The sequence below is a fragment of the Capricornis sumatraensis genome, chromosome 10 (genome assembly GCF_032405125.1).
Source record: "Capricornis sumatraensis isolate serow.1 chromosome 10, serow.2, whole genome shotgun sequence".
In the NCBI taxonomy this organism is placed as follows: domain Eukaryota; kingdom Metazoa; phylum Chordata; class Mammalia; order Artiodactyla; family Bovidae; genus Capricornis; species Capricornis sumatraensis.
Window position 1 is genome coordinate 18,767,381 of NC_091078.1, and position 143,064 is coordinate 18,910,444.

Genomic DNA, 143,064 nt, shown 5'->3' on the forward strand with positions numbered 1-143,064 from the left:
TGTGACTTTTGAAATGCCCTTAGGTCACCCAAGAAGGAGAACTGGTCACCAGTGAAACCAGCCAGGTGATTTGGAGCGCTAGAACTTTCATTGTCACCTCTCTGACCTCTGGGGAGGGCAAGTGCTGGAGAGTGAGTTCAATCACCAATGGCCAATTAGCTAATCAATTATGCCTGTGTAATGAAGCTTCCATAAAGATCTAAAAACGATGCACAGAGAGAGGCTCAAAGAGCTTCCAGGTTGGTGAACGTATGGAGACTTGAGGAGAGTGATGTGCCCAGAAAAAGCATGGAAGCTCCACTTCCTTTCCTCATACTTTGCCCTATACGTCTCTTCCATCTGGCTATTCTTTTTTTAATAGTGTATTTTTTTTTCTTATTGGAGGATACTTGCTTTACAATGCTGTGGTGGTCTCTGCTATACATCAATGCAAATCAGTCCTGATTATATACACCCCGTCCCTGTTCAGCCTCCCTCCTATCTCCCTCCACTCCTCTAGTTCACCACAGATTGCCAGGCTGGGTTCCCTGCGTTTCACAGCAGCTTCTCACTAGTTATACACCTGGCTGTTCTGAGCTATGTCCTTTTATAGTAAACCAGTGGTCTAGTAAATAGCAAGTTTCTCTGAGTTCTGTGAGCCACTCTAGCAAATTAATCAAATCCAAGGGGTGGGTAACTGGAACTGCTGATCTACAGTCGGTTGGTCAGAAACACAGGTGACAGCCGGGACTTTAGATTGGCATCTCAAGCTGGGGGGCGGGGAGCCCTTAATCTGTGGCATCTGATGCCATCTCCAGGTAGTGTTAGAATTAAGTTGAATTATAGGGTACCAACCCAAACAAAAAACAAGTGTAAAAAAAATAGGGACTTGCTTGGTGGTCTAGTGGTTAAGACTCCATGCTCCCAATGCTAGGGGCGGGGGTAGGATCCCTAGTTGGGGAACTAAGATCCCACATGCTGTGGGGTACAGCTAAACAAACAAAACAAAACAAGACCAAGTGTACAGGGTACTCGGTCTTGGAGAATTGCCTGGTGGTGAGGGGGAAAAAAATTTTGGAATTTGGGGCAGAATCTTATCTCTGAATGAGGTTAGATAGTTGGTGATTTGAAAGCTGCTGATGCAATTGTGACCTCTGGATCCATACCTGATGTACTGCCAGGGTAGAATGTCCAATATATACCACATCTGGAGAGCCCTTTCTTGGAAATGTTAATGTTAACTAATATAACTTGGTTTCAAATAACAGAAGTGACCTGGGTGTCCCCAAATTAGGGGTTCTCCTTCTGTAGCCAATTATTCCAGTGTTTAGCTAGCAGGCCTTCCCCAAATTCGTTCCTTTTAATGCCCCTGTACCTACCTGCTACCACCTTTCTCTCTGGTTTCATCTTTCCTGGGGCAGAGGGAGGCTCTTTCCCCCGCCCTCTGTTTTGAGGCCACCCACACTCGATCTGTATCATCATAAGGGTAATAGCCCCTTATCTTTAGATAATACTTTTCCACTTTAACAAGCACTTTCAGACCATTATCTCACTTAAGCTGAGCCACAGCGCTGTGATGGAGGCAGCCTACTTATTATTCTTTTCATTATTATTATCTATATTATTCTTTTTACATTTCACAGATAAAGAAACTGTGACTGAAAGAGGTTATGACTTCCTGAGCTTCTGGTTGGCCATTCTATGTGCTTCTTACTGTGCCCACAGGCCTCCTGCATCATAAAGAGGGTAAGGTGCCCCCTGGCTGAAGTGAAGTCGCTCAGTTGTGTCCAACTCTTTGCGACCCCGTCAACTGTAGCCTACCAGGCTCCTCCATCCATGGAATTCTCCAGGCAAGAATACTGGAGTGGGTTGCCATTTCCTTCTCCAGGGGATCTTCCCGACCCAGGGATCGAACCCAGGTCTCCTGCATTGCAGACAGACACTTTAACCTCTGAGCCACCAGGGAAGCCCCCTAGGTACCCGTTCTTTATTGTCATATTTGCTGAACTCATGGAGGGATGAGCAGTAGTCGTTCTTGAGCTCCTGACCCATGAAATACTGAATGTGTACAAATGGTGATAATAATCATAAATAACTTTTATAGACAGTGAGGCTGAGTCACCTGCTGTTCTAGGCCTTCTAGAGATCTTATCTCTAATACTGCCAACTTCCGTACAAGGTGGATATTATTATGCCTGTTTTACAGATAAGGAAGAAGCCTCAGAATCCACCTGCCAATGTAGGAGACAACAGATGCGGGTTGGATCCAGGGTTGGGAAGAAGCCCCATGGGAGGACATGGCAACCCACTCCAGTATTTTTGCCTGGGAAATCCAACGGACAGAGGAGCCCAGCGGGCTACAGTCCATGGGGTCACAAAGAGTCAGACACGACTTAGGGACTGAGCCCACACAGGCACATTCAGAGAGGCTAACTTGCCTGACGTCACCTGTGTCTCTGAAAATTCTCTAGCCTCTCGTTGTGGTTGGGAACCCTCCACTGTGGCCTCACATGTACACTGGTTCCAGTGCTGGGCCTCCCACCTGCTTGCCATGTGACCATGAGTCTCAACGTGTTCCCTCATCTAAAAAATAGGAGGGGTCCCTCATTCACAGAGTGCTCTTCTGAGGATTAAATGTCAGGCCCAGCCTGGTTAGGCAGATAGAAATGATGATTAGGCACCAATCCCAGTCCAAGAAGATGATGGGGGCCCAGAGGCCGAGGGCAGCATGTCTGACTGTCAGGGTCTGTGTTTCAGTCTAGGTATGTCGTCCTTCAGAGGCTGTGTCAGCTGATGCCAACAGAAGTCTGCAGCTGTAGACGTCATGAGGTAGGGTTTGTTCAAAGTTATTAGGTACCCTAAAGTCCTCTGTTGAAGCTGGTTTCTTATCTGCCTGTTTACTACAATTCAGCACCTGTATTCATCATTTTCTTTCCATCTCAAAGTTTAGTAGAAGATTCTTCATGAATACAATCCTTCCTCTATCACCCCTGGCTTGCAGGGTGAAAGTGGACAGTTCACTTAAAGCCACATCACATCGAATGGTGTGTTCTGGATTGGATGACTTGAACTCCAACCAGAGAGAGCACTTGTAAAATGGAAATGCACTGTCATCCAGAATGAATGGTGTGCCACGCCCTGTGCCAGCCACAGCCCAAAGGCAAGACACACAGTGTTAGGAGCCTAGGAGCTAAGAGTGGGTGCTCACTAAGTTGAGTCAAGAGGCACTTCTGCCCTCTCTTGGGTGGAGGCTAGGGTTTCCAATGGGAATCATTTCGCAATCATTGGGTAGTGCTGTCGGATTCAGAGTGGATGACTTAACTCAGTTAGGCGATCTGATTCTCCATGAGGGCTCTGGACAAGTTGACTGGCTTCCATGTCTCCATCAACTCTGGGTTTGGGGCGAACAGGGCAGACCTCATGCAGCTTCCATGGGAGTCATTCAGGTCCTTGCATCCAGGTCTTCTGGCTGGATTTAGATGGGGCCATTCATCTTTCCACACTGCGTTAGCGTCAGAAACCCTGAGTAGCAATGACCAGCAGTGTATATCGTATTGTCAGTTCAGTTCAGTGCAGTTGCTTAGTCATGTCTGACTTTGTGACCGCATGGACTGCCGCATGCCAGGCTTCCCTCTCCATCACTAACTTCTGGAGCTTGCTCAAACTTATGTGCATCAAGTCGGTGATGCCATCCAACCATCTCATCCTCTGTCATCCCCTTCTCCTCCTGCCTTCAGTCTTTCCTAGCATCAGGGTCTTTTCAAATGAGTCAGTTCTTCGCATCAGTGGCCAAAGTATTGGAGCTTTAGCTTCAGCATCAGTTCTTCCAATGAATATTCAAGACTGATTTCCTTTGGGATTGACTGGTTTGATCTCCTTGCAGTCCAAGGGACTCTCAAGAGTCTTCTCCAACACCACAGTTCAAAAGCATCAATTCTTTGGCACTCAGCTTTCTTTATGGTCCAACTCTCACATCTCTACATGACTACTGGAAAAATCATAGCTTTGAGTAGACGGACCTTTGTTGGCAAAATAATGTCTCTGCTTTTTATTATACTGTCTAGTTTGGTCATATTTTTCTTCTAAGGAGCAAGTGTCTTTTAATTTCATGGCTGCAGTCACCATCTTCAGTGATTTTGGAGCCCCCAAAATAGTCTGTCACTGTTTCTATTGTTTCCCCATCTATTTGCCACGAAGTGATGGGGCCAGATGCCATGATCTTCGTTTTTTGAATGTTGAGTTTTAAGCCAACTTTTTCACTCTCCTCTTTCACTTTCATCAAGAGACTCTTTAGCTCCTCTTCACTTTCTGCCATAAGGATGGTGTCATCTGCATATTTGAGGTTATTGATATTTCTCCCGGCAATCTGTACCACCACCATGTGGCTTCCCATACCTCTTCAGTTTGGTTCAGTTGCTCAGTCGTGTCCGACTCTGCGACCCCATGAATTGCAGCACACCAGGCCTCTCTGTCCATCACCAACTCCTGGAGTTCACTCAGACTCATGTCCATCGAGTTGGTGATGCCATCCAGCCATCTCATCCTCTGTCATCCCCTTCTCCTCCTGCCCCCAATCCCTCCCAGCATCAGAGTCTTTTCCAATGAGTCACCTCTTCGCATGAGGTGGCCAAAGTACTGGAGTTTCAGCTTTAGCATCATTCCTTCCAAAGAACACCCAGGACTGATCTCCTTTAGGATGGACTGGTTGGATCTCCGTGCAGTCCAAGGGACTCTCAAAAGTCTTCTCCAATACCACAGTTCAAAAGCATCAATTCTTTGGCGCTCAGCTTTCTTCATAGTCCAACTCTCACATCCATACATGACTACTGGAAAAACCATAGCCTTGACTAGACGGACCTTTGTTGGCAAAGTCCAAGGAGCAGTGGCTGCACGGGCACAGGAGGGCCAAGAGGAGCTACTCCACGTTCAAGGTCAAGAGGGGCGGCGGTGAGGAGATACCCCTTGTCCAAGGTAAGGAGCAGCGGCTGCGCTTTGCTGAAGCAGCCCAGAAGAGATACCCCACATCCAAGGTAAGAGAAACCCAAGTAAGATGGTAGGTGTTGCAAAAGGGCATCAGAGGGCAGACACACTGAAACCATAATCACAGAAAACTAGTCAATCTAATCACACAGACCACAGCTTTGTCTAACTCAATGAAACTAAGCCATGCCGTGTAGGGCCACCCAAGACAGGCAGATCATGGTGGAGAGGTCTGACAGAATGTGGTCCACTGGAGAAGGGAATGGCAAACCACTTCAGTATTCTTGCCTTGAGAACCCCATGAACAGTATGAAAAGGCAAAATGATAGGATACTGAAAGAGGAACTCCCCAGGTCGGTAGGTGCCCAATATGCTACTGGATATCAGTGGAGAAATAACTCCCATACCTCTTAGGATCCTGAATAAGGCCCTCCATGGTCTGGCATCATCTCCTGTCTTTCTCTTCCCTTCCTGTGGTCCTGTTCCTCAAGCGGACTGTGTTTCCTCCTGTCACAGGGCCTTTGCAAATGCTTTTCCCCATGCTGGGTCATTCTCTGTGATGAACAGACTTTAAGGTGACCCCCCCCCCCAACCCCACCCCATGATCCCTAACTCCTGGTGTTCACACCTTTGAGTGTGGGTGGGGCTTGTGACTTGCCTGTAACCAACAGAATATGGCAAAGGTGACAGAATGTCACTTTTGTGATTATGTTATGTAAGATTCCATCTTGCTAGAGCCTCTGACCCTTCTCTAGTCAGGTCTCCCTGTCAGAACACAGCCCTGCCTCACCCCCAAAGAAACTGTGAGATAGCAAAAGTATTCTTTTTTGGGGGGCGGCACTGCACAACTTGCAGGATCTTAATTTCCTAACCAGGGATTGAACCTGGGCCCTCAGCAGTGAGAGCGCTGAATCCTAACTTCTGGACCTTTGAGGGAACTCCCTCAAAGGTATTCTTTTAAGTTATGTTTGTTGTTTAAAAAGAAAAAGCTGGGTAAATGCATTCCTATTTTCTATATGCAGCATAGGAAACCAATATATTCTCTACTATTCACCTAGTTTACGCCTACTCATCCCTCACATTCCCACCCCACTGAGATTTCTCATCAGCCAAGATGCTAAGGCCGGTCTCCTTATTAGAGGTTCTCAGGCCACTGTGTGCCTTGCCACTTCATGACTTACATAGTTATAAGTGTGTGATTATTTAATTAATAGCTGCCCCCCTCCCCCAGATTGTATGTGCCAGGGAAGCAGCCTGTCATGGTCTCTGTATTTCCCAAGAGACTAGTACGGTGCCTAGCACAGGTAGGTGTTCAGTAGATATCTGTTGAATAAATAAGTGATTTGTAGAACATTCAGGGTCAAAAAGGCTTAGGATATAGACAGGGGCTGGATTGTTCTGTGGCTAGAGGTTAAAGTGACTTGGGTGGAAAATGGATTTTGTAGTACTAAAAACTCACTTTGGGGATTTCCCTAGTGATTTAGTGGCTAAGACTCCAAACTCCCAAAGCAGAGGGCTGGGGTTCTATCTTGGTTCAGGGAAAGAGACCTCCACATGCTGCAACTAAAAAACTGGCATGCTGCAACAAAGATTGAAGATTTAATATGCCAGTACTAAGACATGGTGCAGTCAAATGGATAAACAAATGTATTTTTTAAAATCTTGATTTTATTGTGACGGAGCTAGACAACTGAAGCTAAAAATGCATTTGAGGGGGCATCTTTGATGGGAATAATATGTGTCCATACAATAGTCACATGAGCCACCCCATGGCTTGGCATAAGAATGTTTCTCTTCAAAGCTCCAGACTCCTTTCTCCTTCCAGAAGAATATCTTGTATTTTGATCACCAGGCAACTTTCTTGACATCCTATGAGTTTCCACCTTCATGGTCAGAGAAAGGACAATGCAGGGGGAGGAGGAAATGGTGTGGCACTCTGGCTGATCACGTCTAATTCACAGGTGTTATTGTTTGGCTCACATATCATTCAAAATCACCTAATGAGTTTCGCACATTAGAAACCCGGAGATCCCTGTGCAGAACAGCCAGACAGGCTCCTTGAGGGGGACAGGATCACGCAGGACTCTCCAGCTCTATTGCCCAGATCGTCAAGGAGCAAGGAGGCTGCCTTCTGAGGCCAAGTTGTCGGGGGGGGGGGGTATAAGGGAGGGCCCTCTGCCTGTGCTCCACCCCCCTTCACCAGCGTCTTCCCTAGACAGACTGCGGTAAAACAGTACATGAATCAATAAAGAAGAGATGCAAGATGCTAGCCTAAGAAAAAAAGCAAAAACCTGGAGATTTCAACATAAAAAGTGGATTTCTGGCTCTTCCTGAAAAATGAGATTTAATAATTCTTCACCCAGGGCAAGAGCATCTCGACTGGATGCTGATTTATAGCTACCCCACGTGGTGGGCCATTTTCCAGTCTTCCCCTGCCTGCTTCAATCACTCCTGCTGCTGCCTGGACCCCAGAAGCATCTGAGTTTGCTATACTTAAACTAGATAGTCTCAAATTTTCATCCAGCCTGGGATTTTTTTTATCACTGTATGTAAGCAGTGGAGGAAATTCCCTTGGGACTTCCTCTAGGTTCCCCTCTCTGACTGATCCTAGTAAATCCACCTTCCCAAGTCTCCTCATTAAGAAGCGTTACTAAACCTATCTGCTTTTTGCCTCTTTTCTCACTTCCCTGTCCACCCCATCATCAGTGTGTTTCTAATACTCCTCTGGTTCTGCCTTTAGCTATAAGGCCCCCTGCATTCCAATAGTGGGGCTCCTCAAAGCCCAGCCTTTTCAGGCATTTCTGTAAAGACTGTGTGTGCCTGTGCCTTGCTGTTGCTCTGGAGGTGACATGAGCTTTAAAACACCAGAAGACAGATGAGTGCGATGTTCTATAAGATTCTGAAGGTCCCCTAACAAATGCAGGTGAGCTAAAGAGAGTCCCAGGAGATGGCAGTTCAGTTAGAAATTCATTCCTGCATTCACACCTGCAGATATTGGGCTGGCCAAAAGGCTCATTCAGGTTTTTTCTGTAGCATCTTATGGAATCATTTTTTAGATAATAATAATAATAAACTCTCTTTAGAAGCCATGTAATAAGAAGTCCAGGAAGTTCCCTGGTGGTCCAGTGGTTAAGAATCCACCTTCCAATACAAGGGACGCGAGTTCAATGCCAGGTTGGGGAACTAAAATCCCACATACCATGGAGAAAGCCCATGTACCACAACTAAGACCCAACACAGTTAAATAAATATTTTTTTAAAAAAAGAAAAAGAAGTCCAGAGCTCTGAGGTTGTTGGAGTTGATTCAGGGCCTCTCTGTCATGGTCAGAACGTGGTACTCAAGGCTGCAGCTCTTATATTTACATTTAAGGCAGGAAGAAAGTTTGTCTTATTGTATCAGGAAAGTGAACATTTGCAAAATACCCCCAACTGACTTCTGTTTTTATTTCATTAGTGCTAGGGGTTCAGTTATGCCCTTCCCCAAAAAGGTATGTTGGAGTCCAAACTTCCAGTACCCCAGAATGACCTTATTTGGATTGTATATATATATATATATATATATATATATATATATATATATATATATATTTTTTTTTTTTTTTTTGCCACACCTGACCAGGGATCAAAACCAAGCTTTTGGCAATGAAAAGTTGGAGTCAGGGCCAACCAGGGAATTCCCTGAAGACTGTATCTTTAAAGAGTTGAGCTCATTAGAGTGGGTTCTAATCCAATAGCGTGTCTGTGTAAAAAGGAGAAACTTGGACACAAAGGGAAGACAATGTAAAGAGACATTTGGAAAGACTTCCCTGGTGGTCCAGTGGCTAAGGCTCTGCCCTCCCAATGGAGGGGGCCCGGGTTTGATCCCTGATCAGGGAACTAGATTCCTCAGGCCACAACTAAGACCCAGTGCAGCCAAGTAAATAATTTAATTAATATTTTTTTAAAAGACAGAGAGAGAGAGATTGGGAGAAGACGGTCATCTGCAGGCCAAGGAGAGACACTGAGTAGACCCTTCACTCCCAGTTCAGTTCAGTTCAGTTCAGTCGCTCAGTCGTGTCCTACTCTTTGCAACCCCATGAATCGCAGCACACCAGGCCTCCCTGTTCATCACCATCTCCCGGAGTTCACTCAGACTCACGTCCATCGAGTCCGTGATGCCATCCAGCCATCTCATCCTTCACTCCCAGTGTACTAAAATTGCCCTCCCAAAGAAATTGCCCTGCTGACACCTTGATTTCAGACTTGTAGTTTCCAGAACCTCGAGACAGTATGTTTCCATTGTTTAAGCCACACAGTCTTTGGTACCTTGTTATGGCAGCTCTAGGAAACTGTTACAATTGACCAGACCACAACAGGAGCTTTCCCATAGTTTCAAGAGAGGGCAGGGAAAATGAGTGTATAGTTGGTCTATTGTTGTTCAGTTGTTAAGTTTTGTCTGACTATTTGCAACCCCAAGGACTGCAGCACACCAGTCTTCCGTCCCTCACCATCTCCCAGAGTTCAAGCAAGTTCATGTCCATTGAATCAGTGATGTCATCTAACCATGTCATACTCTGCCGTGCTCTTCTCCTCCTGCCTTCGATCTTTCCCAACATTAGGGTCTTTTCCAATGAATCGGCTGTTCACATCAGGTGACTAAACTATTGGAGCTTTAGCTTCAGTATCAGTCCTTCCCACGAGTATTCAGAGTTGATTTCCCTTAGAATTGACTGGTTTGATCACCTTGCTGTCCAAGGGACTCAAGATTCTTCTCAAGCACCACAATTTGAAAGCATCAGTTCTTTGGCATTCATCCTTCATGTACAGCTCTCACATCTGTACATGACTACTGGAAAAACCATAGCTTTGACTATACAGACCTTTGTCAGCAAAGTGATGTCTTTACTTTTTACCCTGGTGCCCCAAACAAAAGTGAATTCTACTGATGAGAAAAAAAGAAGAAGGTGGATGTTGGAATAGCAACTGATGGCATCAGCCAAAGTCCTGGGAAGTCAGAGGCAAGAAAAGCCGATCTCCAAGAACGTGTGAAATGAATGGATGAATGACTCATTTCCTGGCCTGCTGATAAATGAACGATGGATCAATAAACAGTTACTAAGCATGTAGGGTCTCAGTCCTGTGCCATGCAGAGAATACTTGCACAGTCAGTTTTGACTCTTCCCTCAGTCAGTTCATAATTAGACTGTAAACATAAAATTTTCATTTATAAACCATATTTTCCTGGGCCCCAGCAGTTTGAACATGAAAGCGACTTAGCACACATGCACACCTACATTTTAATAGGTGGAGACTAATCTAAAGAAATAAATCTTGTTTTTCTTGCTCAGGAAAAACATGGTTTATAAAATGTAGGCACTCCTACCCTAAATCCCTCCTTTGGGCAGAGATCACTAATTACTCCCCAGTATCCATTTTCCCCTTCTTTATAGTTATAAAATTCACAAGTTTTAGCTGAGCACAAGAACACTCATTCATGGACTACATTTCCCAGCCTCCCTTGTAGTTAGGGGTGGTCACATGACTAAGACCCAGCCACAGGATGTAAAGGAGAGTACTCATGTGGGTCAGCTCCTTAAAGGCAAAGTGGCTTGCTCCAGACACTTTGTTTTCCTCTCCCTGACAGCTTAGAAATAGTATACCTGCAATAGTAGCCTTGGACTCAGAGAAAGAAGGAACGTGTTGAAGGTGACAGAGTAACTGGCCGTCTTGATTTTTACACGATCTTTTGGAGCAGAGCTTGCCTAGACCACCTTTTTCATAGGAGAGAACCTATCTTATCTAAGATGAAGTATTTGGAGGTATAGATGAACCCTAAGTGATGTATTCCATGAGAATAAAGTAGGGGTGACTCGTGTATTTTCAGATGTACTTGTCCTTCCGCATGTTAGATGGGATACTCTCCACTCTGACGTATCCTGCATGTGATTTGATTCCAAACCAGTCCTGTCTCTAGTTTTCGGTTTCTCACTGAGACCCAGAAGCTAGGGGGAGGGTTTGGGTGGGGCAAAATATAAAGAGGCACCATCAGACCTGTGTAGGATTGGCAGTGGCAAGTGAGTGTGAAACCGAGTCCCCCTAAAACTGAGTCCCCTTCCTAAGTTTTATGATTAATACCTCTATCCAAAACTTTACGCTCTCGCTTGCCTCCTCTGAACTCAGTCCCTTTCCTGTCCCCTTTGACCTCAATCTTGTGGTAACTGAACGCCCATTAACCAGAGTCAGATGACTAAGACTGCTGTTGTTGATAATATCGTTAATGTACTAAAATTGCTGTTGTAGAAATCATTAGCGTACGAATTCAGGCTGTTTCCCCAGGGCAAGATGAGCTCACAGACCTGTTAGCCATGGGCCGATTGGCCGAGAACTGTAAACTAGAGACATCCTGACTCCTGAAACCGTGGTTAAGAAATGTCACAAGACGATGATTAATCCCAGCCTCTTTGTCCTTCCCCCTTAAAACATCCCTCGCTCAAAGACGGAGTTGAAGTGGATCTGAGAATTGTCTCCCACTTCTTAGCTGCGCATCCTGCAAATAAACCCTGACTTTGCTGCAGATACTTGCGGTCAAGGTTTGGCTTTCTGTGGCTGTGAGCACATGAACCTGCCTTAAATTTTTCATCATTGTGTTTCTAAGTCTCCTTAGGAACCTTAGTTTTCCTAAGCCACTCTAGTCTCAGCCCTGCCAGAAGTCATAGCATTCTCATTTAAAAACTTGAATATATGCTTGTTCTTTGGCCTAATTGCTAGGAATTCTTCCTTTGGAAATAAACAGGGTTCTAAACCATATGTTCAAAATGATTATATATATAAATATAAGACAGGAAGGACATGCACCCAAATGATAAGAGTTTATCTCTGAGAGATAAGGTTATAGATTATTTTTTTCCATTGTGCTTGTGGGTTTGTGTGTGTGTTTTACATATTTTCTGCACTTGACAAGTATGTTTTTGTGGCTAGGGAGAAATAACGTTATATTTAAATATGACCCATTGTGCTTAGGCTAAGCACCTTACTGCCCTCTTTCCTTCTGGGCAGCAGTTTCCCATGAGGCTCTCTGATCCCTCATGCAAACAGCCCCACAGAATCTCACCCCACAAACCTCTCAGACAGGCATACACATGTCTGAATCTACAGAGAGGCTGAGCCAGGCCTGTTGGGGTGTGGTCTTCTCTGAGGGCACTGTAGGACGGGATATGACGATTTAAAGGCCCCTCCCCAACTTCTACCTCCTCTCCCAGGGGTTGTTCAGGGAATCCACACCCTCGTGGAGGGAGTCGGATAGACAGGATTTGAATCCCTGACTTTGCCAGGTACAAGCCATGTGACTCTGGGCAAGTTATTTCATCTCTCTGCTCAATCTTCATGTCGTTAAGATGGAGATAACACTGGAAGTTATAGCGCAGTGATCTTCGGGAGCCAGTAAGAAGATGCATGTGGAGTGCGGATGCCAGTCTGGCATGAGGTGACTCAACAAGAGGTAAGTGGTGGCATTCTTATTGATGCCCTGGTAGCTGTATCTCCCTCATCTCAAACACAGTACTGGACATGCTGAACTCTTAATCACCCCCACCCCCAATCTGGTTCTTTCTAGGCCTGGGTCATGGCAGCAGCCAGGAAAGGCTCACCTCTCTTTCAGTCTCTCCGTTCAATCCACCTCCATGTCCTGATGGTTCTGCCTTCTGACTATTTTAACATCCTTCTGTCTCCTTTATCTCTCCCCTGGAAGACTGAATGCACCTCTAGTTATTCTTCCCAGGTCCACTCCTGGCCCCTCCAATCCTTCTCCACATTGCAGCCACAGGAATAGTAAACTAGAAATCAGCTCTTGTCACTCCCCTGTTCAAAACCCTTTTTGACTTCCAATTGCACTTAGACCATACAAGGTTACCAACCCCAGCCCCGTCTGCCTAGTCTGCTCTCTGTACCACTCTCATCCTTTGCCCTCTCTCCCACTGCATGCCAGCCTCACAGACCTTCTCTTGGTTTCCTGCAAACACCAGTGCTTTGTAGCTTCAGAGCCTTGAGCTTCAGAATACCTGCCCCAGATACTCTTCTCCCCTTCTTGGCCTGGCCCTGCTCACCCATACTGTTTGTTCAAGCCCCCGTCTAAATGAGGTTTCCACAAAGAGCCACCCCACCCCACAACACCCAGTCTAAAGCAGGCCCTCCTGTTGCTCTCTTCCCCTGTACTCTCCTTCAAAGCCCTTTTCACAAACTACCCTGATCAGGATGTAGTTGAATGTCCTCTTAATATCTGTCTCTAATACCAACACTCCAGGAAAGCAGGGACCATATTTCTTTTGCTGATTACTGTTTCCATAACACTCAATGAGGTACCTGCGACAAATTGTACATTAAATAAAATATTTGTTAAAAGAATTAGTTAACTATCAGAATAAAAAAAATCTCTGAATGTTAATATATGTGTTATATAAACTCGAAGCAAATCATATTGGAATTTGGGTCAATGAGAATTTATTGTGGGCTAGTTTGGCCTGATAAATCATCTTGGAAGAGGACGTCCCTTGCTAGTCCAGTGGATGAGAATCTGGCTGCCAATGCAGGGGACATGGGTTCAATCCCTGGTCTGGAAAGACTCCACATGCCTTGGGGCAATGAAGCTTGTGCTCTCCAGCCACTGAGCCCATGCTCTGGAGCCTGTGCAACAGGAGAAGCCAGCACAATGAGAAGTCCTTGCACCACAGCAAAGGGTAACCCCTGCTTACCACAACTAGAGGAAGCCCACACACAGCAAAGAAGGCCTAATGTAGTAAAAAATAAATTAATGAATAAATTTAAAAAATCGTCTTGGAAGAGCAGTAAGCATCCATTTAGCTATCTGTCTCCCTGTAAAGCGATCCACTCATAAATCCATTCATTCACTCAGCCATCCACCCACTTGCCCAATTGTCCATCCATCATTTCATCCAACATTCATTGAATGCCACTCAAAATGTTGAAAGGTAAGGATCTAATATAAAACGTGATGATAACACTGTATTGTAAAATTAAAATTTCTTAAGAGAATGTCCTCACAAAAAAATAAGATAAATTTGTGAGGTAATGGATATGTTAATTAGCTAGTAGGGGGAATCCTTTCACAGTGTATATTTATGCCAAGTTACCACGATGTGCGCTTTAAATACCTCACAATTTTATATTTCAGTTATGCTTTAATAAAGCTGAAATTTTAAAAATGTTGAAAGGGGGGAGAGGGGATAAATTAAGATTTTGAGATTAACAGATACAGACTATGCTATATGAAATAGATAAATACAAGGACCTACTATATGGCATAAGGAATTATATTCAATATCTCATAATAATCTATAATGGAAAAGAATCTAAAAAATTATATGTATATAATAATCACTTTGCTGTACACCTGAAAATAACACAACATTGTAAATCAACTATTCTTCAATTTAAAAAATGCTGAAAGAGCTGAGCCATCATCTAGGACAGTGGCTGATAAGCATTTTTGACATTGGTTTACAGTTAAAAAGTCCCACACTCATTATTGTGACTCAGTACATTCATTCATTTATATCAAACTGAAACAAAAGTTTTGTTAAATAATACGCTTATCACATGTGAACCTCCCTGTTGTATTCTATCCTGTTTCATTCACAAGAAATGTTAGTATTACCCACTGCGGTTGGCAGTTTCTGAAATGGCTCCCAGTGATTCTAACCTCCTGATAGTCATACCCTATGTAATCCCTTCCCTTTGAGTGTGGGCTGGACCTACTGACCTGCATCTGATCAACAGAACACAGCAGACGTGGTGAGGTGTCACGTGACAGGAAGTCCTGGATTAGGTTGTGGAAGACTGTGACTTGTGTACTGACAGCACTCTCTCTTGCTGACGCTCCCATTTGCTCTCTTCCTTGCTTGCTTAAATAAAGCAAGTTCCCATGGTGAGGGATGCTCTGCGGAAAGGCCCACATAACAAAGAACCGAGGGAGGTTCTTGCCAACAATTCATGAGGATTTGAGGTCTTAGTCCAATAGCCCATGGGAACTGGATGCTGCCAGCAACCCTGTGAGTGAGGCAGGAAGAGGGTTCTTTTCAGTTTAGCCTCCAGAGACAGTGAGAGACTCAGAGCCAGAGGACCGACCTAAGCCATGCCCAGATTCTTGCCCTACAGAAACCAGGACAGAATAAATGTTATTTTACCTACTAAGTTTGGGGTAATTGGTTATGCAGCAATAGATAACTAATACAGTCACTAAACTGGCTTCTCAACTTGCTGATGAGTATTGACTTATAAATGAAAAAACACTGATCTGGTTCTAGATGCAAGTCCTGTGCTGGGGTGGGGGGCATCAAAAAGAGATTGAGGATGAACAGGAAAATGAAGAGACAGTAAGAAAATGTTTGCAAATCATATATGCAATAAAAGATTTGTATATTAAAAAAAAATAAGTCCCAGTCATTGCCTTCAAAGAGCTTTAAGTGTCTTTTGAGGATCCATAATTTAATAGGATGCATATATTTGTGGGGCAAAGTTCAAAGACAGAAGAAGTAAGTGAGAGGTTCACCCAGGCTGAGCGCAGAGATGTCTTGTTTGGGAATTCGTTATAGAGGTAGATACAGCCTTCAGAGGAGGATGCAGAAGGATTCTTCCACACTCAGAAATGCTTGGGAGAGGAGGATGTGACCACGAAGAACTCTACTCAGGGCAAGGATCAAAGCAGCCACAAACCATGTCTTACGTCTACTGTGGTTAGAGTCTGAGGATTACTCAGGAGTCTGAGAGTAGGGAAGGCGCGAGGAGGACAAAGACGTTATAAGACGTATGCAAATAAATATGTGTAAAATGCTAAGAATGGTGCCTGATGCATACTGAGTGCTATGTGTTGTTATTCCTGTGGTTTTGTAATAGTTATCTGGTCCTGCCCCTAGCAGTGTTCATTGGCAATGTCGAAATGATCAAACTCAGCGACTTTTCTCAGTTCTTCCCTCCTCGCCTCCCTGCAGCATCTGGCTTCTCTGCTGCCCAAGTTTCCACTGAAGCTCTCCAGACCCACACCTTTTACGAGCCCTTTCTGCCCTCTCTGCCGGGCTGACTTCTCCTCTCTCACACCCAGCCCCCACCTTCAGATGTTGCTCTAGTGTCTATTCTCAGACCTTGCCATCTCTCACCGTGCCCTCCCCTCTCTTCTCTCTGAGGATCCTTGTTGCACAGCTTTCAGCCAGGGCCTCTGACCTATGAGCCTGCAGCCTTGACCTCCAGCCCTGGTCTCTCTCTGCACCTCCTGACCTCTACTTACAAGACTTTGTTGGGCAGCTCCAAATGGACATCTCCTTAATATCCTTCTCAGCATATTCTACATCCTCCTCCTCTTTATTCATCCTACACCAGCAAGACCTCCAGGTACCTTAATCCTGTGCAAGGCACAGCCTAGTCCCCCACACCTGACACCTCTCCCATGAGTTTTGTTGTTATTGTTTAGCTGCCAAGTCGTGTCTGATTCTTTGTGACCCCATGAACTGCAGCATACCAGGCTTTCCTGTCCTTCACCATCTCCCAGAGTTTGTTCAAACTCATGTCCATTGAGTCAGTGATGCCATCCAACCATCTTATCCTCTGTTGCCCCCTTCTCTTGCCCTCAATCTTTCCCAGCATCAGGGTCCTTTCCAATGAGTTAGCTCTTTGCATCAGGTAGCCAAACTATTTGAGCTTCAGCGTCAGTCCTTCCAATGAGTATTCAGGGTTGATTTCCCTTAGGATTGGCTGGTTTGATCTCCTTGCAGTTCAAGGAACTCTCAAGAGTCTTCTCCAGCACCACAGTTCAAAAGCATCAATTCTTTGGCATTCAGCTTTCTTCATTGTCCACCTCTCACATCCATACATTTTCCCTCACATCAGTTTCCAAGCACTGCAGGGTCTATCTCATAATTGTCTGTTCAATCTATCCTTTTTTTTTTGTTCCCTCTACACCTACCCTAAATTTGGCCCTTCTCTTCCTCACTTCGACCATCAAAAGGGTTTTCTCATGAGTCCTTCCATAGTTTTGAGAACTAAACTGTTGTCTGCTGTATCAGTAAACAAAGGATATCACAGCCACCAAGCCATCACATTATGGCCGCCTGGATGGTGAGCCCTGAGGGAGCTCAGGATGGAGACAAACGGGCAGCCCACTGCCAAGCCCATCTAGCAGTCACCCCCATCACCACCACCCCATGGCACACCTAAGGAAACCTAGGATGGGAAAACACCGACACTGCGCCCAGATAGCTGAGGCGCATACCAAAGGAATGATTTCAGTGAGCCCAGACTCCTGCATCTTGCTATACACAGAGAAGTGTTAACTTCCTTAACTTGAGATATCTGGTTTTCTTTTATTAACAATAATCTTTGGATGTTCCAACTACCTGGTTTTGCTGCAAAACCTCCTATATACCCTGGCTTCCCCTTTTCTTCTTTGGAGCAGTCTTCTCAGTGCTGTTTGAGATGTTGTCTCCTGGGCTTGAAATCCTAAGAATATCTGACAAATAAAACATAACTCACAGCTTTTAGGTTCTGCATTTTCTTCAGTCAACAGTTCAGTAGTTATACATGCAGAGTTATGGAGATAGGCTACCTGAAATTGAATCCTAATACTTCCACTTAGTAGCTCAATGACCTCTGACAAGCTCTTTTATTTCTTCATGGCTTGGTTTCCTCATCTGTAAAATGGGGCTACTAACAGGTGTGTGTACCTGTGTAAGTATGTACGTATGTATGTAAAGACTGAGTAAAGTAACAGCTTAGTAGAAAAAGTGACACTCTAGTATAAATCATCACTGTTATTCTTATCATTTCAAATCATCCCTTGCTCTGTTCTGTCCTCCCAGAGTGCTTCCCTAGTCACACCACTCCCTTGCTCAAAGGCTTCCAGAGATCTGTTACCTATTATGGGAGATTGATGCCTTCACAGTGCCAAAATGTTTACTCCTCCCTCTATCCACGCCCTAGGTGCCCTTCCGTATGGACTCCAGGCTTGGCCATGATTTGGTTAATCAGGTAATAGAAAACTGTGCCACTAGCAGAGGTTTGAAAAGCACCCTGGGCTTGCTTTTCAGCCTGGGCTGAACCCCTGGGCAGTAAGAGACCTCGTGGAGCAGAGGCCGGTCAACCAACAGCGAGCCCTACTGTCAGATGCAGCTGTGAGTCTGTCCTAGGTCATCCAGCCCCAGCCAGGTGCCCGCTGATTGTAGAGACCAGCTAAACCAGTTCAGATGGAACTGCCCAGGTTCACTACAGAACTGAGAGAAATAATACACATTTATGGTTGTGAGCCAATCATGCTCAGTGAGGTCTGTTGCAAAGCAACAGCTAAGTGAAACATCCAGTTAAGTAAATCAAGTACGCCCTCGTCATTCTGGCAGTGAAGGCTCTCATGGGCAGATCAGTGCACCCTTTCCTATTAATCCCACAGTTTCCTTCCCTCCAACCCCCAACCCAAGCCTCGGGCAGGAATGCAATGAACTTGCTGACTTCCGAGCCTTTGCTCAAACTGAGCCCTCCTCCAGGAATGGTCTTCCCTCTCCTCCTCCTTTCCTACTCTCCCTGGCTTCTCACTCTTCTGTGCCTATTGAAATTTAACTCACCCTAAGATTTATTCAAGTACCATTTTTTTTACTCCCTGCAGTTGGTGGGCACATTGGGAGCAGCCTGTTTTTGGAACTCTTTACTTGGTACTGCTCAACTGAAATTTCTCTTTATTGCAATATGACAAATCTTTCCCAAGGAGCTAATTCCTGGAGCTCCAGGAGCACTGATGTGAGAACTATTCCCTTTTCAAATCTTGTTCAATCATCTTCAATTAACCAAGGCACTGGTACGCGTTACCATCTCCCTAACATTTGCTAGACTCGTTTATAAAGAGAACAAGTCTTTATAAGTCCCAGAAGCAGGCCTTTAGTAGGCAACAATAATTTTCTATAATTTAATAACATTGATTCATTTTAATTATATTTTAAAATGTTTTCCACTTCTACTGAGATACAATTGACTTATGTTTATTTTTAATGTTACTTTCTATAGCAAATGATACGAGTTTCCACTTGTAGTAATAATACAAAGTTTCCTTTAAACGTTTTTAAAATTTGAAGTATAGTTGACTTATTACTGCAATGTTGTGTTAGTCACAAGTGTATAGCAAAGGGATTCTCATATATACGTACATACATATATATATGTATTTTTCAGATTCTTTTCCATTGTAGGTTATTATTGGACATTGAATACAGTTCTCTGTGGTATCCAGTAGGTTCTTATTAGTTATCTATTTTATATATACTAGTGTATATATGTCAATCTCATCTCCTAATTCATCCCACTCCCTCTTTACCCGCTTGGTAACCGTAAGTTTGTTTTCTAATCTGTGACTCTGCAGATAAGTTCATTTTTCTAGATTCTACATGTAAGTGATATTACATATTTGTTGTTCTCTTTCTGATTTATTTCACTCTGTGTGACAATCTCTGGGTCCGTCCATGTCGCTGCAGATGGCCTTATTTTGTTTTTTTTTATAGCTGAGTAACATTCTGTTGCATATATGCACCACATCTTCTTTATCCATGCCTCGGGTGATGGACATTTAGGTTGCTTCCATGTCCTGGCTATTGTGGATAGTGCTGCAGTGAACATCAGGGTGCATGCATCCTTTCAAATTACCATTTTCTCCAGATATATGCCCAGGAGTGGGATTGTTGGGTAACTCTACCTATTCTGTATATAATAGGGTGTATCTGTTAACCCCAAACTCCTAATTTATCCCCCCCCTTCCCTTTTGGTAATCATAACTTGTTTTCTAAGTCTGTAAGTCTATTTCTGTTTTGTACATGTTAATTTGGATTCTTTTGTAAAGATTCCACATATAAATGATATCATATGAAATTTGTCTTTGTCTGACTTCACTTAGTGTGATAATCTCTAGGTCCATCCATGTTGCTGCAACTGGAATGATTTCATTCTTTTTATGTCTGAGTAGTATTCCATATACATATATATATCACATCTTCTTTATCCACCTGTCTATAAACGGATATTTAGGTTGCTTCCATGTCTTGGCTATAAAATAAACATTTTTTTTTAGTTAAAGGAAAAATGAATTTAAGGGAGTACTCTTGCCTGGAAAATCCCATGGACAGAGGAGCCTGGTAGGCTACAGTCCATGGGATCAAGAAGAGTTGGACACGAGTGAGTGACTTCACTTTCACTTTCCTGCGTTGGAGAAGGAAATGGCAACCCACTCCAGTGTTCTTGCCTGGAGAATCCCAGGGACGGGGGAGCCTGGTGGGCTGCTGTCTATGGGGTCGCACAGAGTCGGACACGACTGAAGCGACTTAGCAGCAGCAGCAGCAGCAAGTAAACTGTATTACAGCCTCCTTCCAAAAAGTCCTGATTTGTAGTGTGTGCTGGTTTCCACACTGTAAGTTTTGTCACCATGCTTATTTCCAATAACCTACATGATGCCACTAAATGCAGGGTTGGAAAAAGAAGTGTAGGATGCACCCTCTGGGTCCATACAAGTGACTCAAGCTCATTGTTGAGTGGCTCAGATATTGCAAATATCCAGAAAGTGCTATGGCAATGTCTGAAGCTTGAGAAACACTTCGTTATAGTCACTTTTTGTATTAATCTTATTCTCCATAGCAAACAGCAAGCATCTTTAGTTAACTGACTGCTTCTTAATCATCTTTGCAAAGCCTGCACTATCAACAGGGGGGCTCATGGTGGGTACCTTTCACTAGGCTAAGCTTTCTGGAAGCGGGACTGGGGTGAACCACTCTTCTGTTTAGGATGGCAGTGACTTGGAGTGACCTTGAGCTTCTGGCTATGGTAACGTGGCTCTAGGCAGAGGTATAGCCCCAGATGGAAGACTTAGGGAGGCACAGGATGATGCATGGGTCTGCCTCGTCCATGTCACTGAGACTTCATGTTTTGTTTCTACCCAAATGTACTTTTCCCTCAAGGGGTGTATGATAAGAACAAATATGAGGAGAACAGAATGGAAAAGGAGAGATTGAAGGCCTTGTATCACTTTTATAAGAGACGACCACAAACTGGATGGCTTAGCAACAGTAGTTTATTATCTCACAGTTCTGGAGACTGCAAGTCTGAAACCAGATGTTAGCTGGGTTGACAAATCAAGACGAGAGTCATAAGGAAAGGATCCGTCCCAGGTCTCAACCCTTGGCTTGATGTGTAGAGGGCCCTCTTCTCCCCGTGCCCCTTCACATTCTCTTCCCTTTATGCTTGTCTGTCTGCGACCAAATTTCTCCCTTTTACAAGGATATCAGTCTCACCGGATCAGGGTCTATGCTGGTCACCTCATTTTAATTTATTACTATAAAGATTCTATTTTGAAACAATGTCATCTGAGGCATTGGGGGTTAAGATTCCAATGTATCTTTTGGGGAGGATGCAGTTCAAACTGCAGGAGGCCTGGAGATTGATTCTAGTGATTCTCTGATGGGAAGTGTTCCCCATCAGGGCTCTCAGTCATAGGAGTTGAGCTGTTGGCTCTGTTCACAGGTTATGTCCCTTCCACAAGTGCCCTGAGAATTTATCCTGCTCAGTGGAGGGGTAGACCCTCCAGGAAACAGTCAGATAACAATTTTGTCATCACACAAAATTGTTTCCTATCTGGCAGGCAGCTTGCTAAGCTATCAGGCTTAATAGGGACTGTGTTTGCGCCCTGGCTAACATCTAAATCTCTCTCTATTCACAGGTAAAGATGGATGGCTTTCAATCAGGTGACCAGGCTTGGACCACGTCCCTTGGGGACCCAGTTCTCTAAAGATGCTCTGGATCTCTTCAGAGGAGGCTGTTTGGGGCCAACTGAACTTCTTCCCTGAGAAGCTTCCGTGGGACTTCCCCTCACACAGGCTTGTCTTCCTGATGCCCTCTTTTGCTATTCTGAAACCAAAGGTGGTAATGGATAGCTTATGAGTGAGGACTAAAATTCTGCCAGTTAATTGCATTGAATGAAGTTTGTAAACATTGTGATTGGAAGTTTTAGCACTGTCAATAAGTATTGACTGACTGCCCACTACGTGGTAGATATCATGGGAATATTTCTGAGTACAGCAGTAGGCTGCAAAACTAGCCCCAGCTCTCTATCTATCCCTGTATCTGTGTTCCTTGCAATGTGACTTTGCTGCTCCTCCCATCAGGAGATTGAATCAGGGTGTTGCTGTGATTTGGTTTAGTCAGTACATCTATGGAAGTGACACAGTCCAGGTTCTGACTTTGGCCTTGAGAGACCTGCATGATTCCAGTCTTGCTCATGGAACCCTGCAGCTCCATGTGAACCAGCCTGGACTAGCCTGCTGATGTATGAGGAACATGTGGCCTCATGTTACCTCAGCTGATAGCCACCTGCAAGAAGCAGAGCCTCTGGCTGCCTAGCAACTACCTCAGAAGCATGAGGAGGTCGAGCTGAGACCAGAAGAACTACCCAGATGAGCCCAACCTAAAATCCTGACCCACAAAAATTATGAAATAAACTAATATGTTTTAAAGCCACCTCTAAGTTCTGGGGTATTCCATCATGCAGGAAAAAAAAAAAAAACTAAAAAAAAAAAACTAAAAATGTACTGACTGATACAAGCACTTACCACACACCAAGCTCTGGCTCTGGTCTATTTGAAAGCAGGCAGAGTCTTGGGAGCAAAGGCCTGTGCAAATGTGCCATATTGGGTGTGAAGCAGAAAGTCCTGTGGAGAGCAAACTCACCAGGAATAGAAGAGATGGCATGTGAGATGGGGAGGAATCATGTCCCTGTGGAGTAGGCTGGTCCAGGATGAAATTCCTGAGAGAGGAGGATGAGTGAACATGGGAAGAATGTGGAAAATTCCAGGCTGGGGCTGTCGGTGGTATTTACTGAGCACTTACCTTGTGCATGGAAGCATTACACAGGCCATCCCTGGTCTGTATGAGGCCTAGCAGGAGAGAGAAGACAGCCATATTGCTGCAGCAGAAATTAGTTGAGGCACCCCCATTACGTTAGCCCGTTTTCAGCTCTTACTCTTTCTGCCCATACAATTAGTCTCCTACAGATGTTTTGTTTCCCCCCTCTTGCTTAATTGTACTCTGAAAATGATTGCTTTCTAGCCAAAGTTGTCCTATGTACCTGATGTTTACTTCTTGAAGACAACACTCCCTAACACTCCTTTTCTTTGTGAGTATTCTTCATGCCAGAAGGAAGGTCACAGAATGATGACCTCAAGGACCACCAGAACCTGTTCTGGAACCACCTGCTGCCAGCCCTAATGATCTCAGTGTCTCTAGGAGGAAAGAAGAATGCAAGACTGCATCAGTCCTGATCCTTATCGACAGCCTATTTTTTGCTCTGAAGCTACAAGACCATTTCCTGTTTCCCAGGAAGTGAGGCACAATCTTGAGGGCCTTAGCCTGCCGTGGCCTCCTCTGCCTGACAAAATAATAAAGCTACTCTTTTCTGCTCCTCCAAAGTTCAGTCTCCACGTTTCTATACGGCACCAGTGAACAGTGGCCAAGTTTTTGGCAACTGTATGTAGAAATTGGCCAGAAATGTCAGGCTGGTTTTAACTGAAACAGGAGCAGCAGAGTCTGCTTTGTCCAGGGTAGTGAGAATCTTGGCTTGGGCAGATGGGACTTGATCTGTTTGTTATTTATATCTGGTTCCTGGCATGTGTGTGGCAGGGATGGGGTGATGATGAGGGTGGAGAGAGGCCTTTGTCATCTTCCCAGGAAGGCACAAGGAGTCAGAAAACCTGGCTGCTGCCCACCCTCCCTCCAACCCCACCCCATGAGTGGCAATCTCTTGAGGGAAGAGTCTGTATTTGATTCACATTGGTCCACCCTATGACACAGGGCCTTGCAAACACTAGGCACTCAGTTTTGTAAGACTTTTTCACAGGTGTTTCTCATTCCCTTCACTTTATTCCTACTTACCCACTGAATTAGTTTCCCATGGGTGTTTTAAGAAATTGACACAAGGTAGGTAGTTTAATAATGGAGAAGGCAATGGCACCCCACTCCAGTACTCTTGCCTGGAAAATCCCATGGATGGAGGAGCCTGGTAGTCTGCAGTCCATGGGGTTGCTAAAAGTTGGACACGACTGAGTGACTTCACTTTCACTTTTCTATTTCATGCATTGGAGAAGGAAATGGCAACCCACTCCAGTGTTCTTGCCTGGAGAATCCCAGGGACGGGGGAGCCTGGTGGGCTGCTGTCTACGGGGTCACACAGAGTTGGACACGACTGAAGCAACTTAGCAGCAGCAGCAGCAGCAGCAGGTAGTTTAATATGAGAGAAACTTACTCTCACAGTTCTGGAAGCTAGAAGTCTGAAATCAAGGTGTCAGCAGAGTTGGTTCCTTTATGGAGGCACTGAGGGAACACCTGTTCCTTGCTTCTTCTTAGTTTCCGATCCTTGTCCACAATCCTTGGAATTTCTTGGCTTGTAGACACATCACTCTACCCTGCCTCCATCTTCACAAGGCCTTATGTGCCTATGTGTCTTTGTGTTCCTTCTCTTCTTATAAGGACATCAGTCACGCCCTATGCCAGTATGACCTCATCTTAACCTGTTATACCTGCAATGACCTTATTTCCAAATCAGGCCACATTCTCAGGTACTGGGAGTTAAGAATTCAACATATATATATATATTGGTTGGGGGGAGATGCAATTTAACTGATAACACCCACTGAGACCCAGGTGAATGTGTATTCCTCGTCTAACTGCCCCAATCCCCAGGGGGCAGAATTAAATATTATGTCTTCAGGGCTCCCACATATTTACACACACGCTTCTGTTTATTGGAGTGTTTGACTCATTGACCACCATTGCTGGTTGAGTTCAGGCCCTCATCTCTTTGGTCCTCCCCACAGTGCCTAGAAAAAAATATATGGGAAGGGACTTCCCTGGTGGGCCAGTGGTTAGAATCTGTTTTGCAATGCAGGGGAGGTGGGTTTGATGCCTGGTCTGGTAACTAAGATCCCACGTGTGGTGGGGCAACTACTGAGTCTGTGCCCCACGATGAAAGATCCTGCATGAGGCAAGGAAGATCCCTCCAGCCCCAATAAGACCTGATGCAGCCAGGTCTTGGTTTGCCTTAAAAAAAAAAAAAGAATCTATGGGAAATCCTCTGTAAACTTAGGTCTATGAAGCAGCCACCCTTCCCTGAGCCATCATGCCTGGCACCCCACTAAACTTTTCATGTATTAATCCTCACAATGACCTGTGAAGTAGATATTTATACATTTTAATTTCTATTTTATAGAGATGAACATTGGGATCTAGAGGGAAGAAGTAACTTAGCAGTAGCCAGAATTAATTGCCTCTAAAAACCTGAATGGGCGCCTTAAGGCATTACGAGAAAAGCTTCCTCGTCCCCATCTCCTTGATCTGGCTAGTTCAACTCTGCTCCCTTGAGAAAAACAAATCCGGACACTCAGTCATATTGGTCCTGGAAACTGCTGCGCATTCGGTTCTACACTCCGGCCATCCAGAGCGTTTTTGCTCCAGAAGTCGAACACAAAGCGGATCCACCCTGAGGACGCGAGCGCGCGGGCCGCCTTTCCCGGCGCACCGCTGCCGGGCGCGGCGTGGGGAACGGCACGCTGATTGGTTGCACAAGGCAGCCTACTCCCGCCTCGCGGCCCCTCCTGCCACAGCTATTGGCCAAGCGGCCGCGCGCTGAGAGCCCGCAGCCCCTCGAGCCCCTCCCGGCGGGCTTCAGCTAGCCGCTGTTGCATGGGGCGCCGCCGGCGGCCGAGGGAGCGTGACTGCGCTGCGCAGGGCGCTAGGAGGCATTGTCGCCGTAAGTGGAGCAGAGATCGGCCCAGAATCGGGCACCACTTTCGTGCCCCGTAAAGTAAACGTAGTCTGAGGCTAAGCGCTGGAGGGGCTGGGGGAGAGAGGGAGAGAAATGTCCCTGTTTCTGGAGAGTACCCTCCCCTCCCCCAAGTCACCCGGTGGAAGGAGCATTGGTGCACCAGTTGCGACTTCTGCAGTGCCAAGGGGCCCTGCGCCAGGCCGGTTCTGGCTTGCAGACTGCGGCTAGACCGCAGCTGGCTCGGGGGAGCGGGCGCCGCGGTACCAGGAAATAGGGAGCCTGGGGAAGCCGTTCCAAGAGGGCCTCCGTTCTCCGTGGGAGGCGCCCCTGTTCGAAGAGGCTATTGTAAATTTCGTCCCTGAAGCCACACTTTCAGGATTTGCTTCCGCTCTGGGGAACTGCCTGTCCCAGAGCTGGCTTCTCGGCCTCGGGGTACCGCGGGAGTCCCCGGCCCTCGGCGATCACCAGCGTTCTACCCCTCTGCTGGCTTTATTCCTCCCAGTCCCCGCCTGCCGAGGGAGGGAGGGCCGGCGACGAGGAGCCATTGGCTGCGGGCGCCGGGGGGTGGGGAAGGCGGTGAGGCGGGCCCCTAGAGCGAGGCTTGGGGACCCTGCCCTGGCCACCGCCCTCAGTCCTGGGAGGTGGCGGCCCGAGGATGCTTAGATTCCCATACAGAAGCGTGCACCGGGCTCTGCGAACTCCGTGGCTCAAAACCAGGGCGGGCAGCCCGTCGCGTTCTCGCCCCTGCGGGCTTCTTCCCTTGGGTGGAGAAGTGGGTCAACTCTGTCTGGCCTCGAGTGGGCCTTCGGGGCTCCTTGGGTCCGATCCAGCCGAGTGCTTCTCACTTCTCCAGTGGCTCCTTAACTTGGCGAGGTCCAGAGGACCCGCTGCAGCCAGTGGTGGGGGGAGCTTGCACACATGGCGCAAGAGGCTCCAGTTGCCCTTCGGGGCGGCTGCCAGGCTCTAAAGTTCCCAAGTGACCACACCAGTAACTAAATATAGGAGCAGCTGGTGCGCACGGGGTGTTGCAGCAGCTCCTTTGCACAGATCTTGGGGCTTCAGATAAGGTAGAATTCTCATTGATGAGGGCGGGAGCCCTGTCGGAGGGCTGTAGTCAGTGTTTAAGCAAAAATCATCTCTCCCCAAACCTGTATCCAGGTGAAACCAAGTTATAGATACAAGAGGGCTCTATTGCCAGCACTCTCAAAGCAGGACAACTTCCTTTCTGGCATTACATTTATTATATCCTAACTTACCATCTGAAGTGGTTTTAAACACATATTAGTAATGTCTTAGTGAAGCACTTAGATGGGAAGTGCTTAACATTTTGCAGAGATTTCTCAAAAATTATGTATCATTTACTTCTCAAAACAACCCAGTGAGGAGGGTGGTATTTCCAGCTGACAACTGGGACTGCTCACAACAGTGATAATTTCCCAAAACTCTGGTTGGATGAGTTGCCTCTCCTCAAAAGACTCCCATGGTTGCCTGCAGACTTGTAGAATGGACTCCAGCCCCCTTCCCCAGGAATTGAGGGACAGACTGGCTGCCTCTCTTCCTCTTTCTCTTGTCATTTTGGGTCCCTCTGCTCACCCCCTGCCTCTGTTCCTTCTTCCCAACCATGCCCTGTGCCCTCATGGCAGAGGGCACACGTGCTCTTCAGGCTGGCGCCATGACCTCTAGCATGTGGCTCATTCCGCCCTTTGTCGCTGAGTCTCTCTTATCTGATGGGTAGCTCATCCTGGCCCATGTTCTGTCTCTGCACCTCTACTCCTCCAGTGTGGGCCTTATAGAAGGGCCCAGGACACGTTTGTTGGATTAAACATTTCCTAGGAATAGTGCACACTCTGAGGAAAGAGGAGTTGGAGAGGGATGTTTTGCTGGGTCAGCAATAGTGTGAGTGTGAGTTTGGACCTTGTGCTGAAGGGTCTGCAGGCTTTAGAGCACTTTCCTTGAAATTTTCTAAGGCTGCCCTCTGGTGCTTGGGACCCCAAGCCCAGAATAGACCTATGTGGGCTGATGGGTCCTATTTATCTCCTTTGGGACACTTTGATTTTCAGCTACCCCTTTCCCTGCCTGTGGGGTTGACCAGATGTCTTAAGGAGCCCAGAACTTGGGCCTGTGGGGTTGACTTGTCTTGGGACACTGTGGTTGGGGTCTGGTTCCAGGAGTGCTGCCTTGCACACTGATCGCTCCCACTGGCTAGCATGATCTTCCTTTCATGGAACTGAATGAGAACGGGCAGCCGGAGAGGTGGTGCTGATACAGATTTTGGTTGACTCAAATTGTTTGTTTAGTCAGGGGCCCCTCACATCCTCGGGCGGCTCTGCCTAGGGGGCTTCACACTTCGTGAAGAGTGGGCCCATACCTCTCTCCATCACTCATGTGTGACTCAGACAATTCTCTATTTTTCTTTAAAACAATTTAAAGCCAAAAAGAAAAGAAGTGCAGTTTGCTTTATTCCACCCACAGCCCCCCAACCCCCAGGCCAACCCCTTTTTCTTTCGGCTCCTGTTACATGCTCAATAAATTCTTGCTACTTTTTGGTCAAAGAGGTCCAGGGTTGGGTTGGTGCTGAAAGCTCTCAGCGAAGTTGGGCAGCCTTGAAGGATCGCTTTTGGGGACACACTCTAGACTCTCATCATCTCAAGTTCGTTCTTCCTTCAATTCTGTGGCCCTCTTACCCCATCTTGGGCCTTATATGCATGTGGTCTTGTCACCCTCCCATCTCAGCCCTGCCTATGCCAAAGAGTAACAGGCCTTGGTCACCTGACCTGCAAGAGGGACTGTCAGCTGGACTTTATAAGGAATTCTCCCTTGGTAGAGGGGTGGTTTTAGGTGAAGGAAGCATAGTTTCCTACTCAGATAGTGGAGTAGTGATTTTAGGCAGTTGGAACCTCTTGAGAGTCTAGGGCATATCTGTGCTGTATGCAAAGCATCCTCTGGAATATAAGGGGCCTCTTCTAGTCATTTGCTTTGACAGCCAGATTTTACAGGCTATTCCTGTTCCTGCTTTGAGGTCCAATCTCTGACCCACATTATAGGGTATCTGAGCTTGCCACCACCTGGTGAGGTTTTTAATTTAACTAGTCTTTATCAATGGGTTCTGACCTAAGGCACTGCTGCTCTCACCTGGTGGCAGCTGGTAGAAATTGCAGGTATAGTGCCTGATTGAAAGTAGTCAGCCTAGCCAGTCCCACCAGGATTAGCACAGACCCTGAGTAAGCTTGGAGATTTACCTTCCCTTTACCTTCTTTTGTGAGGCCAGGATTGCCTTGGTGATGTTCCTTAGAAGAGCCTTCCTCATCAGAATCAGAAGTCAGAGCTATTTCTTATATTTCCTTCCTCTACATGCTTTCGCCCTGTACCTTGTGTATGTTAGTCGCTCAGTGGTGGAGTTGTTTGTTGTGACCCCATAGACTGTAGCCCACCAGGCTACTCCGTCCATGGGATTTTCCAGGCAAGAATACTGGAGTGAGTTGCCATTTCTTTCTCCAGGAGACCTTCCTGACCCAGGGATCGAACCCAGGTCTCCCACATTGCAGGCAGACTCTTTACCATCTGAGCTACCAGGGAAGCCCTAACCTTTGCTCAATACATGTTTGTGATTATTGATGAGGAATACTGGAGATGAGTAAAGAAGGGAGGATGGTATGTCGGAAGAAACCTAGTCTGGGAGTTAGGAGGTTTCTTTGTTTCTATCGAGCTGATTTACCTCTCTTCTTGGGTCCTCAGGATTCTCATTCATAAAGGCATTCAACTGAGTCTGCAAGTTCCCAGCAGCATTGCTGTGACTCAGGCTTAAGAGGATGGTCTTAAAGGTAGCAGGGGGAAGGTGTTGAGTCCAGTTTGCCCTAGTCTGAACTATTCCCTACTGACCTACCCTGGCACATCTTATGCAAATTGCCTACCTGGCCTTGTTATGACTCATGACCCTTCTATTTGGACAGTTTCTTTGTTGTAAGAGTTGTTTGACTTGTATTTAGATTTGAAACCCAAATGATGGCTGTTGATTGATGTCACCATTGGGGGATACCAGCTGAGCATTTCTTCAGTATGTGGTATAAAGTGCAGGGGGAAAGCACAGTATATATCTGCGCCCTGTCTTAAGTTGCCTGCAGGCCAACTGGGGGGACAAGTTTGTATATTTTTAAAAGCTCATAAATAACCCAGGTTTGTGCTAAGTCTTTAAGTGCTCCTGAAACTCAGGGAGGAGAGAGTGCTGAGGGTGGGGGCAATCTGGGAAGATTTCCTGGAGGTGAAGCAATGAGAAGTTCTCCTCATTCCTTAAAGATGAGTTCCACTGACTTGTTTGTTCAGAGTCATCTGGATATTTAACTGGGATTAGGTGCTGGTGTCATGTCTGCACGTGTCCTGCTTCATCCCTTCAGCTAGCGTTTAGGAAGTAACTCACGTGTCCTGAGCCCTGATCTAGAAAGGTATGTATTTTTTGTTCAATCCTCATTTGAACCCAGGGTGGTAGGTATTACTAGAGCTCTTACTCAGATGAAGAAACTGGGGCTTGGAATAGTTAAGAATCCCAAGGCTTCTCAACGAAGAAACGCCGGAGCTGGGCATTAGGCCTGTGTATATCCTTGGCGAGATGCGAGCACACACTGAACTCATCACTGACTTCCTGAGCAGCTGAGTGGGCTTGACTGGGCCTCCCTGTCCAGGAAGCTCATGTGGACTTTTCCTTGGTATCTGTTGGCAGCTCTGAGCAGTACCCTCACCCCCTTCTCTCTGCCCTTCACGTTGTCCTGTCTTTGACTTTCAGAGCTCCTTGAGCTGTCTGTGGATTTGGAATTGGGAGCCAGGAGCAAAAGAGGGCAATGACCTTGGCCTCAAGTTCATTTTCTCCATGGGGTGCTGCCTCTGGCAGTGTAGGTGACTTTTGTAAAGAAGAGAGCACTGGATATGAAGTTCAGTTAGATTATTGCCATTTACTTACTTTGTTTGACTTTGGCCAGGTTTCTTGAGTCCCTCTCTCTGCCTCAGTTTCCTTCTCTGTAATAAAAAGGAGTTGGAGGCTTTTCCTGAGTCCCTTATGTCTTCAACACTTGATCATTTTGATTATGTCCTCATCCTTGTTTGCTTTGTCACACAGCATGTGGGATCTTAATTCCCAGACCAGGGATCAAACCCACACCCACAGCAGTGGAAGCACGGTGTATTAACTAGCGGACCACCAGGGAAATCCCATCCTCACCCTTCTTTAAGCCTCTTCTCTCCAGTGATCCCATCTCCCTTCTCTCATTGTCCTGCCCCTAGTTTCTTTTCCCCTGGGGACTTGCCGATAAACTCAGCATCAGGGTAACAATTAGGTCTGCGACTAAAACTGTAACCGTCCCTCCTTACTGCCTCATGGGGAGGGAATTCTTAGAGACCACCCACTCTCCAAATGGTGAGGTCCGACCCAGCAGAGATTTTGTGTCCCCGTTTCCCGCTCGTGGAAGGAGCCTGGCGAAAGTGGGTGAGGAGAACTGGGAGCTGGAGCAGTGGGCAGGGCTTTGAGGCTGTGGGATGGAGGGACAGGTGTCTCTCCTTGCACCTGGCTGCACCCTGCCTCCTCCCCACTGCCCTGCCAGTTCAGTGAGTCACAGGCCAGCACACACCAGAGTCCTCACACCTGCCCGTACACGGGTTGAGGTCTTGGCGAGGTCACACATGTTAACCCTCCCAGGAAGCTGGTAGGGCCGGGCTGATGGGCAGATCAGCCGCTCTGAAGGCTGAGCTAGATGTCACCTGGGCTCTGGGCCCCTCAGGAGGAGGTGAGTGGCCTGGGGCCCTCCCTGCAGACTTCCTGCAGCCTGGGTCCCCGGGAAAGGCAGGTCAGGGGTGGGTCCTTGGCTGATTGTGGGTGGGCACTTCATGGCCCTGTGTCTTCCCAGGTGCAGGTTCCTTCGAGAGCAGCAGACCAGCCTGGTGGCTGGCGATAGGATACCCACGTCTGCATGCTGAGGAAGATGGGTGAGGCCGTGGCCAGAGTTGCGAGGAAGGTCAACGAGACCGTGGAGAGCGGCTCCGACACCCTGGGTGAGTGAGGGCATGGCTTTTCCAGCTGCAGGGCCCCCTCTCCGTGGTTTATTGAATCAGGCTGGAAATGAGATAGAAGGGGAAGGTGAAAGACACAGTATCAGTATGCACCCTTCGCCATAAAGGGCAGTGTTCCATGGATTTTACTGTCGTCGTGCTCAGTTGTATATATGGGGTCCCAGATAAGACATGTTTCTTGCTATGGGTCATAATCAGAGAGGTTTGGAACACCCTGAGTAGGGGTGTCATCTGCTGGGAGCCCGTCTGCTTGCCGTCAGACTGTTGACACCTGCAAATATGTATGTGCCCTTGTACCAGGTGATGGTAGATGACACTCCAGGTAGCCCCAGGACATGCACAGGTCCCTCATGAGTGTGACCTTGCTGAATCTTCACAGCCTCCCCGTGATGGATGTTACCCACCAGGCATGACTAGCCACAGATTTCAGATGAGGAGATGGAGGGGGGAAGGCCAAGTGGGCTTTTTCCAGGTCACCTAGCCAAGAGGTACCTTTTCACTCCACTGTTTTAATTGAATCATGTCATATATTGTTGAACTGGTCATAGCATTTTAGCCCATGTAGCTACCCTGAGGCTGTAAGCACATAGGCAAACCATCCCATTTAGTTGAATTCAGTAGACATTTATTGGCGATTCTCTGGTGGCCCAGATGGTAAAGAATCTGCCTGTAATGCAGGAGACTTAGGTTTGATCCCTGGGTCAGGAAGACCCCCCTGGAGAAGGGAATGGCAATCTACTCCAGTACTCTTGGCTGGAGAATCCCATGGACAGAGGAGCCTAGCGGGCTATAGTCCATGGTGTTGCAAAGAGTCGGACACGACTGAGTGACTAACACATTCACTTTCAGATATTTATTTACTTTCCACCATATATAAACATGCGTGTGTGTGATCTGTGTGTGTGACCCGCTGGGATGTAAGTGCCCCCTTAGAGTCACAGGTGTGTGGCAGGAACACAGAGGAGGTGAGTGCAGACCTGCCCAGGGGATGATTGTACAAGTAGCTGGATTGGGATTTAAGTTGGGCCTTTGGCACACAGAGAGGAATTTCACCAGCAGGTAGGCATGTGTGTACTTGTGTCTGTCTGTCTCTCCGTCTCATGGAGGAGCATTTCCAAGAGAGTTACTGTCTGAGAGATTGGGAAGGTGGAGTGTTTCTGCTAGCAGCCTTTGGTCAGGTGTCTCTGAGGGTCTTAGGGCAGGGGGTGGTGGCCCAGAAAGTAGAGGGATACTCAGCCTTCAAGATGTGCTTGGTCACCACCTCTTCCAGGGAGCCCTCAGCCCTACCTGATCCACCCCTTGCTCCCTTCCTCCTCTGGAGCACTCATTCAGTGTCCCTGGAGGGCACAGATCCTGTGTCTTTTGTCCCCCACCTGCCAAGAGCCAGAGTGGTGTCCGGCACTTTGTAAGCACATAGTGGTGTTGGCTGAACTGAACAATAGTGAGCGAAACATCTCTGCCAGTAAACAGACTTGAAGATAGCCACTGGCTTTTTAAAAAAATATATTCATTTATTATTAAAGTTTATTTATTTATTTGTTTATTTGGCTGTGTCAGCTTTTAGTTGGGATCTTCGGTCTTCATGTGGCATATAGTTCCCTGACCAGGGATCAAACCCAGGCCCCCTGCATAGGGAGCATGGAGTCGTAGCCCCTGGACCGCCTTTGGTTTGGGAGGGAGGCCTGGCAGAGGGCTGCGTAGGGTGGGGAAGGGGAGAGCTTTTGCGTGGGGAGCTGAGGGCTGTGGGCCCTCAGGAGAGGAACTCTGGAATCCTGTGCTCGTCACTCTTGTGGTTGCACTTACCTGAGTACTCAAGGCTCTCCTCCACTGATATGGCCTGGGTTTGAACCCCCACTCTGCCACCCACTAGCTTGCTCCCTTAGCAGATTGCTTTACCTCTTGGAGCCTTGGTTTCCTCATCTATGAAATGGAGGTGGTAATTGTGCCTCCCTCATCAAAGTGGTAGGAGCAGTTATTAAATACCAGGCTTCGCTGTCAGCACTTTACTGGTTTTCACTCATTTAATTCTCACAACTGTAAGCCAGAGGTGATATTAATATCCCCATTTTACAGATGAAGAAGCTGGAGCGTGGAACTTTTTTATGCAGTGTTTCTAAATGTCCCCTAGCATTAGGGTATTTCCCTTGTCTCCTCTGCTGTCTTTCTTCTGAAGTAGGAGCTTTGACACTTCCCTGGTGGTCCAGTGTTTAAGACTCTGCCTTCCAATAAAGGGGGTGTGGGTTCAATTCCTTGTTAGGGAACTAAGATCCCACATGCCAAAAAGGTGGAAAAAAGAAATGAAGTAGGAGCTTCCTCTGTCTAACAGATGCTGGAGCTGAGGCTGAGGGTGTGAGTGGCCTACTAGTGACACAGCTGTTTAGAGCTGGAGCCAGGTTCAGCCACAGTTCTGAGTAGCTTAGCCCTGCCTTTCCCGTGGCCCCTGCTGCCCCCATTGTGGGGAGGAGGTGGCTAGGAAGAGGAGAGCTTGAAGACACAAGCAACCCTCCTCCCTCCTTAGGCTGCCTCTCCTCTCACACTGTTTTGGAACCACAGTCAGCCGACCTTGTCCTTTGAAAGGAGGAAAATAATGAGAGTCTAATATCTGCATGGCTGTTTAAGATGTCTTAGGTGGTAAGGAGAAAGGGGCTGCCCCCAAGGGCTATATCTGCTTACGTGCAAACCGTGGACCCCACTCTAGAGCTTTCACAGTGGAATCTCAGAAGGTGGGCATGGTGACCTACATGTTAACATGAACTCTGTATGATTCTTCCCTGCCTTGAATTTTGGGAACCACTGGCTTACTATTTACCATCTGGAACTTTCTTTTCCTGGCGTGTTATAGGGGACTGGCTGGGGGTTGGAGGTATTATCTGGAGAGGTCTCTAGATATCTGTGTGTGTGTGTGTGTGTGTGTCTGTGTGTCTGTGTGTCTGTGTGTCTGTGTGTGAGAGAGAGAGAGAGAGAGAGACAGACAGACAGACAGACAGACAGAATGAATATGAACATGGACTTGATCCATCCCCAGGGAACTGAGGGGCTAGGCTGGGTGCTGTGGGATAACCAAGTGAGGAGACCAAGACCCTTCTCCCCCTCCCCTCCAGCCCTCCCTCTCTCCTCCCAGGCTCACTCACACTTGGGCGACTTTTCTGCTGTCTCACCAGCAGATGGTACCCTGTTACCAGCCGACCTGGGGACAGGCAGCTGAGCCCGGGACTTGGCCAGGCTGTCGCTGGGTGTGAGCACCTGGTCCCGACAAGGGCTTCCGCGCCCAGGCCAGCTCACACTCTGTGTCTCCAGTCCTAGCTGACTCCGCAGCCAGCTGATTTGGCAGCTCCTTTCTTGAGCAAGGGTGCTGGGGAAGTGTCAGGAAGCACTGCGTACACACTCACTAGGTCGGAATAACATCTTCCCTTGGGCCAGACACTGCCACCGGCTCCTTTGTCAACACACAATGAGCGCGTAGTATATGTGCCTTCCCCGGAGGACTCAAGTGCCCCAGAAGTGCCCAGTCAAGAGGAGGAGGCAGACACAGACACAGACACAGACACAGACACACACACACACACACACACACAGCTCCCCCGAGGGAGGAGGCAGCCAGGGTTTGTGGTGGGAGCAGTCTTTCTTGCCCCAGGAGGGCTTGTGGGTCTATAGCTCCCAGCCTAGAGCCCAGGCGGCTGGTGCTGTTCGTGCAGGAGGGGGGTGTGTCTTGTGTTTTGGGGCTGTGTCATCTGGCCTGGAGAGTCCTGAGGGTCAGCTGGGTACAGGTCAGCTCTGAAGGCGTGGAGTGGTGAGCCGGCTTTCATACGGCAGCCCCCAGCCTGGCTGGGACTGCCTGTCTGTTTATGATGAAGGCTGGAAGCTTCAAACCTGCCATCCTCTACTTCTTGCCTCTCAGCTGGGGAAGCAGGCTGGGCTGGGGGGGTGTTTGCCAGGGGAGGAGGGGGTAGCCCCTGCTACCCTCTCTGTTTCCTAGACTGTGATGTGAGGGGTGACCCGAAGCCTTCTGTCTAAAACTCCACCTCTAGACTTGATCTCTCTGGATAGGGGGTCCTGGGAGGCTGAGAACTGGCCCTGATCCTCCCCTCCCCTTTACACCCCTGAGCAGAGGGCTTTTCTCCCTTCAGGGCGCAGCACTTATTTGAAATGAAGGCTTTATATCCCTCGGTGAGTGTTTCTCAGTCTTGGCCCTGTGGACTCTGGGGGCTGGTGATGCCTGGTGGGGGGCTGACCCATGCCTTGCAGGGTGTTCGCAGCTTTCCTGGTCTCTACCCGCTGTATGCTAGTAGTCTCCTCTGCTGCCCCCCCCCCCACAAGTTGTGACAACCGTGTCCCCAGGCCCTACCAAGTGTCCCCAGGCAGCAGAACTCTACTCCACTGAGAACCACTGCTCTAGGAGCTCATGCCTGTAAGTTGTTGAGCCTGATGGCCCGTACAGTCAGCTCTGCTGTGGCAGGATTGGCGCCAAGTGGAGTGTGGTTGGTGAGCTGAGAAGAAGATGGGAGCTCTGTTTTGTGGGAAGGGCTCTGAATCAGAAATCAGGAAGCTGGGGTTCTGGATCTCACCCTAACCCCAACTATGGGCCAGTCTCCCATAGTTGTAAAGGTGAGGCTCCCTGTAAAGGTGGGGCTCCAGCCCTGAGCTTTTGTAATTCTCTCTCTTTTAAACTCTCATTGGCTTCCACCTGCACAGAGAGTAAAACCCAGGCTGGTACTACAAACCTGGGGGTGACTGACACATGCCAGTTTCTCCCACTGCACTTTGGGCCCCTCAGGACTCCTCTCATTATATCCAGCCAGATTGGCCACCCTTTAGTTCCTTGAACTGCTGAACTCCTTCCAGCCTTAGGGTCTTTGCACATGCTGCTTTCTTTGTTGGGATGCTGTTCCTTGTTCTTCATGGCTGGGCCTTTCTCCTACCTTAAGGTTCAAACTAAATGTTTCTTGTTTAGAGAGGTCACCCTGGCTTTCTTTTCTAAGTGGCCTTCACCCAATCATTTTTTCTTAAAAAAAAAAAAAAAGCTATGAAAAGGTATACACAAGTAGCAAAGTTCATAAGATCATATATGCTTAGTTTAGCAGACATTTATAAATGAAGACTCATGTAACCACCACTCAAGTCTAGACATGGAACGTTGCCAGAATCTCCAGAAGGCCCTCCCACCTGAGAGGTAACCACTCTCCCGACTGCTGTGATGAGCTTTTCCTTTCTTTAGTTTGATCTTGCTCTCCTTCAGTTTTTGGCCCTTGGGTTCTGGAGAGAGCAGGGTGTGGGTGCTGGTGGTGGGGGTTCAGGAGGTCTGGTGTCAGCAGGATGTGCTAGTGCAGAGAAAGGGGTGGAGGCGACACCCTGCTGGGGGTTGTTGTGTGAGGGTATCATTCAGGGGTAAATAATCAGTATGGAAAGGAAAGCCAATAGAGCTTTCAGAGCGCTTACGGGTTTCATTGGCACTGAGTTGGCACAAGGCAGTAACCTGTGGTGCAGAAATGCAGGGCCTGGGCCTGGGCTGCCCTTCTCATTTCAGAGATGATTGAGTGATGTCAGCCCAGCCCAGCATGCCTGTGGCATTTTGGCTGCTTCTGAACTGACCCAGAGAGATGGACACTGAGGGCCATGTCCAGGTGGGTGGGACTGAGCCCACTGTTCAAGCAGGCGAGGAGGGGCTCAGGTAGGGGTTTCTGGCTATCCTTTTGCACCAAGCCACAGTCTGGCATTGCCTCTGTGCTCAAATTGGCATGGACTCATTGGGGGCCTTTCTGGAGCTCCAACCTTGCATATAAAAGGGGCTGTGGAGGGAAAGGGAACAGCTTAGTCTTGGAAGGCAGCTCTTAAGATGGAGAGAGAAATGTATTCTGTGGCTCCCTGGGTGTTTGCACTCTGAGAAATACTTAAAAAACTGTATATGTTTAACTTGGGGGAGGGGTGGGCTTCCCTGGTGGCTCAGACAGTAAAGAATCTGCCTGCAATTCAGGAGACATGAGTTTGATCCCTGGGTAAGGAAAATCCCCTGGAGGAAGGCTTGGCAGCCCACACCAGTATTCTTGCCTGGAGAATCCCATGGACAGAGGAGCCTGACAGGTGATAGTTCATGGGGTTGCAAAAGAGTTGGACACAGAGTGACTAACACTTTCACTTCACTTAAGAGGGGTGGGAGGAAGGCTCAAGAAGGAGGGATATATATTTATACACATAGCTGATTCACACTGTACAGCAGAAACTAACGCAACATTGTAAAGCAATTATACTCCAATTTTAAAATTCTATATATGTTAACCTAAAACAACAATATGACATGTATCTAGTGCGCAAAGCACAAGGCCCAAAGAGTAAACAGAGAGACTAGGCTTCTTCCCATCCTGTGCTCTGGTCCGCTGGGCCCCCAGCACAGCGTCTTGTGGAACTAGAGGGACAATTATGATGTTACCCTGGCTGGCTCTAGAGTGCGAGAGATGAGGCTGGGTCCTGAGGTTGTTTCAGTGTATAGCAGTGGTGGGACAGGATCCCATAGCCCTTTAGTTGTGGCTCAAGGCTCTGTATTCGGGGAGGGGGGCGGGTCCCGGAGTCCCCATCTCAGGGGAAGCAGCTCTTATGGCCAGAGCCCCACCCCTTCCCTCCCAGCCGTGCTGCAGACCTCAGACTTCTAGAAGGAGGGAGAATAAGGATTGCGGGGGGTGGGGGTCTGTGGTGGACATTCTCGAGCACAGCCCACCTGTTCCTTGAGTCCTGTTTGCTGTGATGCTGCCCTGACGCAGTGTTGGTGCGCAAAAGACATGCACTGAATGGATGGAGGAATTCCTTCATCCCGAGGGTGCAAATCGCTCAGTCTTCTCCCCTCAGTTTTCCGTTCATTGCTCAGTCTACAGAAACCACCCCAGCTATGAGAGCCAGTCCAGCCATGAGGGGCCTCCAGGGAAGCCTGGTGGGAGGTGGGGGTCTCATCGCAGTGGGGACACTGAGACCTAGGTGGTGTGGTGACCTGTGGAGATGCCGCAAGTCCTGGAGATGGCCGCTGGGCAGCCAGACAATTGCAAGGGGGGTCAAACACTTGCAGAACCTAAAGTGAACTAAATAAGGACGAGTTCCCCTTCTACTGTCTTGAGACGTGTACACACTGGGCGATGATTTAGCATGCGTGCTGAGGGGGTTGCACAGAAAAAGCAGCATTTCAGCTGCACCTAACGGATGGAGCAGGTTTAGGGCTGTAGGTGTGGGACGGGAGTGAGGAGAGGGGCAGTCTCAGTGAGTGTGTCTGAGCACAGGTGGGGCGGCATGCAGGTGGGTGCTGGCGATGAGAATAGCAAGACTGAGACACGGGAAAGCCAAGGGAGCTGAGCGGGGAGGGAGGTAGAGGGTGCCTTCGATCTCAGAAGGCATCGAATGCCACCTCGACTATTCCTCCAGTGACGTTTCTATCTTACCCAGGGGTTAAGTTCTAAAGAGAGCCTGAAAAGTGATCTTCAGGGTCATAATGACTCATGACAAATTAACAGCAAGCTTCTGTGTATTTTGGGGTTTTTTTCTGGTTGCGTGGTGGTACATGCCAGATTTTAGTTCTCTAACCAGGGATTGAACCCATACTCCCCGCAGCAGAAGCGTGGAGTCTTAACGAACCACCAGGAGAACCCCTGAACTTACTTACAAGAATTTAATACCCACAGCTCGTTCAGTCCTCACAGCCGCCCTGTAATTTAATTGTCACTCAGCCTAGGAGGTAACTGCTGTTATTGTCCCCATTTTCCACAGGAGGAAACTGAGGCACAGAAAAGCTAAGCAACTTCTGCAAGTCTGGGGACTTGCGCCAGGCGCTGAGACTGCAGAGCCCACGTTCTTACCCTTGTGTTCACTTGCAGCCTGGGGCGGACTATTTTGATGGTTGGGGACCAGGTAATGTTGCTGGCTTGTGGAGAACACACCCTGATTGTAGGAAACATGTCCCTTCAAAAACACTAGTGTTACACTTGGCATCTGAGCTCAGTAAGTTAGATGGGGGCTCCATCTGCTGGTCTGAGCAGCAGTGGGGGGGCCCTGGCAGGTTCTGAGCAGGGAGTGGCATGAGGTGATCCGGGCTGGATTCCAGTGGAGCACTGCAGGGCATAGGATGGATGTGAGATTGTGGAAGGGATAGCAAGGAAGAGGCATTTACCATGGCTGGGCCTGTCCTGGTGTGGTCTTGACCTGAGAGAGGGAACTGGCAGGAGGGTGTAAGGAAGGAGAGGCTGTGAACGAGGCTGGCAGCCGACTGGTTGTGGAGGGCATAGATGGTCATGATGTAACTGAAACAGGGACACTCGGGCCATTTGGGTGGATAAGGGGACTCTGATGAGTCGAGGTCCCCAAGAGACACTGCTGGAGAAGCATATAGCAGGGAAGTAAGGGTAGAAATGCTGCTGTCCCAGAGAGGCCCTACTTCTGGTGTCCCTGACAGCCCCAGTGTATCTGCCATCCCTCCTACCAGGACAGACCAGGAGGCGTCCTAAGAAGCAGGTGGTTAAACAGGCTGCCTAGCTGCCCTGTGTCCTTGGCACTGGGAAATGCATTTTTTTGAAGACAAAGAGGAATATCCTTTGAAACCACGTGGATAATTATGCAGCTTTAAAAAAATGTACGTTGGTAAAAAAACGAAAATGTTCTGCTCGGAAGGATAATCAAATAGATAATTTTGTGGCATCAAAAGCTTGCGTTACTCAATTTTTAGACTTGGGGAGGTGATTTAGCAAGGTTGAGGACATTATTAAAATGAAATGCTTTCAGAAATGCAAGCATGGCTCTGGCTGACAAGACAGCTGGAAATTGGGAGAGGCGAGGCAGGGGCCTGGCCAAGCCAGTCCTGTTGGAATGGAGCCCTGACACATCCCTAGCTGTAAGTGTGGTGACCCAGGCTGAAATGAGTGGTCCGTGTTTGCCTTTCGATGTTAGGAAATTGTAGTTTATTCAGAGCTGTTTAATTATGAGCTGCCTAATTGGCGTTTGCCTCATCATGGTTGACTGTGTTTTGTTAGGATGCATATTTTTGTCATGCTCCAGTTTGTTCCCAGAATTTTATAATTCTGTCAAGTTCATTTTGGCAACATGTGTTCACTGTGTATCTGTCTGTGTAACGCTCTGCAGAGGATGGAAAGGTGAGAGGAGGAGGAGGGGGCTGATTACTGAGCTATAGCAGATGTAGCATTATTCTATGCACTTGCTGGTCTTGCTACTTGGATCATCCTTTGCCTAGATCTTTGCATGCCCTGCTTCTTCTTTTTAATTCTTATCTCAGCTAAATGCCGCTTCCTCCAAGAAGCCCTCCTTGACCACCCCAATGAGGTTGCTGCCCTTGGCTCTGTCTCAGTTACCTGCTCTCCCACTACACCGGTTTATTTTTTTTTGAGAGCAGTGTCACTGCCTGACATTCTTTCAGTATTTGCCACTGTATTTACCCCTCTTCTCCCCAGACTGGTGTGTAAGCTCCTTGAGGCCAGGGACTCTGTCTTGCTCACCGCTGTATTTCCCCTAGCATGTACTAGATAACGCAGGAGATCTTTGTCACATAAATGATTGCATCTGATATTCTCAACAACTCTGGACGGGTGGTGTTTTCACATCACTCATAGAAAGGGGAAACTGAGGCTCTGAGAGCTGCAGTGGTTTTACCTGGATTCTCACAGCCAGCAAATCTTACGCTGGAGTTTGAACTTGGGTCTGTTGGCCTCGCCTGCCTCAGTGGGATCTCATTAATCCTTGCTCTCAAGGAGCCCTCCACCCAGCCAGGAAGAGTGAGACATGCATGTTAGTCATTCCCACAAAAGATAGACGAGGTGCCCTGAGAGAGGCGCAGACACACAACGGGAACTTACGGGCAGGAGCGGTTCCATCACGTGAGGACATGGGCAGAGGCTTCTTGGAGAGGTGACATTTAGACAAGACCTTGTAACATGGTGTTGATGGGAAAGAAGGATTTTGAGAGTAGGGGAGCACATTCTATTTAATGGGAACAAAAGCAGCGGAAATGCAGAGGTGGGAAAATAAAGGGAGTTTGCCAAAAACAGTCTGGGTCAGGTGGAGGGTGGCAGTAGAGTCCCAAGCAGAGTACCTGAGAGGGGAGGTTGGACCTGGATCCCTTGGTGGGAATGCCAGGCTGCAGAGATTGGGTTCATCCTGTGTGGCTGGGGAGGCCTGCAGGTTCTTGAATGGAGAAAGGTATTCAGGTGATAGGGCTGGAGGGCCAGGGGCAGGGTGTGGAGGGCAGGGAGATAGATTCCTCCGTGAGAAAGCAGCCATGGTCATGGTCAGGATGGATTTCAGGGTTAAATGAGCTGGTTTCTTTCAGCTAACTGTAAAACCATAATAGAATAATCACATCTTTGCCTCTGACAGGATGGTTCTTACCATGAGTTCAAAGCCTCAACAGATATTAGCTCATTCTTTTCTTCATTCCCTGAAAGGGTATTTGAACCCCCATTTTATAAAGGGGGGATCTCACAACAAAGCTTCCTGGTGGTGAGGGGTATGGTTAGGTCCAGAAGTGTTTGCCCAGCTCTGTGCTGGGCCCGAGGGGTCGTCAGCAGGCGGACACATCCTCCTCCAGTCAAGTTCACTGCTCACGGATCCTGAAGGCAAGTCTGCTGATGTTTACCAGTTGGGAGAAGATGGTCTGGCTTAAGCACTCAGGCAGTGTCCTGAGGCTGGAGGTGAGGAGGCTGGGGCACCCTTCCTGGAGGAGGTGGGGCTGGGTTGGGAGGAGAATCTTTGGAGGCAGAGAGGAGAGGGAAGGGCATTCTAGACTGTGGAATGCCATGGGCCGTGTCTGGGCGATGAGTGAAGTCAAGGACTGGCAGGTGGGTGATCATGGCGGGGTTGGAACTGGCAGCCGGCACTGGTGTTTGGCAGAGTCAGATGCCATGCACATGGAGACAATTGCTGCCACTTCCTGGGTCTATTCATTGTCTAGCTGTGACCTCAGGAAGCCTACTTACTGCTCCGAGAAAGCATTCCTTCCAGGGTAGGATTCCTTATTATTTCAAGCCTGAGAGATTGTTTGAGGAGGAGAAAAGGCATTATTAAAGGCTAGTCAGTCAATAACTGCTGCTGTGCCGTGCCCAGGGCACTGCTTTTGTTGGGTAAGTGCAGTCTCCCTTGCTGTCAGCTGCGGCCCTCTTGTCCTCTGCTCTGCTCAGAAGCCAGCTCCAAGCTGAGTCGTCCGGCATCTCATCACCCGTGGAGAGGCCCAAACGCACACGTGAGCTCTTGCCCTGTAGCCAGCAGCTTCAGCTATAGTAAGAGTACTGTCAGATCTCCTCTGCCAGTAATGCAGATCAGGGGAATATCTTCTGGAACGTGCACTGACTCTTCCTGTGGGCTAGGCAATGTGCTGGACACTGGGGGTGTTGAGGAGGCTGGGAGGGCAAAGGACACTGCCCCTGCCTGCAAGGAACAAGTGTCTACGTCCCTTTAAACATGTACATGTGATGGTCATGGTTTCGACCGTGTCAGAGGGCCAGCTGTACTCTTAGTCATAGGTGGAGCAACGCGATTGACTCTCAAGTCAGGCTGCCTTGGTTTGAAGACTGGCTCAGCCCACTCATTAGCTGTGTGACCTCGGACAAGTTACTTGATCTCTCTGATCAAGTTAAGTCTGATCTAAGTCCCAGTTTTCTTATCTCTGAAAGGTCCTTGCTTTCTAGAGTTGTGAAGATGAAAATTGTGTAATGCCCATGAATGTTTAGAATGGTGGTTGGCGTATGCTCAGTGCTGTAAGAGTATAAACTATGATTATTATTACTTAACATCTTTCTTTTTGGGGGAGGGCGAAGTAGAAAAGAATATAGCTTTATTGCTTTGCCAGGATTAACAGTTTTCTTTAAATAAATTTAGCTTATATATTAATTTAAAAAGAACTTGAGTCAGTATAAATGAAAAGTCAACATAATTTTTCATTAATGTTGATAACCATAAAAACAAATATTAAAATGCAGCTCTGTTGTGAAATCTTAGGTTAGGCTTGAATCTGCCTCCTCACTAAACAGGAGGTAAAGCAGGGACTTCCAGTAATCATGTATGGATGTGAGAGCTGGACCAGAAAGAAGGCTGAATGCCAAGAATTAATGCTTTCAAATTGTGGTGCTGGAGAAGACTCTTGAGAGTCCCTTGAACTGCAAGGAGATCAAACCAGTCAATCCTAAAGGAAATCAACCCTGAATATTCATTGGAAGGACTGATGCTGAAGCTGAAGCTCCAATACTTTGGCCACCTGATGTGAAGAGCTGACTCATTTGAAAAGACCCTGATGCTAGAAAAGATTGAGGGCAGGAGGAGAAGGGGACGACAGAGGATGAGATGGTTGGATGGCATCACCGACTCAGTGGACATGAGTTTGAGCAAACTCTGGGAGATGGTGAAGGACAGAGAGCCCTGGTGTGCTGCAGTCCATGGGGTTGCAAAGAGTCAGACACAATTTAGCGACTGAACAACAAAAGCAAGGCCTGGAGGACTGAGAAATTGAAATCGGACTTTCTCGCTATGTGTCTGATTGTTATTTGCACAGTGATCACCATCCACATCCTTCTCAAAGTGTGGTCTGAGGACCAGCAGCATCAGCATCCCTGGGGGGGCTTGTTAGAGATGCATATCCTTAGGCCTCATCCCAGACCTCCTGACTCAGAACCAACATCATGGCAAGATCTCCAGGTGACCCATGGGCACATTACAACTTGAGAAGTCTGTTATTTTGTTGCCAGATTTGAACATTCCCACCTTGGAGAGAGATGGGCTGAGTTCATTCTCTGTATTTTACACAAAAGGAGATTAAACTCCAAGAGTGGCCTGCCCAAGGTCATTTGATGAGTTAAGAGCAACAGAAGATCAGAATCCAGTTCTCCAGACTCACTCTGCAGGGAGATGTCCTTGAGAGGAAGCCAAGCTCCACCCCATCATTACTTACTTACTGTGTGACCTTGAGTGCATTCTTAACCTCTCTGGGCCTTAGTTTCCTTACCTGCAAAAGGGGACTGACAGTACTGCCCTTCCTCAGAGGTTGTTGTCAGGATCAAATGAGGTGATGCTTAGTCAGTGTTGCCTGCTGTTGTTTTTGTAGAAGACCTCAGGGCCTGCCTCTCCAAAGTTGGACTCAGCACCGGACCTCCGCTCAGCCTGGCTGTGATCGCCTCAGGGCTGTTGGTGGCCACGCTGTTGGCATCAGTGTGGCTCCTGTTTCTCTCCCCTTTCGTTCTGCATGTTAGTGATGACTCATTGATTGAACAAAGTAATTTAATATCTCGAGTCAGTGACTGTGCATCACTTGGTTGTATTCTGTGTGGTATTAACTTTTGGGTTTAATTAAATACAGGATTTTTTTTTTTAAGCGATTAGCTGGTTTGCCAGGAAGAAACAGGAATTGTTTTGGCAAGTCCCAGATTCCACAATAACACACATAGTTGTCTCTTTGCTGTGAGGTTTTTGGAATAAGGGACTGCCAGGGGCCTTCTTCCTACTTCAAGGAGCAACAGAGCTGAAGCATTTCCTGGTAATGAATTCTCACATCAAAACAATGTCTTTGCAGCCTTGTAACAGCATCTCTTGTTTACTGAGTACACACTGCCTGCCATGCTGTGCTTGGCCCCTTGTGGACATTTTCTTTCATGCTCAGAACAACCCCGTTGGTTAGATAGATCATCTTGTCCTCACTTTTTTTTTTAATTGAAGGATAATTCACATATCACAACATTCACCGTTTTAAAGTGTAACATTCTGTGGCTTTTAATATATTCGCAGGTTGTATAACCATCGCCTTGATCAATTTTGGAATATATTCATCACCCAGAAGGGAACCCTGTATCGCTAAGCAATTACTCCAGATTTCTCGAGCCTCCCTCAGCCCCTGGCAGCCCCCAGTCTCCTTTTGTCTCTGTGGACTTGCTTATCCTAGACGTTTTATGTAAAGAGAGGCATCCAGTATATGGCCTCTTGTGATTGGTTTCCTTCATTACCATAATTTTTTTGAGGTTCATCCTTTTTTTTTTTCTGGCCGTGCTGGGTCTTCGTTGCCGTGGGCAGGCTTTCTCTAGTTGGGACAAGCGGGGACTGCTCTTGGTTGCGGTGTTGGGCTTCTCACTGAAGTGGCTTCTCCGGTTGCGGAGCACGGGCCCTAGGTTCCAGGCTTCAGTAGTTGTAGCACGTGGGCTTAGTAGCTGTGGCTTGCGGCCTCTAGAGCACCGTCTCAGGAGTGGTGGCACACAGGCCTAGTTGCTCCGCGGCATGTGGAATCTTCCCGGACCAGGGATTGAACCCTGTTCCCTGCATTGGCAGGCAGATTCTTACCCACTGAGCCACCAGGAAAGTCCCGGGATTCATCTTGTTGTATCGGTACTTCATTCCTTTTTAAGGCCAAGTGATAGTCCAGTGTGTGGACCTATCACCTTTTGCTGATCCATTCCTCAGTTGATATGCATTTGAGCTACTTCTACTTTTTTGAGCTCCTTCTACTATTGCAAGTGATGCTGCTGTGAACTTGCATGTAGAGGATTTTGTGTGAATTTTTGTTCTCACTTTATGGAAGGGGAAACTGAAGCTGGGGCTAAGTAACTTCCCTGAGACCCCATAGCACGGAAGCCTCAGCCCCCCCCAAAAAGCCTCAGTTTGGATGTGGAGGAAGAGGGAGCTCTCAGGCACCTCTTCCTTCTTTACGTCTCTAGCTGTTCTTGTGTGGTTGGAGCATCTCTCGACTGTTGGCTATGATGGCTACTGGCTGGGGGCCAAAAGCTCAGCTTTGTTTTGGGAGGCAGACACTCTGCAGTCCCATCATGTCCCAGAGAGGCTGGGACTCCTGCAGGAGGTCAAGGAGAAAGCACCTCTGAGCTCCAGAGTCTCACGTGCGCCGTGTTTGTGGTTGGGCTGTCGACTAGCTCTGCGGTAGCCCTTCTGGGCTTGGCCCTTCAGGATTTTACCCCATTCCCCCATTCCCATCAAGAGAGATCTCCACCAACCCAGCCTCCTTAGCCTGTTCCCCATGGGTAGCTGGATGTTAGGGAGGTTGCTTTCTTTAAACTGAGGATAGTTGTAAGAAGTAATGTAAAACTGTCACCTAATACAGAGATCTGTAAAGTACATAGAGGAAACAACAAGCCCATGGTCATGTTCAGGTACAGTGGTCTCCCCCTGTGCCCAGAAGATGCTTTGCACCTTACCCCTTTCCTGAGTACCTTTCTGCCCTTCTCTGTCTAACTCCCTGCCAGGGCCCATTATAACCGCTATTGAAGTGGGATTTTCTGGACTTCTGCAATTACTGTGAGCTCTCCTGTGACCTTTCCTTTCCAGGTGGCATGAGACAGATGGGGAAAGGCCAGGAAAAGGCTGCTCTAGGGACTGGCAATTAAACACCAGCAAAATCCCCGAAAATGCCTGAAGTGGTTGTCTCTGGAGAAGGGGCTTTGCCAGGAGGCAGTTGTCCAGGGCTCCTTTTTGTCTTAAACCTTCTACAGCTAGTTAGGCGTCAATGGTGTGTGCAGATAACAGGATGCAGCCTAATTGTGTGCAGTGGTGCATTGATGCCAGTCCTTGATGACTTGTTTTGCCTGCTCTCTGCATCCCGCACCTCCTAGCTTTAGAGACCAAACGGTGTTTCAGAGGCTGGCAGCCCTTTGCTTCTTACACCAGGATGCCAGGTTCTAGCCCCAGCCCCTGAATACATGTGGAGGTGCTGGAGTTTGATCTTCTGGATGGAGTGCTGACTCTTCCCAGCAGGCCCATGTCTAAGTTTTCATTTTCATGTTTCAGAAAAATCTGTTTTCTTTATCAGTTCAGTTCAGTCACTCAGTCATGTCTGACTCTGCAACTCCTTGGACTGCAGCACGCTGGGCCTGCCTGTCCATCACCAACTCCTGGAGCCTGCTCAAACTCATATCCATTGAGTCAGTGATGCCATCCAACCATCTCATCCTCTGTCATCCCCTTCTCCTCCTGCCTTCAATCTTTCCCAGCATCAGGGTCTTTTCCAGTGAGTCAGTTCTTTGCATCACGTGGCCATTGGAGTACTGGAGTTTCATCAGTCCTTCCAATGAACACCCAGGACTGATCTCCTTTAGGATGGACTGGTTGGATCTCCTTGCAGTCCAAGGGACTCTCAAGAGTATTCTCCAACACCACAGTTCAAAAGCATCAATTCTTTGGCACTCAGCTGTCTTTATAGTCCAACTCTCACATCCATACATGACTACTGTAAAAGCCATAACTTTGACTAGACAGACCTTTGTCAGCAAAGTAACGTCTCTACTTTTTAATATGGGTTTCTCTATACCAGCCTCCTGAATGAGAATCTCCTGCCACCGAGGGCCTCTGGTTTGAGTTCTTCACATCATCCCATGTGTTGTTCTGCTAAACTGAGCTCTCTCAGGGTAGACTGCCTGGGGCCACATTGCAGCTCTTCTGTTTCGCCCCTGTTTCTACAATGATGCCTGGAGGAGGAAATGACAACCCACTCCAGTATTCTTGCCTGGAGAATCCCATGGGCAGAGCATCCTGGCAGCTTACAGTCCATGGGGTTACAAAGAGTCAGACACAACTGGGCGACTAACCCACACGCTACAATGATGAAATGAGAATGAGCTTAATACTACCTTCTTCATGGGGTTGCTGTGAAGATTAAAGTGGACAAACTGTGTCAACTATTTAAAGTCTCAAGCATATAGGTGTGCCGCATAAGGGTAAGCTATTATTACATTACCTTTGGGTTGTTTTTGGCCATACCATGAGGCATGTGGAATCTTAGTTCCCTGACCAGGGTTTGCACCCATGCCTCCTGCAATGAAGTGCGGAGTCTTAACCACTGGATCACCAGGGAAATCCCTGTGTTACCTTTTTTAGGACTATCTTCTGACCGTGGTAGGAGAGAGGGTGGTGTGGTGTACTCTGATGCGATGTAGTGTTGTGGAAAGACCATGGGCTTTTGGAGTTGGGTTTCTTGGTTCAAATCCCAGCTCTCTACTCATGGGCCTGGGTGACTTGAACCTCAGATCCCCCTGTTATAGTACATGTTCCAGCATGTTCTAAGGCACGGACAATTCTGGAACACTTAGCTGCAGCTTGCAGCCTCTCCTCTTTGACAGGAGCACTGGCCAAAGGTCTTTGTTCAGTAGACTTATAGAGTCACAGAATGTCCAGCCTGGTGGAGACTCCCCAGATCCCATGGTCTAAACTCTCATTTACAGAAGATAAAACAAGGCCCCTGGAGAAGTCTTTCCCTGAGACCCCACGGCTAATAGCAGGGGGCCTGGGGTGAGAATGTGGGCCTCCTGAGCCCCGCCCAGCTGCTTTTACACCAGAGGTCACCTGTGTCTCTGTCAGAGTCAGAAATATGAACAGGCAAGAGAGAAGGATGAAGAGACAGTGGCTCTGTCTTGAAATCCCCCAATCTGATGAGAAGCGGGAGGCACCCCTGTGAGCAACTTAAAGCCCCTGCGCAGGCACAGACCAGGCAGCACTTAGTGAATGTGACTTGGTCACCTCCATCACCATCCATCAGGGCCAGGAAACAATAGCTGGGGGCAGCCCGGTCTCTCTAAGCCAGGGTGATTCTCAAACTCAAGTTGGAGAGCTGGTTAAAACACAGATGGGGCTTCCCTGTGTGGCTCAGTGGTAAAGAATCCGCCTACCAATGCAGGAGACATAGGTTTGATCCCATATCTGGGAAGATCCCACATGCCGCTGAGCAGCTAAGCTCGTGCGCCGCACCTGTTGAGCCCATGCTCTAGAGCCTGGGAACCATAACTACTGAGCCTGTGCGCTGCAGCTACTGAAGGCTGTGCTCTGCCACAAGAGAAGGCACCTCCATGAGAAGCTGGCGCACTGCAAGGGGAGAGTAGCCCCCGCTTGTCGCAACTATAGTGAAGACCCAGCACAACCAAAAATAAATAAAATTTAAAAACCGCCAGTAGGTGATCAGTGATAACAATAATAATAGTAAATAAACATCTTGCAACACACACACACAGAGGGCTGGGCCCTGCCCCGAGAGCTTCTGATTCTGTAGGTCTGGAGTGGGGACTGAGAATGTATATTCACAATGGATTCTGGGGAGATGCTGTGGTCTAGGGGCCCCACTTTGAGAACCACTGCATTGGACTAGTCCTTGCTACTGAGAGTGGTCCTTGGACCTGCCTGGTAGAAATACAGGATCTCAGGTCCCGACACAGACCTCACCATCAGAAGCCTTATCCTAATAGAAACCCTGCGTAATCTGTCAGCACAGTAAAGTTTGAGAGGTAATTGTGTAGTGCAGAGTTCTCTACCCTGGCTGTGTGTTAGGATCACCAGGGGAGCTTGAGAACCCCTGATCCCCAAGCCCCAGCTCACACTTTTTAAGTTAAAATCTCTGCGAATGAGACTAAGATATCAAGAGTCTGTAAAGCTCCCCAGGTGACTGGCTCAGTGTGTCACCAAGTCTGACAACCACCAGCTAGATTTCACAATGGCAGCCATGAGGGGTCTCAGAGTGGATCAGCTCCAACCTTGGCATTTACCTGAGACACACACCAAGGGCATAAGAACCAAAGGGTCTTGCCTGAGGTCCCAGAGCCAATTTAGTGACACATCCAGGCACTGGATAATTCTTTCACCAGCTCTTTCAACTCTAAGCCTCCTTAATATAGCTCCATGGTAACTGTAATATACCAATGTCCATAGCAATCCATTGTAAATCTTGTAAGATCTGTCTGCTCATTGGAGCTCAAAATCTCTTGTTTCAGAGCAGCTGACCATCCTAAGTGACAGTTACATATCCTAGGGAGGCTGTGTACATAGCGGCGCACTAGCTCAGGGCCGGCTATGCCGCTTACTAACCAAGGCTGCAGGCGTGTGTCTCAGATTCTTCTTCTGAAAACAGAGATGGTGATAATAGTTCCCATCTCATGGAGCTGTTGTGAGGATTGAGTTAATATGGGACATGGGGGAGGGGAAGGGGAGAGTGGGACAAACTGGGAGATTGGGACTGACATGTATCCCCTACCGTGTGTAAAATAGCTAGTGGGAAGCTGCTGTGTAGCACAGGGGCTCATCATCAGTGCTCTGTGATGACCTAGATGGGTAGGATGGGGCTGGGGAGGGAGGTCCAAGAGGCAGGGGGTACATGTAGACATATAGCTGATTCAAATCATTGTACAGCAGAGACTTACAACTTTATAAAGCAATTATACTCCAAAAAATAATAATAATAAAAAGTAAAATGAGATGAAATACTGAAAAAAAAGGAGTAACTAGAAACAACAACCCCCTCCCCCAAATAGTTAATATAATACCACTTAGCCATAAAAGAGGATGAAATTTTGCCATTTGCAACATGGATGGTCTTAGAGAGTATTATGCTTTGTGAAATTAAGTCAGAGAAAGACATGCTTTAAAATGATACTGCTTATATGTGGAATCCGAAAAAAATCAATAACATAAACTAATGAATATATGGACTTCCCTGATAGCTCAGTTGGTAGAGAATCCTCCTGCAATGCAGGAGACCCCAGTTCAATTCCTGGATGGGGAAGATCTGCTGGAGAAGGGATAGGCTACCCACTCCAGTATTCTTGGGCTTCCCTTGTGGCTCAGAGGGTAAAGAATCCACCTGCAATGCGCAAGACCTGGGTTTGATTCCTGGGTTGGGAAGATCCCCTGGAGAAGGGAAAGCCTACCCACTCCAGTATTCTGGTGTGGAAAATTCCATGGACTGTATAGTCCGGGGTCGCAGAGTCAGACACGACTGAGTGACTTTCACTTTCTTTTTTTCAGTGAATATAACACCACCAAATAAACCAGACTGACAGATACAGAGAACAAACTAATGGTTACCAGTGGAGAATGGGACCCTGGGAAGGAAAAGATAGGGGTAGTGAGTTAAGAGGTACAAACTACTATGGATGAAATAAGTAAGCTACAAGGATATATTGTATAGCACAGGAAATATAGCCAATACTTTGTAAATGCAGATAGAATATAACCTTCTAAAATTGTGAATCACTATGTTGTACACTTGAAACATAAAATATTGTACATCAACTAAAACAATAAAAAATAAAAAAAATTTAAAGGTAGTATGACAATGCAAAGTGGCTTGCATGTAGGAAGCCCTTTATGAATGTTAATTATTGTTTAATTAACTGGGTGACCTTGAATAAATCATGCAGCCTTGAGCAATCCAGTCTTTAACTTCTCCGTGACTCAGTTTCTTCCTCTGTTAAATGGGGGTAAGTATAGAACTGACCTTACAGAGTACGTGTGAGGAGAAGATGAGACTGTAGGTCTGAGGCCCTGAGAAGTTTTGGACATACAGCTGGTGCCAGTGAGTGGTGGCTGTGGTCATGTGTTACGGACTGAAAGCCTGCCCAGGAGTCAGTTCTGGCTTCGGCAGGGTCTGAGCTGGGCCAGTCCTGACTCTGAAGGGAGCACTGAAAACCATGGGGTTGAGGTTTCTGGCTGTTTTGCCTGGAGAAAAGCTTATCATGTCCTTCATCCTCATGTATATAAAGCATTGTCACTTGGGGGCAGATAGCTATATGTAATCCAAGAAGGCAGAAGGACCGCTAGGTAGTGGCAGGGTAACAGTTACCATACGGTTCATGAAAGAAGTCTCTAACAGTTAAAACCATTCTGTGAAAGGGAGGTGAGTGCCCCATCATCAGAGGCATTCAAGAAGAACTCTGAGGAGACAGTAAGAGAATTTCACTTCTGAGTTGGAAGGCTGCGTTACTCAGTATTTCCCAAGTTTGCTTATTGGTAACAGTCACCTAGGAATACTTGTTAAAAAACAAATTCCTTGCTGCCATTCTAGACCCCTGAGACAGAATCTCAAGGGTAGGTTTCTAGGACTCACCTCTCCAAATGGGAAGTTTGGAAAACATGGGTTAAAATGACCTTCAACCTTCTAATCCTGAAAAAAAGATTCTATGAAAAAAGACTTTGTGAAAAGAGGTATTTTGTGAAAAAAGATATCCTGGGTGGGACTGGTCACACTGGTGGCAGTTTTCCTTCTACAGCCTGGGAGGTCTTGTTTCTCGATCGGGCTGAGGAGCCCATGCACCTGCCGGCCTGAGTCCCTGACACTTCCTCCTCAGGCCCTGTGACTTGGTTACCCTCTCTGCTCCCACCACGGGGTCCTGTCACCAGGCCCACCTCTCAGCAGGGACTGAGCTGGGTCAGTTCTGAGTTTCTAAGGAACAATACCAGCTTGACTCAGCCCTCCTGATTTCCCACACAACGTTCTGTGTACTGCTAGGATTTTGCTTGTTTTGCCCACCAGTAGTTACTTTTCACCAGACATTCATTAGAATTTACAGGATAACCTTTAATGAAGGACCCACGCATTCTGAATTTAAAAAGGTTCTTTATTAACACAAAACGCTATCCTAATTAGAGATTTGGAGACATGCAGTTTGACTTTCTCGCAACGATAGTTATAATTATGAGGATAATTATGCCTTGTGTTTATTACTGTGCCTCCTGCCTAAAGGTCTCTGTTCTCTACTATAGTTCACATGTCAGTGACCAGGGTACTGAGAAAAGGCCCTCTTGAATCCAGCTGCCATTCAGATGTTGATGGAGGACCCCATTGTTAGTATTCCCAAGCCCCTGATGGTGTCTGTGGGATGGTATACACCACCAAGGAGCCTGAAATGTTTTTGAGACTGGAACCTTCCTATCTCATGAGCTCTAGGAAGTTACTGGAGGAGGCTGGGTCAAAGGTCGAGCTCCAGAGGAATGACGGTCTTTGCTCATGCCGTGGCTCACGCTGGGTTGCCTTCCCCACTCCTCTCTAATTCTGGTAATCTCTCATCTGTCAGCATGCAGCTGAATTTAGGGTGACCAGTCGTCATCTGGGATTAAGGAGGGGTCCACCAGGCTGTCAGGCTTTCGGTACTAAAATTGGCAACATCCTGGGCAAACTAAGACAAGTTGATCACCTTACAGGAATCTTTGCATTCCAGTTCTTTGTACTCCACATCATCTCCCTGAAATGACCTTGGACGATTCACCTATCATCACAGACCTCATTTTCCACCTGTGAGGGTAACTTAGGGTTGTTATGGGAATGTAAGGCGTTAGTACGTAAAAAGGGCCTACTACTGTGCCTGGCATATAGTTAGTACAAGTAGCTCCACTCGTTTTCTTTTGGTTGAATGAGACTTTGGAGATCACCTGGCCTCCATCTGGTTCAGGAGTCCTCTCGGTGGCAACCCTGCCTGATCTCCCCATGATGTTGCACTCACTTCCTCACCTGGAGCCTTTTCCTTATGGCTGCTGAGCTAGCCCCCATCCTGCCAGCTCTGAGCACTCATAGAGAATGGGACCCTTGGTGACCTCCTGTGCGTCCTGGAGGACGACTCGCCTGTCTCCAGCCTGGGACTTCTTTTCCCTGGTCCTCCTCCCTTAGTGGGACTTGGCCCCCAGCTATATCCTGGCTGTGTTTTCTGGAAGTCAGGCTGTGTGCCCCTGTGAGTATTGAACTTGACTCAACTCAGGGGCTTGTCTCTACCTCACACAGGCATAGTAGGTATAAAAGGTGCCCATCCTCTGAATTAGACCTGGAGAAGAAGTTCCTGAGGACAGAAGGCTCATGAAGAAGGCTGCAAGGCCCCTATCCCTGGATTGTGGGTGCTAAACTGGAAAGGCCTACAGGAGTTTGCAGCCAAGGCCCTGGTTCCTCACTGAGCTGCTCAGCAGGGACTCTCCTTTCTCTGGCCTAGAAGCAGACACCTGGGCACACTCTTGACTCAGCAGGGCAGGATAGCAAAAATGGTTAGGATCCCTGGCTGCCTGATCAAGCTGCATCCAAATCTTATACTAATTTTAGCTGAATGACCTTGAGCAAGTAACTTGTAGTTTCCTCATGTGCACAGAGAGGATAGGTCTGCCAGCCTAGCTTATGTGAAATAGTGAGTGCTACTGTTTGTGGTTAATATCCCCACCCCCAGGGAATGGACATGAGGTGTTTTGCACCTTCTGTACAGATGGCAAGGTGACCGGGCAAGGCTGCGACTTGCTCCCACATGGCTGGGTACCTGGATCTCCATACTCTGGTCCCAGTGACCATGGCGAGCTGTGCCCCAGATCATAGGCCTCTCCTCCCCACAGGGGAGGGGACTTTGTGGGCCGTGTTAGTGGCTAGTAACGTGGCCTGGAGAGGGTGTTTGCATCATATCCCAGCAGGGCTCTTTGCAGGTATCCTTGGGGGCCTTTACCATCAAAGGCAACTAGACTGTTCTGAGCAGGAGCATGGTGGTGCACCCTCCTACCTGTGCACCAGAGGATGGAGGGAAGCAGACAGAGTCCCCAAGAACAAAATAATTAGGGAAGCCACAGGGCACACTGCGGAATGGCGCCTGGCACACAGTAGGGCCTGGGTAGCTATTTGCAGAGGATAAATGAAAGCAGCCGGGGTGGATGCATCCGGCCCTCAGCACCCCTCAGGTGCCAGGCCATATGCTTCTGTGACTATTCGTGGACAAGTGAAGCTGCGGAGGCCAACTGCTGCTTGCGCTGGCGAGTGGGAGAGTAGGGTGGTGTGCGGTGGGACGTCATGTGGACAGCCCAGGTGGGAGGAACGAGGCTATGGGTTGGGCGTTTCATCTTCTTGGGAAGACAGCTGCTTTGAGCATTCTTGGGAATAAGTTGAGTGGCTTTGTGGCTTTTCTGCCTTCACTGAGAACACTTTCTGTCCCCACTTAGAGCAGGGTGCCATGTATGTTTCTTTGAGTAGTACTCAAGTCCTGAAAGCTCCGTCTCATAACTTCTCCTTCAGTCCAGGACAGAGAGCTGCTGTCTTTTGTTTATGGGTCTGCCTTCTCTGTTTCTCGGATTGTTAAAGAGCTGGCTGGCTTCAGTTTATCCTTGAATATGCCAGATTATTTTTTCCAAAAAAAGTTATTTTTATGATGCATTTATTTCTCAATTTTAAAGGTAGAGTATCACTGTATATACTGAAAATATTTTTATGCAAATAAATAGTGGTACTTATTTTATACAAAATAGCAGGACTATAAATAGTAATAAATTGCTCTAATCCTTTATAATAACTATTTAACATTCTGCTTATTTTTTCTTTCAGTCTTCTTTCCCAGGCATGTATATTTTTGTACATAACTGAAATTACTGTGTGCATATAATTTTTATATTCTGTTTTTAAAAAAACGCCTAAATGCTGTAACTTGAACTATTAAACAAGAAAAACAATGCACAGATGTAGGTTGATAATATTATTTAGGGAGCTCTACTCACACCTGGAGAGGGTGTGAGGCATGTGGAATGCCAGAACTCCAAGTAGAGAAACAGCCAGAGATGCAAGCAAGATATTCCATCAAGGGAATAAAAATGGCTAATTAATCATAAAAGGTAACCAGTCTCGTTATGACAGCAAAGGCTATAATTTCCACTGATCATATTAGCAAAGATGTTTTGATGGTCCTCTTATTTATTGGCCAGGATAGATGTAAATTGATGTAAATATTCTGCAAATAAGTTTGACAGCACATATCAGGGGCTATATATTTGTTTACTAATTATATTTTCTCGCTGGTGAATGTCTATCATCTGGTGGATTAATTTTTAAAATTGAATTATATTGAGTATTTAAAATAATCAAGATAACAACTTATTCTATTTACAGATCCTTTTTCACAGTCTGTTGCTTGCCTTATCTTCCTTTAAGCATCCAGGTGTGTTATATTTTTTTATAGTTAGGTTTGTTGATCTGTTTCTTTGTAGTTCTTTATTGCTCCTACCGGAGAAGGCAATGGCACCCCACTCCAGTACTCTTGCCTGGAAAATCCCATGGACGGAGGAGCCTGGTAGACTACAGTCCATGGGGTTGCGAAGAGTCGGACACGACTTCACTTTCACTTTCACTTTTCACTTTCATGAATTGGGGAAGGAAATGGCAACCCACTCCAGTATTCTTTCCTGGAGAATCCCAGGGATGGGGGAGCCTGGCGGGCTGCCGTTTATGGGGTCGCACAGAGTCGGACACGACTGAAGCGACTTAGCAGCAGCAGCAGCATTGCTCCTACATTGAAAAAGTCATCCTCAATTAAGGGGCTGTATAAATGTCAAAGTCTGTTTACTTCTGATTATCAAGAAGGCTGAATGCTGAAGAACTGATGCTTTTGAACTGTGGTGTTGGAGAAGACTCTTGAGAGTCCCTTGGACTGCAAGGAGATCCAACCAGTCCATCCTAAAGGAAATCAGTCCTGGGTGTTCATTGCAGAGACTGATGTTGAAGCTGAAACTCCAGTACTTTGGCCACCTGATGCAAAGAGCTGATTCATTGGAAAAGACCCTGATGCTGGGAAAGATTGAGAGCAGGAGAAGGGGACGACAGAGGATGAGATTGTTGGATGGCATCACCAACTCAATGGACATGGGTTTGGGTGGACTCCGGAAGTTGGTGATGGACAGGGAGGCCTGGCATGCTGCGGTTCATGGGTTCACAAAGAGTCAGACACGACTGAGCGACTGAACTGAACTTCTGATATTTTGGTTTGATTTCAAAAAATATTAAAAATGTAATTCTATCTAGAGTTTTATTTTCTTAGGTTAAGAGTCTTTTTCCCTCTTATTTTCCCAGAATTGTTCATTGGCTATGCTGACATCGGCTATTAACCCTTTTCTTCCCTAATTTATTTGTGACGCCTCATTTAGCACTTATTAAATTATGACAGAGATCAAATTGCAACATCTGCTGGATCATTGGAAAAGCAAGAGAGTTCCAGAAAAACATCTATTTCTGCTTTATTGATTATGCCAAAGCCTTTGTGTAGATCACAATAAACTGTGGAAAATTCTGAAAGAGATGGGAATACCAGACCACCTGACCTGCCTCTTGAGAAACCTATATGCAGGTCAGGAAGCAACATTTAGAACTGGACATGGAACAACAGACTGATTCCAAATCGGGAAAGGAGTACGTCAAGGCTGTATATTGTCACCCTGCTTATTTAACTTATACGCAGAGTACATCATGAGAAACGCTGGGCCAGATGAAGCTGGAATCAAGATTGCTGGGAGAAATATCAATAACCTCAGATATGCAGATGACACCACCCTTACGGCAGAAAGCAAAGAACTGAAGAGCCTCTTGATGAAAGTGAAAGAGGAGAGTGAAAAAGTTGGCTTAAAGCTCAACATTCAGAAAAATAAGGTCATGGCATCTGGTCCCATCACTTCATAGCAAATAGATGGGGAAACAGTGGCAGACTTTATTTTGGGGGGCTCCAAAGTCATTGCAGATGGTGACTGCAGCCATGAAATTAAAAGACTGGAAGGAAAGTTATGACCAACCTAGATAGCATGTTCAAAAGCAGAGACATTACTTTGTCAACAGAGGTCCGTCTCGTCAAGGCTATGGTTTTTCCAGTAGTCATATATGGATGTGAGAGTTGGACTGTGAAGAAAGCTGAGCACCGAAGAATTAATGCTTTTGAACTGTGGTGTTGGAGAACTCTTGAGAGTCCCTTGGACTGCAAGGAGGTCCAACCAGTCCACCCTCAAGGAGATCAGTCCTGAGTGTTCATTGTAAGGACTGATGTTGAAGCTGAAACTCCAATACTTTGGCCACCTCATGCAAAGAGCTGACTCATTGGAAAAGACCCTGATGCTGGGAAAGATTGAGGACAGGAGGAGAAGGGGACAACAGAGGATGAGATGGTTGGATGGCATCACCAACTTGATGGACATGAGTTTGGGTAAAGTCTGGGAGTTGGTGATGGACAAGGAGGCCTGGTGTGCTGCAGTCCATGGGGTCGCAAGAGTCGGACATAACTGAGCAACTGAACTAAACTGAACTGAAATTAGGGGCTGTATTTTCTGGACTGTAGATTTTCTTTATATGATCTCTTTTCCTATTACCCTCTGTTTTAATCCTTGCAGCCTCATGAAATTGGTTATCTCCCTACTTTCTTTTTTTTTAGAGAGTCTTGCTTGCTTATTCCCTGGTTGAGATTTAAAACCATTTTATCAAATTAAAAAAAAACTTTTTGGGATTTGAGTCAGAATTGTATTAAACAATCTATAATTTAATTTCTTAAAAAAATCACCAGTTACAGTATTTTGACTTGCTGTCAATGAATGTTATATATCTTCAATGTACAAATCTATTTTTTAAAATATATTTGTGAACTTTCCTACTTTTATTAATATTGGTCAAATGCATTTTCCATTATGATTAGCTCTATATTTTGTTTTATTATTTAAAATTTTTTATTTTTCTGTATTTTTGAGCTCTATATTTTATATTATATTGCTTTTTGGAATAGGATCCTTAAAACTATATTTATTGTAGGCATATAGCGATATTATTGAACTTTGCATGTTTAGTTTGATTAGCCACTTTGCTGAGATCCTTTTAATTTGTGTACCTTGTCAGATGACTGCTTTGTTGAGGTTATGCAGTCATTTCATATACACATAATCATCATTTTATCTGTTTCTGATGTTTATGCTTTGTTTCTTTGGCTAGAATGTCTATGACCATATTTAAGGATACTGATGATGGAAGGCATCTTTATTTTTCTCTTTGTTTTAAAGGGAAAGCTTCTGACACTTTCCTTGTTGTTCCCAGCAGGTCTGAGATCCATTGCTTTTATCCACAGGGGCTGTTATGATTGATAACCACAACAAGAAACCTTTTTAGACCTTTGAGCGTCTGGCACAAAGCACTAGGGGGCTCATTGTTTGGAAAGGTTTGCTTTTTCTAGAATCCTCAACTTGCCCCAAATTTTGAGCCTGCAGGGCTGATCCAGTCCTCAATCTCTTTTTACTGAAAGTCTGACCTCCGGGCATTCATTCCTCCCCATAAGACTTTGCACTCTCTTCTGCAAACCCCATCTTGCTGATCTAAGAGCAAGTTCCTGACATTGGACAGCAGCCGGGCTAGGGTCACCTAGCATAGCCCTGGACCGGAAGAAACAGTAAAGACACTTTTTTTCTTGATTGAGCCTCGGGGCTTGTGGGATCTTAGTTCCTTGACCAGGAATCAAACCTGGGCCCCCTGCAGTGGAAGTTCAGAGTCCCAACCACTAGACCACCAGGGGAGTCCCTAAAGACAGTGGGACGTTCTACCTCTCTGGTTCCTCAGTCTTTTGGATTTTTGCCCTTACCCCTATTTGTCCCCTTTCTTTCCTCAGACCAGCTCAGTGAGGTCACCAGTAACTCTGTCCTGCCCGCTGAGCCTGGTCCACCGCTGCTGGTAATGTTCTCTGGGGGTCTTCCTACTCTACTGGGAAAGTAGATGAAAAAGGAGGTTAATACAGTACCAGGTGAAGAGGTCTCTTTCACACTATATATAAGACTCAGGGACTGGAGCTTAGGGTGGTCAAGGAAGGCTTTGTGGAGGAGGTGACATTTGAGCTGCTATTAGAGTCAGAGTAGACATTCTGTGAAGCAGATAAGGGTGAAGGGCTTCAGTTTTTATTATTTCCATAGACTTTGCATTATTGCTGCTGTTCAGAATAGGATCTTTTTCTTTCTTCTTTCCTCCTTCCCTCCCTCCCTCTCTCCCTTCCTGTCTTCTCTTTAGAATACTTTAAAATATTTCATATACGAATTAAAAAAATTTTTTATTGGAGTATATGCTAATATGCTAAGTCACTTCAGTCGTGTCCAACTCTGTGCGACCCCATAGACGGCAGCCCACCAGGCTCCCCAGTCCCTGGGACTCTCCAGGCAAGAATACCGGAGTGGGTTGCCATTTCCTTCTCCAATGAATGAAAGTGAAAAGTGAAAGTATAGTTGATTTATAATGTTGTGTTAGTTTCTGCTGTACTGCAAAGACAGTCAGTTATGCATGAACATATATCCACTCTTTTTTAGGTTCTTTCCCCACATAAGCCCTTACAGAGTACTGAGTAGAATTCCCTATGCTATTCAGTAGGTCCTTATTAATTATCTGTTTTACATATAGTAGTGTGTATATGTCAATCCCAATCTCAATTTATCCCTCTTCTCCACGCCCCTCACCCCATAACCATAAGATTGTTTTCTACATCTGTGACTCTATTTCTGTTTTGTAAATACGTTTATTTGTACCATTTTTTAAAATTCCACATATAAGTGATATCATACTCTTATATAACTGAGAAAGATTTGTTCTCTGTCTGACTTGCTTCACAGAATAAGATCTTTAAAAGCTGTACTTTATTGTTGGCATATAGGAATGTTATTGAATTTTGTGTATTAATTTTGCAATAAACTTCAAAGGCTTAGAGTCCTGGGGAAGCCTGGCCTTGAGGGGAAAGACCACAGTTTGCTGAGAGATGGATCAGTGCTGTCTGAGTCAGTGAGTGCTCCTGGGGGGAACAATCACCAGTAACGCAGGCCTCCAGAAAGACTTCTAGAAGAGGTGGGATGGGACCTGGCCTTCAAGCCTGGAGAGGTGTGGGTAGGATGCGAAGGGGAGGGCAAAGTGGAAGGTGAGTAGGGAAACAACATTTGTAGTAGTCCCACTATTTACCTGCTAGGCACTTGGTTAGTATATTGAGTATGGTATTAAAATATAATTTTATTTATTTTTGGCTGTGCTGGGTCTTCATTGCTTCAGAGGCTTTCCTCTAGTTGCGGTGAGTGGGGTCTACTCTCCAGCTGCAGTGCACAGGCCGCTTTGTGGTGCTTCTCCTGTTGCTGAGCACAGGCTCCAGGGTGCACCAGCTTCAGTAGCTGGGGCATGTGGGCTCAGTAGTTACAGCTCCCAGGCTCTAGAGTCCAGTCTTGAGTTGTGCACGGGCTTCGCTGCTCTGTGGCAGGTGGGATCTTCTCAGGTCAGGGATAGAACTTGTGTCTCATGCTTTGGCAGGTGAATTCTTTACCACTGAGCCACGAGGAAAGCCCCACTGAGTGCTTTTTATTATATTTACTTTTCCTGACAGCCTTACTAGGTAGACAGTGATGCCTCCATTTTAAAGATGAGAAAACTGAGGCTCAGCAAAGGTAAGTGACTTAGATGAGCTTGGACAGCTGATTTCTGAGCCTCCATGCTTTCAGTGTCTCTCTGCTGCTGTATGTATGAAACAGCTTTATTGAGATATAATTTACATACCATATAGTCCATCCATTTAAGTTGTCCAGTTTAGTGGTTTGAGTATATTCAGTGTGCAACTATCACCACATTCAATTGCAGAACATTTGCATTACCCCTGCAAAGAAACCCCTGACCCCTCAGTACCGCCAGCCCTGGGTAACCAAGAATCTACATCCTGTCTTTACATTTGCCTGTTCTGGACCTTTCATGTAAATGGCCTCATACAGCATATTGTCCTTGGTGACTGGCTTCTTTCACTTACCATAGTGTTTTTAAAGCCCGTCTATGGCTTAATGGTAAAGAATCCTCCTGCCAACCAGGAGATGCGGGTTCGACCCCTGGGACAGGAATATCCCTGGAGAAGGAAATGGCAGCCCACTCCAGTATTCTTGCCTGGGAAATCCCATGGACAGAGGAGCCTGGTGAGCTACAGTCCATGGGGTCGCAAAGAGTCAGATATGACTTAGCGACTAAACAACAGCAGGATATATTGGTATTTTATTCCTTTCTGTTGCCAAACAAAATGAAAGTGAAAGTGAAGTCGCTCAGTCGTGTCTGACTCTTTGTGACCCCATAGACTGTAGCCTACAGGCTTCTCCATCCATGGGATTTTCCAGGCAAGAGTACCAGAGTGGGGTGCCATTTCCTTCTCCAGGGGATCTTCCCAACCCAGGGATCAAACCCGGGTCTCCCACTTTGCAAGCAGACGCTTTACCCTCTGAGCCACCAGGGAAGCCCGCCAAACAAAATGAATATACCACATTTTATCTATCCATCAGTGGATGGACACATGAGTTATTTCCATTTTTTGGCTATTATGAATAATGCAGAGGATGAGATGGTTAGATAGTATCACTGACTCAATGGACATGAGTTTGAGCACACTGTTAGTGAAGGACAGGCGAGCCTGGTGTGATGCAGTCCCGGGGGTCGCAAAGAGTCAGACATGATTTAGCAACTGGACAACAACACGAGTAATGCTGCTGTGAACATGTGCACTGTTTTGGGTGGACACGTGGTTTCATCTTTCCCAGATACACACCCAGGAGTGGAATTGCTGGGTCATGTGCTAACTAGGTTTAACCATTCAAAGAACTACCAGACTATTCTTCAGAGAGGCTTCCCTGCTGCCTCTTAGGCAGACCTGTTTTCAGAGTGACAGGACAGGGAAGAAGGTCAAACCACAAAGTCTGTGTGAATTGCCTCTTTTCACAGAAGTAGGGTGTTATAAAGCACTCTTAAGACTGTGACTTCACTGTCGAGTCTGATGATCCCGGAGGGACGTGTGGGTCCTGCAGCTGCAGGGCCTCAGGCGCACGGCCATGTGGCCTGGTCATCGGTGTGCTGGCAGAGCTCTGCCTTCTGCATTCTGGCTAGCAGGCTGTGCTATTAGAGAACGTGCTAGAATCAGCCCTAAGTTCAGGGAGCTAGAATGGTAACAAAGGCTCTTGAAGGAGAGAGGAGAAGGTCTCGAGCCTGGCACAGGGAAGATGGGTGGGGGAGAAGGGAGGCAGTAGGAGAGACAGGGTCAGGGTCTTTGGGGTTGGGGGCAAGTCCGCGGTCAACTGTGGCTGCTAACTCTGGTCTTTGTCCTTTGACTGCAGACCTGGCCGAGTGCAAGCTGGTTTCCTTCCCTATCGGCATCTACAAGGTCCTGCGAAATGTCACTGACCAGATTCACCTCATCACGCTGGCCAACAACGAGCTCAAGTCCCTCACCAGCAAGTTCATGACCACGTTCTGTCAGCTCCGAGGTAGGCCGGGAGGGCATTCTGGCTCTTACCCTGAAGGCTCCGACCCTCTCTGGGAACTGTCATCAGGGCTGGTCCCTTGGTCAGCTAGTCTCAGGAAACAGTTCCCAAGGAGGGCCTTTAAGGGTGGACCCGTGTCCTCCCTGCGGCTTGGATATCTCCCCTACCTCTAGCTGGCTGTGAATCAGATTGACTCATGGTTAAGGCCATGGGTCCTGGAGTGATTCTTTTGTTTTGAATAGACCAGCAGGGTATTTGGGGTCTTGCAGCTCTGGAATAGTTTTTTCTCAGTAGACTTGTTAATGAGCCCCCTTACGCCCCCCCACCAATCTAGCGCTGCTTTCCCATTTTGCTTTTTCAGTTCAGGAGTGACATGTCAGGGATGTTGTTTTCTCTGCTGTGCACACGCAGAGCAAGTGGACTTGGGTGCTTGGCAGAGAGGTGAGCAGGAGGCTGACGGGTGGGCGTTATAGGTGCATATGAAATTTCTCCTCCGGCTGGAGAAGCAGGATGCCGTGGTCACTGCATGTCCACTCGCCACTTCTTCATCCTTCTGCGAATCCCTCATCCTTCTGCGGGAGTTCACTGCTGCTCAGCCCAATGACCTGCGGGGTGCAGCTGCAGCCTGGACGCTTGGTGTGTGTTTATGAAATGGTGGGGTTGGAGGAGAATTGGGGAGGGCACAGGAGAGGTGATTCCTGCCTTCTGGAATTCTCTGTTAGGGGCATGAATGGGGTCTTAGAGTCTGTTTAGAGAAACCAGTATGTAAAATGCTGCTGATGGAATCTGAGGGACCTGAACAGCCTATTTCCTGCAGCTTTCCAGAGGAGATGTGGACTCTGGCGGAGCCCAGAGAGGAGAGGGAAGCATGAATTGGCAAACCTAGGCCAGGGACAGGAAGTAGCTTAGCCAGTGGTTCCGGAGAAAGCTATAGGCGGGACCTGGACTGGGTGCAGACACAGGGCGGGGAGGAGGGATTGATCTGTGTGGTCGTTTCTGACTGAAGCTCACAAAGCTCTTTGCATTTGTGCCTAAAATGTTAAAGTGCTTATGATGGAGGGTGAGTCAAGGAATCCCAGGGCAAGACATGTTTCCCAGGAGCATCTGTGGATGGTTTTCACCAGGACCATTTTACCATCCTTCCTTTTCTGGTGGCTGCTTCTTTACACAGGTGAGATGGGTCCTTCTAGCCAGTGGGGCCCTTGGACCACAGGCAGCTCTCAGCCTGGCTGAAATTAGAATCGATTTGCCTCAGCTTTACTCCAAGACCCATTGAATCAGAATGTCTGGGTGTGGGTCTGGGTGTAGGCATCTGTTAAAACCTAAATCAATCATTCTAAAGTGCTGGCAGCCAAAATTGAGACCATAGTTTAGACCAACGCAAATGCCAAACTGAAATGAACTGAACTGAACTGAAATGCCAAAGAGACTAGCATGTAAGTTATGAGTGACTCAGATTGGTAATGATAAGAAGGAGTGGTGGTACTGTGGCCAGCTGGTACCTGCCCCGCTCAGCTTCTGCCAGACGTGCCATGGGATTGTTCTTTTTTTCCTTCTATTTTTTGGCCACATCGTGCAGCATGTGGGAACTTAGCTCCCCAACTGGGGATCAAACCTGTGCCTCCTGCAGTGAAAGTATGGAATCTTAACCTCTGGACCATCAGGAAAGTCCCTGGGATTGTTCTGATTATTTTAGTCAATTGAAGCTAGAAAGATGGATCTTTATGTGAAATTTATCCATTTTTACTGTAACGAGGAAGCCGATAAAACACATTTTGTAAGTTAGACTTAACCAGTTGAGAGAATCTCCCATAAAATATTAGAGCTGTTTCTGCCATCTCATCTCACAGTGAAAAAAGAAGGTCAGGGAAAGAAGCGATGTGTCCAGGGTCTTCTAGCAGGACACTCACATCACCCACTCTGCAGCCGGGATTGCCTTTCCAGACCACCTGCATTAGTTAGCTCAAGGGCCTCCTGGAGAGGACTTGACATTTGGCAGCACCTTGTGGAATGAGTGAGCAGGCCCTTTCCAGGGGACACAGCAGCAAGTGCCAGAGAAATACACTTAGGGTCCCTATATTTGTGCCTCAGTCGTGAAAATATACTTATCATGATACCCTTCCATCAGTCAGTTGTGAAAATATACTTATCATGATACCCTTCCATCAGAGGTCTGTAGAAGGATGCTCTTTGCCCTCCCTCCTGTGCTGTGGTACTCCTGTCTCCCCCATACCACCTTGGGTTACAAAGAGAAGGCCCTGGTCTGCCCAGTGATTGGATTTCACAGAGGCAGCAGTGGACCCAGGGAGGGTGACCAGGAATAGAGGGGCTGGCGCAGAGAGACTCACCTGGCTTCCACAGTGATGGCTCTGGGTCCCAGCCTTTATTCTGGCTTCTCTTTCAAATAGTAAAAGCTTTTCCTTTCAAGTGTGACGAGGAGGCTTGAATAGGCTTTGCTGGGCTCCTCAACGCCTGCTAGCATCCTCCTGTGGGTTCTTGACAGACAAGGTTGGCTGCCTCAGTGCTGGGGAGAGAGCGGCCTGCTTACTCCCTGCCTGTGCCTGTCAAGTGGTCTCCTGTGCGTATCCTGGACACTCTCTTTTGCTGGAGTCATGGCCCATTTGAAGTTGGATGGTCTTTTTTTTTTCACGTTATTTTTTTATTTTTTAGCTACATCATGCAGCATGCAGGATCTTAGTTTCCCAATCAGGGATCCAACTTGTGCCCTGACCCCGCCCTCTGCAGTGGAAGTGCTAGGTCCTAACCACTGGGCCACCAGGGTCATCTTTAATGGTTACATCCCCTTGACATCTTTCACTCAACTTATAGTGGGAAAAAGCAAGATCTGAGATGGACAATGGCACAGTTTGTCCAAAGGGCAAGTAGGCTCTGCCGAGAGTGGGTCCCTATGTCTGGTTGTGGCTCCTCTGGCTCATCTCCTCCTCCCATGTTCCCATCTCTCCACTTCTTCCCGATGCAGGTCATTCAGATCTTTTTATTGAGTGTATCCTGAGTCTGCCAGGCCAGAGGTGTCCAAGACACACCTGCAGAAATAGACAAAGACCATCCAAATGAGAACCAGCAGAGGCATTTCATTCAGAGCTTGCTCTAGCCAAGAATTCAGCCACTGTCACTTGCATTTAGCAGGGAGTCAAAGGCAGACAGAGGGGTTGAAAGGCTTATATAGTGGATGAAAGGGAGAAGGCTTCAGGTGTGCCTGAAGGCAGGCTGGGAGCCCAGGGAAGCTGGAGGCAGGCGGGCCAGCTGGCTGCAGGGAGTCCTATGTGGTTGCTTAGGATGTACTTCTGGCTGTCTCTGGTTGGTCCTAAATGGGATATTGGGATAAACATTAGGGAAACTCAGTTAGTAATCAAGTTCTGGCCATTTGAGGCCAACTGTTACAGAGGATGTTATTTGGTTTCCTGGATAGTTGATGGAGATCGTAGTCTGACTGCCTACAAGTCTGACTTAACAGAAGGCTAGCATCCTGGGTGGTTGCTTTACTAACGGGATGATTTCCTGGACAGGATGCTGCAGGTTGTTGGTCACAGATCTATTTTTATACTTGATCTGGCCATTGTCTGTGTGTATATTCAGTCTCACAGCTTGCTTTTGAGCTCAATTCACTGGGTTCTCCTGAGCACCTCTTCTGGACCTGGCAAGGGCATGAACAAGTGACTAATAACACTGGACCTAAATTCACTGGGCACTTAGCACCCCCAGCTCCACACTGAGGGCCTTACGTGTGTCATCTCATTTCACTGTCATAGTGTTGCAGGAAGGGGGACCCCTTCCAGGGCCCAAAACTAGGCTCTTGTCTAACCCTCAGAAATGAATTGTCCGAGGAGACACATGCTGACAAAGCAAGAGATTTTATTGGGAAAGGGCACCCGGGTGGAGAGCAGTAGGGGAAGGGAACCCAGGAAAACAGCTCTGCCACATGGCTCACAGTCTCAGGTTTTAGGGTGATGGGATTAGTTTCTGGGTTGTCCTTAGCCAATCATTCTGACTGAGAGTCCTTCCTGGTGGTGCATGCCTTGTTCAGCCAAGATGGATACCAGAGAGAAGGATTCTGGGAGGTGGTTGGACACGTGGTGTCTCCTTTTGACCTTTCCCGAACTCTTCGGTTGGTGGTGGCTTATTAGTTCCGTGTTCCTTACCAGGACCTCCTGTCATAAAATAACTCATGCAAATGGTTACTGTGGTGCCTGGCCAGGGTGGGCGGCTTCAGTCAGTGTGTAGCAGCAACACTTGGGAAGGATAAGAAAACCAAGAGCTAGACCTTGAGGAGCTCACAGTCTTCCGAGGAGGCAGGTGTGTAAGCACAGAGCCACTTCATAATGTGAGGGGATGTTTACTTCAAGTCTGGAGCCTCTGGGAAGTCAGTACGCTTATTATCTTTGTTTTCCATGAGGAAACTGAGGCACAGAGAGCTTAAGGAACTTGTCCGAGGTCACACAGTGAGAGGACGGGGTCAGGACTGTGGGTCCAGATCCAGAGCTCCTTAATAAACTACTGATGGGAGTGAGTGTCTGTACAGTTTTGCCACTTGCTGCTTTTACTTGGCGATAGATTTTGGGAACTGATTCCTGTCGGTACAGTGAGACCCACATTATCCTTTTCACGGGGGTGGGACGATTAGCACCTCAGTTTAGTCTGTCCCAGACTCCTCAGTCAGAAGAGTTTTCTCCCCTTTCTTTCTGTCTACCCAAGAAGTGGGTGTGGCTTTCAGAAACTTCACTCCTTTCCCCTCTGTCCCCCACAGGCAGCAACTGTCTCTGTGCGAAGCATCTTCAGTGCTGAATATGGGCCATTTGAAGGACAATCATTGTCCAACCCATCCCGCTGACTCTGCCCTGCAGGAGGGCCCTTGCAGGCAGAACAGTAATTGCTCAGTGATACAGGGTCCCAGCAGCCAAGGTGCTGATCGATCCTCAGTGGGTGGGTATTTTTGGAGCTGGTGCATTCCTTTACTACCAGGCTGAGTAATTACTACCGGCCGGCCACATCTGTCCCTTAATGGAATCGGCAGGGCCTGTCTCTCCCCTGGGGTCAGTCTGAGGCCCCTGAATCAGCCCTGACAATTGTCCGAGATAAGGATGATGCAGAAATAATACAAGGAGCTTGGGGGAAGGAGAGATCCATCTAGCCAACACCAGAAACCACAGTTCAGAAGAGATAGTAGATAAGGGAATGTCAGGCCTGTCTGCTCTCAGGCGGGGGACAGTCTGGGGAGTGGGATAGAGGAACTTCTCCCAGAGCCCCTGTCTGTCCTGAGAGCCTAGGTTGTTTGAACCCTGGCACAAGACAGCAGGAAGAAATATGTGGAGCTCCTTGAATATAGCTCCCTGGGCCAAGAGGGCATTGAGACCCTGGGCATAATTGTGAAAGTCTGTTTGATTTTCCTGGAAGCCACATGTCCCAGGAGCAACCACCTTCTCTTCTTTTATCTTTTGATTCTTGCCTTTAATGTTAGCTTTTAATATCTTTTCCCCACAAAAAGCTCCATAATCCAGTAATTAAGTCTTGTGGATCTCATACCCCTCTAACAGAAACAGTTCCATTTATTGAGTGCTTCTACTTTTCAGAGATTATCCATTTCATTTTCAAATACGGGAACCACAGTAGGTGCCTAATAAATGTCTATATTTTGCCACACATCCTGCTTTTCACAAGACTCACAACTCATTCTCACAGCCATGCTGTGAATGGGCAGGGAGGACCTTCTCACGGAGGCTCTTCAGGGAGAGGATGGGCCTAAGGACCTGTGACGAGTTAGGTCAGTACCAGGCCCTCTTGGTTTTCAGCCACTGCTTATTTAGTGGTTTTCATTCACCACTAAATAAGCAGAGACTTGCTGAGGATCTACTCTGAGGACAGGTGCAGCAGGAATTAGGCACGCAAAACTGGAAAAAAGAAGGCCCACTTCTCTTGGGGAAGCTGGCTGGGGTTTGCATCCTAGTTCAGGGGTTGGGAGAGGAGAGTCAGATTAGCTAGGGGAGAGTTTGGGGTTCTGTGTGACCTTGGACAAGTTATTTCATCTCTTTGTAAATTGAAGGTAGCAGATGATAGTAAAATGAAAATGATGATTGTGTGTAAACCCCAGGAAACAAGTGCCTGGAGCAGAGTGCTGCTCCTTAGTTGTTAGCCATCATTATTACTTTTTGTTTCAAGCCCCATATCCTGAAAGACTGGGTATCTGTCATAAGAGCTCTTGCCTGGAACCCCCTCCCCCATCCAATCCCAGCACTTCAATACTTTGTTAACCCAGCAGGAGCCTGACTCACTGGCGTGGGTTCACACTGCCTTTCTAGTACAGATCCGGGCCCCCTTTGAAGATCAGTAATGGAAAGCTTTCCCTTCCTTCCCAGTTTCAGCACAGCCCCTCTGATTACCCTAATGCAACCAAGGAGCTGAATGCCAAGGGTGCAAACCCTGCTTTCCAGCCACAATTCCCTCTGCGCCTTTTGCTTTTCAGTGATGCTTCTGAGCTGGTGAGGAGGCTGCCTTTCAGGCAGACTCAGCTCCTCCTTGCAGCTGAGCATTGCCTTAGAGCCTGGAGCTAAAAAAAAAAGCTGGACTTCAGAGAGCAACCTTCCCTGGGGAACAAGAAGCTGGGCAGGGGTGTGATTTTGTAGCCCCAAGTCTCAATCTTGACAGCAGTGATCTCTAGAGGAGGATATACCAAGCGATGATTTGGAAACCTGCCTTGGCTTTATTGAGTAAAAAAGCAGGAATCAAAAGAGTACATAGGCTATGGTTCCATTTTTAACAATATTTATTTATTTGGGTGCACCGGGTCTTCGTTGAGGCATGGGGGATCTTTAGCTGTGGCATGGGAACTCTTAGTTACAGTATGTGGGATCTAGTTCCCTGACCAGGGATTGGACCTGGGCCACCTGCATTGGGAGCATGGGGTCTTAGCCACTGGAACCACCAGGGAAGTCCTCCTCCATTTGTTTTTTAAAAATAATGTCTATCCATCCATCTATCTATTAGTATGTACACAGAAAAATATAGACTAGTGAATACTAGTCTAGGGGTGGAAACAGGATTTTCATTTTCCGTGTTCCATATTTTTGTCTCTATTTTTACAATGAGCATGCATTGCTTTTTATCAGTAGAAGATGTGTTTAAAGTGAAACAAACTGTATCGGTTATGATAGGCCAGCTTTGGATTAAAGTGAAAGTAAAAGTCGCTCAGTTTTGTCTGACTCTTTGCGACCCCATGGACTATAGCCTGTCAGGCTCCTCTGTCTGTGGAATTCTCCAGGCAAGTATACTGGAGTGGGTTGCCATTCCTTTCTCCAGGGCATCTTCCCAACACAGGGATCAAACTGGGGTCTCCTGCATTGCAGGTGGATTCTTTATCATCTGAGCCACCAGGGAAACCTTAGTTTTGCATTCAGTTCAGTTCAGTTCAGTCGCTCAGTTGTGTCCGACTCTTTGCGACCCCATCAGTTGCAGCACACCAGGCCTCCCTGTCCATCACCAACTCCTGGAGTTCACTCAGACTCACGTCCATCGAGTCAGTGATGCCATCCAGCCATTTTATCCTCTGTCTTTCCCTTCTCCTCCTGGCCCCAATCCCTCCCAGCATCAGAGTCTTTTCCAATGAGTCAACTCTTCGCATGAGGTGGCCAAAGTACTGGAGTTTCAGCTTCAGCATCATTCCTTCCAAAGAAATCCCAGGACTGATCTTTAGAATGGACTGGTTGGATTTCCTTGCAGTCCAAGGGACTCTCAAGAGTCTTCTCCAACACCACAGTTCAAAAGCATCAATTCTTTGGCACTCTGCCTTCTTCACAGTCCAACTCTCATATTTGTACATGACCACTGGAAAAACCATAGCCTTGACTAGATGGACCTTTGTTGACAGAGTAATGTCTCTGCTTTTCAATATGCTATCTAGGTTGGTCATAACTTTCCTTCCAAGGAGTAAGTGTCTTTTAATTTCATGACTGCAGTCACCATCTGCAGTGATTTTGGAGCCCAGAAAAATAAATTCAGCCACTGTTTCCACTGTTTCCCCATCTATTTGCCATGAAGTGATGGGGCCAGATGCCATGATCTTCGTTTTCTGAATGTTGAGCTTTAGGCCAACTTTTTCACTCTCCTCTTTCACTTTCATCAAGAGGCTTTTTAGTTCCTCTTCACTTTCTGCCATAAGGGTGGTGTCATCTGCATATCTGAGGTTATTGGTATTTCTCCCGGCAATCTTGATTCCAGCTTATGCTTCATCCAGTCCAGCATTTTTCATGATGTACTCTGCATATAAGTTAAATAAGCAGGGTGACAATATACAGCCTTGACGTACTCCTTTTCCTATTTGAAACCAGTCTGTTGTTTCATGTCCAGTTCTAACTGTTGCTTCCTGACCTGCAAATAGATTTCTCAAGAGGCAGGTCAGGTCGTCTGGTATTTCCATCTCTTTCAGAATTTTCCACAGTTTATTGTGATCCACACAGTCAAAGGCTTTGGCATAGTCAATAAAGCAGAAATAGATGTTTTTCTGGAACTCTCTTGCTTTTTTGATGATCCAGCGGCTGTTGGCAATTTGATCTCTGGTTTCTTTGCCTTTTCTAAAACCAGTTTGAACATCTGGAAGTTCACAGTTCACGTATTGCTGAAGCCTGGCTTGGAGAATTTTGAGCATTACTTTACTCAAGATGAGTGCAATTGTGCGGTAGTCTGAGCATTCTTTGGCATTGCCTTTCTTTGGGATTGGAATGAAAACTGACCTTTACCAGTCCTGTGGCCACTGCTGAGTTTTCTGAGTTTTGCATTAGGAACAAATAATTTTAAACCTCAGTGGCTTCAAACAACAAAATCTTGTGTTTACAGTTGGTACAGCATTGAGTGTCCATGACGGTTATTGGCGCTGTTCGCATGCCTGAGTGCTAGGCGACTTGCTGCCTTCAGTGGTAATGGAGGACCAGACCTGAATTTTCTTGAGAAGAAAACTCAGCACAAGTATGGCCCAGGAGGGCTGTGCACAGCGTGGGGAAAATATTAAGACAGTGACAACAATAGTCTCCCTTGATGACAGTAAATTTCAGCAAGAAGATCTAATTTTAAGTAGCGCATCTTTCTGAAGCTTCTCCCGGATAAACCAGCTGCAAGCATTGTCCATGGTGCCTAGCCAAGCAACCCTGTGTGTGTGTCGGGAGGGTGCGGAGAGTCAGTAAGTGGCATGACTATAATTGCAGAACCTAGAGCCACACTGGCCTCAGGTCAGAACCTGGTTCTGCTGTTTCTAATGTCCTGATCCATATGGTGCGATCCGTTTTACAGCACGTCAGTGGGTCGTCGTAAGGATTAAGTTGAGGTAAAACGTGGTAACATTGAAAAGAGGGTACCGGCGTGTGGTGAGTATTCAAGACGGTCTGCTCTGCTGATCGTGATGTAATCGATCCCCTGTGCCGTCGGATCCTGTCTGCTCCTCCCAAGAGGACCTGAGGTATCCAGATAGCGCATGTCAGGAGGATGTGTTGTACTTTTGGGATGGACCACCTAATGAGCAAATAATCTGTAATTTGATAGGAGTAAAAGTTGCCTTTTTTCTAGAATGGGGTTCACCCAGATGGAAGCAAGCCAGAAAGTCATGAGGAGAAAAAGAGCTTAGGAAGAAGAACCTGCTGTTCAGAGTGGTTCTTGAACAAACAATTCCTGAAACAGGAATGCCTTGTTTGACTTGGAGTTTTGTCTAAACTTTTTATTTACTTATGTTATTGTTTATTTTTAGCTGTGCTGGGTCTCCTTTCCGTGTATGGGCTTTCTCTAGTTGTGGCGAGCGGGGGCTACTCTCTAGGTGTGGAGCACCGGCTTCTCATTGCGGTGGCTTCTCTTGTTGCAGAGCACGGGCTCTGGGGCGCTTGAGCTTCAGTAGTTGTGGCTCACAGGGTCCAGAGCACAGGCTCAGTAGTTGCGGTACATGGGCTTAGTTGCCCCGAGGCATGTAGAATCTCCCCAGAGAAGGAATTTAACCTGCCTTGGCAGGTGTATACCTAATCAATGGACCACCAGGGAAGTCCTAACTTGGGCTTTTTAATTAACCTCACTGATGAGGGAACAGTCTTGACCTTCTGACACCTGGGTTGTTGACGTTTGTTTGTAAAGCTTGCAAGAGCAAGCCTCCCACGGGTCTGTCAGGCTCTGAGCCTGAACAGAAAAGATCCCTGCCCTCCCACTTCTCCCCAACCCTGAGAGGAGAGGACGTGATGATGCAAAAGCCTGGGGATGATGTTCATTGTAGCCACACATGATGGCAGGGAATTTAAAGAGCCTTTGAGTCATGAATGCAGCAAGACAGAGATGTGGAGAAAAGCTATTGAACAGCAAAGAAACAGAGCTGGCAGGGCACGCCGTGTTTTCATTAAAACGCTGTCAGTCAGATGAAAAGCTTTTCAGCTTCTCAACTGCGGAGATGCCCCCGGCTGATCCCAGGCGCATCTCCCCAGCAGGCCTCGCAGACTGTCCTCTGCATGGAGGTGTCTCCAGCCTCCCCCAGAGCCTCTGCTCCCTGAAGGCTCCACTCATCCCTGACCTCATATCAGTGCCTGGAGGGACCCCTCCCCGACCCCACTCCCCTGAGGAAATGGGACTGTCATTCAATCCCTCCCTTCCTTCTTTTATCCGTGAATCTCAGGGAACATGGGGAACATCTGACCACCAGTTGGGATCTGCCAGGTGTGTGTGCCTTTGGGCAGGTTATTTGACCTCTGTGATCCTCAGTCCTCTCATCCGTAAATTGGGAGATATTTGTGAAATTTCATGCATAACTAATACACTGCCTGGGACACAGCATCACTCATTAAATGTTCACACCTGTCTCCTGTCCCCTTGGTCATGTTTATCCATGTTTGGTGACCAGTACCAGGACATCCAGGCTTTCCTAATCCTGGCTTCTCTGCCACCTGGAGGTGTGATCTTGGCAAATTGCTTAACCTCTCTAAGTCGCCATTTCTGCTTCCATCAAATGGAACAGAGTAAGACAAATCTGGCAGAGCTGTTCTGAGGGTTAAATGAGACAATAAGTATCCACTCCTGGTGGCCTCTGGGGTTCTGAGGATCAAATGAGACAATAAGTATCCACTCCTGGTGGCCTCTGGGGTTCTGAGGATCAAATGAGACAATAAGTATCTGCTCCTGGTGGCGTCTGGGACTCGTAGTAAGTAACAAAGGGGAAAGGAGCTCCTGTTACCACTTCTGTAGTACTGCAGTGGAGTCCAGCAAGATGATGTTGTATGAATTCTCCTGCGTTGTGTGAAGATCATCCCAGGGCAGCCAGGCCTGGACCTGAGTGTGAGTGCTGGACCTGCAGATCCTCGGCCTAACATAAAGGGTCTGGATTACCTGAGGGAGGAGGCCTTGGGGATCCACTGAAGAATTACAAGCTCGGAGCTGTGCTCATGAAGTGAAATAGGTCCCACTGTGCAGCGTTGATTGGAAAGGGGCTGGAGGCAAGAGTCCAGGGAGAAGGCTGCCAGAGTGGTCCAGGTGAGAGGGACTGGGAGGAACAAAATCAAGAGCCTGTTTGAGCTGCAGTAAGGAAGGCCTGTCTGGTCATTCTGGATACCTCAATGCAAGGATTCTGTGGCCCCTAAACCAGCCTCAGGAAGGACCCCAGATGTGCCATCCTGAGCAGGGGTGAGAGCCTTGCTTCCCAAAGCCAAAAGCAGGGCACCCAGCTGGAATGATGGGTGGCAGTGGTCGGGGTTACCCCTCCTTTTGCATGACTATGGAATTCGCCCTTTGGGAAGACTTCCTTTGGATCTGGGTTTCCTCGCTGCTTTCCTGGCCCAGGCAGCCAGCAGTCACTGTGGTCTCTGGGTTGTTTCCACTTCCCCCCTCCTTACTCTTCCTTCCCACCTGGCAGAACTCCGCCTGGAAGGGAACTTCCTGCACCGCCTCCCCAATGAGGTCAGCACCCTGCAGCACCTCAAGGCCATCGACCTGTCCCGGAACCAGTTCCACGACTTCCCCGAGCAGCTCACCACCCTGCCTGCGCTGGAGAATATCAATCTGGAAGAGAATGAGATTGTGGGTAAGTGGACCCAGCCCATGGCCCTGCCCCTCCTCTGTCTGCAGAGCCTGCCCTGAGCTCCCTTGCCTGAGTTGAGGCTCACAGGGCCTTCTGGGGCACAAGGGATGGGGCTCTGGAGGCAGTTTCACAGACAGGAGTGCAAAGTTGGGCTTTCTGGTCTGAGATTCCTGAGTACAGGGCATTGAGCCTAGAAAGGTAACTATTATGAGGTCCTGCTGCCTGCCAGGGGCCAGGCTGGACACTTGCTTTCACCTGGCAAGTAGAAGGTCTTGGCTTTTCATACCTTGAGCCCTGAACTAGTTGGGCCACCCTGGACCTCAAGCTCTCCTCTTGTCTTCATCTTCCAGCCTTGGCTGCCTTTACAACCCTTCAGCTCAGACCTTCTATGTGTTAACTCCTGCCTGAGCTCCGGCTCTCCCTCCTTGGCTTCACAGGAGCTCTTTGCCATGATTAAGCAGGAGCCCCCAAGCAAACAAGTTCAGAACAGCCTCTCTCAACCTTCCAGTACAAATATGCTCCCCCTCAGGGAAGCAGAAGGTCTCTCCCTCCGAGTTGGAGGTGTGCCACCTGCAAACAGCAGACCCCAGCAAGCTGGGTTCCTCTGAGGTGGAAGAGGCATTCCTTTCCTCCTTTGGTAACTCTTGCATACCTCTTGGTCTCATTTGGCCTGAGCATACTCTCTGACTGCTGTCTAGCCCCGCCAAGGGAGAGCCCGGCACTCACAGGCTCCCTCAGCACCCCCCGCCCCCGGCTCCTCCTGCAGCTGCTTTAGCAGGCTCTGCGAGCCCATCTCCAGCTCCATGTCGCCTTCTCTTGCATTGCCTCTAATGTTGATGGTTAATAATAACCCCCTTCAGTTATGCGTTCATTTTGCTAAGCTCTTTTGCAGGCATTATGCTATTAGATTAAAAGCAAGAGGCCTCTGGTGGTTTGATGCTGCCCAGTGCACTGGTGAGCCTCCCTTCTATCAAGGATGCTGCCTGCAGGGCTCAGGCTCTGGCTGAGTGGGAGGGGGAACCAGCTAAGCTCTGAATTTCAGGGTCCATCCTTTTACAGGTGTGTAAACTGAGGCTCAGAGAGGTTATGAGAGAGCATGGGGTTGCACAGTGAGACCCCAGAAATGCCAGGCTAAGAGTACATGATTCTAAAACTCAGCCCTATGCCTGGAGAGGGCTTCCCTTGTCTGGCCTCTGGGAAGGCCCTGGGAATGGGCTCTGGTTCAGACTTGCCGTCCCAAGACCAGGATCACTGAGTGGCTGGCCCCTGGATTGGCACCCCCCTGGCTACACGGGGCCTTGTGCTGTCTTTAAGCAGAAGTGCCTGTTTACTGTAAAGCTCCTGACCACCTAGGGCTTCCTCATAGCTCAGTTGGTAAAGAATCCGCCTGCAATGCAGGAGACCCCGGTTCAATTCCTGGGTCAGGAAGATCCTCTGGAGAAGGGATAGGCTACCCACTCCAGTATTCTTGGGCTTCCCTGGTGGCTCAGCTGGTAAAGAATCGACCTGAAATGCCTGCAGTATGGGAGACCTGGGTTCGATCCCTCGTTTGGGAAGATCCCCTGGAGAAGGGAAAGGCTACCCACTCCAGTATTCTGACTTGGAGAATCCCATGGACTGTATAGACATTACTTTGCTGACAAAGGTCCGTCTAGTCAAAGCTATGGTTTTTCCAGTAGTCATGTATGGATGTGAGAGTTGGACTTTACAGAAAGCTGAGCACCAAAGAATTGATGCTTTTGAACTGTGGTGTTGGAGAAGACTCTTAAGAGTCCCTTGGACTGCAAGATCAAACCAGTCCATTCTAAAGGAAATCAGTCCTGAATATTCATTGGAAGGACTGATGTTTAAGCTGAAAAACTCCAGTACTTTGGCTATTTGATGCGAAGAACTGACTCATTTGAAAGGACCCTGATGCTGGGAAAGACTGAAGGTAGGAGGAGAAGGGGATGACAGAGGATGAGATGGTTGGATAGCGTCACCTACTCAACGGACATGAGTCTGAGCAAGCTCCAGGAGTTGGTGATAGACAGGGAAGCCTGGTGTGCTGCAGTCCATGGGGTTGCAAAGAGTTGGACACAACTAAGCGACTGAACTGAACTGTATAGTCCAGGGAGTCGCAGGGAGTCCCAGAGAATCAGATGCAACTGAGCAACTTTGACTTTCCAGATCACCAGAGTCTTGCCCTGAGCTCTTCATTCTCGGCCAGGCCCTTCTTGCTGGGCCCTTCCTCTGCTGCCTTTTGTTCTTCGAGGCATTCCTGATGTCTGCTGCTTTTCCAAACGGGGCAGTAACCAAGAAAGGGCTACTTGTTTGGGCTAATGTCAAGACCAGAGCTGGGTGGGTAGCTGCAGGCAGGCAGGTCAGGATAAGTATTGGCCATTGGCTTCCTCACTTCCTGACTGTATCTTTGAAAGACTTGCATCCCTTCTCTAAGCTTCTGCTTTCTTCTCCGCTTTCACGTGGTGGTTCTCCGACTCTCCCCAAACCCCTGCCCCAGAAGGTGGCTTTTCCTCAAGCAGGAGAGCAGGGTGAGTGGGCATCTCTTCTGGCCATAGTATAAGAAATGACTCTCCCCAAAATGAGAAGTACAGGGTGACAGATCCCCTAATCTTCCCCCCTCCAGCAAGGCTGACAACATTCCTTAGCACCAACAGCTCCCAGAACCTAGATCAGCTGTTTTGACTTATTCTTCTGTGTACATATCTCTTCCTTTCTACAGAGCAACAGTAATAACTCTGCACATGGAAGCATCTTGCAGTTTACCAAGAATGCTCATGTGCAGGCCCAAGACAAGAGGGTGATCATCCCATCTGATAGACGTAGAAACTGAGGCACTAAGATTCCCCCCGCCTTCATGGTCAACGGTCTACTGTACACCTGGCCAGGCAACACAGACTTCAGCCACTGGGCTGTGTTTCCCAGTCAGTTCCTGCTGCCCAGGCCTGGGGGACATGGGGAGACTGGGGAATGCCCCTGCCTCCAAGTTTTCCCCAAGTGCCCAGCGGCTCCTAGAGGTGCTTGGCTGATCCCAGGACTGCTCCACTGTGGGATGCCCTGGGCGTTCTCCCCACACCAGGTGGAGAGAGGGGCACATGGAGGCAGTGGTGGTTCCTTGCTGGAATCTCCTCACTTCTACGTTCTACCTCTCTCCAGCCCACCCTAGTTACTTGGGTGGTTTCCTGATTCCCAGACCGGTGGAAGACCAGGCCACAGCCTTTGCAGCCCAGGTAGGAGGGAGGAGGGCTGTAATCACAGTGAAGTAGGTGAGGGCTGCACAGTCCTTCATTATGGAAATAGCTTTGTACTGTTCATTGGTTGTAGCCGATCTCCCGCAGGAGCTCATTGGGATAATTGTGGTAGGAACTTAGGATGTTTTCAGTGTGGCTTATTTTTCCCCTCAGAGCTCTCAGAGGGGATTGGAAGATTTTCAAAAAAAATGTTTTCTAAAGAAATAAATTGGAGGTGCATGAATCTCCTTAAAGCTTTAGTTTGTTAAGTAGAGAACAACCAGCTCTGAAACAAGCTCCAGGTGCATCTGAAGGGACCTCCTCAAAAGGTGCCTCTGGCCCAGCCTCAGGAAGGCCTGGAAGCTTCCAAGAGCAGTAGCATCATCTTTTTTTAAATTTTAGTATTTTTTTCCATTTATTTATTTGGCTGTGCCAGGTCTCACTCGCAGCACACAGCATCTTCAGTCTTCATTGCAGTGTGTGGGATCTCCAGACAAGGCATGCTGAGACTTTAGTTGCAGCTTGTGAACTCTTAGTTGCAGCATGCAGGATCTAGTCCCCTGACCAGGGATCGAACCCAGGCCCCCCTGCATTGGGAGCGCCGAGTCTTAACACTGGACCACCAGAAAAGTCCCCAGCAGTGGCATCTTGTTTCTGAACAGTGCCACTGGCCGGCACTCTCTGTGCCATGATGCGGGGAGAGGTTCAGCTCAGGTCCATGGAGGAGAGAAGACACAGGGCCTCATCAGCATATACAGGCTGGGAGAGGCAAGGACACTGCCCTCTGCTTTCTGGTCCAGCTGCGGGTGGTGGGAGGATGCTCATCCTTGGTGCTCACTGGTAGCCGGAGGCCCTCAGGTCGAGGATCTGGGTGGCATGTGACGGCCTCATTGCTGCTGCCTCCTACGGACAGTCCTCTGGTTTGTGTGTGACTTGGCCTTCGAGTCCTGTCATCTCCAGAGCCAGCGTGAGTGCGGTGTCTGCATGCAGGCAGCTTGCAGCTGGTTGGGAGCACAGTGCAGAGCAGGAATCCCAAAGGCTCGAAGGCTCTGAAATGGCTGACACTGAATAGGGCCAATTGTTTCGAATTGCCAGCCGTGACCCACTAGTAAGCTGTGAGACCAGCGTGTGCTGGATTTCCTCACCTGTGGCATGGTACACACTGCTTTGTGACTTTATTTCAGTTTTACTATATGCCTGCATAAATATAGGTACTAGGTCATGATGTAAAATATATTTCTTTTTTTTTTTTTGGCTACTCCACAAGGCTTTTGGGATCTTAGTTCTCTGACCAGGGATTAAACCCATGCCCCCCACAGTGGAAGCATGGAGTCTTAACCCCTGGACCCCCAGGGAAGTCCTAAAATGTATTTCTTGCTGTGAGTCACAATGAGAAAATAACAAAAGCTGCTTCTCTGAGTTGTCCCACAGCGACTTGGGGTCTGTGCTCAGCTGGCCTGGCTCCCGTCCCTCAACTACGCTACGTTCTTCCCTCCTCCCATCTCCACCCACATCTATGTCCATCTTGGCCACCACCACGGCATCCTCCTGGCGACTAGTTGTTGGGGGTGGTGTGAGGGTGGGCAGTGGGGCCTCTGCCAAGGGGATGATCTCAGCTCTCCTCTCACCTGAGTATGGAGCCAGGCAGATGCTAGGGTCAATGCTCCCTGACTCTCTATCCCCACCCCGGCTCACCTCACACACCCTGCATGGCCTGAGCTCATAGTCCAGAAGTCCCGCCTCTGGTCTTTTCATTTTCTCTGCCTCTGTCCTAACCCCCAAGTGCAGGTCCGGGCCTGGTGCAGATGAGCAGGAAGTGGTGCAAGTGACAGGACTCTGCCTCCCGCACTCGCTGGCTCCCAGCCCACACACCGCAAGTGCCCCCATCTGGATGGGAGGCTTCCTGGGTCCTTGGAGACAAGCCTGCCAGGACATGGTTGTTTTCTCCAGGCACTCCTGAGAGAGAGAAAAGGGTTTGTAGCTTAGAGTGTTTATTCCAACAGCAGTGCATCACAGGTTTCTGGGATATGGGTTGGTCCTTGTATTTTCCAAACCAAAAAGAGGTATATGGAAACTTCTGAGTGTGTATAAATAAGACTGCTTGCGGGGAGAGAGTCTCTGCAGAGGTAGGGGCTTCAGAGATGAAGGAGATACAGATCCTGACCTCAAGCAGCTTGCAGACAGTAGGGGAGGTCTGAATGGAAGTGGAGAGTAAATTGCTAGATAAGACATGGTCAGGGAACTTCCCTGGTGGTCTCGTGGTTATGACTCCACGCTTCCACTGCAGGGGGCATGAGTTCGATCCCTGGTTGGGAGCTAAAATCCTGCATGTCTTTCAGCACAGCCAGAAAAAGACCAGACATGGTCAGAAGGGCTGAGGGTGGCCATCCAACTATCCTTGTGAGGTGGGGTTCCCAAGAGAGCCCTGGGGAAGCTTCAGAGGTGGTGAAAGCATTTAGTCTGACTGTGAATGGTGACATGAGAAGAAGATGGGTCACTCATCCTATGAAAGCCAGGGAGTCAGTGCTCTATCCCAGCAGCTGTCATGGAGGGCTTGAAGGTGGGTGCTGAAGCAGCGTTCATGCCTAAGAACTTGGAAGTACTTGATGCTACAGAGCAATTCAACATGTTTTTGGAATATGTGGGGGTGAAGGGAAACCAAGTATTGAAGAACCTTCATTTTGCTAAATAGGAGACTGTTTTGGCTAAGCTAGAATTTCACTTTTTGTCACCCTCAGTTCACCAAATTTTTGTTTTATTTTGTTTTTTACCTGATGCATTCACTGTTCCAGAGAGGGCAAGAGATCATAGGAAAAGAAAATCTTGTTAAGAATTTAACAAATAGAGCAATGGTACTTTTAAAAGTACAGATATTCTTGGCTTTTTGAAGGTTTGCTTTATACCTGTTTACTTCACTTTGATTCTACTAGTCAAAGAAATCTGAAAAGGATTTTCACTTTTATGAAAAACTAGGAAAAGAGCAAACAGCATTCAGCATTCATTTTGCAGCAAATGTTAATAGAGGAAGCTCCTATCCTGAGCAGGGAGAGTGGCCCCGCCAAGCTTCTTCCTGGAATCCCCACTCAGCATCAAGCCGCCGTTGCTTTGAACTGTGTCTGTGAGCATCTGTGCTTTATCTCCATTTATTTTGTGTGTCTTATAGTAAGTAAAAGTGAAAGTCGCTCAGTTGTGTCTGACTCTTTGCAACCCCATGGACTATATAGTCCATGGAATTCTCCAGGCCAGAAAACTGGAGTGGATAACCTTTCCCTTCTCCAGGGGATCTTCCCAACCCAGGAATTGAACCTAGGTCTCCTGCATTGCAGATGGATTCTTTACCAGCTGAGCCACATGGAAAGCCCAAGATTACTGGAGTGGGTAGCATTTCCCTTCTCCAGGGGATCTTCCCGACCCAGGAATCAAACCAGGGTCTCCTGCATTGCTGAGCTCTCAGGGAAACAAGATGTGTCCTAAGGTGACTGTTTCTTCACTTTATACCATTTCTGCTTACAAAAGCTTTTATGTGAACTTTCTGCTTTTGGATAGCGGGGCACATCTGTATCTGTATTACATAGAGATGCTTTTGGCTGCATTTGCTTAATTCTGTCCAATACAGTTTCACTTCTTACTTTTGAGGCCAAGAGTTCTCAGAGTCAGTGGGGGCGGGGGTGGTCCCAGGACCAGCAGCATCACCTTATAACTTGATAGAAATACATATTTTTAGGCCCCTCCCCAGACCTCCTCAATCAGAAACTGGGGGAGGGAAGTGGACAGCAAATGATTTTGTTTTCTTATTTTGACATTGCCATGTGGCTTGTGGGATCTCATTTCCCCGACCAGGGATTGAACACAGGCCATGGCAGTGAAAGTGTTAAATCCTAACCACTAGACCACCACCTGATGTGAAGAGCTGACTTATTGGAAAAGACCCCAGTGCTGGGAAAGACTGAAAGCAGGAGGAGAAGGGGATGACAGAGGATGAGATGGTTAGATGGCATCACCAATTCAATTGACATGAGTTTGAGCAAGCTCAGGGAGTTGTTGAAGGACTCACAAAGAGTCAGACATGACTGAGCGCCTGAACAACAACAACAGACCACCAGGGAACTCCCTAGCAATTTATATGAATAATCACTGACCCTGCCTCCAAATGACGCAGATGCATGCTGAAGTTGGAGAACCCCTGTCGAGGCTCTGTCTTCTCCAAGTGTCACCCAGTGGCAGGGTGGGTATCACCTGTTAGAAATTCAGGACCATGGACAGAGGAGCCTGGTGGGCTACATGGTTGTAGAGTCAGACGTGACGGAGTGACTAACACTTTTTCTTGGGCGTGGCTCAGTGTTTAAAGAATCTGCTTGCAGTGCAGGAGATGTCGGAGACATGAGTTCAATCGAGTTCAATCCCTGGATCAGAAAGATCCCCTGAAGGAGGGCATGGCAACACACCCCAGGATTCTTACCTGGAGAACTCCATGGACAGAGGAGCCTGGTGGGCTATAGTCCATGGGGTCGCAAAGAGTTGGACATGACTTATTGGGACTGAGCGCACACAGGCTTCACCTCCAATGTCCTGAATCATAATCTGCGCCTGAGAAAGACACCCAGATGCTTTCTATGCACAGCAGGACCTTATTCCTGAAGCCCCCAGTGCCACCTCTGGGCAGCTGACTGTGCTTATTGGCCCTGCCATCCCCCCAGGCACAATGCTGCTTAAACCTCACGGAATTCCTCAGGGTACCTGCCACAAATCCCCATTTGGATCCCTCTGGAGCGCTTGTTAAAAAGGAAGACTCCTGAGCCTCCTCTCAGACCCACCACATCAGATTTTGTGTGGATGGGACCCCGGAATCTGCCTTTCTAACACGTGCCGTGGGCGAGGCAGTGGTGTGTTGATTGAGGATCTCTGTGCAACTGATGTCTCTATCATTCTCTCCTTTCCTCACATCTATCCAGCTAGTGCCTGGTACAACCCACTCTGCATCCTGAATCATCTATTGCAACTGGTTCTTCCTTTCACACTTCACAACCCCCACCCCTGACTCGCAGTCTTCCATCACAGTTTATCTGGGCCATGGTGCCAGCCCTCAAACATAAGGTTTCCACAAAGTACAGGACCCTCATCCCCTGGGATACAAGGATGAGGGTGGGGGGCACCGTGGAGCCTTGGAGGGAGCACTCCTGGCCCAAGGGGACACCTACACGCCTGCCATGGCCCAATGTATCTCTTGGGGCCCAGGCCCTCTGTCGCAGTAACTTCTCCCTTCTCTGGGAAGGTGGTGGCGGGAAGAGGCAGATTCCTGCAGGGAAGCACAGCTTCACTCTGGTCTCCATCAATAGAAGAGAGTCTCCAGAGTGTCCTCCCTTAGCCTAGGGCACAGGTGCCCACTAGGGCCTCAGGATCGCCCTCCCCCTGCATTGATGTCAGTATGCCAGCTTCACCCCATTTCACAGAATTAGTTGATCAGCATCACAGGAGCAGAGAGGCATGGCTTTATTTGACTCTGAGGCTCTACCAGGCTGCCCCTTAGTGGGAGGTTCTGCAGGCTCTGTTTGTTCTGGGAACTCTCGAGGGGGTGGGGAGATGAGCCACAAGCACTGAGTACCACGTGCTAAGTGAGAGGGCCACGTAGTGGCTGAGCAGGGAAGGGCTTCCTGGGGAGCAGGAGTGAGTGGGACCCAATCCTTTTGGTCCCAGCCTTTCTGTGCCTCTCGGGGGACAAAAGGCGACTTCTTTTATAAGAGTCCAGGAAACGGTTTGTAAATAGAGGAAACCCTAGAAAAGCAGAAGTGGAACTAATGTTCTATTTGATCTAAAAAAGATAAAATCGCACCGATTTCAAAATCTAACAGCCATGGCTGCTTGACACTGCTCTTCTGTAATTCTCCTATAATTTGCTCAGGCCTCTCTTCTGGATAGGAGGTGTTACCTTTGCTTGACAGCTAAGAGACAGGCTCAGAGAGATTAAACAGCTTGCACAGGGGTGTGGTGGAGGCAGGATTTGAACCCAGGTCTTTGGCACTCCTGGGCCCACCTCTGGGTGTTCCAGAACTTGCCAGGTCTACATGTGATGGGAGTGGAGGGTGTAGGTGGCACCCAGAGAAGCGTGTGCAGGTTCACTGGTCTGGTAGCACCAGGACGCTGTTGGCCAGGTCACAGGGAGAGAGTTTTCTTACACTGGCCTTGCTCAGCCCTGGCATGATCCCTGTGGTGGCAGAGAAAGGAGCTCTCCCTGCAAGGAGACACACTACGAGGGCTTTTAGCTGGTATTTACAAGGAGCTAATTGGCAAGCACACTTCCTCTAGCTTCCTGCGTGCCAGAGAAGGCTGTTAATGTCTGCGTGTGCGTGTGTGTGTGTGTGTTGTTAGCCGCTTGGTCGTGTTAGACTCTTTGCGACCCCATAGACTATGGCCTGCCAGGCTTCTCTGTCCTTGGAATTCTCCAGGCAAGAATACTGGAGTGGGTTGTCATTCCCTTCTCCAGAGGCTCTTTCTGACCCAGGCGTTGAACCTGGGTCTCCTGCATTGCAGGCGAATTCTTTACTCTCTGAGCCACCAGGGAAGCCCTGTTAACCCTTAAGACATGTCAAAGCAGAGAGGGTCTGGGAAGACAATGTCAAATCCCTGACACTATCCTCCTGCCCCTGGTTCTTGGGCTCTAAGCCTGTCTGAGGGGAAATGGAAAGAACCCTGGGCACTGAGTTTGAAATCCCCCCGCCCCTGAGCCTACAACAGTCTGAGCCTTGCCCTACCCCTTGCACCAGGCACTAAGTGTTACAGTGCCCAGGAGAAGAGAATTCACCCTCCAAGGTGGCAGCTGTCTGTGTGGCACAGTGGACTCATGCCCTCTGCCCAGTATGCCCTTGTCCAGCATCAGCAGAGTGCTGCCGCATACCCCACGAGCAGTGAGCAGTCAGTGCACGCATCGATTGTGAAGCCATCGTTAGACACAGTGTAGGAGTGCTTGCTGGCTGTGGAGCCTCTTGAGGGAGAAGCTGGGAGTAAACAAACAGTCTTCAACATCAATTAGACTTGGCCCTCAGACGTGGAAGGGAGGGAAGCTCTTGTTGCAGCTCCTGCCCACGTGTGTCTGCCTGGAGGGAATTAGCAAGCCAAGTCTCTGCCCAAATGGCATTCCCTGTGCCAACCAGTGAGTGGTAAAACCTTGATTACCCAGAACCTCCAATTATCCAGGATGCTCGTGATGCTCTGATGGTAGCACACAAGAGAAGAGCAAGAAAAGTTCTCTGACATTTGCTTCAGTTCAGTTCAGTTGCTCAGTCATGTCCAGCTCTTTGTGACCCCATGAATCGCAGCACGCCAGGCTTCCCTGTCCATCGCCAACTCCTGGGGTTCACTCAAATTCATGTCCATTGAGTCAGTGATGCCATCCAGCCATCTCATCCTCCGTCGTCCTCCTGCCTCCAATCCCTCCCAGCATCAGAGTCTTTTCCAGTGAGTCAACTCTTCGCATGAGGTGGCCAAAGTATTGGAGTTTCAGCTTTAGCATCAGTTATTCCAAAGAATACCCAGGACTGATCTCTTTTAGAATGGACTGGTTGGATCTCCTTGCAGTCCAAGGGACTCTCAAGAGTCTTGTCCAACACCACACTTCAAAACCATCAATTCTTCGGTGCTCAGCTTTCTTCACAGTCCAACTCTCACATCTATACATGACTACTGGAAAAACCATAGCCTTGATTAGATGGACCTTTGTTGGCAGAGTAATGTCTCTGCTTTTCAATATGCTATCTAGGTTGCTCATAACTTTTCTTCCAAGGAGTAAGCATCTTTTAATTTCATGGCTGCAATCACCATCTGCAGTGATTTTGGAGCCAAAAAAAAAAAAAAAGTCTGACACTGTTTCCACTGTTTCCCCATCTATTTGCAATGAAGTGATGGGACTAGATGCCATGATCTTCATTTTCTGAATGTTCAGCTTTAAGCCAACTTTTTCACTCTCCTCTTTCACTTTCATCAAGAGGCTTTTAAGTTCCTTTCACTTTCTGCCATAAGGGTGGTGTCATCTGCTTAAAACAAAGCAATTCCATGCTGCCTTAGACAAGCCAGTCTAAGAGACGGGCTGTCCCCGTCTCTGTCCAGAGTGCTGGATAGCGGCCCAAATGCTCTGACTCAGAACTCAGCCTTGCAAGGATCTTATTCAGGGAGTAAGAGGCTCCCAGGGGCACAGACACAGATTTAGGTATTGGAGAAATGTTCATTCACCAGCTGTTTTTTGATTGAGCAGCATGCTCTGCGCTAGGCACTGTGCTGGAGATGGAGATGGACAAAGCACACTCCCTGTTCTTGCGGGGCTCGTGGCATGTCAGCTACCCTGGCTGATACTTAGTGACTGTTTACTTTACATCTGGATCTTCTCTAAGCAATTTCAAGTGTGCTTTTGTTTAATGTGGGCAACAGCCTCATGTTGTTGTTGCTTAGTTGCTAGTTCATGTCTGACTCTTTGCAACCCCATGGACCACAGCACGCCAGTCTCCTCTGTCCTTCACTATCTCCCGGAGTTTGCTCAACTTCATGTCCGTCGAATCAGTGATGCTATTTAACCATTTCATCCTCTTCTGCACCCTTCTCCTTTTGCCTTCAATTTTTCCCTTACGAGGCGGGTACTATTATTCTCCCCAGGTGAGGAAACCAAGGCTCAGGGAAGTTAAGCAACTTGGCCAAGGTCATGCTGCCTGGACAAAACCAGAATCCCAGCCCAGACAGTCTCTCCAGAACCCCAGCTGTTGAGAACAGTGCTTTGCATAAGAAGAGGGAGTATAGCTGGAGGGAGATTGAAAGCCACCGGAAACTATGGCTGAAGCACAGAACTTTGTTGGAGGAAAATTCTCTTGGGGTGGAGAGAACAGGGGTAAGGTAATGAGGCAGGATTTCCTAAGCCATGAGTTAAGACAATCAGCCTGGCTCTTGGCGGCTCCACCCCACACATTGGAGCAGATGGAAGTGCTAGACGGATGTTTTCACCAGATTCTCTCATTAAGCCTCACCGGGAAGACCAGTGGTACTCAAACTAGCTCTGCATTCAAATCACCCGGGAGATTTCAAAATACCTGTGTCCCAGCCATACCCCATGCCAGTTAAGTCAGAATCTCTGATGGAGGGTTTGGGGCTTGATGATTTTTTTTTTTTAAAGCTCCCCAGTGATTCCAATGTGCAGGCAAGGTAGAATCACTGAGCTAAACCGGAACCTTCCAACAACAAACATTCCATCCCTCGAGAAACTATAACCTCCTTCCTTCTCCTCCCTATGTCAGTTGTGTGTGTGCACACACGTGCATGCTTAGCTACATCAGGATGAGAAGAGCAATCAGCCCAGCCATGAGAGCTGACAGTTGGGTGGGAAGGTGACAGAGGTGAGCTCTGTGGACTTGCCTGTTGGCCTCTTTTACCCCTGACCCTACGGGACCCTGGGCATGGTGCTCTGCTGGCCCACAAACCACCCCTCCTGATTTCCTTGTCACACACCTAGCGTTTTCATTTATAAATGAACCAAAGGCAACTGAGAACATGTAGATAGCAAAACTGTGGGCCAGTTCCCAAAGTTCAGGTTTATTCCAAAGAATCATAGTGTAAGTAGACAGGAATGGGCCTGAGCTCTGGCACCTTGTGCTCGGGAGCCTGTGGTCCTGCCTGGGTGGGCTGCTTGACTTGGCTCCCCAGTACTGGACATGCTCACTCAAGTTCAATGGCCTCACCGTGATAGCTTGAAATTGACCATGGTAGGAATATTTATACCGTGAAAAAATGGGCAAATTCTGGGAATTCCCTGGTGGTCCAGTGGTTAGCACTCAGGGCTTTTGCTGCTGGGGGCCTGGGTTCAATCCCTGGTCAGGGAACTAAGATCCCACTGTGTGTTAGTCTCTCAGTCGTGTCTGACTCTTTGAGACTCCATGGACTGTATGTAGCCTGCCAGGCTCCTCTGTCCATGGAATTCTCCAGGCAAGAACACTGGAGTGGGTTGCCATCCCACTGTCTAATACAACCAAAAAAATAAATAAAAAAGAAAACCTTAGCGAATTCCGCAGATCAGGGATGTTTCCCTCCAGGAAGTGGAGTGTAAAACCTTAACCAGCACATCACTAACTTGTTGTTGCCCTCCCTCCCCTCCCATTTCCCCTCCACCACCACCTTTAACTCATTTTGTTTTCTAGAAGCTGGTTTCCCTGGTGAGGCCCTCCCTTACTCATTCCCACCTAGTGCTTATCTTAAGAGCGTTTCTTCTTATTTTTCCAGTTTATAAAGAAGGTCTGATTTCGCTGACAATGATCTTAAGTCTGAGCAGCAAGAGTTGTAAAATTGGTAGCAGTAAGCTTAGGTTCTGAGCATGGAGAGGATTTACAAAGGACCCACAAAGGAGTCATTCACACGTCCGCCCCAACCCAGGAGAAGAGCTTTCAGGAGGCCATTCCTTTTCTATCCCACATGTCCTTTACCCCTCACTTCCAGACTCTTGGTGTATACACAATACATGAGGCGGCTCTTGTCCTCCATCCTCCAGCTGCAAGGGAGAGACTGGCAGACACTTAATGGGAAGCCACAGCCAAACTGCCATTGTTTCCTGAGGCCCTCCCAGTGCTTCTAACTGAAACAGTTGGAGGAGCAGAGGGGTTGGGGTGGGCCGGTGCAGGGACTCCAGTGGGGAGGGGGAGGGACACAGGAGGGCAAAAGGGGAAATCTGCCCTGGAAGACAAATTGCCAGGCTTGGGCCAGGCAATCTGAGTTACTTGATTGGCTGTTTCCAGAGCAGCCAGAAATAGGACTATGTTATTTATTTTTAATTTCTTGTTTATTTATTTTGGACACAGTTTCCGGCATGCGGAATCCTAGTTCCCTGACCAGGGGTCGAACCCACCCCCCCTTCACTGGGAACAGTCTTGACCACTAGCTCCAGCGAAGTCCCAGCCGCGTCATTTCTGAGGAGAATCGTTATGGCCTGGCTTTGACTGCATATCACATCTGGGCTGGGGAGTGCCTCTGGCAGGCAGCCGCACTAGAAGCCCACGGGCCCACCTTGCTGGCCAGCCTGCGATGAGGAGGAGGGAATCGCAGTGGGGCTTTTATCCTTTGTTTTCTTTCCCCGGAAACTTGCCCTTAGGGAAACATAGTGTCTCCAGGTTCATTGGTGGATTCCTTAGAACACTGTGCTCCCCATCCTTTTGATGGGGTGCCTGCCATGCTCTCTGCACCTTCTTGGGGAGCACTGTCTGGTCCCTTCTGGGGGCCTCTGTAGCCTCATGAGGCAGAGGACCGTTTAAAGATGAGAGGTTGGGGTTCGGACAGGTTAGGGGCCCACCTGAGGTTGCACAACTCCAAGTGGCAGATCTGAGGTCAGGGCCCGAATCTCTGCCGCGTCCTCTCCCCCACATGGCCTCTCTTCACCAGAGGACCTGGAACCGCCCGCACTCGGCCTGCCCTGCGGGACTCGGCCTGAAGGACTGTCGTGTGCATGCAGTGTCGCCTGTGCTGCCTGAGCGCAGGGGCAGCTTCAGCTTTCTCCCTGTGCCGCGCCCACCCCACCCACCCAGGGCTCAGCCCAGTGCTCCATGGGGTGGAGGAGACTCAGTCACGGCCCCCACCCGGTCCTCTGAAGGGACAGCCCTGGCTGTGAGTGTACCCCGGGAGCCTCCTTGTTACAGGCACGATTCTCCATCCCACCAGTTCACCATAGTTTGCCTGCTTGTGTCCTGTGGCATTTCAAATGGGGCCGGAAGCTCGGTATCCTTGATCGTAGTTGTTGCAGGCTCCAGGCACCAGGAGCTGTGTCAGGGCTGAGGTATGGGGACAGCTCTGGCTGCCAGGCCAACCTGGATTCTCAAGCATGAATGTGTCTGTGGGCGCCCCCCACCCCAGGGAGACTAAGATAGCCCCCATGTGCTGCCCACCAGCCTAAAGCCCAGGACTGGGGTGCTGCCCCTGCATCTTTACCCAGCATCCCAGGTCCCACTGAAGGAGGCATCAGGCTCCCTACTCACTGCTTGGGATTCCTTGGGGATTGAGGCAGATATGCTGAAAAAATCCTGAAAATTCAGGCATTCTGGCTGGAAGGGTTATCTTCTGAATCAGGAGCGAGACTGCCAGCTATGTGTAAGTGTTGCTTACAGTGTTGATCCAGCCTGGGCAGCCCACAGGGCACCATGATTTGTGTCTAAGCTGCCAAGAACACTGGTGGACTGGGGCCCTAGGCCATCAGGCTGGGGAGCCTCTGATCCCAATTCCGGAAGGGACCAGAGCGGCTCAGCTGCACCCAAAGTGGGAATCAGAAGTCCCACTGGCCTCCACTATGACTTATGGAGCTCACTCAGTAACCATCGCCACTTCCCTGGGCCCAGACTCCTCCTGTCGGCATCCTTTTAGACCTGAAGCGCCACACATATGAAGAATCATGCTGTGGAGGGATCATTTTTATCATCTTGTGTCTAGCTTGTGCCCCTGGCATGAAACAAGGTTGCCAGTCAATAGTGCCAATGATTAGTGAAGAGAATTCAAGCTAACCTTGGAGAAGTAATTTTCTCTAAATGCTGTCCATTCTGATGCTGCTATTATTGATTATTTTAAGCTTCCACAGACATAAGCAGGAGTCTGGGAGGGCTGTCTGCCGTGGAAAGAGGGTTGGAGTCATCTCTCATTTTCTGGAATAATAAAAGTTGGAGACAACCTGAATGTCTTTAACAGTAGAAACGTGAGCCAAAGTGTGATCGCTCCATTCTTTGGACCACCAAGTGGCCATAGTACTGTCACTGACTTGTAACCTGAAAGGATGTTTACAGTATGTCATCAAGAAAAGCTATGTTATGGCATAGTACCTAGGAGGCCATTTTTGAAACATAGTTGTGAACAAACATACATACACACACAAACGTGTAAAAAAGTTGGTAAGGCCATATACCTCACAATAAGTAATTGGTTCTACATGGTGAAACATGGATGATTTTATTTCTGCTCATCAATATCTTCTCATTTTCTAAATTGGATTATTGTGCTAAAGAACTAGTAACCTATCACAACCTTGACCCCCACAGGCCTGGCCCTGACTAGCAAAAGTGCCCAGAGTGGGTCAGGTCAGAGGAAGGGTCCCAACTCTGGAAAGTACTGAAGTTAGAGTTGTTTAATCCTATGGTGTTGATGGTGGGTCCACAGTGTGCCCAGGCAAGTTGGTTTTAACTAGGAACTTATGATCTAGTTTAAGAGGTAAAACGTTCAGTCATTTATTCATTCATTCATGCATCCAACAAATAGCTATTGAGCACCTGTGGGCACTGTGCCAGCCAGGTACTGTACTTAGAGCCTGAACATAGTCCCAGAGTGTGATGTAAGGTGTGTTCTCCTATAAAGTGGTACAGGAGTGTGGATGGGGACCAGAGAGAGTGACAGAGGAGGGGGCCTTTGAGCTGGAATATGAGGATCCACAAGACTCAGTGAATGGGGATGAGGGTATGCCCCCTGGGAGGCGTGGGCTGGGGCTCTTCTTCCTCTCCAGGTGTGCCAAAGTCCGAGGATCTGGCTTCTGTTAGCAGCATGATACCAATATACCATGTAGCCCTAGGGAGCTTATGTAACCTCTCTAAGCCTCAGTTTTACCACCCACAAAATGCAGATCATTTCATATCCTCCCCTTCACCCTCTAGCCGCATCCCTTTCTTCTTAGGATGCTTGAAGACTGAATGTTCTCCTTTGTGCTTTATCCAGAAACTCTCCATTTGCCTCTTGGGCTTATTGTTTGCTAGCTTGGCTAGGCCAGTTGTTGATTCTGCCAGCTTTAACACAGTCTGTTGGCCCCATTACTTCTTCCTCTAAGCTGCTGAAATGACCTTCATGGTTAAATCAGGGGAAAGAGATACAGTTAATCCCACGGCATCACTCTCCTCCAGCAGAGCCATTTGGAGAACACCGAAGACTCTGAAGAGGCCAACTCTGTGGGTAGTACTTGGAAATGACAGGCTGAGAACTCAGGGAGCGCTGAAAACTCAGGGAGCGCTGCTCTCTCTAGGCCTGGAGTCATGCAATTTGCTGTAACACTGGGCTGCAGCAGGTCTTCATGCCATGCCCAGCAAACCTTGGCAGGGGCATCACAGGGAGACCCTCCTCCCCATCTCAGGCACACTGGCCACTTTGCAATCCGCAGGCCTCCCTAGCTATAGGATGGAGGAGTCATATAGTTCAGAGAGAGAAAAGTCCTTAGCAACCCCTAGTTCTTGCTTGAAGGCAGGCCACAGTGAACAGACATCACTTAGGGCATGGTAGACAATGGGGAACCTGATTAGATATTGAGAGTGAAACTTTCTGGCTCAACCAACTTAGCAGAATTCTTGCTAACATTGAACATGACCGATGAACACTGAAATCCAAAAGTCAGGCCTAGTTGAAAAATCCGAGGGAGCTAGAGCAGAGTCAGAGAATCATTGTCAGCATAGAGAATCTATGGTTCAGTTTCCTTACCTGCCAAATGGGTCACTATGAAGGACCATCTAGTGCAGGGCCTCAAATATCAGTTCCCAGAAACAGCCTCTTTTCTGGGACCTATTTTATTAATAACAATGTGTTAACCTCCCTGGGCCTTGATTATCTCCTGTGTCACCTGGGATATAATGGTAAATACTCTGTGAAATGACCTGAGTTTTTTAAAAAATTAATTAATTTTAATTGGAGGATAACTTCTTTACAGTATTGTGGTGATTATTGCTATACATCGACGTGAATCATCCATGAGTGCACGTGTCTCCCTATCCTGAGTGTCCCCCCCCACCTCCCTCCCCACCCCATCCTTCTGTATTGTCCCAGAGCACCAGCTTTGAGTGCCCTGCTTCATGCCTCGAACTTGCACTGATGACCTGACTCTTAAAAGAAAATTATTTATTTCTTTGTTATTGGCTGCTCCAAGTCTTTCGTTGCTGTGTGCGGGTTTTCACTAATTGTGGTGAGCGGGGGCAGCTCTTCCTTGCAGTGCGTGAGCTTCTCATTACAGTGGCTTCTCTTGTTGCAGAGCACAGGCTCTAGGGTGGGGGGGCTCAGTAGTTGCAGCTCTAGAGCACAAGTTCAGTAGTTTTGGCACATGGGGCTTAGTTGCTCCAAGGCATATGGAATCTTCCTGGACCAGAGATGGAACCTGTGTCCCCTGCCTTGACAGGCAGATTCTTATCCACTGTGCCACCAGGGCGGTCCATGAACTGACTTCTTAAGAGCCCAAGGCAAGAGGATTTTCTCATCTGGGCCATCAGGGGCAGAGGAGGTGATACCTGTCCTGCATACCCAGCTGCTGGGTGTGCTGTCGGCCATGGCTTTTACAAAGCTGGTGTGCTAATACAGAGAAGGGGAAGCTTCTAAGTCATTAGTCCTTCTCTTCCCAGCCATTGTTGGTAGGGCACTTGGGAGCTCACTGTACATGAAGAGAGACAAGGAATTCCACAGGCAGCCCCTTCCTTTGGCTCCCACTCCTGCACCTCCCTCCCCCACCCAGTCCTGCACCCCCCTCCCCCACCCAGTAAGGAGCATAGAGGATCAGGCTGCTAGCAGCTGGGTAATGTGACATTAGCATGCAGATGTGCTCCAGAGAAAGCAGAAGCTGAGTGGGCATTGATAGCAGTTGATCTTGCTTTTTCTCCATTCCCAGGAACAGCGTTTGCTTACAACCTAGTGATCTGGAAATGCCTTATCTCTGCTTCTTTCCCTAACTGAGCCTCCATGTTTGCCTTGGGCTCTGGGTCCCTTCCCCATCACCTCCTTCATGGCTCCTGTCCTCTCATTTGTCATGTAGGTTCCTGTCTGTCAAATGGAGCCCCCCTGGCAGCCCTCTAGCCAGTCTTGCTTGGAACCCAGCTCCCGGCCATGACCCACCCTAGTAACTCCCTGCCAGCTGCCCAGAACATGTTTTTGTGCCCACCATGTCTATGTACCACCAATGGTGTTTGGCCCCAGGGATTCAAGGACAAAGAAAAGACTCTACTCTTAGGAGGTTAAGAATTTCTCCTACCTCCAGCACTAGACCCTTGGTCTAATTGATAGAGCCAGTCCCCAGGGAGCTCAGAGCCAGTCACTCCAAGGTACCGGAGGGAGAGCAAACTCCTGTGACCTGTGATCAGTGATGTTTTTGACGTTACTACCACAAAAAGATTGTGACTTGCTGAAGGCTCAGATGATGGGGAACATTTTTTTTTAGCAATAAATATTTTAAAATTAAGGTACGTGTATATACTTTTAGACATAATGCTATTGCATATTTAATAGACTACAGGGTAAGGTAACAACTTTTATATGCACTGGGAAACCAAAATATTCAGATGACTCCCTTTGTTGAGATATTCACTTTGTTGCAGTGGGCTAGAACCAAACCCGCAGTGTCTCTGAGGAATGACGGCACAGATATTCTCTTTAATCCTTAAACAACTGTGTGAGGTATATACTGTTATTGTCCTGATAGCAAGTTCATTTTATTATTTTTTAATTAAAGTATAGTTTTAGGTATATAGTGAAGTGACTCAGCTATACATGTGTACTTTTTTCAGGTTTCTTCAGTTCAGTTCAGTTCATTTCACTTCAGTCGCTCAGTCGTGTCCGACTCTTTGCAACCCCATGAATCGCAGCACGCCAGGCCTCCCTGTCCATCACCATCTCCCGGAATTCACTCAGACTCATGTCCGTCGAGTCAGTGATCCCATCCAGCCATCTCATCCTCCGTCGTTCCCTTCTCCTCCTGCCCCCAATCCCTCCCAGCATCAGAGTCTTTTCCAATGAGTCAACTCTTCACATGAGGTGGCCAAAGTACTGGAGTTTCAGCTTCAGCATCATTCCCTCTAAAGAAATCCCAGGCCTGATCTCCTTTAGAATGGACTGGTTGGATCTCCTTGCAGTCCAAGGGACTCTCAAGAGTCTTCTCCAACACCACAGTTCAAAAGCATCAACTCTTCGGCGCTCTGCCTTCTTCACAGTCCAACTCTCACATCCATACATGACCACAGGAAAAACCATAGCCTTGACTAGATGGACTTTAGTCGGCAAAGTAAGGTCTCTGCTTTTGAATATACTATCTAGGTTGGTCATAACTTTTCTTCCAAGGAGTAAGCGTCTTTTAATTTCATGGCTGCAATCACCATCTGCAGTGATTTTGGAGCCCCCAAAAATAAAGTCTGACACTTTCCATTGTTTCCCCATCTATTTCCCATGAAGTGATGGGACCCACATAGATTATTGCAAGATATTGGGCTTAGCTCCCTATGCTATATAGTAAGTCCTTGTTATTTTTTTATAGATAGTGGCGTGGATCTGTTAATCCCATACTCCTAACTTATCGCTCCTCTACTCTGCCTTGGGATTCCCAGGTGGCTTGGTGGTAAAGAATCCAGTGCCAGTGCAGGAGACACAGGAGACTAGGGTTCAGTCCCTGGGTCAGGAAGATTCCCCTGGAGAAGGAAATGGCAACCCACTCTGGTATTCTTGACTGGAAAATCCCATGGACAGAGGACCCTGGCGGGCTACAGTTCATGGGGTTGCAAAGTTGAACACGACTGAGCGCGCACACACACACCCTGCCTTTCCCCTGGGATAACCATGAATGTGCTTTATACGTCTGTGAGGCTGTTTCTGTTTTGTAAATAACTTAATTTGTATTAGATTTTAGATTCCACACATAAATGATATATGGTATTTGTCTGTTTCTCTCTGACTAACTTCATTCAGTAGATTATTCTTTAGGTCCGTCTGTGTTGCTACAAATGACATTATTTCATTGTTTTTTCATGGCTGAGTAGTATTCCATCATGTCACACACAACATCTTTATCTGTTCTTCTGTTGATGGACACTTAGGTCGCGTCCATGTCCTGGCTATTGTAAATAGTGCTACTCTGAACATTACGGTACATGCATCTTTTCAAAGTAGAGTTTCTGTCTTTTCCATATATATGACATGAAATGTAGTAATTTGCTTTAGGCACACAGCTGTTATGTGGCTGACCTGGGACTTGAACCAGAGACTGAGGGATCCTAAAGTTTAGGTGTGAGGAACTGTAAATGTACCAAGTTTTAGTATAGCTGTAAAGAAAATGTGATTAAAATTAACAATTTTAAAATGTACAGTTCAGCGGCATTTGATCCATTGACACTGCTCTGCAACTGTCAGCTCTGTCTAGTTCCAAAATACTTTCTCGCCCCAAAGGAGGCCCTGCACCCATTAAGCAGCCCCTCTCCAATCCTTTCTCCCCCAGTCCCTGGCAACCACTAATGTGCTTTCCGTCCCTGTGGTTTTGCCTCTTCTGGACATTTCATAAGAGTAGAGTCATGTACTCTGTGACCTCTTGCGTCTGGCTTCTTTCATTCAGCAGAACGTTTTTCAGGCTCATCTATGCTGTAGCCTGTGTCAAGCTAATATTCCGTGGTTTGTCTATCCATTTTGTTTATCCGTTCATCGTTGGTGGACACTGGCTATTGTGAATAGTGCTGCCGTGAACACATGTACACAAGTATTTTGAGTACCTATTAGCAATTGGTGAGTTCCACTCAGGAGTGGCATGGCTGGGATAAGTGGTAATCCTGTTTAATAGGATGCTTTTCCTGCCTGTGGTTGTATCTCCCTGGTGGGTCCCAGTGGCCCCTCACACGGGGCTGGCCAGGCACTGAGCCCACATACAGTGAGTGAATCCAGCATCCTTCTTCTCTGCCCACGTGTTCCCAACCCCCTAACCTGTCCCTTTCTCCCTGACAGATGTGCCCGTGGAGAAGCTGGCTGCCATGCCTGCCTTGCACCTCATCAACCTGCGCTTCAACCCGCTGAACGCCGAGGTGCGCGTCATCGCCCCACCGCTCATCAAGTTCGACATGCTCATGTCTCCAGAGGGCGCCCGGGCCCCCCCACCCTAGGCCTGCCTCCTCATGCCCACCCGGCAAGGGACAGAGGCCACCTGGCCTGGCGCCCTAGAGGAGGGAGTCCCATGGGCCTGTGTGAGGCCAAGCTTGGGGGGCTGGGGGCGGGCGGGCTGAGTAGCGCGTGGTGGGAGGGTGCGGCGGTCCCGGGTAGATAGCGCAGAGCAGTAGTGGGCCCTGGAGTACCTGGAGGGAGGAGGCAAGGAGGGGCTTGGAGCCCAGACTCCCCGCACGCAAAGCTGGGCAGGTCCTCTGAGCCTTACAATTTGAGAAAGGGGGCAATGGCAGGGGCTTTTGCCTCCTTTTGGCTCCTTGAAGGCTTCTGGCAGAACACATACCTCCAAGTTACCTTCAAGTCATCAGTACCTTCTGGGCCCATGGATGAGCATTGCTGCACACTTTCCGGGTCCTTGTGGGTTTGAGGCCTTGTTTCTAGTGCTGAGAGCCAGCAGCTGCCCTGAGAGTGATGGAAGACAACCTCCATCTGTTTATTGTTTCCTGAGGACCGACCTGGATGAGGCCCTCCACTGTGCCCCGTCCTCAGCCCTCTGGGCCCCTGGATTGGCGCGAACTGGAGCTAGGAGTCACAGGAAAGCTGCAGAGAGAGTGTGGCCCAACGCTGTGGCACGGCTGAGAATGTTTGTGTAGGGGCCCACGGACCTGCGGAGGCATATCAAGTAGGCTCTGTGCTTCCCCATGACTAAGAAATCAGTGGGGCTGGAAGTCCAGACTGCTCCATCCCTCCCCCGTGGTGACCAGGTTTGCCTGGCATCAGTCCTGCTGCAGGAACGGCGACCCAGAGAGCAACACAGCCCTTTGCACCTGTGCCACCAACACAGCCGCCCTCAGACAGTTGGCTGACTGCCTTGTCATTGGTCCACGTTGGGGCAGAAGGCACCATGGACCACTGGATTTGTGACCAGCCGGTTCCCAGGCTGCCACCACCCAGAGCCCTGATGACCTAGTCATCTCTAGGCCCTCGATCTGGAGTCTAGGGTGTGGCCAGGTAATTGTGTGACCAGCCATCTCTGTTTGCCTGGGACTGAGGGGTTTCCTGGGACATGGGACTTTCAGTGCTAACGCTGGGACAGCACCTTTCAAATGGGCAACTGGTCCCTCCATGGGGCCTGGGGCTCTGGCTTCCTGACCACACCTGTGGTTTGGACAACTGCTGACCCCGTGATCCCCAGATATATCTACCTCCCACCTTCTCATCTGTGGAGCTAGCAGACTCAGAGCCCAGAACCCACCTGGCCTGGTCTACAGGAGACAGCGGAGGCCTCAGGACTTGCAGCAAGCCAGACTACCCAGCTCCTACATCTGTGGACTAGTGGCCCTCTTCCTGTCCTGAGGTTAGGCTGTTCAGAGCTCAGACCACTGCTCAGAGCACTAACTCTTTCTCAGAATGCTCCCAGGCCCACTCCCCTTCCCCGGCTCCACAGCCTGCCCCTGCCCAGACCTTCGGTCTTGGCAAGAGGCTGACTGGTTGGGCCACTGTTGGCCCATTGCTGAGTGATCAGTGTTTGCTCTGCTCATCTTCCAAGGCCTGGTTGGTGAAGCTCTGGGGGAAAGTGTTTTCAGGTTGAGAAGGCTGAAATGGGATCTTCTAGGGCTTCGGAGTTCAGCAGTGGACAGTAGGGACAAGTGAGCAGGCCTGCAGTCCAGCCCAGGCTGGTTGGGATACCCTAGACTGTGTCCTGGAGTGGGGTTTTCCTTGTCAAAGAAGGGGTGCACTTTTCTGATATGGAGGAAGACACTGTACGGCCAGAGCCTTGCAGCTCTAGTGTGGTCTGTGGGGATGCCTGCAGAGTTGGCATCCATGGGAGCTCAATAGAAATCCAGAATCCCAGGCCCCATTCTAGACTTCTGGAACCAGAAACTGCATTTCAGAAGATCGCCGGCTGATTCCCACAAGCAGGGGCCTGGGGCGATCCTGGGGACATTCTCAGAGTAGAGGGTGAAGGTTCTCGGCGCTCCCTCTGCACCACTGGTGGAGTCTGAGTCTGCTTATGCCCCCCTAAACCCGCCCCCAGAGACCCTGGGCCCCTTTGATCTTTCCAGAGGCTGCATGGTGCTCCCAGTAAAGGGACTGACCCAAAGGCACCAGGAGAGGAGAGCTGGCTTTGCTTGGCCTCCCTGGGTAACCTCTGCTGCTTCCCCAGGTCGTCACCTAAGGCCCTTAGACAGGGTGGCTTCTGGAAGCTGTTTTCTACTCTGCTTGGAGAGTTTGCCCATGCCTGCTGGGAAAGCTTGGGCAGTCAGAGAAGGCCCCAAATCAAAGCCCACTGTGTGAGTGAGCCCTTTGCTTCCGTCTGCAATAAAGAATGCTTTGGTTTCATCTGCCTGTTGGTGTTTGATTCATTCTCATGGCACAGATCTCACGTGGCCTGGGTGGTGACCCCATTCACCGGCAAAGAGGAGGGGCTGCCCCTTTGATTGAAGTTATGGGGTAAAGCAGCTTGCGGCTTGGAATATTCACAGTGGGCGGAGGCACAGGCAGGCAGAGTTGATGCCTGCCCTGACACTGTGTGGCTGCAGAGGTCTAAACATCAGTCTGGGGGCTGCCCCTTTGATTGAAATTATGGGGTAAAGCAGCTTGCAGCTTGGAATATTCACAGTGGGTGGAGGCACAGGCAGACAGAGTTGATGCCTGCCCTGACACTGTGTGGCTGCGGAGGTCTAAACATCAGTCTGGGGGACCTGGTACCTGCAGAAGGATGAAGGGGCCCACTGTGCCCCTCTTGCCATTTCTCCCTGACTGATGCCAGAAATTATACCCTTAGTGGTTCATTTCTTAGGGTCCAGAGTTCTCAAGGAGGGGTCTCAGGACCAGCCAGGAAGCTGGTTAGAGATCTCACCCCAGCTCCACAGCTACAGAATCAGATGCTCTGGAGGTGGAGCCCAGCATTCCACTTTAATAATCTTTAACTCCAGGTGTTCTGATGCAAGTGAGAAACTGCTCCTGGGTTCAAGGTTTAAGACAGTTTTTGTTTTCTAAATCTGGGAGATCAGCCTGAGTTTGCCTTGAGTTTTGGGCCAGCCTTGCCATCACTTTTGTTTAACAAACACATATAGAGCTTAGTGCACACCAGGCAGTGTCTAAGCATGTTATGGATATTAACTCATTTAATCTACCTAACAACCGCAGTGAGTTCTGTGCATTGGATAAATTCCTTTCCTCTCTCTGGACCCTGTCTGCTGTCTGTAAAGAGAAGGGGCTGTAAGGAGATTCCCCAGGGGACTTTCTAGAACTCTGTCTGTGGTTCTGGGGGCTTCACTATAGCTGTGTCTTTTGGACCAGCCTGGACTCAGGCTGCCACTCACCTCACCCCAAAGGTCAAACAGAAGACTCCCCCGACTCTGTTGCTTCTTGCTGAATGCTGGCTCACCAAAAATATCACAGGCTGAGAGCTGTTGGTCAGACAGAGCCGAGACAGCTCTTCTCCGGGTCAGGGAGATCTTTACCGTGCCTTCCCAGCATGCCAGCGTAGGGAGGGCACAGTCACAAGAAGGAGATTTCCAGGTGGTTTCAGGTGGGGCTTTCTGTGCAGGGAAGGATGCCTTGACTAGGACAGCATAAAGATTGTGATAGAGTTTAGGATCGGTGGACACAACAAGGAGACGATTTGAGGTGAGGGGTTCAAAGAGTCTTAAGATGTAAGCTCTTAAAGACATAAATGTAAGGTCAGAAACTATAAAACTCTTAGAGGAAAACATAGGCAGAACACTCGATGACAAAGCAATATCTTCTCTGACCCACCTCCTAGAGCAATGGAAATAAAAACAAAAACAAATGGGACCTAATTAAACTTAAAAGCTTTTACACAGTAAAGGAAACAACAAACAAGGTGAAAAGACAACCCTCAGAATGGGAGAGACTGACAAAGAATTAATTTCCAAAATATACAAGCCGCTCATACAACTCAATGCCAGAAAAACAAACAACCTAATCAAAAAGTGGGAAAGAGACCTAAACACATTTCTCCAAAGAAGACATACAGATGGCTAACAAACACATGAAAAGATGCTCAATGTCACTCATTAGAGAAATGCAAATCAAAACTGCAATGAGATGTCACCCTGCACCAGTCAGAATGGCCATCATCAAAAAGTCTACAAACAATGAATGCTGGAGAGGGTGTGGAGAAAAGGAAACCCTCTTGCCTTGCTGGTGGGAATGTAAATTGATGCAAATCAATGTAAATTGATACAGCCACTATGGAAGACAGTATGGAGATTCCTTAAAAAACTAGGAATAAAATCACCATATGACCCAGCAATCCCACTCCTAGACATATACTCTGAGAAAACCATAATTGAAAAAGACACATGTACCCCACCATTCATTGCAGCGACATAGATGTCCATCAACAGATGAATGGATAAAGAAGCTGTGGTACATATACACAATGGAATATTACTCAGCCATAAAAGGGAACACATTTGAGTCTGTTCTAATGAGGTGGACAACCCTAGAGCCTATTACACAGAGTAAAGCAAGTCAGTAACTACCATATGTTCCCGCATACATATGGAATCTAGAAAGTTGGTACTGGTCACTTCATTTTCAGGGCAGCAATGGTGAATTCATTTTCAGGACAGCAATGGAGAAACAGACATAGGAAGCAGACCTAAGGACACGGGGAGGGGAGGAGGAAGAGGGTGACATGTACGGAGAGAGAAACATGGAAATTTACAATACCATATGCAAAGTAGATAGCCAGCAGGAGTTTTCTGTATGACTCAGGGAATTCAAACAGGGGCTCTGTGACAGTCTAGAAGGGTGGGGTGGGGAGGGAGATGGATGGGGAGGGAGATGGGAGGTTTGGGAGGGACAGGACATGGGTGTACCTATGGCTGATTCTTGTTGATGTATGACAGAAAACCACAAATTCTGTAAAGCAATTATCCTCCAATTAAAAAATGAAAAAGAAATATTTATTAAAAGGAACAAAAGATGTACGGTTTTTTTTCTTTCTTTCTTTTTTTTTTGGGGGGGGCTGTGTTGAGTGACCTGTGGGATCTTAGTTCTTTGACCAAGGATTGAACCTGTGCCCCCTGCATTGGGAATACAGTTTCTGAACACTGGATGGCAGGTGAAGTCCCTGTAAGCTCTCTTTTGATGCTGTTTACTAAAGAGTTAGGAGAAGGCAATGGCACCCCACTCTAGTACTCTTGCCTGGAAAATCCCATGGATGGGAGGAGCCTGGTGCACTTCAGTCCATGGGGTTGTGAAGAGCTGGACATGACTGAGTGACTTCACTTTCACTTTTCACTTTCATGCATTGGAGAAGGAAATGGCAACCCACTCCAGTGTTCTTGCCTGGAGAATCCCAGGGATGGGGGAGCCTGGTGGGCTGCCACCTATGGGGTCGCACAGAGTCGGACACAACTGAAGTGACTTAGCAGCAGCAGCTGCAGCAACTAAAGAGTTAGGCAGTTTGATGTTCCTTTAAATGATGGTTTCAGGAATTTCCTAGAATGAACAATACAATGATTTACAGCTGGGCAAGAATTTCCTGGATTAGTACTGTTGTGTTGAATATGATAAGATACAAAGACTTATTAATGTTGACAGTAAGATGTGTGAGGCTGGAGGGCTGCTTTGCTTGAGAATGCTGCTGCTGCTGCTGCTGCTAAGTCGCTTCAGTCGTGTCCGATTCTGTGCGACCCCATAGACGGCGGCCCATGAGGCTCCCCCATCCCTGGGATGCTCCAGGCAAGAACACTGGAGTGGGTTGCCGTTTCCTTCTCCAATGAATGAAAGTGAAAAGTGAAAGTGAAGTTGCTCAGTCGTGTCCGACTCTTAGCAATCCAGCTGACATATAACATTATATTAGTTTCAGGTGTATAACAGCGATTCCCTATGTGTATAAACTGTGAAATGACCATCCCAGTGAGTCTAGTTAACGTCCATCACCACACATAGGGGTTTTGGTTCTTAGTCTCCCCCAGATTCAGTGTTGGACCCTAGGCCTGACTTTGGAGCTACCCTTTACTTTACTGAAACGTGCCTGTCCCTTCTCAGAAAGCTGGCCCTGGGGTGGAAAGCAGTTCCTGGAAGGGTGAGCATTGGCAGGGGCCCAGAAGTTCTGGCCAGAGTGCTGGGAGAAATGCCAAGACCAAGAAGGGCAGGCCTGGGAGTCTGTATCACTGGGCCACTGGGCAGGACATGAGCTGGGCTGGGTCCAAGAGCAGTCAGATCACTCTGTGGACATGAGTCTCAGGGCTGAGTGGGCTGAACCTGTCCCTCAGAAAAGGGGCACAAGTCCAGCTGCTCTGTGTCCGAACAGGAGCACTCATTGGGCCCCTACTGTTTATCAGCCTGGACAGCGCTTCTATGTCTTCTTGCTTACTATCAGCAACACGTACTTGGTCCTCACTTTGCAGACGAGGACAGCCTTAGGGCCTAGGGGTTAATGTATGCCTCAGAAGAAGTGTAGCTGGGGTTTGAGCTGGAGGCTGGCTGGGATGGGAGATGCCATTGCTTTTTCCAACTCACATGTTCTTTCTCCCATCACATTCTTATGAAGAGCCCCTGACCCTTGCTTTTCTCATCCATAAAATGGGTGCTAAGACTGCCTCCTGTCATGCCTCAGGTGGTAGAGGTAAGTAGCCCTTGGCAGTCAGCATTATGCCCATTTCATACACCTAAGAGCTTCCTCATCCTTCTGCTCGCACCAGCCCTTGTGTGGGCTCAACTCGAGTGCCCTGACAAGAACCTGCCTCTCAGGGAAGCACAGAGCTGTTTCTCATGCATCCCTGGAGGACATCTGGATGCAGATGGGAGACTTTGTCCCACAGGAAATGAGAAGACTGACAGCTCACTGGTGCCCCATCTTCACAGCTCAGTTATACTAATAACTCGTATAACTCAGAGCCTTGGCCAGGAGTCAGCTGAGGCTCATGCTCCTCTGTGTACATCCAGGTTCTGACCAGCCAAGGGTACCTGGACACCCCCTCTCCTCTAGATGGAAAACACTTAAATTAGGGTGTCTTCAGGGGTGGGCCCTGCAGAACTGCCACACGACGCTACTCCGATGGGTGCCAGTCGTGATGCAGTCTAGCTCATTGGCACCAGTTACCCAGAAAATGGGTTCCCAGGTGGTTCAGCGGTAAAGAATCCACCTACCAAAACAGGATATGCGGGTGCGATCCTTGGGTCGGGAAGAGCCCCTGGAGTAGGAAATGGCGGTATTCTCGCCTGGGAAATCCAATGGACAGAGGAGCTTGGTGGGCTACAGTCTATGGGGTCGCAAAACAGTCAGACACGACAGCGCATGCAGGCCATGCCTGGGAATGAACCCTTCAATGAACCTAGAAAATAACATGCATGGGCCCTGGGGGTTGGTTGGACAAGGGTTGTCCTGGATCTCCGGACTGTGTAAGACTAAGCCATCGGGATGTTTTAAGATGCAGATTCCACACCCATCTGAGTAAACCAGTAAGCCGGACTCAAAGCAGGGCCCCCACCTCTGCACCTTAAAGAGTCTCTGTTTCTCCCCCATGCAGCACCCAGAGGATCCTTTTATTATTTTTTAAAAAAAAAAGTTGTCTTTAGCTGTGCTGTGTGACTTGTAAACAGGGATTGATTAGTTCCCTGACCAGGAATTGAACCTGGGCCCTGGTGGGGAAAGTGTGGAATCCTAACCACTGGACCTCCAGGGAATTCCCCAGAGGATCCTTTTAAATCCTAAGTCCCTATCTCCCCACATCCTCCAGGGTCTCCATGGCACTTCAGTGTAAAAGCCGAGTCCTTACAGTGGTCTCTAGGACCAGGTGTGAGCTTCCCTCCATTACTTCTCTGGTCCTTTTCTCCCCCTTCTTCACTGCACTTCACTGCACTGGGAGGCACACTGGCCTCCCACTGTTCCTCCAACACCACAGGTGTGCACGAGCCTCAGGGCCTTTGTCACCCCAAGGACTGACAAGCAGTAGGAAGTCTTTGCTTTGGTCTTCCATCCCTCACAAGCGGGGCTTCCCTGCTGGCTCAGCAGTAAAGAATCCACCTGCCAATGCAGGAGACATGAGCTTGATCCCTGGGTTGGGAAGATCCCTTGGAGAAGGGCAGCCCACTCCAGTGTTCTTGCTGGGAAAATCCCTGGACAGAGAAGCCTGCTGGGCTACAGTCCATAGGGTTGCAAAGAGTCAGACACAAGTGAAGCCACTGAGCGCGCACACACATGCCCTCACATGCCATGGTGTTGTGGCTGGGCTTTTCCTAATGGAGTCCCGGGTGGCCAGTATGCACTAGCCTCCCACTGTGACCATCGCTTTCGGCTTAGCATCACCCTCTTCCTGTGATCCTACTCCAACCCTTGATAGGATTTCGAGAAGGATTCCTATACCCAAAGTTGAGAGGTTGGATGGGGCTCTTGCTCTTGGTGTGATCTTCAGATGAGCTGCATCAACAGCACCTGGGGGGATGTTAGACCCAGAGGATGGCTCCCTCCCCAGACCTTCTGAATCAGAATCTGCATTTTTTTTTTCAAGAAAATTCTGAAGTTTTAATTAGCATTTAATCAGCATTCATTAGTCCTTCTATTCACTGATATTGAAACTTGCAAGGCAAAATGACAAGATTCATTTCATTATCTGATGGCCACTGTAAAGGACAATGATACATTTCTCATGTGATAAATTTGATACTGCTCAAGCTGCTAAAAAAGACTAAAAAATTAAGTATCTGGAAAATGGAAATAGGATAGTTTAAATCAATCTTCTTTCATCTCCTGGATTGGAAACTACTTCAACCCTTAACAAAATCAGCATTTTTCTGTCATCCGTAACACTGAACAGACAACAGGGCTGTGCACGAATAGGGTAGATAGGCATGAGTGAATAAGGGGAGGAAGAAAGAGTATAATTTACTAAGCACTGTCTAGTGTGAATTTTTGAGTGAATTCTCTGAGAAAAACTGGGCACACAGAGATGAGTAAGAAAGCCCTAGGTCCTGGGAGAAATGGAAGAGGAAACAGTTTGAGAAACCTGAGAAAGGGAAGTTCAAGGACTAGGCGAGGTTGTTGAATAGTTGGGTGTTTATCCAACAATAACTGGCACACGCCCTACCTCAAGCACTCAGTTTCTTTCTGAGGAGGCGACACTCTTGACAGTTTCCTATTCACACCCCTAGACTCATTTATACATATTCACATTATATATAACTTGTTAATGGCTTTACCCAAATGGCAGTATATTATACACACTGACTGCTCTGCACTTCACTTTTTTCATTTAACAAAATAAATTGAAGACGTGTTCCATTTTGATACATAATAAAGTCACTTGCTTCTTTTTAATGGGTGAAAAATATTCCATTGTATCAATGACCATCATTTATTCAGTCCTCAGCCAACCCTGACAGAGATACGGAGTTTAGTCTAAAAAGTCAAATATAAATGAGAAAACATATTCATATATATTCCCTTTTACATGCAAAATAAGGATCAGTTTGGATCTTATATCTGCTGAATCAAATTGGATATTCATAGGTCCAGGATTTATTTCATGATCTACTTCAATGATGAGAAGATGCCTAGAATCACTATCCATATTTGCCATTTTTCTCAGACTCTAAGAACAGTTCTATGAAGACCTACAAGACCTTCTAGAACTAACACCCCCAAAAAATGTCCTTTTCATTATAGGGAACTGGAATGCAAAAGTAGGAAGTCAAGAAACACCTGGAGTAACAGGCAAATTTGGCCTTGGAGTACAAAATGAAGCAGGGCAAAGGCTAATAGCATTCTGCCAAGAGAATGCACTGGTCATAGCAAACACCCTCTTCCAACAACACAAGAGAAGACTCTACACGTGGACATCACAATCTGACACTGAAATCAGATTGATTATATTCTTTGCAGCCAAAGATGGAGAGGCTCTACATAGCAAACACAAGACTGGGAGCTGACTGTGACTCAGATCATGAGCTCCTTATTGCCAAATTCAGACTGAAATTGAAGAAAGTGCAGAAAACCACTAGACCATTCAGGTATGACTTAAATGAAATCCCTTATGACTATACAGTGGAAGTGAGAAATAGATTTAAGGGACTAGATCTGATAGAGTGCCTGATGAACTATGGACGGAGGTTTGTGACATTGTACAGGAGACAGGAATCAAGACCATCCCCAAGAAAAAGAAATGTAAAAAAGCAAAATGGTTGTCTGAGGAGGCCTTACAAATAGCTGTGAAAAGACGGGAAGTGAAAAGCAAAGGAGAAAAGGAAAGATATACCCATTTGAATGCAGAGTTCCAAAAAATAGCAAGGAGAGAGAAGAAAGCCGATCACTGCAAAGAAATAAAGGAAAACAATAGAATGGGAAAGACTAGAGATCTCTTCAAGAAAATTAGAGATACCAAGGGAATATTTCATGCAAAGATGGGCTCAATAAAGGACAGAAATGGTATGGACCTAACAGAAGCAGAAGATATTAAGACGAGGTGGCAAGAATACACAGAAGAACTATACAAAAAAGATCTTCACGACCCAGATAATCATAATGGTGTGATCACTCACTTAGAGCCAGACATCCTGGAATGTGAAGTCAAGTGGGCCTTAGGAAGCATCACTACGAACAAAGCTAGTAGAGGTGATGGAATTCCAGTCGAGCTATTTCAAATCCTAAAAGATGATGCTGTGAAAGTGCTGCACTCAATATGCCAGCAAATTTGGAAAACTTAGCAGTGGCCACAGAACTGGAAAAGGTCAGTTTTCATTCCAATCCCAAAGAAAGGCAATGCCAAAGAATATTCAAACTACCGCACATTTGCACTCATCTCACATGCTAGTAAAGTGATGCTTAAAATTCTCCAAGGCAGGCTTCAGCAATACGTGTACCATGAACTTCCAGATGTTCAAGCTGGTTTTAGAAAAGGCAGAGGAACCAGAGATCAAATTTCCAACATTCACTGGATCATGGAAAAACCAAGAGAGTTCCAGAAAAACATCTATTTTTGCTTTATTGACTATGCCAAAGCCTTTGACTGTGTGGATCACAATAAACTGTGGAAAATTCTGAAAGAGATGGGAATACCAGACCACCTGACCTGCCTCTTGAGAAATCTGTATGCAGGTCAGGAAGCAACAGTTAGAACTGGACATGGAACAACAGACTGGTTCCAAATAGGAAAAGGAGTCCATCAAGGTTGTATATTGTCACCCTGATTATTTAACTTCTATGCAGAGTACATCATGAGAAATGCTGGGCTGGAGGAAGCACAAACTGGAATCAAGATTGCCGGGAGAAATATCAATAACCTCAGATATGCAGATGACACCACCCTTATGGCAGAAAGCAAAGAAGAACTAAAGAGCCTCTTGATGAAAGTGAAAGTGGAGAGTGAAAAAGTTGGCTTCAAGCTCAACATTCAGAAAACGAAGATCATGGCATCCGGTCCCATCACTTCATGGCAAATAGATGGGGAAACAGTGGAAACAGTGGCTGAATTTATTTTTCTGGGCTCTGAAATCACTGCAGATGGTGACTGCAGCCATGAGATTAAAAGACGCTTACTCCTTGGAAGGAAAGTTATGACCAACCTAGACAGCATATTCAAAAGCAGAGACATTACTTTGTCAACAAATGTCCATCTAGTCAAGGCTATGGTTTTTCCAGTGGTCATGTATGGATGTGAGAGTTGGACTATAAAGAAAGCTGAGTGCCAAAGAATTGATGCTTTTGAACTGTGGTGTTGGAGAAGACTCTTGAGGGTCCCTTGGACTGCAAGGAGATCCAACCAGTCCGTCCTAAAGAAAATCAGTCCTGGGTGTTCATTGGAAGGACTGATATTGAAGCTGAAACTCCAATACTTTGGCCACCTCATGCGAAGAGTTGACTCATTTGAAAAGACTCTGATGCTGGGAAAGATTGAGGGCAGGAGGAGAAGGGGAAGACAGAGGATGAGATGGCTGGATGGCATCACAGATTCGATGGACATGGGTTTGGATGAGCTCTGGGAGTTGGTGATGGACAGGGAGGCCTGGCGTGCTGCGGTTTATAGGGTCACAAAGAGTTGGACACGACTGAGTGACAGCTGAACTAAGCACTAAAGAAGGGTGTCCTAAGCAGGCCAAGCCCAGAAACTCAGCGAGCTCAGTGGGAGGGAGGACACCGCTTCCCCAGTCTTCTCTCCTTGTTGCAGCCCAGAGTCTGTTTTAACCACCACCACCCGTCTCCCCCAGCATGAGTCACAATGGCTTCCTTTGCGACTCAGCTGGTAAAGAATCCACCTGAAATGCCTGCTGTGTGGGAGACCTGGATTCGATCCCTGGGTTGAGAAGATCCCCTGGAGAAGGGAACGGCTACCCACTCCAGTAATCTGGCCTGGAGAATGCCATGGGGTCGCAAAGTGTCGGACACGACTGAGCCACTTTCACATGATCCATGGGCATATTCAAGGTTGAGAAGCTTGACTTTCGATGACTCTGAGATCCCCTCTCATATTCTCAAAGTCCCTGTGATAGGCAGTGCCAAAGTGTAATTTTCAGAAGCTAAAAACCTGACTTTTATAAATATAGGATGATCATGTGTCAAAGATTTTATTCAGCTCATTAGTTAATGAGGGAACCAAGACAGTAAAGCTGATTCCCAGGGCGTTTGTATAATCCTCGAAGAAAAAATAATGTTGAAATATGATCACTGTTACATGCAACACTGGTCAGTGTCCTACAAGGCAATAAACAGCCAACAGTGGGGTTGACATTCTTTTCTACTGGACCCAAATCCATGAATTACCATGTAACTTCTGAGAATCTGTGCCCTTAAGTAATGGTAACTGATAGCCACAGGGGAACATTTTGTAGGCAAGCCCTTTAAACAGAGCTTCATGCATACATGCAGTTACCATCTTGGCCTCATCTCTAGGTTTTGGGTACTCTTTTCTAATGACCGATTCTCCTGCCAGGATGTTAATATTCCCGGGACCAAGCTGAACCAAGATGAACCACCTGCTCTGTGTTTCTGGTAAAGGATGGGAACCATCCACAGATGGAGGGGAGAGGAAAGAACCAGAGGTTCACAGAGGAGGTGAAAAGTAGCTAAAATAAAATCCATAAGAGCAGCTCACCGCACATCTGTGACTGTGCAGAGTACTTCCCCACAGTGTGGGAGGGAGCTATTGTTTTTATTTCAATTTTCCAGGTGAAACACTGAGAACTGGAGACGACAGAGAACCTGGTCAAGGTCAGACATTAATCGGTGGGGCAACCAAAGCAAGTCCATATTTCCAGGGATTGGTGACCAGGGCCTGGGAAATGGTTTACAAAAGGCTCTATCTTGTCTGAAGGAGACCCTGCTGCCCCAGAGAGCTGTGCACCTCTCCCAAAAGGCCTCAACACTTTGCCATTATTTCTCTGGTCCTGTGATGCTGACCTGACCCCACCTTGACCTAGAAGCCTTAAACCCACCCCTCCCTCAGGGCGTAGGACCCCAGCCAGAGAGCTGGAGTTTCTTGGTGTGGCCCCAGCCCCTCCTCCTGAGGGGACACTTTAGCCTGGGTTCTCAGAGAAGGTAGACCCCAGAGTTGGAAGTTCTTCTGGTCCATAGCTCTCCCACTTTACAGATGGGAATACTGAGCTCCAGAGAGAGTGTTCCAGAGGGCAAGTGGAGCCCTTACCCAACGACATGCAGCGCAGAGCCCAGAATGCTCAGGCTTCCGGCTCTGGCCTTGGGTTCTTTCTGGGGTCCTTGCTGAGTCCTGAGCTCTTCTGCTTGGCACTTCTGGCCTCTCCTTCCGTCCTGGCTGTGCTGTGGGAAGTGAGTCAGCCATTAGCACCTCGGCTTGTCATTTATAAATGCAAATAACTCTTCCTTGGGGAGAGCTCATTGATTGGCATTTTAAACCAGTTTGAAGGAAATGTTGGCTGGCGAAGGAGAAAGAGGGGCACTTCCTGACTCCCAGGAAGGGAGCCCACTCTGGCCCAAACCTCAGTCTCTCTGAGGCTCCCCTGGCCTCGCTCTTCACAGGGTTATTCCTGCCCCCGCCACCAAACAGATGCTGAAAATGCTGGCAGTGTCACTGCTTCCTGAGAGCCATGTTGCCGCCAGGCTGAGACCCCCTTCCGCTCCCCTGTGGATTCTGATCCTTTATGAAATGGTGGCAACACCAGTGGCCTTCCTCACCCCAAAGGCCTGGATGCATTTCCAGCCAGGGAGAGAGATCAAGTTTCCCACTGGAGATGCTGACTTTCCTGCCCCTGGAGAGACATCCTACAGGAACTCCGCAGCTTCATATCAGCCCTCCGCGTGGGCACCTCCCAATTCCCTTGGGCATCTCAGAGCACACCTCTATATGCTTAGAGGACAGGGGGTGCCCGGGAGAGGCCAGCACAGCCCTCGTGCACCCCACCCCCCAAGGAAGGATGCTAGGGTATGGTGGCAAACAACCAAGGATCTCTGCTCCCGGTTGGGACAGAGAAGGAGTGGTTGTAGGCTGGTTAGAGAGACAGATGTGGGAAGGGAAATAGTACTTCAGTATCAAGACAGTGATTCTCAAACTTTGCTGTACAGTAGAATCACCTGGGGATCTTTAAAAACTATTATCTGGTGATGTAATTGGCCTCAGCATGGAGTGGGTGGGGCTTAAAATCTCCAAGGCGAGACTAACGGGGAAATGTTGGTCTAGTAGCTGCTCTAGAGATGTGGGAGCAGAGAGGCTGGGACAAGGGACTGGCTGATGGGCAGGTGAGGAGAGATAAGGAGTGGTATATCAGGAGGCAGCCAGGCAGTGGGAACAGGACAGCAAAGGCACGGAGCTCTTCAACAGGAAGAGCAGGGATGCTCACCGAGGGAAGTCTGGGTGATCAAGGGAGAAACTGTAGGACTCGAGGCTGCAAGTTGTGAGGGGGTTGTATGGCATATGGAGGAGGTTTTGTTTTGTCTCTTGACCTCGCAGTATGCAGAAATCAGTATTCTCTAACTAGGGATTGAACCCTGCAGTGGAAGCAGAGAGTCCTAACCCCTGGGCCCCTAGGGAAGTCCCTGGAGGAATTAAAGTTTACTCTGGGAGGGACCTGGACGTCCACAGAAGGGGCACAATTAGATTCATGATTTGGGAATTGTATGGGGGTGAACCACAGACAAGGGGATCACTCACTCACTCACTCATTCATTTCTCCCCATAGCTGATGGTGAGCTCCATGAGACCAGGACCTTTGTGGAAGGGGAAAAGCCAAGAAGGGGCTTGCAGTGGGTCTCTGCCTTGCCCACGTATTAGAATCACTCAGAAAGTTTTGAAAAAGTACTGATTCCTAGGCCTTGCCTGCCAGAAACTTGATTCAATTGGTCTGCACTATGGTCCCAGGACTGGTGACTTTTTTTTTTTTTTTTAAGTTCCTGTATAGGATTCTAATGTGCAGCCAAGGTTGAGAACCAGTGGCCTGTAGAGCTTCAAGAACTTGCAAAAGGGCCTTGAGCTGAATTCAGTCCACAGATGTATTTTGTTTGGCCTGCACAAGGTTTAAAAGTAATTTTGAGTTCGTTGCCTAACCATTTAAAATTGAGAGCTGAAATTCATGAAAAATATCTGGGCTTCTAGCTTCTGAAAAAATCAGAAAAGCTGGCAACCCTGAGCCTACATTCTGATGGCAGCGATCTCCAGGAGCTGGGTGGCAGAAGCCAGGCAGGAGTGCCCCTGTGGCCGTGCCCGGCCGCATTCATTTATGCACTGGCCTCCCCTGTCCAGCCCCTGTGGGCCCTGAGTCTGTCACCTGGCGAGTGTGCAGGCTGTGCAGATGCGGGGGGGGGGGGGGGGGGTCTTTCCCTGGGAGGACAGCAAAGCAGGAGGAACAGCCAGCAGGGGACGGGAGGGATGATGAGCCAATCTGGAAAGAGGCAGAACCCTCCTGTCTTGTGTTCACTGGGAGCTAGGAATTCGAGGACTGGGAGACGAGATTAGCAATCACCAAATGATTTGCTTCCAATCCATCTCCCTCTTCACACTGATGCCCAGAGAGGTGGAACCACTTGCTTGAGGTTACACAGCAAGTAGAGCTTGCTCTAGAACCGGAGGCTCCTGATGCCCAGACACAGCATCACGCAAGCTAACACGTGGCGCACTGTCAGCCTGAACCTCAGCCAGGTTGCTGGCTGGGCCTCAGCTCCCCCACATTCACCACCGCCCACTAAACCCTCCCTCCCGTGGCTGACGGTTACTGCTTTGCTCAGGCTTTTGCCTCTTTGACTTCCCTCAGAAGTCAAAGGGAAAGCTTGATTTCAGGTCTCTTTCTATCTCCTCCCCCTTCCCTTCAGACGCTTTTACACACAGGTTCCAGTCAACACAGGAAGCTCTTCTCCCTTCAAGGGCCTTCTTAATTCCATGGCCCCCTGCCACCTCCTGCATCCAGCTTTTCAGATGAAAATCAGTTTCCAGGAAGGTGGAACTGATGGTTAGAACACTCCCGGGGACACAACACAGGGGTCCAGCTACAGCTATTGGGGGTGGGGTGGGGTGGGGAGCAGCGCCTCTGAAATGAAGGGCTTGACCAGAATGGGTAGAATGGGAAGCCCTGGGTTGCTTCTGAGCCTTGGCTGACCACAATCATAATTTCTCAGATGCTCTCAAATGGCCAAGAACGTTGAAGGGAGGCTAGGGTGAAGGGCAACAGAGCCAATTCCCTAGAAGTCCCTAGGAGTGCTCTTGCCTCTACTGCCCAGCTGTGTCACATTGGGCAAGGCATTAACCTCAGTGGTTTCACTTATTAAATAAGAGCAATGATGCTTTGCTTGGCTGAAGGTTCAAGGCTGGCAGTACCCTAGACTGACAGTCAGGTGACCCTAGGAGGAGGCATGATCTCAAACAGAGCAGTGGCGGGCAGGTCTCCTGGAAGGTTCTTTGGAGTAGGGAGGGGAGTGAAAGGCGACACTTTTAAAATTTGCCTGGAAAGGCTTTTACTCAAGCTATCTGTTCTGCCTCCACCCATAACTTTGGGGAGAAGGAAGGACACTGGGTCTGTGGTCCTTGACTTTTAATCCTCACAGCAGTCTTGAGAAGAAGATGATAAATTCCTTTTTAAAGATGTGGAAAAGGAGGTTAAAGGGCCTAAACGACTTGCGCAGGACTGCATGGGTAATAAATGGTGAAAACTGATTTCACACCCATGTCTTTCTGTCCATGGCACTGCCCTGCCTGGTCCTCAAGGGTTTGTTTTGAATGGTACCACTTGTCCTTGGGCATGGCACAAAGATTCTGATGGTGAAGGAAAGAAGTCTGTAAAAGAGGAGAGAGAAGGTTGGGAAAGTGGCTCTGATTCAGAACCATTCAAATAAAAAAGAGGGTGAGTTGGAGGAACTGATCATGAGCTTACGTTAATGCGCTAAAATGATGTGGCTGCTCAAGAAAGAAGAAAGGGAGGGGGCAAAAGGGGGAACCAAAAGAGATGAAACTGAACTATTAAAGTGAAAGTGAAGTCGCTCAGTCGTGTCCAACTCCTTGCGGCCCGTGGACTGTAGCCCACCAAGCTCCTCCGTCCATGGGATTCTCCAAGAAAGAGTACTGGAGTGGGTTGCCATTTCCTTCTCCAGGGGATCTTGGTGACCCAGGGATTGAACCCAGGTCTCCCACATTGCAGGCAGACGCTTTAACCTCTGCACCACCAGGGAAACCCTTAAATATAAGAATCCAAGTACTAACATCAAAGATTTCAAGAGAGGAAAGGAAGGCAGGTTGAAAGAAGAAGCGGGAGGAGGCGGGAGAGAGGGGGCGAAAGGGGTGGCCTTACAGACGTCTCCTGCCACCTACAGATGCCCAGGTGTTATGGGACTTTTCCCTGGGCCTCCAGAGAAGGGAGGACTGGAACTCGGCCCTACTCGAAATCATACCAGACCAGAACCAGAATTCGAGTTCTCTGCCAAGAGGAGGTGATCAGTCTCCAAACCTCAGCTCAGGCTGAGGGCCCTTCGACCAGATTCCTGGGTCCAGGACCGGGGGACTAGAAAAACAGGGAAGGATAGGAAGGGTTAAGGAGAGGAAAGAGAGAGGGAAGGGGAGAAAGGTCAATAAAGTCTCTTGTTCCTTACCGGTCGGGGCACTCTGGCCAGCTCTCCACCCGGGTGCCCTTTCCCAATAAAATCTCTTGCTTTGTCAGCACGTGTGTCTCCTCAGACAATTCATTTCCGAGTGTTAGACAAGAGTCCAGTTTCGGGCCCTGGAAGGGGTCCGCCTTCCTGTAACAAATGGCGACTCTGGTGGGGACTCTTCTTCGCTGAGACTGACATCCTGACCACTCGGGGTACTCAGGGGCCAGCTTGCCTGCCAATGGACCAGACCCAGAGGCCGCAACTGGGACCCTTTTGTCCCTGGTCTCCTCCTGAACTATTAAAAGCCCACGTAATAAATATAGCTCACATTTGTTTAGCACCTACTACGCCAGGCACTGTTTTAAATGCCTTACTATATATTAGGCTCAGCGGTTAAGAATCTGCCTGCAATACAGAAAACTGCCTGCAGTGCCGGAGATGTGGGTTCCATCCCTGGGTCAGGAAGATCCTGTGGAGAAGGAAATGCAACCCATTCCAGTATACTTGCCTGGGAAATCCCATGGATAGAGGGGTCTGGTGGGGTCGCAAGAGTTGGACATGACTTAGCATCACCAGGTACTATTATCATCCCTATTTTGTAAATGAAGAGAAACTGAGGCACAATGAGGTTATATAACTTTTCCAAAGTCACACATAAAATAAACGTCAGGGCTGGAGTGTGCAGATGTTATAGCCGTTTCCTGAACTCTGCATTGCTCAAAAGAGCCCGATAAGACCTGTCCCAGTCCCGGGTCCTGACTGTCAAGGAAACTTTGAGCACTTCCTCAGGAAGGTAGACTCAAGATAGTAATGATATAACCAACTTATATTGATCTCTTTTGTCAAGTGCTAGTCCAAGAGCTTTACACAGAGGAACTTCTTTCATCTTCACAACTCTAGGGCTATCATCCCCATTTACAGATGAAACTGAGGCAAGTCACAGGAAGCCAAAAGTCCAAAGAAACTCAGATGTTTCACCTGCAGAAGGGCAGACCTGAGGGGGCGCCCTCCCTCCTACAGGTTCTCTGAAGGGCTGCCCTGGGGAAGACAGAGCGAATGGAAGACAGAAATACCCACTGCTGGCCATTAGGATCAAGACGCTTGCCCAGGTCAGAGTTAAACTCAGTGTCCTCTAAGGCCCCTCCAGTCCCGAGACTCCACCAGCCACTGGGTCAGAGAATGGACTAGAGGAATAAGGGAGGCTAGGAAGTGGCCAGATGGGAATCGTTTCCCCAGAGTCCCTCCAGGATAAACCCCAGGGAAGGGAAGAAAGGGCCATTCACTCTCTTCCATCTGCCTGAAACCTGCTACTGCTACTGCTAAGTCACTTCAGTCCTGCCCGACTCTGTGAGACCTCATAGACAGCAGCCCACCAGGCTCCCCCGTCCCTGGGATTCTCCAGGCAAGAACACTGGAGTGGGTTGCCATTTCTTTCTCCAATGCATGAAAGTGAAAAGTGAAAGTGAAGTCGCTCAGTCGTGTCTGACTCTTAGCAACCCCATGGATTGCAGCCTACCAGGCTCCTCTGCCCATGGGATTTTCCAGGCAAGAGTACTGGAGTGGAATGCCATTGCCTTCTCCAGCCTGGAACTTGGGATCTTCATTCAAACGACAAAAGTCTATGGTGGTACCTGACCAGGGCTGGAATGGTGGGAGGGAGGTGGCCTCCCATCCAGCCCAAGGGACCACTTATTGGGCATCTACTACGTGCTGGGCAGAAACTTTGACATCATCTCATTTACTTCCCTCAAAACAATTTCACAAACGCAGAAACTGAGGCTCAGCTGCAGGTAAGACACTTTCCCAGGAGTAGACATCTAGTGAGCGCCTGGCCAGTTAATTCGAGTTGTGGAATTAACTGTCTGCGGACACACTGTCCCTTGCTCTCCTCGCCTTATGGTGTGTGACAGCTGCCTCTCATCCCCTTCTCAGGAGGGCCTCAGGGGCCTGTCCACCAGGGTGGTTGGCTGGGGGTCAGGCTCCTCTACGGCGCGGACAAGGAGTAGGGGACCGGCGCTGGGATGGAAGTCACAGGGAGAGGGACACAAAGAGTTATGTCGCAGCCGAGGCTGCAGTGGTCAGTGGGTTGTCCTCTACTTTGCAGGGGTGCTCCGTCCCTGCGGAGGGAGCCACATCTGGGAAGAGGCCGGGGGCCAGGCGCGCGGGCAAGGGGGCGCTGCGGCGACACAGGTGTGCCGGGTGCCATGACGACCGCATGGCGCGGCGCGAGCCCCCTCCCCCTGGCCTGGGAGCGCGAGCGGCGGACAGCCGGCAGCGGGCGGTAGAGCCTAGAGCCGGGCGGGCAGCTGCGCGGCTCGGGAGCCTTCCATCCCGGCCGCTGCCCGCGCGGCGAGGGGAAGAGCCCGCTCTGGGCTACGGCCTGCGAGCGCCGGACTGTGAGGCAAGGGCGCGCCAGCAACCCAGTACCGGAGACCCCCTGTCCTTTGCCGGTTCGCAGGGGCCCGCTGCCTCCCTCCGTCGGGGACCGTCCTGGAGCAGGGCAAGGTGGACAGGATGGATGGTGAGTGACCCCGGGGCTGAGCTAGGGGCGAGTGGATGGGTACTGAGGAGCTGTTAGCCAAGAGAGAGGGGAGGGGAGAGGGGTGTTCTGATCGCAGAGGGCTGTCCAGAGCCCAACACTGTGACTCTGAGTGTGCGTGCGTGCGTGCGTGTGTGTGTGTGAGACAGTCAGACACACACTGAGAGAGGGAGAAAGACCTAGAGTGCTTCGTAGAGTGTGTGCCTGCATATGTGTGTGTGAGACTGAGAGAGAGGTAGAGGAAAGACCCGGAAGCCTCTATGCCCCGAATGCCTAGCACCCGCCCTCCTGCCTGAGAGGGGGCTCATTTGAAACCAGGTGAGGACAGCTTGCCTATTGGCGTTAAAGGAATTGTCATTCCTTTCAGGCAGCAAAGGTGGAGAGATGGAATTCTAGACAAGGTCTCCTCCATGCAAAATTTCCCTCCCTGGGAGAAATGAGAGGGAACTATGGACCTGACCTCCAGAACTTTAAGGCAGGGGTCCCAGCCTCTGGGATCTAATGCCTGGTGACCTGAAATGGAGCTGATGCAATAATAATAGAAATAAAAGTGCACAATAAGTGTAATGCGTTTGAATCATCCCCAAACCATCCCGCCCACCCACCCCTCCTTACCTCCTTACCCCCCTACCTCCCCCACCCCCATCCTGGTCTGTGGAAAAATTGTCTTCCATAAAGCTGTTTGCTCCAGCCCTACCAGGTGGGGGGCCAGACCCCTGTCTCAGCTGGTGTGGGCAAAGGAAACCATCTTTCAGCTAAGAAACTGGAGCATCCAGGGCTGGTCCACTGGCTTGCTGGGTGTCTTTGGGGTTTTGCCTAAATCTCTCTGTGCGAGGTGGTGTTAGTGGTAAAGAACCTGCCTACCAGTGCAGGAGACATAAGAGATGTGAGTTCGGTCCCTGGGTTGGGAAGAGCCCCTGGTGGAGGGCATGGCAACCCACTCCAGTATTCTTGCCTGGAAAATCCCATGGACAGAGGGGCCTTGTGGGCTACAGTCCATGGGGTCGCAAAGAGTCAGTCACGACTGAAGCGACTTATCACGCACGCACTTTGTGCGACTGGTTACCTATCTCTTGAATGGAGAAACTTACATTCAGCTGGATTCACAGTATGGCTGTGACGGTAAACTAAGACAAGATGTGTTGAATAAAATCATACCGTAAAAGAAGGCTGCTCCAGGAGGTAATAAAACCCGGAAATTCCAAGCCAGTACAATTGCAAACATGGCTGGGAAGAAAGAAAAGGGAGTTTTACAGAACGTTGTGTGCAGCTGCACTTGTTGCTTTCCAGTGAGTTAGGGTTGAAAAGTGCACGTACACAAGATGCAATGAGAAACGCAGAACTCAAGATGCAGCTAGAAGATTGGTGGGATCTGGAAGGATAGTGTCAGCAGAGCACCGAAGCCTCAGTGAACAGAAGCCAAGGAAAACTGGTCGAGACAGATGCAAAGTGCTTTCAAAGTTTGCGTAAGGATAGCAGAGGGCTTGGGCTTGTGGTGCATGTAACCTTAACACACAAGGGAGGGCAGCCTAGCAGGCCGCACAGGCAATTTTACTTCAAATGGTGAAATGAGGAACATAAGGGGGAGATTGAAGCCCAAGGTAAGTGATTGGATAAGGCATCAAGCCACATATGATCTAAGCTCAGACAAATAACATCCCAGGGACCTGGAGGCATTCTCCGATGTAATCTTTGTCTCAGAGGAAATGACAGAGAATGAAGTGCCAGAAGACTGAAGATGGGCAAGTGTCCTGATTTTCAGAAAGGAAGAAAAGGTAGCTCAAAAACAAGCCCTAAACTGCCAAGAAAATATTGACTTGTATTTGAAATTTCAGAATAAATATCAAACACTTAGTGAACACTTGTTGTTCAGTCACTAAGTCATGTCTGACTCTCTGTGACCCCGTGGACTGCAGCATGCCAGGCTTCCCTGTCCTTCACTATCTCCCGGAGTTTGCTCAAACTCATGTCCATTGAGTCAATGATGACATCAAACCATCTCATCCTCTGTCATCTCCTTCTCTTCCTGCCCTCAATCACTCCCAGAGTCTTTTCCAATGAGTCAGTTCTTTGCATCAGGTGGCCAAAGTATTGGAACTTCAGCTTCAGCATCAGCCCTTCCAATGAATATCCAGGGTTGATTTCCTTTAGGATTGACTTGTTTGATCTCCTCGTTGTCCAAGGGACTCTCAAGAGTTCTCCAGCACCACAGTTCAAAAGCATCAGTTCTTTGGCCCTCAGCCTTCTTTATGGTCCAACTCTCATATCTGTACATGACTACTGGAAAAACCATAGCTTTCACTCTACAGACCTAAGTTGGCAAAGTAATGTCTCTGCTTTTTAATATGCTGTCTGGTTTTGTCATAGTGTTTCTTCCAAGGAGCAATGTGTCTTTAATTTCATGGCTGCAGTCACCATCTGCAATGATTTTGGAACCCAAGAAAATGAAGTCTGTAACTGTGTCCGTTGTTTCCCCATCTATTTGCCATGATGTGATGGGACTGGATGCCATGATCTTCATTTTTTGAATGTTGAGTTTTAAGCCAGCTTTTTCACTCTCCTCTTTCACCTCGATCAAGAGGCTCTTTAGTTCCTCTTTGCTTTCTGCCATAAGGGTGGGGTCAGCCATATATCTGAGGTTGTTGATATTTCTCCCAGCAGTCTTGATTTTAGCTTGTGATTCATCCAGCCCAGCATTTTGCTTGATGTACTCTGCATAAGTTAAATAAGCAGGGTGACAATATACAGCCTTGACATACTCCTTTCCCCATTTGGAACCAGTCCCATATGTTCCATGTTCCATACTAACTGTTGCTTCTCAATCTGCATACAGATTTCTCAGGAGGCAGATAAGGTGGTCTGGTATTCCCATCTCTTTCAGAATTCTCCACAGTTTGTTGTGACCCACATAGTCAAAGGCTTTAGCATAGTCACTGAAGCAGAAGGAGATGTTTATCTGGAATTCTCTTGCTTTTTTCTATGATACAACAGATGTTGGCAATTTGATCTCTGGTTCCTCTGCCTTTTCTATAATTCATCTTGTAAACCTGGAAGTTCTCAGCTCACGTATTGTTGAAGGATTTGAAAGATTACCTTGCTAGCATGTGAAATGAGCACAATTTATCTGGTAGTCTGAAGATTCTTTGGCATTGGCCTTCTTTGGGATTGGAATGAAAACTGACTTTTTGTAGTCCTATGGCCATTGCTGAGTTTTCCAAATTTGCTGGTGTATTGAGTGTAGCATTTTCATAGCATCATCTTTTAGGATTTGAAATAGCTCAGCTGGAATTCCATCACCTCTACTAGCTTTGTTTGTAGTAATGCTTCCTAAGGCCCACTTGATTTCACACTCCAGGATGTCTGGCTTTAGGGGAGTGATCACACCATCGTGGTTATCCGGTTCATTAAGATCTTTTTTGTACAGTTTTTCTGTGTATTCTTGCCACCTCTTCTTAATCTCTTGTTTCTGTTCAGTCCTCACTGTTTCTGTCCTTTATTGTGTCCATCTTTGCATAAGACATTCCCTTTGTATCTCTAATTCTCTTGAGATCGCTAGCCTTTCCCATTCTATTGTTTTCCTCTATTTCTTTGCATTGTTCACTTAAGAAGGCTTTCTAATCTCTCCTTGATAGTCTTTGCACTCTGCATTCAGTTGGGTATATCTTTCCCTTTCTCCTTTGCCTTTTGCTTCTCTTCTTTCCTCAGCTGTTTGTAAGGCCTCCTCAGACAACCATTTTGACTTGTTGCATTTCTTTTTCTTGGGGATGGTTTTGGTCACTGTCTCCTGTACATTGTTATAAACCTCTGTCCATCTTTCTTCAGGCACTCTGTCTACAAGATCTAATCCTTCAATCTATTTGTCACTTCTGCTGTGTAATCATAAAGGATTTGATTTAGGTCATACCTGAATGGCCTAGTGGTTTTCCCTACCTTCTTCAATTTAAGTCTGAATTCTGCAATAGGGAGCTGATGATCTGAGCCACAGTCAGCTCCAGGTCTTGTTTTTGCTGACTTAGAAGACAATAAACTGATCAGACATCACAGAATTTTTTCAAAGGAGGCATCCTGTACACTTGCAAAGATATGTGCACAAGCATTTTCATCACAGTGCAAAATTAGAAATCATCTAATGTCACTAAATTAAGTAAATTAAATGATGAGAGCACTTGCCCCAGCATGCTATATGGGTTGTGTTAAGGATTTTATTTACTGGTATGAAAATATATTTACTACCTACTGTGAGTAACTTTTAAAAAAGCAGTCTTTAGAACACACATGTAGTATGATCCCCTTTATGCTGGTGGGCTGCCGTCTCTGGGGTCGCACAGAGTCGGACATGACTGAAGCGACTTAGCAGCAGCAGCAGCATTATTAAATGTATATGTAAAGTACATGCAAAGAGATGGTCACTAACATCTTTGGGTCCTCCTGCTTCTGAAAGTATACCCTAAGAGAAGGAGCTGATGCCTGAAAGCAGAGGGCAAGAGACTGAGATGGGAAAAGGAGAAAAGGCAAGAACAGAACTGAGTGGATGAACTGGGCTTAGTGGTCGGCCACTAGGGTTCTATCTCTCTGGGCGCCTTCTGAGAAAAGTGCAGAAGGCACACGAGATTTTCCCCACAGCGATGAGTGGCTGATAGCTGTTTGTTCCTCTTCACCAGTTGAAGGTTGCTCCACTCCCACACGTCTAGGCTGATCCTAGAAGTGGCTTCAAAGAAAGCAAAACAGAGAGCCCTGGTGTCAGCTTGATGAGATGCTGGAAATGCAGGGTACAGTCAGTCGACTTGGCCAGAACCTTTGGGATGTGGCTGGGAGCATCACAAAGGCAATGGCCATGGGGGCATCTCTTGGTGTGAAATTGCAGGGGTGTTTATTTCACTCTTTTCTTTTGTAGTGCTCAGACTGCTTTATAGTAAACATATTGCTTTTTTTTATAAAAACAAGATTTTTTTTTCAAAAAGAAAGAAAAAAATGTAGTGATGTACTAGTCATTAGGGGCCAATGTTAGTGCTAAAAACAACTCAGGCTAAACCTCCCACGCTTCCTCTTTCACACTGGGTTTCTAAGAGGTAGAAAGATGAATTACGAGATTTCAGCAGGACCCGGCTAAGATCTCTTATGAGAGCCCTGGGAACTGAGCAGTGGCAACGGGGCTGGAGGACTGGTGACAAGACTTTGTATTAACTCTAATACAGCTTAGCGGTCCCTCAGACTTTGACCTTGACATTGATGTTAAATAATTGAGAGGGAAAAATAAAAGGCATGCTCCTCGAATCTGTGGATAAGAGCCATAACACCCACATAGCAACAGCTTCAAAATTTAAATGAGGATATCTTAACATTCTGGAACACGGGATCAAACCCAAGAAAATGAAATGTAAAGTGAATTGCAAAGACCTGAATTTAGGTCCAAAAAAATCAACTGTGTGCATTTCAAAGAGAGAAGATCTTGCTTGTAATCTTGAGGAAAGTTTCTGGGGAGATAAAAACCAACTGACTGACGGACATGGGCCCAAAACTCCCACTTACTGAAAAGACCCTGAGATGTTCAGAGTGGGGGAAAAAAGGCAGGGAGAAGGGGATGACCTTGGGGACAGGGGCCCATTCTTGTTCAAGGAGCAGAACTGGAACAGGTAGGGGACAAGTTGCAGGAAGACAACTCAACAATAGGAAGAAATTTCTGTCACTCAGAGTTGGCCTAGAAGCTGTGTCCTTGCCAGGTCAAATTAAGCAACGGTCACTGACTGGTTGGATACTGACTGGAGGGCAGAAGGAGGTATTCTTGGGTGGCTGGACCAAAAATACGGCCTGGAGGATCTCTGAGGGCCTGCAGACAGACACTGCAGTCTGTCTGTCCTCCTGCAGAGTTGCTGGATCAGCCGGGCAGTAGTCCCTCTCAGGCCTTCCCCACTGGGCCTTGGCTGCATGGTGTGCTGTGCAGTGAGGCATCAGAGGGCACGATTCCCACCCTGGTCCCAGCCCAGCCCCAGTCTAGCGGCTCCCTCAGAGCCTCTGGCAGCCTCCAGAGCTGCCTGCCCAGCCTGGGAGCTCCGTGGCTGAGGGAGGCCAGATGCAGGGAGGATGTCTGCTCACACTGCCTGGTGGTGGGAGACCTGTGGGCAAGTGGCCCATGCAGGGGAAGGTTGCCAGAGAGAGGAGCAAGCTAGCTGGTTTCCTTCCAGTGCAGGACACAGAAATTTCTTGGCAATCCAGGTGGGCTCTTCTTTCCATGCCCCCAAAAATGCTGCCAGTGGCGCTGTCAGAGTTGAGAACCACTGCTGTCATGAATATTTTAATCATATGTATCAGAGCTTCCTTCTGATTAGAAAAGTTAGATCTCACGTTAGTACAAAGGAAAAAGAAATTACTTAAAACACACTCTGTTACACACTGTTAATGTCTTTTGTTTGTTCTGGGTTTTTTGGTCATTTGTTCACACACACACACACACACACTTTTGTATGGAACACAGTTTATAATGCTTCTACCTACGATTTTATAACTATTGCCACCTTGGTCAGCATTTCCTCCCACCACTAGAACTTGTTCTATTAAGTAAATCCCTAAAAGAGGACTGGCTGGCTCTGGGAGTGGGTCTTGGATCGGGGTGCTGGATGGATGTGCCCCGTTTGCAAAGGCTGGGCTGATGTGTGTCCTTCCAACCCCACCGTGCACAGCCACCCTCTGGTGTCACCAAGCGCTTTTCCTCTCTGCCAGTCTGGTTGATGGCATGCTTACCCAGTGTTCTTTTAAAATTGCATTTCTTTGATTACAAATGAACTTTTCGTCTCATGTGTTTATTAGCCATTTGTACTGTGTTCTGTTGTGTTTTTCAGCAGGTCAGGCTATGTTCACCCTGAGGCTCTCAGGAAGTGGGCGCTGAATGGTATAGTTCAGTTCAGTCACTCAGTTGTGTCCAACTCTTTGCGGCCCCATGGACTGCAGCATGCCAGGCTTCCCTGTCCATCACCAACTCCCAGAGCTTACTCAAACTCGTGTCCATCGAGTCAGTGGTGCCATCCAACCATCTCATCCTCTATCATCCCTTTCTCCTCCTGCCTTCAATCTTTCCCAGCATCAGGGTCTTTTCTAATGAGACAGTTCTTCGCATCATGTGGCCAAAATATTGGAGTTTCAACTTCAGCATCAGTCCTTGCAATGAACATTCAGACTGATCTTTAGGATGGACTGGTTGGATTTCCTTGCAGCCCAAGGGACCCTCAAGACTCTTCTCCAACACCACAGTTCAAAAGCATCAATTCTTTGGCACTCAGCTTTCTTTATAGTCCAACTCTCACATCCATACATGACCACTGGAAAAACCATAGCTTTGACTAGATGGACATTTTTTGACAAAGTAATGTCTCTGCTTTTTAATATGCTGTCTGCTGCTGCTGCTGCTAAGTCACTTCAGTCTGACTCTGTGTGACCCCACAGATGGCAGCCCACCAGGCTCCACCATCCCTGGGGTTCTCCAGGCAAGACCACTGGAGTGGGTTGCCATTTCCTTCTCCAATGCATGAAAGTGAAAAGTGAAATTGAAGTCATGTCCGACTCTTAGCGACCCCATGGACTGCCGCCTACGAGGCTCTAGTTTGGTCATAATGGTATAACTGTGTCTCTAATCTAGGGCATATTCAAAAGCAGAGACATTACTTTGCCAACAAAGGTCCGTCTAGTCAAGGCTATGGTTTTTCCGGTAGTCATGTATGGATGTGAGAGTTGGACTGTGAAGAAGGCTGAGCGCCAAAGAATTAATGCTTCTCAACTGTGGTGTTGGAGACTTTTGAGAGTCCCTTGGACTGCAAGGAGATCCAACGAGTCCATTCTAAAGGAGATCAGCCCTGGGTGTTCTTTGGAAGGAATGATGCTAAAGCTGAAACTCCAATACTTTGGCCACCTCATGTGAAGAGTTGACTCATTGGAAAAGACTGATGCTGGGAGGGATTGGAGGCAGGAGGAGAAGGGGAAGACAGAGGATGAGATGGCTGGATGGCATCACCGACTCGATGGACGGGAGTGTGAGTGAACTCCAGGAGATGGTAATGGACAGGGAGGCCTGGCGTGCTGTGATTCATGGAGTCACGGAGTCAGACACGACTGAGCGACTGAACTGAACGAACTCAATCTAGAGCTGAGTTGTGTGTGGTACCAGAGCAGACCAGTAGGTGGCGCTAACGATGCAGTCATTAGAACTTGGTGGAGTACCCTGCTGGATTCCGTGCTCTGGACCTTCAGTTTGGTGTTGCTTTCCCTCTCACACATCTTCCAGGCTTTTCAGGGAGGCCCACAACAAGAGTACTATAAAATATTACCCTCGGGTCCATTGTGCAGTTTAATACCACCAGCCCAGCTGCTGCTGAGTTAACACACACTGAGTGTGGTGTGTCCCGCATTGTGTCAAGTTTTCTTCACGTATTATCTCATTCAGTAAGTGTAAGCTTATCTCCATTTGGGGCTTCCCTTGTGGCTCAGCTGGTAAAGAATCCGCCTGCAATGCAGGAGACCTGGGTTTGATCCCTAGGTTGGGAAGATTCCCTGGGGAGAAGAAAGGCTACCCACTCCAGTATTCTGGCGTAGAGAATTTCACGGACTGATAGTCCATGGGGTAGCGAAGAGTCGGACACGACTGAGCGACTTCACTTTCACTTTTCACTTTCATGCTTTGGAGAAGGCGACGGCACCCCACTCCAGTACTCTTGCCTGTAGAATCCCAGGGACGGGGGAGCCTGGTGGGCTGCCGTCCATGGGGTCGCACAGAGTCGGACGCGACTGAAGCGACTTAGCAGCAGCAGCAAGCAGCAGGGTGGCTTTTATGCCCGTGTGCGTGCTCTGTCGCTCTGTTGTGTCCAACTCTTTGCGACCTCATGGGCTGTAGCCCGCCAGGCCCCTCTTGTCCATGAAATTTTCCGGCAAGAATACTGGAGCAGGTTACCATTTCCTACTCCAGGGGATCTCCCAGACTCGGATCAAACCGCCATCTCTTGCTGTCTCCTGCCTTGGCAGGCAGATTCTTTACCACTGCGCCACCTTGTGGCTTTTAAACAGCAGAAATTGACTTGTTACAGGTCTGGAGACTGGAAAGTCCAAGATCAAGGTACAGATCCAGTGTCTGATGAGGATCCTCTTGTTGGTTTATACACAGCTTCCTGTGTCCTTATGTGGTGGAAGGGACAAGGGAGCTCTCTGAGGTCTTTTTAAAATAAAGGCACTAATCCCATTCAAGAGAGCTTGTTCTTGTGACCTAATTAGAATTGATCCTTGAACAACATGGGTCTAAACTGCACTGCTTCATTTATACAGTTTTTTTTCCCAATAGATGCATACTACTGTACTACACTGGACATGGAACAACAGACTGGTTCCAACTAGGAAAAGGAGTACGTCAAGGCTGTATATTGTCACCCTGCTTGTTTAACTTATATGCAGAGTACATCATGAGAAATGCTGGACTGGAAGAAACACAAGCTGGAATCAAGTTTGCCAGGAGAAATATCAATAACCTCAGATATGCAGATGACACCACCCTTATGGCAGAAAGTGAAGAGGAGCCGAAAGCCTCTTGATGAAAGTGAAAGAGGAGAGTGAAAAAGTTGGCTTAAAGCTCAGCATTCAGAAAACGAAGATCATGGCATCCGGTCCCATCACTTCATGGCAAATAGATGGGGAAACAGTAGAAACAGTGTCAGACTTTATTTTTTTGGGCTCCAAAATCACTGCAGATGGTGAATGCAGCCATGAAATTAAAAGACGCTTACTCCTTGGAAGAAAAGTTATGACCAACCTAGATAGCATATTCAAAAGCAGAGACATTACTTTGCTGACTAAGGTCTGTCTAGTCAAGGCTATGGTTTTTCCTGTGGTCATGTATGGATGTGAGAGTCCCTTGGACTGCAAGGAGATCCAACCAGTCCATTCTGAAGGAGATCAGCCCTGGGATTTCTTTGGAAGGAATGATGCTGAAGCTGAAACTCCAGTACTTTGGCCACCTCATGCGAAGAGTTGACTCATTGGAAAAGACTCTGATGCTGGGAGGGATTGGGGGCAGGAGGAGAAGGGGACGACTGAGGATGAGATGGCTGGATGGCATCATGGACTCAATGGACGTGAGTCTGAGTGAACTCCGGGAGATGGTGATGGACAGGGAGGCCTGGCGTGCTGAGATTCATGGGGTCGCAAAGAGTCAGACACGACTGAGTGACTGAACTGAACTGTACTACACGATCTGAGGCTTGTTGAATCCGGATCCATGGATTCGCAGGACTGACTGTAAATTTATATTCAGAGCTGAATTTAAAGTCATATTTGGATTTTTGATTGCATAGGAGTCAGAGCCCCGAACCACCCCATGCATTTTTCAAGGGTCAGCTATGCCTCCTGAAGCCCCTACTTCCAAATACCATCACACTGAGTATGAATTTTGAGGAGACACAAATATTCTGTCTATTGCCTGAAGTCAGGAGAAAAGAGAGCTGGGACTTAGCAGTCCATATGCGTCCACTACCTCCAGGGTCTTTGGGCTAAGACCTTCAGCTCTGTGGTTCCCAGACTGGAGTGTCCATTGGAATCATGGGGAAGATACATTAAAACAGACATACCTGGGTTTCTGGTTCCTTAGATCAGGGGTGATTCCTGAGAATCTGCATATCTAGCAAGTCCCAAGTGATGCTGATGCTGCTGGTCAGGGACTACACACTGAGAACCAGGGCTTCCTCATCTTCTCTGGCCCCAGACTTTCAGTGGCTCAGAGCCTAATCTCTGAGATCATCAGAATCCCCTGGAGGAAAGGGGAATGGCATAATTGGGTCCAGTGGATGAAATTTTCACAGGCTGTAATGTATCCGCAAGGGCACCAGGCAGATCCCCAGAGGGACAAGTCCAGGTGTTAATGAGGTCTCCAGCTTCAGGTATCAGGTCCAGATGGGGTGGGAGGCCTGCCTGCCTCCAACCCATCTCACCACCAGCCAGGGGAATTGCCAGGAATAGAAAGGAGTTTACCTAAATTGAGAATAAATCAGTCTACAGTGCTGGAAACTGTCCTAAGTGTAGAGACTGATGCTCAGGCTCAGCCAAGGGTCCAGGGATGGGCAGGGTTGCTCCCAGACACTTCTCAGGGCCAGCCTTTGGAATATGAGCTCACTAAGCAGTCCCTTGAATCCAAGTGAAAGGCAGTGGGGCAAACACACAGGCTAGAATTTAGTTGGGCAGGTTTTGACAATTTCCTCTACTCATCCACACCCACAGATTTCCCCAAGTTATTCAGGTTGATTTTGAGGCTCAGCAAGAATGAGCTAGCTAAGGAGGCTTCCAACAGACTGTGGTGGGGGTTCTTTCCAGAGGACCCTGGAAAAGGCCTCTCAACACTAGCAATGCCAGCCTTCAGCAGGACCCTGTCACCTGACATCAGGATCCGCCTTTCCTTCTTTTTTCTCTTCATACACGTATTTATCCTCCTAACAACCATTTAGTAAACCATTTATTAACACAATGATCAGGCCCTGATGAGATGCTGAGGATATCTTCCCATCAATGAGAAAGAAAAGATCCTTCCTCTCCAGGAGCTGATTTTCAAAGTTGGAGAAAAAAAATCCAATAAACCTGGGAGCAAAGAAAATATTGGCAGATGGAAGAAAATAAGCAAGATGCCATGAGAGATAATAGTGGGCACCTAAATAAAATAATCAGGGCATGCTTCTCCAAGAAGACAGTATTTAAGCTGAACGCTAAAGGAGGGGGAAAGGCAGAGGGGCTAGGAAGAGATAAAGGCATCAAGATTGGAAAGAGCAAGAGTGCGTCGGAGGCATCACGAGGGGACCAGAGCACAAAGGACAAAGAGGAGGGTAGCGGGGGGATGAGGCCAGATCAATGGCAACAGGAATTAGACCATGCGGTAAGGAGTTTGGGTTGTATATCAGATGCAAGGAAATGGCAACCCACTCCAGTGTTCTTGCCTGGAGAATCCCATGGATGGGGGAGCCTGGTGGGCTGCCATCTATGGGGTTGCACAGAGTCAGACACAACTGAAGCGACTTAGCAGCAGCAGCAGCAGCAAGGAGTCTAGGCAACAGTTAGTGGCTCCTGCTGAAAACATTGGTGAAAAGCTAGTGGGAAACTTGATAGAGGAGGGATCAAGCTGACATCACTTAGGCCCACTGTTCAACCTTAGCATTAAGAAAGAGACCACCAGGGAGTTCCCTGGTAGCCTAGTGGTTAAGATTCCAGGTTTTCACTACTGCAGCCCAGGATTCTGCAAGCTGCTGCCAAAAAAAAAAAAAAGAGAGAGAGAGAGAGAGTCCACCAGACATAATCAGATCAAGCCTCTAGATCTAATTGTAATTTACAGGAAATACAGCAGACAGACAGCAGAATGTGTAAAATGACATCAAGAGGGGGCAATCAGCAAAATCCAGTCTGCGAGAAATTCTACAGACAAATGACCCAGACATTTATATGATCCCAAGGGCCACTCAGATGGCTAAACCAGTGTCATGTCACTAGATTTTGGGGTGGTTTGGCACATAATGATACATAATAGAAATGGAAATCTCATTTGGATCCTCACTCAGACAAACCAGTTATTTTAAAAATTCTGTAAATCCTTCAGTAAAAAATAAATTAGTTAAGATATCTAACAATGAGGGAATTTTGAATGCTGGATAATTGATAATATTGTGACACAATGGTTAATTTTGATACTGGGTTATGGATTTTTTGAGTCCTATATTTTAGAAACACAATCTGAAATATTTATGAACAAAAGAGAAGATTGTGCTTCAAAGTCATCCAAGGAGAGGTGTGGGTATGGATGAAGCAAGATTGGCCTTGAGATGGTAATTGTTGAAGGTGAATAATGTATGCTGGAGGTTCTTCATATTCCCTCTTGTCATGGTTCATTAAACTATATACTCATATATGTTCACTCTTACATTCTCTCTCGTACATGTTTGTCATATTAAAATAAAGATGTTTCGGTACAATTGGATGCCCCTGAAGGGCCTAAGCAGAGTAGTATCATTTCCTTCTCTCACTGTGCACCCAACACTTCCAGCGTCTGCTCCTTCACTGGCAGACCCTTCGCCTGTGACCCAAGTTCGCCCTTGCACCTGCTGGTCCCTGTGGCCCCACCGTGCCAGGGGAGGTCTAGTCTAGAAAGACCCCAGGATCTTTCTAATCTCTGGTCCCAGGCCTCCTGTGGGCCTCCAGGCCAGTGGCTGAGCTCTGTATGCAACAGAAGACTCCCCAGTGATGCCTCATCTCCGGAACAGGCTCCATTCAGTCCCAGAGGAAAGCAGGAGGAGAGTTTACAAGACAATATCATGAGTCACCACAACTAATGACTTCCCAGGAGAGCTGTGGTTGGACACTCAGCCACTCCTTCCAAAGGTGCCTGGAGAAACACACACTGAAGCTTGAGACACGTTACAGACACAGAACCACGCCAACTCAGCTGCAGAGATTAGTGTTCTCTTGAGCGAGTCTGGGAACCTCTCTGATCACAGTCCTGCCATTTCAAATGGGGTTAATACCTAACCTATTTACCTCATGGGATAGCAGGAAGGATTGGATCAAATAACAGACGTGGAAAAGTGAAAATGTTAGTTGCTCAGTCATGTCCGACTCTTGGCAACCCCTACATCCTGCCAGGCTCCTCTGTCCATGGGATTCTCCCAGCAAGAATATTGGAGTGGGTTGCCTTCAGGGGAGCTTCCCAACCCAGGGATTGCACCTGAGTCTCCTACATTGCAGGCAGATTCTTTACCATCTGAGCCACCAGGGAAGCCCAGTAGATAAGGAAACTCTTGGCTAAAAGCTGTGCAAATGAAGTAGCTGATACCGCGATGGGAGAAGGTGAAGGATGGGTGGTGGCCTTGGCTTTAGATGGTCTGAAGAATTGAACGTGTGCCTTTGATCCTCAGCCCTGGTTCAGAGTCCCCTTTTAGACTTCCTCCCTCTACCACCTTCTTTTCTTCCACAACTAAAGTCTGTGGCGATGATGAGCAGGGACGTCAAAGATATTGAGGGTGTAATAGGATTGCAGGAGAAAACAGATGGTGCACTCAGGAAGGGTTTAACTGAAGAGAGTTTGGTAAAGAGACTTGACAGCAGGGAGAGGAGGGCAAGAGAACCAGCATGGGACAGTGACGCACACAGGGACCAGCAACCTCAGGAAGCTGTCGCTGCAGAGGGGGAACCTTGTCATTGCAGCCCTGCAGGAACTGGAGTGTGGAAGGGGAGTTACCCAGCCGGAGCTGCACCCGTAAAGACAGCCCCATGGGCAGACCTGTCCAGACAGAGAGGGACTCAGGAGATGAATACACTGACCTCTCTCTCCTCCACTCCTTCAGTCTCCTTCAGTGCCTCCCATTGGCTGAAACCCAGTTAAAAAACCAGAAGGCAGGGAATAGAATCTAAAAAAGAGTGGATATATATATGTGAAAGTGAAGTAGCTCAGTTGTGTCCGACTCTTTGCAACCCCTTTGACTGTAGCCTACCAGGCTCTTCTCTCCATGAGGTTCTCCAGGCAGGAATACTGGAGTGGATTGCCATTTCCTTCTCCAGGGGATCTTCCCGACCCAGGGATCGAACCTGGGTCTCCTGCATTGCAGGCAGACACTTTAACCTCTGAGCCACCAGGGAAGCCCATATATTTATATATGTATAACTGACTCACTTTTGCTGTACAGCAGAAACTCAACACTGTAAATGAACTGTACTCCAAAAAAAAAAAGACCCAGAGAGCAAGGGAACCTGGCTCACATAGGTTCCCGAGAGGTCAGCCTCTGGGGCAGAGAGCAGGGCTGAGAAGTATGGAGCCTGGATCCAGCACAGTTGGAACTGTGTGCAGATGGGGAGGGACCAACATTGGGAAATGAAACGAGAGGTGGACAAGCGGGTTGGAAGGTGTGAGATCAGGGTCTGAGTGGCTGTGAGGTTGAAAGTCTTGGATCGGTGAATCCAGTTGCAATTGGGGTTGAGCTCATGCCCAGGTGCTGGGCATGGTCAGGGTCTGGAGCACAGAAGGATCTCCCAGCAGTGAGAAGTCAGTTATCTCTTCTTCACCTAAGATCCTGACCCATGTGCTCCTTTGCACCTAGGGGAGCCCTCCCAGCCTTCCAACAGCAGCTGGCCCCCAAGCGAGAATGGGAGTGATGCTGAGGCCACCCCGGCTGCAAACCTCACCTTCTCCTCCTACTACCAGCACTCCTCCCCGGTGGCTGCCATGTTCATTGTGGCCTACGTACTCATCTTCCTCCTCTGCATGGTGGGCAATACCCTGGTCTGCTTCATCGTGCTCAAGAACCGGCACATGCGCACCGTCACCAACATGTTCATCCTCAACCTGGCCATCAGCGACCTGCTGGTGGGCATCTTCTGCATGCCCACCACCCTTGTGGACAACCTCATCACTGGTGAGTAGGCAGCTCCCCCCTGAAATCATGGCTGGCCTGGTCTCCTGGCCAAGGTGCCATTGTCTCAAACTCCCCAGTCTTACGGCTGAGAGGATTAGACTAGAAATAATAGATACAATGAATTAATCATTTGCTTTGTTCCAGGCTTTGTGTGACTTATTCTTCCTGAATTATTTTAACTAATCCTCACAACAATCCAATGAAGTATGCATTATTGTTATCCCCAATTGATGGATGAGGAAACTGAGGCTCGGAGTGATTAAGGGCTGGTTCTGTAGTTTATACAACTAAGTGTCAAGTCCCACATTCTTACATCTGTATTTCTAACCACTGCACCGTTCAGTCCTACTCTCCCGGGTAGCTCCCATCTAGTTCTGGGCAGAACTAGAACCAGCAGGAAGAAGTGGTAAGGAGGCAGGTTTCCTCTGAATAGGGACCTAAAAACTAATTTGAGATGTTCTCCACCAAAAAAGGGTTCCTGCCTACAGGTATTGTGCTCCCTGTCACTGGGAGTGTCTAAGTGGGGACTGGCCGGCTGTTTAGCAGGGATCTGGTAGCGGGATTCAAGCAGAACTAGGCCACTTGACTTCTAAATTCCCGCCCAGTATCTAAAAACGTTAAGAAGGATCCCACTATCATCTACCTTCTGCCAAGATTCACTTTTCTTGTTTCAGAGTAAGGCGCCACAGAGTCTAGGTGGGAAGGACTAGTTTCCAGAGCTGGGGAGACCCCTAGAGGTCTATGCCTGCAGCTTCTGAGCTCAGAGCTCCAAGAAACAGGATTCAGAGCCTCGACAGCCCCATTTGGAGTGACTTTGGTGTCTCTGTAGTATAGCTGGTTAGCACGTTGGACTGTTAACTGAAAGGGTAGTGGTTCGAGCCCACACAAGGATGCTCCCCCTTATGCCATTTGGGGTTCCCAGGTGGCTCAGCAATAAAGCATCTGCCTGGAATGCAGGAGATACAGGGGAGGCAGATTCTATCCCTGGGGTTGGGAAGCTCCCCTGGAGGAGGAAATGACAGCCCACTCCAGTATTATTGCCTGGAGAATCCCATGGACAGTGGAGCCTGGCAGGCTACAGTCCATGGGATCGCAAAGAGTCGGACATGGCTGAGCACGGACTACCACACGCCACAGCTGATGTGAGGCTGGGGGACTCACAAAGCCAGAAAGTGAAGCCAGGGCTGTCACTTTCCCCTTGGCTGTCCTCTGGCTAAGCCTGGTGGGATCTTTAATCACAGCTGAATCACAGGTTCTTTCAGGGATGCTAAACAGAGGCCGTGCATCCTTCTTCCCAAAACACACACAAACGTATGCATACACACACACCTGCACATGTGCATACACATAAAGGTGTGCACACACCCATGCTCACTCACCAGTTAACAATAGTGTGATGAGGTCACTAGTTGGTTACAGTAGTGTCTGCCAGTCCTTTTTTATCTGTACAAACCGTTATTTATTCAACAACTTCTTAATGTGGGCATCTAAAGTTTCTCTGATATTTTGCAGTTACAACAGTGCTACAATGAATAGCCCTGTGCATATGTATTTTGTGTCATCAGAGGTGTATATTCAGAATCGAGTGAGATTGTTAGGTCAAAACACAAGTGCATAAATTAGGCATTGCCTAGTTCCCCTCCAGAAGGACCGTAATGATTTGCATTCCCACCAGTGATGTCTGAGAGCTCCTATTTCTCCACAGCAAGTATCATTTGAGTTTTTCTAATTATGAATGAGGTTTGAACATTTTTTTGTGTTTTTCCATCTGCTCTCTACAGCGATATTGACGTTCCATGACATTTAAACTCCCTGGCACCCAGATCAGACTCTCAGCACTGATCCATAGTGATTTAGAGACAAAGAGATTGCAAATTAATCTCCCCCTTCATTTTCACAACTGTAAAAAGGAGACAGTAATGGGGCTGGGGTGAGGACTGAGCAGGCCAGTGCCTGGTACCTCGTAAGGATGCAGACAGAAAATCAACATGGCAGAGGCTGTTGGTGAAAGAAGACCCCAGTCTTGGGAGATGACTCCTGTTCACAGCACAACAGACAAGAACAAGCTGCCCTCCCCCCCCACCATCCCAGGGCTAGAGGGCTGAAAACACCAGTTAGTTACCAACACAGGGCCTCAGGCAGCCAAGAGGTGAACCTGGCTACCAGTTCTGAAAGCAGGTGGGACTCAGGTCTCATGAGAAAGCAGAAGCTCAGGGTCAGAGTGAGGACATCAGGTAGGATGGGCTAGAGCTGCTCATAACCTCCCCCAACTTGTGAGTCAGGATGGATCTGTCCTAGTGGGTCTCCACTTCGGCTGCCACTTAAATCTCCTGGGTCAATTTGGAAAATAGGGTGGTCTGAGTCCCACCCTTAGAGATTCTGTTTGTAATTAGTCTGATATGGTCCTGGGCACTGATCCTTTTCCAAACTCTCAGCTGATTCTAGTGAGCATCCAGGTGAGAACTACTGGCCTAAAACTTGGAGCTGGGCTATGGGAGCAGAAATCCAGGCAGGGCTGGATGGATCTAAAGCTCATGGAGAAAAATTGCTGGTCAGTATAAAGGCTGTCTCTAGTAGGACTGTCCACAGAGGTACCGGCTGGTCAGCTCCTCACTCCTGGAAGCGCGTAAGCAGAGGTAGAATGACAACCTAGCTCGACTGGAGGGAAGATACAAGCCACAGAGGGGACTGGCCCAGATGGCTGCAGGCCTCTGGCTCTTTGTGGACGAGGCATCTCTCACTTTGTGGTGGCCTCTGTCATTGCAGGGTGGCCCTTCGACAACGCCACGTGCAAGATGAGCGGCTTGGTGCAGGGCATGTCTGTGTCTGCTTCCGTTTTCACGCTGGTGGCCATTGCTGTGGAAAGGTGAGAGGGTTCCTGGCTGGGTTATCCTGGGCTGACTGGGGCACAGCATGAGGACTAGCTGCTGTTTCCACTGCTGCGCCTGCTAGAAGGAAGACTAGCTAGACTGCTCTGTGGTCTGTGGTCCTGAGCCACAGAGGGAAGGGTGGTGGGGCTGCTTGCCCTCTAGAATTGGGGGACTGTAGAGGATACTGCTACCTCTTTCTGGAAGACCTGGAGGCAGCTCCTGAGGAGGTTTAAAAGGTATTCCTGGGCCCTAAGAGGAGCTTGGGGACAGTCCTTGTCTCCTGAGCGGTAGACCTCCTTGGTGGCCCCTGACTCCCCAGCTCCACCATCTTCTGCTGCTTCTGGTCTTTCAGCCTCAGATTCCATCTGAATCTCTGATAAGAGTGGGTCTGCTAAACAGAATGGAGCCAGGGACCAAGCAGCTTGCAACACAACTGATTCAGTTGCAAGGGGGTCCTCCTCCCTCTCCGAGAGCCCTTTCAATAAGGGTGCTTATCCCAGAGCAAGGGAGGCAGGCAGGTAAGTTGGAGGGCTGCCTAGCTGGATGACCTTGGGTAGGTCATTTAACTACATTGAGCCTCCGTTTTATCACCTGTCAAATAGTCCATACCCTACTGGCTGGCTGGGGGGCTTCAGTGAACTTCTGTTTGTAAAGCTGATACATACTATCTGGTATGGAGACCATACGCCAGCAGTTAATAGCATTCTATTTCATCTTTACACCCACACCCTCCTCCTTGTCTTCTTCCAAACTCAGGCACTACTAGCTCCACCCTTCGTACAATCTAGTGTCCTCAGCGTCCCTCCACTTCTGCCCTCATCAAATCCAGTCTTTTGTGACCCAGTGAAGAAAGCAGCTGGTGAGATAGAACTGGGTCCCCATCTGCAAGGCCGCTAATTAGCTGGGTAATTGGGGGAAGTCCTCCTTCACTGGTCTCCATTTTGTTGTCGTTGTTAACGATGACATCTCCCAGTGGTGTCTGGGTATTCTTCAAGTTCCTATCTCCTTGGGAACTCTTCCTGGTCTGTCCTAGGATCGTTCTCCATTCATTAAGGGCTACTGCACTTAGAGCCAGTACTATGTGCTTTAAGAATTATTTGTTTTCTGGCAGCTCCTTATTTGATGTTACGAAACCAGGAGGTCAAAGTCAGGTAGGTTGAGAAAATAAGGCTTGAGACAAGCTGTGGGAGAAGGGTAAAGTGCTGTCAGATGGGGAAAAGGATAGGAGGGAGCAGAGCAGGACACTTTGGTGAAGGGGAAAGAGCCGTTGGCTGGGAGTCCGCTCTAGGCCTGTGTTCTAGCGCAGGTTTAGCCCTTAAATTGCCCCATGACTTTGCTAAGCTAGATGGGCATCTTTGAGCAGGAGAACTGGGCATAGGCATTTTTAAAAATGCTTCAGGAGATTCTAATGCACAGTGAAAGTTTACAGCTGCCCGTTTATATGGCACAGTGGAGCAAGACAAATCTGTATTCAAGCTTGGTCCTTGGTACTAGCTAGCTGTGTGACCCTGAGCCAGTTACTTAACACCTCTGAATCCCATATGTAAAGTAACGGTGTAATAATAATCACAGCTGAGACATCCTAAGGAGGAAATGGTGCAGAACTGTCTCGATACTATGGAGGCACTGTTGGAAGGATGGTGGCTAAGATGATATAGGGAGAACCTGTCACATAGACTCCACATCTGAACTCCCAAGGTTTTCTGGAGAAGCCATAAACAGCTAAAATTTGTTTTCGTTGATACACCTACCCAATCGGCCTACTCAGGGACAGAATCTGCCAGCTAAGTCACTGCTAGCTGCCAGCTACTCAGTTTATCCTCCAAAATGCACGAACAGGATTCAGTTCTTGTGAGACCTGCCCTTTTGTCTTGTTCCACGGCCGCCCAGCCTTGGAGCTGATTGCCCTACAGGTGAGAAACCAATTTGCTTGTCAACGAACATAATTAACACCCGAGCCTTCTTTGACACCACCTAAGGTGCAATGGTGGGGGTGAAGTGCCCCAACCCCGCCAGCCCCCAGCCCTCTGCCCTCCAGGGGTTGGTGCTCATCCCTGGGACCCTCCCAGACCCCCTGCTTTTCTTTCCTCCATCACCGCAGGTTCCGCTGCATCGTGCACCCCTTCCGCGAGAAGCTGACCCTGCGGAAGGCGCTGGTCACCATCGCGGTTATCTGGGCGCTGGCCCTGCTCATCATGTGCCCCTCGGCCGTCACGCTGACCGTCACGCGCGAGGAGCATCACTTCATGGTGGACGCCCGCAACCGCTCCTACCCGCTCTACTCGTGCTGGGAGGCCTGGCCCGAGAAGGGCATGCGCAAGGTCTACACGGCCGTGCTCTTCTCGCATATCTACCTGGCGCCGCTGGCGCTGATCGTGGTCATGTACGCGCGCATCGCCCGCAAGCTGTGCCAGGCCCCGGGGCCCGCGTGCACCGGCGGCGAGGAGGCGGCGGGGGAGGGCGGGCGAGGCGCGCGGCGCAGGGCGCGAGTGGTGCACATGCTGGTCATGGTGGCGCTGTTCTTCACGCTGTCCTGGCTGCCGCTCTGGGCGCTGCTGCTCCTCATAGACTACGGGCAGCTGAGCGAGCCGCAGCTACACCTGGTCACCGCCTACGCCTTCCCCTTCGCCCACTGGCTGGCCTTCTTCAACAGCAGCGCCAACCCCATCATCTACGGCTACTTCAACGAGAACTTCCGCCGAGGCTTCCAGGCCGCCTTCCGCACCCAGCTCTGCGCGCCACCGTGGGGGCGCCACAGGGAGGCCTACTCCCAGCGGGCCAGCCGGCTCCTGCGCACGAGGGCGTTCGTGGAGGTGCAGCCCAGCGACTCAGGCCTGCCCTCCGAGTCGGGCCCGAGCAGCGGGGCCCCCAGGCCCGGGCGTCTCCCGCTGCGCAATGGTCGCGTGGCCCACCATGGCTTGGCCGCCGAGGGTCCCGGCTGCTCCCATCTGCCCCTCACCATCCCAGCCTGGGACATTTGAGGGGGACGCGGAGCACAGGCCTCTGAACCCGAGGGCCATGACCGCACATGTGACACCCAGGCATGACAGCGTCTGGTGTGGTGTTAGGAGAGGCTGCCATATGTCTCCCTCTCAAACACAAGGCAGTGAGCAGTTGTTAGTGGAATCTTCTCTGTCACTTTCCCCCTCAGATAGAGGCAGAGGAGGGGAAAGAGAGCGGAGCTGTTTCCCTGAAACCCTCTGCAGCAGAAGCCACAGGCATCATTAGGCATCATCTCACTCAGTTCTCACACTTCGGGAATAGGGTTCTTATCCCCCTTCTGGGACTTCCCTGGTGGCTCACTGGTAAAGAATCTGCTTGCCAAGTAAGGAGATGCCAGTTGAATCCCTGGGTTGGGAATATCCCTGGAGAAGGAAATGGCAACCCACTCCAGTATTCTTGCCTGAGAAATCCCACGGACAGAGGGGCCTGGCAGGCTACAGTCCATGGGGTCACAAAAGAGTCGGACACAACTTAGCAACTAAACAGTAACATACCCCCTCTACGGGTGCAAAACTGAGGCTGGAAGAGGAGATGAGACTAGTCTGTCTCTCAACTAGAGCCTGCATGACTCCAGTGCCTGCCTGTCTGGTTTTGACCATCTCCAGCTGCCTCCAGAAGGGCCCCTTAGGGCGAAGCACAGTGAAAAATGTGAATCCTAATTAAACATCTGGGAAGAAGTGAAAAGCAAGGCTGGCCTGTCCATCTGATGCTTGGTGTCCATGTCCTGGAGTCTCCTGTGTATGATTGAAGCCACTCCCCTGATCCCTCCCCAAGAGAACACAGAGTGTTCTGTGTAGGTTTGTCTTGTTTGTTTCAAGAAGTGTCCAGGGCCATTCTCTTCTCCCCAAAGTACCATTAACAGGACGTCATGCCTGAGCATGAGCTCTATGAAGAAAGCTGAGCACTGAAGTATTGATGCTTTTGAACTGTGGTGTTGGAGAAAACTCTTGAGAGTCCCTTGGACTGCAAGGAGATCAAACCAGTCCATCCTAAACGAAATCAGTCCTGAATATTCATTGAAAGGACTGATGCTGAAGCTGAAACTCCAATATTTTGGCCACCTGATGCAAAGAACTGACTCATTGGAAAAGACCCTAATGCTGGGAAAGATTGAGGGCAGGAGGAGAAGGGGACGACAGAGGATGAGTTGGTTGGATGGCATCACTGACTCAATGGACATGAGTGAGCAAGCTCCAGGAGTTGGTGATGGACAGAGAGGCCTCGTGCTGCAGTCCATGGGGTCACAAAGAGTTGGACATGACTGAGCGACTGAACTGAGCTGAACTGATGCCTGAGCAGTTGCAGAACAATCCCTGGGAAGCCTGTGTCAGTCACAGATACTCTGGGTCTGAGCCCAGAGAAGGGGGTGTCTGCCCTCCCTCCTCTCTCATAGGATCCACCACCATCACCCAGACCCAGGTCAAAGCTCACAATGTGACAGTCAGCTTCAGGGTCACAAGAAGCATCAGTTTATTTATTCACAGACAGGAGGAAAGGAGGGCAGAACACCCACTTTCAGCCTTCCAAAATACATCTGCTCACGAGAGCTGCAAGTACACAGCATTCCCAAGGCCCTTTCCCTGCTCCCTCCAGGGGATTGTGGGGGAGAAGTTGGCCAACCAAAGCTACGGTGTCCCCTGAGGCTTCTGGGATGACAAACACTAAACCTCTCCCAGCATGGATAACTCATGTGCCCTAAAAAAGGATGGGATCCACCCCTTGTTTGCTCTGGCTCTCACCCAGCATGCCTGCATCACCTTAAAGAGAGAGGCTCCTCTCCAGCAGGTGGGAGGAACTGGGATTACCCTGTGATCCTTGCATGGCCCCAGTCATCTGTAGTTAACTGGATACTTCCTCCTTATCTCTATAGAACACACACTGTTGCCAGAATTTTAGTGAATAAAAAAGAAACATTTCCAGGGCAGAGAATGTGACTCTGAGGCCCCACCAGTTTTCTTAATTGACACATGATGACTTAACCCTGTTGACTCCACTTTAAGTACTAGATGTAGGGGCAGAATAAAACTCCTAAGCCATTGTACAGTGTCGCCTGCAAGCATGTCCCCAGACACTTTTGATCCATGCAAATGGGCTGAAGATGTTGCCATCCTCAAAGTGAGGCTCAAAAGGACCAAGAGGGGAAGGGCCACGGGGTGCGGTGGGGTGGGGCAGGGTTTGAGTTAGAATGTGTCTTCTGATGGTTTCTTCCCATGCCCCTTCCTGCCTCTCAAGGAAGGTGGATTGGGGAGGAGAGGTGGAAATTCCCACAAATGCTGTTTGCCTGATGATGAGGCAGAATGCTCACAGAACCAGCAATTGCATCCTCCCGCCCCAAGCTCTTGGTCTGGGAAATGAGATTCTATTGTGTTTACTCTTGAAATATCCGGCTTGAGCTGTTCTGTGTATGCTATCTATAACCCGTGAATGGAGCAGGCTGCCAAGATCCATCATGACCCCACCCCGGTCAAGGTGTCTAGGAATGATGGACAAGGGTCTCAGGAAAGGGAGTGCCATCCTGTCCCTCATTCGCTAGTATGTGTCTGGGACCCACTTCTGGTCCTGCATCAGTGTTCTGTGTCACTAGAGTATAGGCTGGAGAAGTCCCGGCTGCTTGCCTTAAAGAACTCTGACGCCAGCCTCTAAAACCAGACCAGAGAAAGGGCCATCTTAAATCCAAAGGCTTGTCCCTGTGGCTGGGGGGATCTGTTGGGAGACACTGTCTGGTCTTTTCTCTGGTGCGTGTTTTTCCCTTAGCATGGCCTCCCCAACCACAGAATCACAGCCTAGGGGGAGACCAGGGCACTCACCCAAGCCAGCCTTCTATCAAGGCCCCTTTGTTTCACTTTTCCCCAAAGATGCCATGCTTTGAAAGACTGGGTTGGCCAAAAGAAAAAAAAAATTGCACTAGGCTATAATTCATATGTTTGATGGATTTTTTTAGAAAAGAAATAAAAAAACCAATGAGAGGTGAGGCCTTGTGGGTATCTGTGGAGTGTTTGGTTTCTTGTGTATGTGGCAAAACACATATACCACATCAAATTTATCCTGTAACTATTTTTGTGTACAGTTCAGTGGCATTGAGGGTCTTCACACTGCTGTATAACCATCACTATCCATTTGCAGAACTTTTTTTTAACATCCCAAACTGCAACTCTGTACCCATTAAACAATAACTCCCTGTTTCTTCCTGCCTCTGGTAACTGCCATTCTACTTTCTGTCTCAGTGAATTCAATCACTCTAGGTACCTTGTACGGGTGAAATCACACAGGATTTGTCCTTTTGTGATTGGCTTATTTCACTGAGTATAATGTTTTCAAGGTTCGTCCCTGTTGTAGAAGGTGTCATTTTCTTCCTTTCAAAGGCTGAGAAATAGTCCATTGTATGGATATACCAGTCATTACCCATTCATCCACCGATGGACATTTGGGTTGCTTCCTCATTTTAACTATTGTGAATAATGTGTGGAGGTTTCAGATGC

At 48.3% G+C, this 143,064-nt stretch overlaps 2 protein-coding genes across 2 annotated transcripts; both read left to right on the forward strand.

Annotated features, from left to right (window-relative positions):
- The first annotated feature begins 25,719 nt into the window (after positions 1 to 25,719).
- Positions 25,720 to 97,743, forward strand: LRRC20 (leucine rich repeat containing 20). Its single transcript, XM_068982806.1, has 5 exons — positions 25,720 to 25,765; positions 31,672 to 31,816; positions 63,458 to 63,607; positions 75,483 to 75,650; positions 97,589 to 97,743. Exons 2-5 carry the CDS (start codon positions 31,735 to 31,737, stop codon positions 97,741 to 97,743), a joined length of 555 nt encoding a protein of 184 aa, XP_068838907.1. The 5' UTR covers positions 25,720 to 25,765; positions 31,672 to 31,734.
- A 20,235-nt stretch (positions 97,744 to 117,978) lies between these two features.
- NPFFR1 (neuropeptide FF receptor 1) lies at positions 117,979 to 139,563 on the forward strand. Its single transcript, XM_068982322.1, has 5 exons — positions 117,979 to 118,159; positions 118,222 to 118,284; positions 133,398 to 133,712; positions 136,479 to 136,578; positions 138,684 to 139,563. The coding sequence occupies exons 1-5, from the start codon at positions 117,979 to 117,981 to the stop codon at positions 139,561 to 139,563; spliced, it is 1,539 nt and encodes a 512-aa protein (XP_068838423.1).
- The last annotated feature ends 3,501 nt before the right edge of the window (positions 139,564 to 143,064 follow it).

What these genes read in the sequence shown, in the direction of transcription:
- LRRC20 (XM_068982806.1), top strand. Translation starts at nt 31,735, where the DNA reads ATGCTGAGGAAGATGGGTGAGGCCGTGGCCAGAGTTGCGAGGAAGGTC. An exon ending in CACGTTCTGTCAGCTCCGAG is followed by an intron (nt 63,608 to 75,482) that starts GTAGGCCGGGAG and finishes CCCACCTGGCAG; the next exon opens with AACTCCGCCTGGAAGGGAAC. An exon ending in GGAAGAGAATGAGATTGTGG is followed by an intron (nt 75,651 to 97,588) that starts GTAAGTGGACCC and finishes TCTCCCTGACAG; the next exon opens with ATGTGCCCGTGGAGAAGCTG.
- NPFFR1 (XM_068982322.1), top strand. Translation starts at nt 117,979, where the DNA reads ATGGCGCGGCGCGAGCCCCCTCCCCCTGGCCTGGGAGCGCGAGCGGCG. An exon ending in CGGCCTGCGAGCGCCGGACT is followed by an intron (nt 118,160 to 118,221) that starts GTGAGGCAAGGG and finishes GCCGGTTCGCAG; the next exon opens with GGGCCCGCTGCCTCCCTCCG. An exon ending in CAAGGTGGACAGGATGGATG is followed by an intron (nt 118,285 to 133,397) that starts GTGAGTGACCCC and finishes CTTTGCACCTAG; the next exon opens with GGGAGCCCTCCCAGCCTTCC.